The sequence below is a fragment of the Somniosus microcephalus genome, chromosome 2 (assembly GCF_052327205.1).
Source record: "Somniosus microcephalus isolate GS21.2 chromosome 2, FLI_Smic_1.0, whole genome shotgun sequence".
Taxonomy (NCBI): domain Eukaryota; kingdom Metazoa; phylum Chordata; class Chondrichthyes; order Squaliformes; family Somniosidae; genus Somniosus; species Somniosus microcephalus.
The window spans coordinates 71,579,136-71,723,314 of record NC_140988.1 but is presented as its reverse complement, the minus strand read 5'-3'; the positions used below and the strand labels follow the sequence as shown (position 1 = coordinate 71,723,314).

Sequence of the window (144,179 nt, the reverse complement as noted above, 5' to 3'; positions counted from 1 at the left end):
CTCCCTCCCCTATACCTAAACTAAGTTTCGACCTGGGGAACCTGGGATCATGCTCACCACTCTCGAAATCGCGAGAAAGGGGGTTCGCAGCCTTTTTGGCACCGCTTTCCGTCGTCACGTGGATTTGGAAACTTCTGGCGCAGTCGATATTCTCTCTCTCTCGAAGCGGTGGGGTAGACACAGCCTCGATGAGCGCTCGTTAAGGTTGAGATCCACTAAGTCGATTTGGGTTCATGGAGCAGACCTAGATGCAGGTTATGCACATGGGAGAATCTTGTGGCATCGATCGCCGGTTCTCCAGAGGGTTTCTTCTCCGTCGGCCTGGGTCGTCGATGATCTCCCGACCCCAGTACCCGGGCCACCCTTGTCGTCTTCTCGTCGTGGCCGAGCCTTGTTTGGCTGAACACCGACCACGTTGTCCTTTTTTCGAAACCGTCCGTCTTTAAAAAGACGAAAACGTTTTCATCGATTCTGCATCTGCCGAAGTGGAAGAGGCGCCGATCCTGGCCCCGTCCGAAGAAGTTGAAGTCGTCCAAGAAGAAGAAGCAGCCGCTGTCCAGTCAAGTGAAGTTGTTCAAGTAACCCCAAGTCCGTAGTTTTTTTGGATGGACTTTCAATCCATAGTTATACACTTTTGGGACAGTCTTATCTCCCGCCAAATCATAGTCCTGTCTTTGTATTAATTTTGGCGGGCAGAAATCTCTGCAGGGGCGCTTTGTCTTGTAACGGAGCCGGTGATAACTTAAACTGGCCTTCCTGGCCGATAATGTCTGTTAATGTCCTTTGCATTGTCACCGCGGCTCGGTTCGCATATTGATCAGTCCGGACATTTTCCTTGATGGCTGCTAAACGGTTTTTCCTTTGTACGATAAATGGGTATAAGTGTTTTTACATTGTCCGCCCATATCTTGATGGGCCCCATCCTGTACTTATAATCCATTGAATATGTATGCTGTTGCTCTGAGTTTCGGTTCCCAGATACTGGCTTTCGTGGGCTCACTGTCTTCAATCCACAAGCCTGTCTGGCTTGCAGTAACAGAAATACAATGGTTCATAAACTGATCACGGGGCCTGGCGGCCATTTTGTATGCCCTTTCATCAAAGGTTTTTCTGTGCAAGCTTACTTTGGTCAATAAACAGTCTTATTTTATCCAGTTTTCTTGCGTGATTTTTGCTGAAAATTGCGAATCTTACAGGACCATGTTCCTCTCCTTCATCGGTGAATAGTAGCAGGTCATCCACATGCTGAACTAACTGCTGAGGCCGGCTGAAGCCCTTTAAACAATCTGCCATACACTGGTGAAAAATGCTGGGGCTATTGTGGAAACCCTGAGGTAGGCAGTTCCAGGTGTATTGTTGGCCTTTAAAAGTGAAGGCGAACTTGTACTGGTCCTCTCTCCATAGAGAGATGGACCAAACCCCATTGGAAATATCCAGCACCATACTTCCAATGAGGTTGGCGACAGCTGCGACCGTGGGCACACAGGCGGGGATGTTTCGATTGAGTACCCGATAGTCCACTATGGCTCTCCAGGAGTTGTCCGGTTTTCTAACCGGCCACAGTGGAGAGTTTACATGGGTGGCTATCGGTCTCAATACCCCCTTGTAGGGGTTTCACAATATTCCCCTATTTTTCCCTGAAGATTGAAAAGATTGGTCCACAGCGTGGATGAAGAATTGGGTGATGTGACTGGTCTACAATGTTTTAAAATGTGCCTAGAACCGCAAAGGACTTTTCTGAGATGGAAAGAACGTGGACAACACGGGAGTCCAGGAATTCTGTGGAAAATATTCACACACCTTGAGACAGTACATCTTAATAAAGTCGTTCCCTGGAGTTTGGGCAATCACAAAAGCTTTTAAAATGGCCACAGAAAGCATTGGCCAAGAAGATACTGGGGCTTAAAAGGCAGCGCGAGTTGTCTGTGTGAAAAAGTGGGAGGATACAGGGGCTGTGAGTCAGACCTGCCAAACCAGGGAGTTTCCCTCTCAGCACTTGAAGTTGCTTATTTACTTAAGAGATTAGCCCACTTGAGAAAACCGCAGGACAATTGATTTGAAACTGCTTCTGTTTACAGAGCCATTCAAAGCATTCACAGACAATGATAGATTGAAACCCTGGAATGGATTTCGATCTGCAACCGTTTAAGAACTGAATGGGTTTAAATCACCCATCATTCTGGACAACAGAGCAGTTGAATTTCCCTTTTGTTTTAGCCCAGGTGAGCTCCAGATGTGGGCAGGAACATTTTGGCCCCACAGTGCAGACACACTGACCCAGTCCAACCACTTTGAGTTAGCCAATCACAGCTTTTCTCTTGTGTGTTGGAACTTTTTGGGCGCGAATTATCCAGACAGGCAAACAGCAGGGGGGGAGGGGCTCACCAGGTATATATGATAGCTCCTGAGAAGCTATCACTCTCTTTTTACTTCCTGGGACCACAGGTGAGCCTCTCTCTCTCTCTCTCTCACTTCGCTGGACCACATGTGAGCAGAGTTTCTGACTCCTCAGCAAAGTAACCTAGTAAGGAGTTGGGGGATGGTAATTAAGGGGATATTGCTAAGATTGTTTAATCAACATTGTAGCCACTTACCCCTCGTTCTTACCATCTGCATTCCCCCATTTAAGCAATTTTACTGTAATTACTGTGTTCGTGCGGTATAGTTTATAATTTGCTTGTAGTTCATTTAGTTACTAAAACTTGATTTTTTTCTCTCATCCAAACCACGTGTCCGTTTTAATATCATTAATTGTAAGTCCTTCAGTCAGAACTGGAAGGTGGGGTAGCGATTCGAAACCGCTGTTTGAAAATTGGTTTATTGGAAATTGGTTTACAGTGTAGCAGCAGGCTGCAAGACCAGGTAAATTACCTTAAACCAGTTAAAAGAAGCCCCCCCTACACCCTGTTTGACCAGAGAGGTCATGGCCATTTCCATGTCTGCCTCCGCCTCCTTGGGGAAATTATACTGCTTTTGTGGTTGGGTGATGGGGTCCCTGTCTACACTAACCTCAACCCCGTTCACCCTCCCAGAATCATGCTTATGAGTGGCAAATGCGCCGAGGTGTGCTCGCACAAATGCCTGGTACTCCACTGGAGTGTTACTGACCATTTGTTCGAGGTCGTAACCCTCCTTTGGTTTTAGGGTACACAAGGTCCCCTTGCCCTGTTTCTTTGGGATAACTGCTACTTCGTTTTCTTTGCTGGTGAATGATCCCCGCAGACAGTGGTTCCTAAGATCCACCAGAATCCTGTGGCCTATGATAAAATCAGCCCCCAGGATCCCTCTTCCTTCCTGCTCCCATTTCATTAAAACACAGGTCCACTTGGTGTGGAGTGCTCCTAAATGAATGGACAGCGGGATGGAGAACGAGCCAGCCTGCTCGTTACCTATAAACCCCACTAAGCTGTACGGGACCCCGTTAGACAAAGGTGAGGCAGCGGGTTTATCTGAATAGAACATGGTGCTCGATGCTCCCGTGTCCAGGTCCCTTTCACCTTTTCCACCTCCATCTTAACAAGCGGTCTCTTCCATACATCGTATTCAAGGGCACACAAGTAGACAGGCTGCACTGGCTCTAGTCATAAGTCTGTGTTAGGTGGGGCAGATGGAGTTAAAGCACCCGTGGCTGCGGCTACCTTCCCTGGGCCAGCCAACAAAACTCGAAGTGCAGCTACTAATGAATCAACTGTGGGGGGAGAGGTTGGTGTTTCTGTCTTTGGGGCAGGAGCTGGGGAGTTTTTCCCCATATTATCCTTCCAAGGATTTCTACAGTCCCTTCTCCAATGCCCACTTTTCCTGCACTGGAAGCAGTTACGCCTCGTATCAGAAGGGTTACCCCCTTCCTGGTGCCATTCTTTCTTACTTTGACTTGGTTTTAATTTGTGGTTCTTCTACCCCTCTACCATTGCAGTAAGCCGGGGTCAGTTGTCTGACCACTGTCTCCTCGGTGACTTGGGGGCCCTTTGTGTCAAACCACAGCTTGGCCTTGGCCCTGATCCGTGGCAAGCTGTTTGCCACCAGAATCCGGAGCCAGTGGGCCAGCTCGTCCTGGTTCAAGTTAATCCGGTTGAGATCCCCATTACAGGCACTCTTATACATAGGCCACAGCTTGTCTGCGAAAGCCTGTGGGGTCTCCCCTGCTAACTGTGTAGTCTTCTCCTCCCGGGAGAAAGGACTACCATCGTTCATCCCCATCACCTCCAGAACTTGCTCCCGGATGGCAGCGTACCCACCCTGTCCCTTCTTGCTCTCAGCAGAGCGGGACTGGTACAGCTTGCCATCCAAAGAGAACAGAAGCATTTTGGCCATCTTAGAGTCATCACGCTCATTGATGCCTGCTGCTTGTTCCACTTCCATGAAGTGGACTGAGGGGTCTCCCTTGTGGGTAAGTTTGTTCAGGTGGCTTCCCATAGCCCTAAGCTGTTGGGTACCATGGGGTATCACGAATTGGCTTTCAAGGGGCCCCTGGCCCCCACCACCCCCGGGTGGGCCAAACTTTTGCTGTCGAGCCGGGCACATCGGCCCCGGCTCTGACCTTTCCTGCATTGGCTTGCCCCCTGCTGCCTGCTGCCAAACCGAGTCAAAACCCGGCGCCACAGGTGGTGGTGGTGTGCAGTCCTCCCTGCCCTCCCTACAGATTGCTTGTCTCTCCTGCTGCCCAAGCGGGTCGTTCCCCGGTGCCACAGGTGACGTCTGAACAGTTTCTCCTTCTACTTCCAGCTCCACCCGGGCCGCACCCAAGCTCACTAGGCATACCATGCCTTTTGCCCTGGACAGAGCAAGTTTTAAATTGTCGATCTGCTTTTGGCAGGGGCCGTGATCTCCTGCTTCAAAATTCCTAGTGCTTGCTACCTTATAAGCTGCCTGCACGTCTCTTAACCTTTCCTCCTGTTCTTTTAACTGTCTGGTTAAGCGAGCGTTTTCCTCTCCTAACACTAACTCATTACTTTTCGCTTCGGTGACCTAACACCGAAAATACTCATGTCTATTCCTGTGTTTCTCCGCTATCTGTAACTTCTCCTGACTTTGGGCCTATAATTCCTGCAGTAATTCCTCCCCTGCTATAACTCTTGCTTGAGACAGTTTGGCTGCCTCACGCAGCTCTTCTGTTAACATTTTAATGTGCTGATCTAAAAGCTGGATCTGGCGCAGGGCGCAGACCAACCAGATGGCCTTTTCTACCGACGTCTTATGATCCTTGCTTTCAGTCCATTTGGCTGCAGCGTCCATGGGATGCTCAGCGCGCAACAGACTGGTCACCCATTTCTTGGTGATCTTCACCTTCTCAAACACGTAAGAGGAAATCCTCTCTTCCATCTTCATCCTTTCGTCAAACACAGGGTCTATTGCATTACATCCCTTTTGCCAACGTCCTGTCACGGTCGCCATTTTCTGTAAGGGGTGGTGTGTGTGGTCAGCTTTGCCTCTGACTACTGAGCAGTTCGGATCGTTCCTACTCCCTTGGTTTTAGACCTTCGACTTATTTGGGGATTGTAATGAAATTGCAACGGACAACTGAGTTGGTGAAAAGAACTTGGATTTTATTTGAGTTAAGAAAATATACACAACACAACAATCTTAACACTCTAAAAGGGGGCACACTTCGGAATATACAAGGGAGAATAACAATGGATGGAATACTTCACCTCTCCCGATCCCACTACACTAACTAAGTTGGACGCCAGAGAAGCAGGGATAATGCTCACCAAACGACTTCCTTGACAGTTGTAGAGGTTCGCGATTTCGGGGTTCTCTAGGTGTGGCAGTTGGGGCCTGCCGTACCCCGGACGCGGTAGAAGACTTCACCTGCGTTGCTGTTTCAGTCTCCGCGTATCCGCTGATGCGGTCAGGTGCATATGGGATCTATCGGGTAAGTACCCAATTTCTTTTGGTCAGAAGTAGGGTCTGGAGTTTTTTCATCAAATCTTACCCAGGGGTAAGTCAGAATAGTTTGCAAAGTGGAAACAAACTTGCGAATCTTCGGTTTCTTCCAGGTTGGTTTCTTGTCGGTCGCGGTGGCCCAATATTACCCAGTTGCTGGTAATAATTTTGGTTGTTTGTTTCTTGGGGCCTTTGGTTCGATGATGTCTTCTCCTGGCTTGGATACTCTTGTGATTTGACGTAGATTTTGAAGTTTCTTCTTCTTCTCTCCGAACCGAACTCCTTAACCAAACGAATCGATTCCTCTCTCTTTTCCTTTCCGTTTTCAACTGAAAAAGCAGGCCCCAATTATACCGTTTGAGGCCTTGCTTATCTGCCCGCCAAATCTTCTCTGGCCCATTGTCAATTTTTGACGGGCTCGTTAACATTAATAGTTTTCGAATTCTTTAACGGGTTTCGAGCTGGTCCCATCTATCTTAATTGATTTAAGTTGGTGTAAACTAGGTTCGGGATTGTCCATCGAAACCTAAATTGGCTTTAAATGACTGTTTAATCTCTGGTCCGATTAGTAAGTTTTGTCTTTTCCTGCTGGGGTCAATGGCATGTATTGCATTATGCATACTTTGGATTGCTCTATAATTTTTGGGCGGGAGCTGCTCTTCCGTAGGCCTATTGTCATTATGTAAAATGACTGAGACAGCCCAGAACGTTTCCAGACAGTTTGGCTTATGCCAATACCCAAACTGCTTGTTTTACAGAGGCCCAACCCAACCCCTTTGTCACAGCCTTTCACAGGCCTGGACATGCCTTTTTAAAATAACCAAAATCCTGGGGTTTTGACTTTAAGCCCCTTTTTGGCCCAATATTCTTTAAACAGTCCAAAAATCTCTTCTTTGGGGTAATCTTCTTGGTTTGGGGGAATCTGCAGAATTTTGCGAATCTTACAGTGGAGAGCCACTTCTGGTTCTCGGCCTCTCCCTGCTGTATTGTGCTCCTTTCTTCTGCAAGTAGAGAAAGAAGAGACCTGTGAGTGAGACTAATGGCATGTGTCCACCAGAAGAATGGAGAGCATTTGTTGAGTGTGGCTATGATGACTTGGCATGATATTGCATAAGGATGAGGTTGACTGTCAGTGGTGGGGATGTGAGGAACTGCATAAACAGAGGGATGTGTACACTTGCAAGGTAAGTCAGGCTGAAGAGAGATATGCTGGAGAAGGCTTAAGAAGGCAGAGTAAGGGGGTTGGGGTGATAGGCCCATCAGGAGGTAAGGCAATGTGCCGTTGCTCTCACCTTTCCTGCCCTGCTTAGGTAATTGCAGCATTTCCTGCAGTGGATCCAAAGTGTGGCACCACACTCCTGATGCTGACCCCCTGGGCAACCTCCAACCACGTCATCTTTGTGTCAGCAGCAGGCTTCTTCCTCCCATTACTAGGGATTAGTATCTCGCCCCCAGCACCCACCCCCCCCCGGGTCTTCACAGCCCCCAAAAGCACATCCAGGGATGTGTTTGTGAAGCGGGTGCAGCCTTTGCCCGTCTCGACTCCATTGCAACATTTGTTTGTCTCTCTCTGCCAACTCCAACTGCTTCAACTTGCATGTTTGGAGTGTTTCTTTAAATACTGGAGTTGAAGTCACGTCATGTGGGTCATCATCACACACGCAAACGCTAATTGGACCGGAAGTAAAATGATAATGAGGTGGCTGAGTTAAAAAGCCACTGACAGACGTGCTGCACTTACTTCTGGGTTTCCAACGTGCTATCGCGCCACCCACAGCCGACCCCCACCCCCAGCATGTCTACAAATTAAAATTCAGCCCATGGGGTCAGTAGGCTCCTTGGTGAAGGTTGTGAAGTCTTTGATGCCATTGATTGTCTGAAGAAACCCCTTTGCCAGGAATTTTGTCAGGAGTTTTTAATGTATTCGTTTATGGATATGGGTGTCGCTGGCAAGGTCAGCATTTATTAATCATCCTTAATTGCCCTTGAGAAGGTGGTGGTGAGCCGTGTTCTTGAACCGCTGCAGTCCATGTGGTGAAAGTACTCCCACAGTGCTGTTAGGGAGGGAGTTCCAGTATTTTGACCCAGCGATGATGAAGGAATGGAAATATATTTCAAAGTCAGGATGGTGTGTGGCTTGGAGGGGAACTTAAAGGTGATGGTGTTCCCATGCGCCTGCAGCCCTCGTTCTTCTAGGCAGTAGAGTTCGCAGGTTTGGGAGGTGCTGTCGAAGAAGCCTTGGTGAGTTGTTCCAGTGCATCTTGTAGATGGTACACACTGCAGCCACAGTATGCCATTGCTGGAGGGAGTGAATGTTTAAGGTGATGGATGTGGTGCCAATCAAGCGGGCTGCTTTGTCCTGGATGTTGTCGAGTTTCTTGAGTGTTGTTGGAGCTGCACTCATCCAGGCAAGTGGAGAATATTCCATCACACTCCTGACTTGTGCCTTGTTGATGGTGGAAAGGCTTTGGAGGTCAGGAGATGAGACATTTGTCTCAGAATATCCAGCCTCTGACCTGCTCTTGTTGCCACAGTATTTATTTGGCTGGTCCAGTTAAGTTTCTGGTCACTGGTGACCCCCAGGATGTTGATGGTGGGGATTCAGCAATGGTAATGCTGTTGAATGTCAAGGGGTGGTAGTTAGACTCTCTCTTGTTGGAGACAGTCATAGCCTGGCACTTGTGTGGAGCGAATTTCACCTGCCACTTAACAGCACAAGCCTGAATGTCGTCCAGTACTTGCTGCATGCGGGCATTATCTGAGGAGTTGCGAATGGAACTGAACACTGTGCAATCATCAGCGAATATCCCCACTTCTGACCTTATGGTGGAGGGAAGATCATTGATGAAGCAGCTGAGAATGGTTGGGCCTAGGACACTGCCCTGAGGAACCCCTGCAGCACTGTCCTGGGGCTGAGATGATTGACCTCCAACAACCACAGCTATCTTCCTTTGTGCTAGGTATGACTCCAGCCAGTGGAGAGTTTTCCCTCTGATTTCCATTGACTTCAATTTTATTAGGGCTCCTTGATGCCACACTTGGTCAAATGCTACCTTGATGTCAAGGGCAGTCACTCTCACCTCACCTCTGGAATTAAGCTCTTTTGTCCATGTTTGGACAAATGCGGTAATGAAGTGGAACCTAAACTGAGCATCGGTGAGCAGGTTATTGGTGAGTAAGTGCCGCTTGATAGCACTGTCGATGACACCTTCCATCACTTTGCTGATGATTGAGAGTAGGCTGATGGGGTGGTAATTGGCTGGATTGGATTTGTCCTGCTTTTTGTGGGCAGGACATACCTGGGCAGTTTCCACATTGTCAGGTAGATGCCAGTGTTGTTACAGTTGCCAATTGGGAGAATCTAGATTAAATTCCTGGTGAATGTCTGCTGCAAGTGTAATGAAATACGATTTTGGAAAATATTATGAAGACATTATTTTATGTAACATCTTAGGTGCTTAATAGTACTTCGTATCTATCATAAATTTAAAATGACAAGTGGGTCACAACATTCTATACAATACCTGTTTCTCAGGTAGGTGGTGCTGTGATATGAAATTTCAGTGATATATAAGCAGCCATTTAACATTACATATGTCTACATCCAACTTGCTGTTTTATACTTTCTGATAAGTATCACTGTAATTCACTCCCAGTGTGTGGGTCTGTGGCAAATCTTTCATTTAACTCAATTGTAAGGCCGATCATCTTTTAAAATTGTTATTTGCTAATGAAATAAATGTTATATCTTCCAAAAGTGTAATATCTGTCATAGTTCTGTACAATTCCAAGAAACTGCATAAATAATGGGTGGAATTTTAACCCCAAAAAACGAGTGAGTTGGAGTTGGGTGGGTGGTTAAAGAGTTAAAAATCTGAATCCCGACCCCAAACCACCTCCAACCCACCCGCTTCCAGTTTTAATGGAGACAGGACTGGGGGTGGACAGCCAGCCCGCTTGCAGGAGGTGGGTTGGCACTTTAAATATGATAATGAGGCTGCGTGCCTCATGGTGATTCACCATTTTAAATTTAACAGAGGATGGGCGGGTTTCCCGACTGCATTGTAGCCGCCCCCCTCCACCACCACCCACCCCACCTTCCCTACTTGCCTGCAAATTAAAAATTCCGACCACTGTTTCTGGAAGGCATCCCAAAGAGAATTCCCCAAAATCTCCAGGCCTAGAAATCCAATGAAACCCGAAAATGAGCTGTGCCACTGCGGGGCGAGGTTTGCTCGTGCCTGTAAAAAGATTGCAGGCAGCACCATTATTTTGGGGCATCCTGCTGATTTGAATGATTGCAGAGCTCAGCCTAGCGTGGAACGCGCTGCTTAAGGCTATATGCTCAACAGGAGGCCCAATGTAGCACTGCCATAGGAGTGAGGCAGCCTTTTCTTAAAGCAAGGTTGTCATCTTAGAAAGCAGGCTCGAGCCCTTAAAGGGGAACTGCCTTCTAAAATAAAAATATATCATTTAAAAATGGACACTCTTTAGCCCTTAGAACTCAACTGCCTTCTGAAAAAAAGAAAAACATTGAAAATATTTCCAAAATAGTAATCTTTGGCTCTTAAAGCTGAACTACCTTCTGCATGTAAAAAAATGGTAAAAGTGCATCAGCACTAACACAAATTGCTCAACAGGCCAGGCAAAGGGCACCCCGCATCTTGCACAAAGCACTCCAGCTTTGTACGGGGGTTAACACTGGAAAAGAGGTCCTCGACCCAGAGGAGGCCAGGAGGTCCTCCAAAAAGTAGGACGTGGGACCAGATCACCAAGGCAGTCACTGCCAGTAGTGTTGCCCCAGGACCTGGCTTCAGTGCCCAAAGAAGTTTCATGACCTCAGACCAGTGGGCCAGGTCAGTGAATGCATCTTCAAAGGCCGTCTCCTACCAACTGCACCACTAGCATCAAACACTGCTCAATGCATGACCCCTGCCCCCCCTCCACCCTATCACTCACCTACCAACAATCTCTACCAAACATGAGGCACACCTCATATTCCTAGCTTCACGTCACTGTTGTGTATGTACCTTTAAGAGAATAACTGGTCTCAGACTGCAGTACCGGCAGTGACCACCCCTGTATAAAAGGCGCTAGTAAGCCTCTGTAGTTTCAGTTTCCCGATTGACTCCTTTCAGTAAAGACTTCTTTTGTTCAACTCCTGCTGTCCGTGTCTCAATCATACACGGACATAATAGTCACCACCTTTGAGGAGACAGTGCTGCCCATTCTTGTTAGGGGTATGGTTGAGCCCTTGGCCAGTGGCGGGCTGAAAGAATACAAGATGCTGGTATCCTCATACTTTATCCTCCTTCTCGCATCCCACTTCCCCCTCATCCCACAACTTCTTCTGATTTACAAGCTGTGCATGGTGTAAGCATGCACCTCTTGCTTTCCCGCCCTCCCAGCACCACAACCCTACCGTTGTGCCTTTCTCATTTCACAGACCCAAGAAATCCAGCCAGCCCAGCCAATGGTTGACCAAGAAGAGGGAGAGGATGGTGAAGAAGAAGAAACACTCTCACTCGATTTCACACTCCCAGCCACCAGCTCCTCAAGGTCAACCAGCAAGGCCATTTGCAGTGCCCCCACTGAAAGTCAGCAGCCTTCCACCAGCCATGCTGCAGCCACTGGGGTACCACAGTGCAAAGGCACACACAAGACAGTCACTAAGAGAATGCACAATGGTGATCGTTGATTTCTTGATGTCATATTGAAGGATAGATGTATAAAGTTGGAATGGAAAGTTTGCTTTGTGGTGGCTTTTATTTTAGCATTGTGGCCAAGAGGACACTGTGATGGTCAGTAACAGAACATAAGAACATAAGAACATAAGAAATAAGAGCAGGAGTAGGCCATTCAGCTCTTCGAGCCTGCTCTGCCATTCAATGAGATCATGGCTGATCTTCTGTCTCAACTCCATTCACCGGACCTATCGCCATATCCCTTGATGCCCTTACTAGTCAGAAATCTATTGACTTCTGTTTTGAATATACTCAATGACTGAGCCTCCACAGCCCTCTGGGGTAGAGAATTCCAAAGATTCACCACCCTCTGTGTGAAGAAATTTCTTCTCATCTCTGTGCTAAATGGCCTACCCTTTATCTTGAGGCTGTGGCCCCTGGTTATAGACACCCCAGCCAAGGGAAACATTCTCCCAGCGTCCATCCTATCAAGCCCTGTAATAATATTGTATGCTTCAATGAGATCCCCTCTCATTCTTCTGAATTCAAGAGAATACAGGCCTAGTTTACTCAATCTTTTCTTATACGACAGTCCCGCCATCCCAGGAATCAATCTCATGAACCTTCATTGCACTCCCTCTATGGCAAGTATATCCTTCCTTCGGTAAGGAGACCAAAATTGTACACAGTACACCAGGTGTGGTCCCACCAAGACCCTATATAATTGGAGTAAGACTTCTTTACTCCTGTACTGAAATCCTCTTGTAATGAAGGCCAGCGTACCATTTGCCTTCCTATTGGTTTGCTGCTCTTGCACATTCACTTTCAGTGACTCATTTACAAGGACACCCAGGTCCCTTTCAGCATCTGCATTCCCCAATCTTTCACCAAGTGTAGGATTCACAAAATTCACACATTTCCCAAGTTATTAATAAGGGACGCTGAAGGACAAGTTATCGATAAGGGAACCCTGAAGGGAGTGGCTTTTGGACTTTATGGCAAAAACTGCAAGGTTAAAGTAGGACCCTGCAGACAGGAGGTCAGGTTCAAAAACTTAAAACTTGACATGCCTGGGCCTGTGGGAGACAGCTTTGACTTGTTATTTCGGAACCAGACAACTGGAGGAGATAGAACATGCATTCTTCCCTTCTTTTACAAATCAACCCAGGAAAAGACTTAATCTTGCACAAACCTAAAGCCCATCAAAACTATGCATAAATAATCACTTACAGTTCAAACTAGCTACCAAGCCAGGAAGACACCGATTAACATTATGCATAACAAACACCCAAGACATCAAAAGCCATTTAGCAATGAGACAACCGCCCAAAACCCAGTTAAGGTGAATGGCTATAATCACCTTAACGAGCCCGCCAAAAGTCGGACAAAGAACTAACCCTGATTTGGTGCGCAGGTGACAAACTCAAAAACAGTATAACTATAGGCCCACCGGTAACCAAGGAGTGCATCTTCATTTGAAAGCCAACAGGAGGGCTGACGCAACATCACGGCGAGGGGGCATGGTGCGGCAGGCTCGACTGAAGACAACAAGGCTACAACCGCAGCCCTACACGAGGTCCGACCAGAAGCACCGCGGTAACAAAAGGGGCTGGGTAAACCATACCTTCAGATCATTACCACTACACAGGTAATGATCTATGCCACCATGACCGAGCCGACACTGAAGACCGCCAACCGAACCCCAACCGCAACAAAACTTGACGACCAGACCACCACCGGAAGAACAAAACCTGAAGTTTTCCACTCTACAAGTTAAAGTACCCAACAAAAACTTTATTCTCCCTATTTCTAACTGAGAGAAGTAGGTACTCACCAGACAAATCCACAACCGCGCCCAAACCGTATCAGCGGACTCCACCAAACTGAAGAACCTTCGCAGATTCTAAGACTAGCACCACGTGGAGACAGCAAGCCCCAAAGGACACAAAGAGCGAACCCCAAAAATGCAACCGGCTTAACTGAAAAGATTCGAACTGTCAAGAAACCCCTATTGGTAAGCATGATCCCTGGCCCCTTTTAGCACAATCTAGTTAGATATTGGGGGTGGGACAAGGGTAGGGGGATTATTAATGTGATTTTTCCCTCATTGTGCCGTGTGTTCCCCATTTCTAATTAAGTGTACTATTGAATGTCTGTAACTATTCCAGTAATCTAAGTGTAATTTTTCAATGGTATAATTTTATTGTGACTCTAATAAAACACAGTTTTCTTGCACCAAACCAGTTGTCCACTCCAATTTTGTATTGCAGCCTATACCTAAGTCCAGAGTCTAGAACCAAAGGGTGTGGGAGTGATTCAAACCACTCAAAACAGTCAGAGGCAAAGCTGATTCAAAACACCACGGCCTACAGAATGGCGACCGCGGCAGGACTCTGGCAACAGGGGCGCGATACAGTAGACACTGATTCGGAAGAGCAAACTTTAATGGAAGAGAGGATTTCAGGTTATGTTTTCAGTAAGGTGAATATCACCAAGAAGTGTATCACTAATCTGTTAAAGGCTGAGTGTCCGGTAGATGCTGCAGCTAAGTGGACCGAAGGGAAGGATCATAAGAAATCCATAGCAGTCTGGCTGATGTGCTTCAAGAAACAGATCCAGCTTTTGGACAGGCTCGTTGAAGCACAGGCAGCTGAGATACGGGAGTCAGCCCTGGAAGCCCAAGCAAGGGCTCTAGCAGGGGAGAAGTTACTGGCAGGATTGCAGGCTCTGAACCAGGAAAGGGTGCAGTTACTGGGGGAGCATAAGACCGGGCAGGAGTATTTACAGTGTCAGGTCATCGAGGCCAAGAACAATGAGCTGAGGTTGCGGGAAAAGAATGCCCGCCTAGCAAGACAAGTAAGAGAGCAGGAGGAGAAAGTAAGAGACATACAGGCAGCCTATAAGATAGCGAGTGCACAGGGGTTTGAGGATGCAGATCATGGCCCCTGCCAGAAACAGATAGAGAATCTGAGCCTTGCTCTAAGGAAGGTAAAGGGCATGGTGTGCCTCATAAGCCCGAGTGCAGCCCAGGTCAACTTTACAGGGCACCTGGGGAGAACCATTCAGAAACCACTGGTAGTGCCAAGGGACGACCCGGTTGAGGAGCAGGAGGACCCACGACCACCACCAGTAGCGACAAGTTTCAGCGAAGTCTGGCCGCAAGGGGGGGTGGAGTCAGGGGTAGAAGCTGAGGTGGAAAAACCGCCAAAAGAGAGACGAGGACCGGGGCCGATGTGCCCGGCCCGGCAGCAAAGGTTTGGCCCACCCGCTGATAACGGGGATGAGGGACCCCTCCAAAACCAGTTTGTAGTCCCCCTCGGCACCCAACAGCTTCAGGCCATGGTAAGCCATAAAACAAAACTCACAGAAAATGGGGACCCCTCATTCCACTTCAGGGAAGTGGAACAGGCAGCAAGCATCAACGAGTGCGATGATGCTGAACAGGCCAAAATGCTGCTATTCTCCCTGGAGAGTAAGCTCTTCCAGTCCCTCTTTGACCGATGCAAGAGGGGACAGTGTGAGTATGAAGAGCTCAGGGAGGAAGTTCTTGAGGCCATGGGGATGAATGAGGGAAGTCCTTTCTCCCGGGTGGAGAAAACTGTGCAACTCGCAGGGGAAGCCCCGCAGGCTTTCGCAGACAGGTTATGGCCGGTGTATAAGAGTGTCTGTACTGGGGCACCTAACCGAGCTAACCTGGACCAGGATCAGCTGGCCCACTGGCTCCGTTGCCTGGTGGCGAACAGCTTGCCACAGGTCAGGGCCAAGGCAGAAATGTGGTTTGACCCAAAGCATCCCCTAACTACCCATCAGACAGTGATCAGACAATTGACCCTGGCTTACTGGAATGGTAAGGGAACTGATGCACACCCACCTAAGGGGAAGGTGCATGAAATGAAACCCGGCCAGGGTAGGAAGGAGTGGCATCTGGAAGGGAGTAACCCTTCCAGCACAAAGCTTAACTGTTACGGGTGTGGGAAGGATGGACACTGGAGGAAGGAGTGTAGAAATCCTTGGAAGGATAACAAGGGAAAGAATTCCTCAGCCCCAGCCCAAAAGACAGAGACAGGAATCCCTCCCGCCACGGTCGAGTCATTTTTGGATGCAATGAGGACCCTATTGACTGGCTCAGGGAAGGTAGCAGCCACTACCGGTGCTCTGACCCCATCCGCCCCATCCAACCCACAGCCCTGACTAGAGCTAGCGCAGCCTGTTTACCTGTGTTCCCTTCAGTGCGACTTATGGAAGAGACCGCTCATTGAGATGGAGGTAGAAAAGGTAAAAGGGACCTATCTGTTGGACACGGGAGCATCGTGCACCGTGATCCATTCAGCTAACCCCACCACCTCACCTTTATCTAACGGGGTCCCATACAGTCTGTCGGGATTCACAGGTAAAGAAAAGGCTGGCTCATTTTCCATCCCGCTGTCTATTCGTTTAGGAACACTCCACTCTAAGTGGACCTGTATCCTAATGAAGTGGGAAGTGGAGGATGGAAAAGGGATCCTGGGAGCCAACTTTATTGTAGGCCACGGGATCCTAGTGGATTTAAGCAATCACTGCCTATGGGGGACAAGTACAGGAAAGGAAGGCGGAGTAGTAGTCATCCCAGGGAAACAGGGGAAGGGGACCCTGTGCACCATGAAGCCTAAAGAGGGTTATAACCTCGAATTCATGGTCAGTAATACCTCAAGGGAGTTCCAGGCATTTGTGCAAGCCCACCTAGCCACATTTGCCACACGCAAGCACGACTGTGGGTGGGTCAACGGGTTCGAGGTCAGTGTAGATGGGGACCCTATGGCCCGACCACAAGAGCAGTATAACTTCCCCAGGGAAGTGGAGCCAGACATGGAAGCAGCCATGTCCTCCTTAGTGCAACAGGGGGTCCTGAGACGGATAGCCACCCACGTAAACTCTCCACTGTGACCGGTTAGAAAACCGGACAACTTCTGGATGGCCACAGTGGACGATCGGGTGCTCAACAGTAACATCCCAGCCTGTGCACCCACGGTAGCAGCAGTTGCCGATCTGATAGGAAGTATCCCAGCATCCGCGACCACTTTCACAGTGCTGGATATTTCCAACGGGTTTTGGTCCATCCCTTTAAGGAGAGAGGATCAGTACAAGTTTGCCTTTACTTTTAAAGGGCAACAGTACACCTGGAACTGTTTGCCTCAGGGCTTTCACAATAGCCCTAGCATTTTCCACCAATGCATGGCAAACAGTCTAAAGGGCTTCAGCCAGCCCAGGCAGCTGGTACAGTATGTGGATGACCTGCTCCTATTCACCGATTCAAGAGAGGAGCATGGCCCACTACTGGCCGAACTGCTGGAACTGCTCAGGCAGGAAGGCTTTAAAGTGAACCCAAAGAAAGCGCAGATCGGCCAGCAGTAGGTGAAATTTCTGGGCCTGACCGTACGCACTGGAGAAAGGGCCATAGATAAAGCTAGAAGGGAAGCAGTACAGGAGTTACCAGCCCCCAACACAGTCACGGGAGTGCGATCTTTTCTAGGGCTAACCGGGTACTGCAGAGACTTTATTGAGGACTATGCAGCCACAGCAGCCCCCCTGCTCCGACTCCTACACAAGGGAGTGGAGTGGCTTTGGGATGAGGGTTGCCAGGCAGCATTTGTCAGGCTCAAGAAAGATCTGCAGACCGCACCAGCTCTAGGGGCCATAGATGGGGGGAAAGAGTTCTTCCTGGAGGTAGCAGCCAGTGGGGACAACCTGAGTGCTGTGTTGCTCCAAGAGCGGCATAGCAGGCTGAGATCGGTGGTCTACTCCTCCAGGATACTCATGGATGTGGAGAAGAGCTACTCCAATTGTGAGCGGCACCTCTTGGCAACACATTGGGCTGTGAAAAGATCGCTGATCTTCACAGGCAGCTCTCCCATCACCCTCCTCACCTATCACACGCCCACCCAGATGCTCCTGGACGGGAGAATCAAGGGTGGGACAGTGAGCAGTGCCCGCATTGCTCGCTGGACCCTGCTTCTCTCACAGATGGACCTGAAAGTAAAAGGGCTCTGCGAGCCAAAGCTTGCAGCTAACTTGGTATATCCTGGAACAGCCCACCGGTGTTCCATCGAAGGGGTTTGGGAAGTAGACATAGGTTTGCGGGCCGGGATACACCCTACAGGCCGCGAAATCTATGTGGATGGCTCTAGCACAGTATCTGCTGGTGAGCGACTCACAGGGTGTGGAGTTTATGACCCAGCGGCAAACGTTGCCCTAGCAATTAAGCTCCCCAGCACCATGAGCGCCCAGCAGGCTGAACTGTCCGCGGTAGCGTACGTTGTTACACACCCCGAAATCTTCCCCACCCCATACACGATTTGCTCGGAAAGCATGTTCACATGCAATTCGTGTACGGAGTACCTGGCCATCTGGTCCCGCTGCGGATACACCTCCGCTGACGGGAGACCCCTCACAGTGAAACCCCTGCTGGAGAAAATCTTAGCAGCAGTTGGGGAGGAAGGGGTAGTTTTCATCCATAAGGTGAAAGCCCATTCCTCCACAGAACCCCGTAGTAAGGGCAACCAGCAGGCCGACGTGCTAGCTAAGGAGGGTGCCCGTACAGGCACTCTCTGGGACCCATATGGGCCCAGTCCTATAGCAGCAGTCAGGGGTAGGAATGGGACACAAGGGAGTGCAGGGGTAGCTTTAACCTTGGACCTTAAGACGGTCCAAACCCAAGACCCCGTCCTCAAGGTAGTCCTCAATGCAGTGACTGAGGGAAAAAGGGTAGAGGGCCCTTACGACACAGCAGTCCTCTCTGTGAAGGAAGGCATGCTGTTTAGGTGAGAACCATGGGTAGTACCACAGCAGCACAGGAGGGAATTCCTTCAACTGGCCCATGAGGGTCCAGGAGCGGGGCATCCCGGGCCTGATACCACCTGGCAGTGGGTGGAACAGGCGGGATGGTGGCCAGGACTCAGGGAAGATGTCCGCGAGTTCTGTGCCAGCTGTCTGGTGTGTGCTGCTAATAACCCTGACCCCCACAAAAGGAAGGTACCCATGGGACACATCAGGAAGGTAGAGGGACCATGGCAGTCGATCCAGGTCGACTACATCGGGCCCCTACCCACCGCCCAGGGAGGCTATAAGTATTGCCTAGTCCTGGTAGATGTGTTCACAAAGTGGGTAGAAGCCTTCCCCTGCCGAACAGCCACAGCTCTGGGTACAGCCAGGATCCTGGTCAGGGAGGTGTTCTCGCGATGGGAGCTACCACAGTATGTGAAGTCTGACCAAGGGAGTCACTTTACCGGGCAGGTCATGCAGAATACACTTATGGTGCTCGGCATTGAGGGGAAGTGGCACGTTGCACACAACCCACAGTCCTCAGGGATTGTGGAGAGGGTGAACAGGACCTTGAAAGAAAGGCTGAGGAAAGCGACGGTAGACTCACCTAGAAAATGGGTGGAGGTTCTACCGTTGGTCCTGATGGGGATCCGAGCCAGCCACTCAAAAAGCACGGGGTATTCCCCACACAAGCTGATGACTGGCAGAGTAATGCGGACCCCCACCCATGTACTAGCCCCGGTGCTCACAGAAGGTCAGCTGAGGGAGGTGAACTGGGACAGTTTCGCCAGGAACCTATTTGAGCACCTTAAACAGGTCCACGGGCAGGCAGCTGGGAATATGGGAAAGCAGCATCGGAGTAACCGATTGCTGTTAGAACCCCGAACACACCACGAGTGGGAGATAGGGGATCAGGTTATGGTTAGGAATTTTGCTCGGGTAGGAAGCCCAGAACCGTTATACATGGGGCCCTACAGCATTGTAGACAAGGCAAGCCCCATGGTATACGCCATAAAGATGCCTCGGCGCACCAAATGATTCCACATTAATCAATGTAAATTGTTTAAGCCCGAGAGAAGGGAACAGCCAGTTAGGGCAAGGTCTGAGGATCGAAATCCTCAGTCTGCAGCAGGAACAAACTCACAGATTGCACAGGCAGGTGCAGTGGCTTGTTTTAAGGGAAGGGCCATCCCACCCACCATTTGGGACACTCCCCCACTCATCTGGAACTTAGATGAGGTGGGACCTGGGGGCGGAGACCCTCAGCCTGCAGCATTAGGCTGCAGAGAGTTACCTGCCCCTAACCCAGGTTTAGGAGAGGTGGGATGTGAGGGCGGAGACCCTCAGCCTGCAGCATCAGGCTGCGTAGAGTTGCCTGCCCCTAGCACAGGTTTAGGAGAGGTAAAGCCTGAGGATAAAACTCCCCAGCCAGTGGTAGTGGAAAGTTCACAGACCGCACAGGAGGGGGCAGTGGCTCGTGTTAAAGGCCCACCAGCCAGAAAACCCCCACCAGCCAAAGTCCCTAGAAGGTCCCCATGAACGCCACGGCCAAAGAAACCGTGGTCACCGGCTCCCCAGTTTAAACGGGCAGCCTCTCAAGTCAGGGATCGATCTGAGGACAGAGGTTCCCAGCCAGCAGCCGCAGGCTGCGAGGGACCAAAAGGACAGGACAGGGCAGCCACACCGAAGGGAGTAGTGTGCTGCAGCCCGAACAGGGATTAGCCTGGCTGCTCGGAGACGGGCGACGGATGTACATAGCTTCTGTAATGTAATTTTGGGATTGTTAAGTTTGGGTGTTTTAGTTTAATTTTAAACAAGGTGATTGGTAGTTTATGTGTTATTGTTTTAAGAGTGTTTGTATTGAGTCGAGGTCGCAAGACTCGACTATGCTTTACCCAAGCCAGAGAATCTTCTCGGGATCTGGCTCTATGCTCTTGTGTCTCCTTACAGAAGGGATTTTGAAATGAAGGGGGGGCATACTCCTACTCGCCCTGATAGGAATGAGCACTGGGAGGTGAGGTGACGTGGAGGACTCCCACATTTTTGGGTGCTCAGGAAAGAGAGCACCGGTTGTGACTGCTGGGGGCGGTGAACGAGGCGTGGAGGAGCTCACTATCTATTCCCACGAGGGAAGATGGCCAGGGTGACTGGGATCTAACTCCACCCGGTACTCCAGCCAGACCGGGTTCACCTACGGGGAGGCCTCCCTCCCCTGCCCCAGCATACAGGTTGTGGCCACATGGGTCGGGGTCACTGAGGGGAAACACGTGTGCCTGACCTGCAGAGGACAGATTCCCCTGGGAAGGTGGTGGTGGCTCAGGAAGCTGAGCAGAGACATGGAGGACCGTACAGCTGATTGGGAACAACTGGGGAACGACACCTACCGGACGATCACAGGGACCCAAGGGGGAGCTAGTGTGTGCTGGGATAAGTGGTGGGAGTCGGAACAGGGAATTTATGTCTGCATGTGGGGGTCACAAAGGGCCTGCCCCACAGGCATATCCATCATCTTTTCTGCAGCGTGGCAGGATAAGGGGAAGGGGGTGGAATCGGATTCCCACCTACACACTTGCATAGTCCCACACTCCCCAGCCCCAGTTAAAGCCACTGAACTCGTGGCACACGCCTGAAAGCCGCTGCCCATGACCCAGACAGCAAGGACATACATAGAGAGGTGCCCTGCCACCACCAAGGGACCAGGGAATGGGCTGGTACTAGTGCCGACCGAAAAGGTTCTATACTAGCGGGTACACTACGCGGTAGCTTCCGTGATTCTAAACCTTACAGAGGTACACTTACTTGAATGATGCCCCATGGAGACAGAATTGCTATACCAGGCCCTGTTAAGAGAAATGTTTAGGAAATTCTACGAGTTCGATTTTGCCAACGTAGACAAAACCGAACTGTACACTACACACACTGAGTACTTTAGCAACAAGGGGAGACAAAGAAGGGGAACCTGGAATGATGTTTTCACTGAATATAACACGGGATCCTCTGTTATAAAAAGCTTGGGTGACATAGAATTGCAGACACAAATAAACGGTTTAAAAACACAATTACGAAAAATCTGAATGGATGAAAATACAGTAGTAGGCTCAGAGCTACACGAGGACCAAGCTATGACGGTCCATTTAAAAGAGATTATTGCTGAGCTGGAAAGAAACGCCAAAACTGTCAATGTCCTTATATGAGAGGACAGGAATGCTTCAGATCAGGCTGCACAGAACGAGGTGTGCGTAATGTATGGGGCATTGTTGCTAGGCGAGGGCCGGAGTAACCTGGAGGATTTAAAGCAAGGTTTAGTCCCCTCCTGGATCAGCAACAAGCACCTCGCAGCCCTCCACCCATTTGAGAATTCATTGAGCCCGTGTCAGCTCCGGCTAGCTTCTGAGGCCTACCCTGTCCCAGTGGATTGTGGACGTTCCAATCCCACTATCATGGGGATAGTAGTGAGGATGCTGGCCATGGGTGGGACAGCCCGACCCACACCGGTATACAGGGTAGAGAGCATTGGAGTCATTCAAGGGGTGCACACATCAGTTTCACAGTGGTCCCACCTTATGTCATAAAGTGGGAGCACGCTATGACAGGTACTGACCTCTTGGGGTGCCGGAGCCAGGGAGCACACATAATACTGTGTCCCCAGCACTTGAATGCCTATTCTAAACCACAGTGCGGGTTTAAGGCTGCTGGTGTACGACCTATAAACTGTACCATGGAGGTAATGGCACAAGACCATGTTCCCCCACAGGTAGCATATATAGGAGGAGGGACATATTGTGTCACCACAAGTGCGCCCCACTACCAGCTTGGAGAGCATAACTGGTGTCTGGTAAGTGACAGCAGTTTCTGTTTTAAACCCGAGGCAGAACTTCAAGTGGCCCAGGAATGGATTGTCCCCATTCCTGAACCCTCCAATGTTCACCTCACTATAACAGAAAATTTTACCAACCTGCAAAAATATGTAGCACATTTCAGCTATGAAATCCCCCCTCTACCAGAACATCTTACCAAGTTACTAAAAGCTGTAGAGATATCACAAAAGCATTTCTACACTTTAGAACAGAAAACAATTGAGATAGAGGGAGAGATTCAAGGTATCACAGTCCCACCCTGGTGGGACATTTTCGAAAACATAGAGGTCCCTTCATGGGTTAGAATGGCTTCCCACATCCTCGTGGTTTGCCAGCTGGGAATAGTATTGTACCTGTTGTGCACTCAGTGCAAGGGAAAAGGCAAAACACTAGAATTCCGAAACCAAAGGACTTGGAAGAAGCATTATGTTAAGGTGGAAAGGAATACACCTTTTTGAATCTTTTATTTTTGTGTTTCTGAATAAAGATTGTTGTTTTTTTGTGTGTTTTGTTATTTTTAATAAAGACTTTGACGTGTTATTTTTAATAAAGATGTAAGGGTACCAAGTGGTGCTTGGATGTGTGTAAATAACTGTATTCTGCCTATGTATACTTATGTACACTACATTTTTAAAGAATGGGGAATGAATGTGTCATGGGATTTTAGATAGGTAATTACAGGGTAGATTGGCTATGGAGGGTCAGGAATTTTGCACACCTTTGTAAGTATGATACTTGAAGCGAGTTTCAGTATCACAGGGGGGAGTGTAGGATTCTCAAAATTCCCACATTTCCCAAGTTATTAATAAGGGACCCTGAAGGACAAGTTATTGATAAGGGAACCCTGAAGGGAATGACTTTTGGACTTTATGGCAAAAACTGCAAGGTTAAAGTAGGACCCTGCAGACAGGAGGTCAGGTTCAAAAACTTAAAACTTGACATGCCTGGGCCTGTGGGAGACAGCTATGACTTGTTATTTCGGAACCAGACAACTGGAGGAGACAGAACACGCATTCTTCCCTTCTTTTACAAATCAACCCAGGAAAAGACTTAATCTTGCACAAACCTAAAGCCCATCAAAACTATGCATAAATAATCGCTTACAGTTCGAACTAGCTACCAAGCCAGGAAAACACCGATTAACATTATGCATAACAAACACCCAAGACATTAAAAGCCATTTAGCAATGAGACAACCGCCCAAAACCCAGTTAAGGTGAATGGCTATAATCACCTTAATGAGCCTGCCAAAAGTCGGACAAAGAATGAACCCTGATTTGGCGCGCAGATAACAAACTCAAAAACGGTATAACTATAGGCCCACCGGTAACCAAGGAGTGCATCTTCATTCGGAAGCCAACAGGAAGGCTCACGCAACATCATGGCGAGGGGGCACGGTGGGGCAGGCTCAACCGAAGACAACAAGGCCGCAACCGCAGCCCTACACGAGGACCGACCACGAGCACCGTGGTAACAAAAGGGGCCAGGTAAACCATACCTTCAGATCATTACCACTACACAGGTAATGATCTAGGCCACCACGACCCAGCCGACACCGAAGACCGCCAACCGAACCCCAACCGCAACAAAACTCGATGACCAGACCACCACCGGAAGAACAAAACCCAAAGTTTTCCACTCTACAAGTTAAAGTACCCAACAAAAACTGTTGCCTCACAGCGCCAGGGACCCGGGTTCGAATCTGGCCTCGGGTGACTGTCTGTGTGGAGTTTGCACATTCTCCCCGTGTTTGCGTGGGTTTTCTCCGGGTGCTCCGGTTTCCTCCCATAGTCCAAAGATGTGCGGGTTAGGCTGATTGGCTATGATAAATTGACCCTTAGTGTTAGGGGGGATTAAATACGGGGATAGAGTGGGATATGTGTAGGGGTTACGGGGATTGGGTGGGATATGTGTCGGTGCAGGCTCGATGGGCCGAAATGGCCTCTATCTGCACTGTGGGGTTTCTGTGATTCTGTGATTGCTAACTGAGAAAAGTGGGTACTCACCAGACAAATGCACAACCACGCCCAAACCGTATCAGGGGACTCCACCAAACTGAAGAACCTTCGCAGATTCTAAGATTAGCACCACGTGGAGACGGCAGGCCCCAAAGGACACAAAGAGCGAACCCAAAAACGCAACCGGCTTAACTGACAGGATTCGAACTGTCAAGAAACCCCTATTGGTAAGCATGATCCCTGGCCCCTTTTAGCACAATCTAGTTAGATATTGGGGGTGGGACAAGGGTAGGGGGATTATTAATGTGATTTTTCCCTCATTGTGCTGTGTGTTCCCCATTCCTAATTAAGTGTACTATTGAATGTCTGTAACTATTCCAGTAATCTAAGTGTAATTTTTCAATGGTATAATTTTCTTGTGACTCTAATAAAACACAGTTTTCTTGCACCAAACCAGTTGTATACTCCAATTTTGTATCACAACCTGTACCTAAGTCCAGAGTCTAGAACCAAAGGGTATGGGCGCAATTCGAACCACTCAAAACAGTCAGAGGCAAAGCTGACTCAAAACACCACCCCCTACAATTTAGGAAATACTCTGCCTTTCTGTTTTTTCTACCAAAGTGGATAACTTCACATTTATCCACATTATATTCCATCTGCCATGTTCTCGCCCACTCACTGAGCCTGTTGAGATCCCCTTGAGGCCATTTCACATCCTCTTTGCAACTGACACTGCCACCTAGCTTTGTATCATCAGCAAATTTGGAAATGTTACATTTAGTCCCCTCATCCAAATCATTGATATAGATTGTGAATAGCTGGGGCCCAAGCACCGATCCTTGCGGTACGCCACTAGTCACAGCCTGCCATCCTGAAAAAGACTCGTTTATCCCTACTCTTTGTTTTCTGTCTGTTAACCAATTCTCAATCCATGCTAGTATATTATCCCCAATTCCATGTGCCCTAATTTTGTTCACCAACCTCTTGTGTGGGACCTTATCGAAGGCCTTCTGAAAATCCAAATACACCACATATACCGGTTCCCCTTTGTCTACTCCACTAGTTACATCCTCAAAGAACTCCAATAGGTTTTTCAAACAGGATTTCCCTTTCAGAAATCCATGTTGACTCTGCCCAATCTTACTATTAGTTTCTAAGTGCCCAGTTATTGCATCCTTTATAATAGATTCCAGCATTTTCCCAACTACTGATGTGAGGCTAACAGGTCTGTAGTTCCCCGTTTTCTCTCTCCCTCCTTTCTTAAATAGCGGGGTTACATTTGCTATCCTCCAATCTGCAGGAACTGTTCCAGAATCTATAGAATTTTGGAAGATAACAACCAATGCGTCCACTATACGAATGGCCACCTCTTTCAAAACCCTAGGATGTAGGTCATCCGTTCCTTGGGATTTATGGACTTTTAGTCCCATTAATTTTGCTAGTACTTTTATTTTACTAATAATAATTTCTTTAATTTCCTCATTCTCGTCACACCCTTGGTTTTCTCATATTTCTGGGAGGTAAGGTGTGGGACAAATGTTGAAAGGGGAATTGGGGTTGTGGTCACTGGTACTGCAGGTGGATGATTCAATCCAGCATAACCCAGCCAGTCTTGGTTGTGTCCCTCCTTCCGCTTTCTCCTCTGCGACAGGTGGTGAGACAACCAACGTGAGGAAAAACCTGCTTGACCTCGTCCTCACCAATCTACCTGTCGCATGACAGTATTGGTAGCAGTGACCACCGCACACTCATTGTGGAAGTCAAAGTCCCTTCTTCACACTGAGGACACCCTCCATCATGTTGTGCGGCACTACCACCGTGCTAAATGGAAAAGATTCTGAACAGATCTAGCAGCTCCAACCTGGGCATCCATGAGGCACTGTGGGCCATCAACAGCAGTGGATTTGTATTCTACCACAATCTGTAACCTCATGGCCTGCTTATCCCTCACTCTACCATTACCATCAAGCCTGAGGACCAACCCTGGTTCAATAAGGAGTGTAGAAGAGCATGCGAGGAACAGCACCAGGAGTACCTAAAAATGAGGTGCCAACCTGGGGAAGCTGCAACACAGGACTAGATGCATGCTAAAAAGCAAAAGCAGCAGGCTATATACAGGGCTAAGTGATCCCAGAATCAACGGATCAGATCAAAGCTCTGCAGTCCTGCCACATTCAGTCGTGAATGATGGTGGACCATTAAACAACTAACGGGAGGAGGAGGCTCCATGATTAACCCCATCCTCAATGATGGTGGAGCCCAGCACATGAGTGCAAAAGACAAGGTAGAAGCGTTTGCAACCATCTTCAGCCAGAAGTGCTGAGTGGATGATACATATCAGTCTCCTCCTGAGATCCCCACCATCACAGAAGCCAGTATTCAGCCAATTCGATTCACTCCATGTGATATCAAGAAATGGCTGAGCGCACTGGATACAATAAAGGCTATGGGCCCCGACAACATCCCGACTGTCATGCTGAAGACTTTTTCTCCAGAACTGGCCATGCCTCTAGTCAAGCTGTTCCAGTGCAGCTACAGCACTGGCATCTAACCAACAATGTGGAAAACTGCCCAGGTATGACCTGTCCACAAAAAGCAGGACAAATCCAATCTGGCCAATTACCGCCCCATCAGTATACGCTCAATCATCAGCAAAGTGATGGAAGGTGTCATTGACAGTGATATCAAGCGGCACTTACTAACCAATAACCTGCTCACTGATGCCCAGTTTGGGTTCCGACAAAACCACTCGGCTCCCGACCTCACTACAGAATTGGTCCAAATGCTCCACTGTCTGAAGTCATACTTACCATAAAGGAAGATGGTTGTGGTGGTTGAAGGTCAATCATCACAGCCCCAGGACATCGCTGCAGGAGTTCTTCAGGGCAGTGTCCTAGGCCCAACCATCTTCACCTGCTTCATCAATGACCTTCCCTCCAACATAAGTTCAGAAATGGGGATGTTTGCTGATGACTGCATAATGTTCAGTGCCATTTACAACTCCTCAGACAATGAAGCAGTCCATGCCCGCATGTAACAAAACCTGGATGATGTTCAGGCTTGGGCTGATAAGTGGCAGGTAACATTCACGCCACAGAAGTGCCAGGCAATGACTATCTCCAACAAGCGAGAGACTAACCACCTCCCCTTGACATTCAATAGCATTACCATCGCCGAATCCCCAACCATCAACTATTGACCAAAAATTTAACTGGACCAACCACATAAATACTGCGGCAACAAGAGCAGGTCAGAGGCTAGGTATTCTGTGGCGAGTATCTCACCTCCTGACTCCCCAAAGCCTTTCCACCATCTACAAGGCACAAGTACGGAGTGTGGTGGAATACTCTCCACTTGCCTGGATTAGTGCAGCTCCAAAAACTCTCAAGAAGCTCGACACCATCCAGGACAAAGCAGCCCGCTTGATTGGCACCCCATCCACCACCTTAAACATTCACTCCCTCCACCACCGGCGTACCGTGGCTGCAGTATGTACCATCTACAAGATGCACTGCAGCAACTGGCCAAGGCTTCTTCAGCAGCACCTCCAAAATCCGTGACTTCTTCCACCTAGAAGGACAAGGACAGCAGGCGCATGGGAACACGTCCACCTCCAAGTTCCCCTCCAAGTCACACACCATCCTGACTTAGAAATATATTGCCAATGTTCATCGTCGCTGGGTCAAAATCCTGGAACTCCCTCCCTAACAGCATTGTGGGAGTGACTGCGCCACACGGACTGCAGTGGTTCAAGAAGGCAGTTCACCACCACCTTCTCAAGGGCAATTAGGGATGGTCAATAAATGCTGGCCTTGCCAGTGACGCCCACATCCCATGAACGAATAAAAAAAAACCTTCTGTGATAACCGCAGTCCAAAGATGTGCGGGTTAGGTTGATTTGGCTATGATAAATTGACCCTTAGTGTTAGGGGATTAAATACGTGGGGTTACGGGGGTAGGGTGGGATATGTGTCGGTGTAGGCTCGATGGGCCGAAATGGCCTCTATCTGCACTGTGGGGATTCTGTGATTCTGTGATAACCCAAGGTTAAATAACACTTGCATAATTTAACATCAAATAGACACATGAAAGTATTTGCAGTGCTGATGGTGAATGAGTAGTAAAACAGCCAGAATTTGGGGTCCCTGTGCAAGTGATTGAAATTAGAATAAGGCAAAGATTTATGGGCATATGTATGGTCTATCTTAAGATCATGATGTATAAAATCAATGAAAACCAAATGAAAATAAAGCTTTGAGGAAAAATTAGCTACAAGCGATGCTGCGCTGGAAATTGATAATAGCACAGATGGAGAAAGGGTTATTAGATTGAATTTGCAAGTCGTAGGACTCAGTATTTCTTGATGCTCATTTCACAAATCAGCATAAATTCTGACTAAATTATTGCATGAATGGGATCCATAATTCAAGAGATTTGTGGAAGCTAAGTGACTTTTATGCGATAGCTGCACTTGTTAAGTATATTAATAAAGTACTTTTCTTGCCTACCTTTATCCCAAGAGAATTCTGGAAAAAGTACTCACTATCAATATCCCTTTATTATAAAATGCAAGGGAAAATTCGTAAGGTTATGCAATAATTAGGTTAAGATGCAGTATTGATGTGGATTAATTTTGACAGACTGTAAGAAAAACACTAGAGTGCTAGGCAACAACAATAATTGACAGACTTTGTTAATACAACAATGTGGATGATGTGTATCAACAATTCTTTAAGGCATTTTCATGAAGGAATCTGCTGCCTCCCAAAGATTAACTGTGGGAATGCATGTTCACCTCGATGTAAACAGGATTCCAATCTTATCACACTGGGCACCAATTCAAAACAGATGCAAGTGGAAATTCAGGGCATAGCTCACCAATTTAATTCTTGCTGGATCCAAGCTTGCAACACAGAACGCTGCAATGGAATTGATTATGCATGATCAGTCTAAAATGAGGTTCAGTGCCTTTCCAATTTAGACAATGCAACAAGCTGACCAACTAAAACAAAATTTACTGTGGCCTTTGCATTTTAGATAATTTACAGTTAAAAAATGTAACAAAGCTATTTTCTTTAGAAAATGTCTCTTAATGCATCTTTAAGAAGGTTTAAAAATTGAAACATAAAACCATAAAGAATTTAACATTGTTTTCAAAAAGCTGGAATACAATCTCTGAGAAATAAATTCCCGGGACTGGTCCATTCCACCGTTCTTACTGCGGATTATTTTGCCGCGCATATCGTCCGCCAGCACCACCTGATGCCAGGTTCAGGTAGGAGTTGGGCTTATATTTAAATGAGGCTCAGGTGTTAAAATAAGCCAGGCCTCACACGGGCAATCAGGGGAAAGCCTGACATTCTCGTCGCCGGCCCCATGCTCGCCCCCAGTTAAATCGGCCTTGAAATAAGACTGCGCGCTTGGGATTTCACACACACTTTAATGAGGGCAGGGTATTGGTGCTGGAGCAACACCAGAAGAAAATGCAAATTAACTTAAACAATTAGAACAATAGCAACCATCAGGTGCAAAGTTAATTGACACTCTGAAGTCATTTTCCTGCTTTGTTTGTTGAAAGATCCTTGAGCTGAATCTCTGAGTCAGTGGGAGAGGCTGTCTGCTGCAGCATTGGGAAATTTCCCCTCAAGTGTTATGTGTGTGTTGTGCATTCGTAAGATGAACATAGAACATGAGGGCCTATAAATTCGGTGACGCCCCGCCAGCACGTTTGCGCTGGAAATTTAGCACCCGCCGCCGAGCCAGTTGTGCCCGCCCCAAATTCACTTTCAGCGCCCCAAAGCGGAAGCGGGCGCTGGTACAGGGTGTGCCCGCCCCGCTTCGGGCGCTGAAAGTGAATTTCAGCGCTGCCGGTCCCGCTGCGCCACCCGATGCGGAGCGGCAGGCTGCTGTACTGCAGGCCTCCCCCTTCTCTTAAGGGGGAGGTGCCTGCAACGGCCGGAGCCCCGTTGAAAGTGCCGGCAAAAGAGCCCGGCACAACGGCGAAGTGCCGGGCTCCACGGAAACCAGCCGGCAATGCCGCGGGGGGGTGGTGGAGGAGGCCGGGGAAGGAGGTGCGGGCAGGCGGCCGCCGAAAAAGCGGCCGGCCGCACCTCCGCTTTAAATAGCGCCTCTAAGGCTGCAGCACGGCCAGGTTTTCAAAACGTTGTTAGCGGCCGCCAGGGAAGAGGCGGCCGCTACTGAAGATGGGGATCGGCGTGGTTTCGGGCGGTCCCGGGGCGCTGCGCACACCGATGACGTCATCGGTGCCGGCGCAGCGCTACCGGCTTACGCCGATTTAAAGGCCCACCTAATTTCAGCGGCGACGCAACTTCCGGCGCAACCCACTCTTGCACCCCTAAATGGGCGCAAACCCAAGGGAATTTCTAGGCCGAGGTGTCCACTCTGCCTCATCAGTTCCATCCCAGCACTTTAAATAGGTTCCATGTGATGTCACCAGAGACCACCTGCTACATTGAAAGCTCCTACAGACAAGTCTTTTCATAAACAACAACAATTTGCTTTTAATGTAGAAAAAAACATTCCAAGGTTCTTGGGCTGCTTCTGAACAGATTATATTTTTAAAAGTAAGGCTATGGCACACATAAGGGGGTGAGCAGTTCACAGTGAGAACATCTGTTCATATTTTCCTTTTTCCTCCTTCAACACTAGTCACATCAGCATTCCTTACGTGTACAAATGGTGCAACCTATGTTAAAATGGAATGATAAATTGTAACTGTAAATAATTGGAGGGGCCCACTCCTTTAATCCACTGGTGCTGCTGTTAAAGGGGCAGGCATTAAAATGTTTCCATTGGGATTCTGAAAATATAAACCTTGATTCAGAGTTACAGAGGAGATCAAGAAAACAATAATGAATCTCACATCACAGCTTTACTTACATTGTGAATGTTAAAATAATAAATGAAGGGAGTATTTTTTTTTAATGTTTGAAGGAGAAGGAAAGTCGGGGCAGGGGTGGGATGGAGGGGGTTACATTTGTTCGTACACCTCCAGACACTGAGGGTTGATCTCGGAAGCTGTTTTTTAGTGACCTCGCCCAGGAAAGGCAAGTGCCAGATGGGCTCCAGTGCAAACTCAGCCACTCTGGATGCACATGGCCCTCCCTGTCATTGGAATGGATGAGAAGGGAGAGAATGACCTGCAATGGAAGGTCTACGGGAAATTAGAAAATGAGATGTTTCTTAACAAGCAATATTCAAGCTCATAATGGTATTAAAAAACAATATTCCCTGTAGAATTATTTATTTTAGTGAATTAGATAATTTTTGTGTCAAAGGGCTGACCCATCCTGCCTGTGCCTGTAAAGTTTCTTCCAGCTATAACAATACAGAAGTTACTGAAACAATATTTAAGAGTGTTTTCCACTGGCAAGTCAAGCCAGCCAGTCAAAAGTTTGAATGAATCATGCAGATTAACCAATTTAATAAGCAGAAATGGACCACTTAACCTTTGTTAATACATATGACTTTTTCCCACAGTGGTAGTAAAATGGAATGACATGCTATGCAAATCCAAACAAGCTCACACACCAGATATCAGGGAGAAAGAGCTTCAGGGATTGAGCTTTATATATTGGTAAAACAACCTATAAAATGAAAACTGGAAACTGTATGTTCCTCTGTACCACCAGGAATGCTAAGGAATGTAAACAATGGCTAAGTGCTGTGAAATTAATAACACATTTAAAGGTGGAGCACAATAAATATCTTAGAAGAAAGGTTAAGGAGTCAGATTAAATAAAAGAAAAGGAAATAGAGAGTGCCTTTCATAACCAAAGTGCTTTACAGCCAATGAAGTACTTTTGAAGTGTAGTCACTGTTGCAATGTAGGGATACGTGGCAGCCAATTTGCGCACAGCAAGCTCCCACAAACAGTAATGAGATAAATAACCAGATTATCTGTTTTAGGTGTTAATTGAGGATAAATATTATCCAACACACTGGCAGAACTCCCCTGCTCTTCTTTAAATAGTGCAATGGGAATTTCTGTCCACTTGAGAGGGCAGATGGGGCCTAGCTTTAAAGTCTCATCTGAATGACGGCACTCCCGACAATGCAGCATTTCCCAGTACTGCACTGAAGTGGCAGCCTGGATTTTGTGCTCAAGTCTCTGGAAACACTGCTTCAGAATGGAGAGTTACCCTCATTTTAACATTACAAGAGAGGAAGAGACCACATACAACATTACAACAGTGACTACACTTCAAAAGTACTTCATTGGCTGTAAAGTGTTTTGAGATGTCCGGTGGTCGTGAAAGGTGCTATATAAATGCAAGTCTTTCTTTCTTTCACATGAACTGAGTTTATAGATTGTGGTAAATTTCTCAAACATTACAATTTTATCACGTCTTTTGACCATGTCTAACATTCGGTAGAATTGTATACAATTCAGTATCACATAAAGTATATTGCAACATATACATTCTCACCTTTAATCTGCATTTTAAAATATTTTAAAAACAACTATTTCATTCAATGAGTTATGCAGCAATCCATATCTACTGTATATTAAATTTGGAATGTGGGGTCCGTGATTCATTGAAAACTCACTTGCCCTGAATTCATGGTCGGTATGAGAGTACGCTGTCATACCACCTTCGAAATTGACCATACGTTCGCATGTGGAAAAATCCCAAACTTGCGATCTGTCAAGTTCTGACTGCGCATCAGCTTCACTGCACGTTTCACCTACCCATTCAAATCAACATGCTGGTGAAAAGTTGGGCTAATTGCCCACCTACTGTGCATTAATTACCCTGAAAATGTTTACGTGTGGTACAAACAGGCACAGGAGCCTGTTGCACAGCATAAGTGTGAAGGGTTAATTACAGTTCTAGCCCTTTTGGGCTATCCCAGATCAGGCGTATTCCCCAGACCTTCACTCTCAACTTAATTTAGAGATAGCCGAATTCCATAAGACGCTTAAATGGGTCTAAAGGTTCAAGCTATCTCTCCCTAAAGGAAAGGAACGACTAAAGATGTTACCGTCCTCTGGATAGTACTTTTAATAAGTTGAACTAGACTGTAACCTTCCGGATATTATAAGGGTCCGGAATACCCCCCAGATTTCTGCAACTCCTTACAAAAGAGTGTACAGAATTTGTGGGTTCGCGAGCCTATACAGATTCACTCTTTGAGACAATTCTAAAAATATATAGTTTTATTTAAGAGCCAGCATTCAGTTAACATCTGTTGAATCAGTCACAACATTAACAATTCAAAGTACAATTAGCTTACATTTCTTATTTCTCAGAAATCCTTATTCTCAAATCTTTACTTCGTTATATTTCTTATTTCTTACTTATTTCTAAATCCAGAACATTTGTTATTTCTTATTTCTAAATCCAGAACCTCCACCAAAAATCAATCACTTTGATATACCCGAGACTCATAGTTAAAAACTTACAGAGATGCCTCTGGAAAGTTGAGAAAGGCCGTGCCCGTTCAGTGAATTCTGACTTTCTGTTAAAAAGGTCTTGTGGTGGTACCACCGGTTGTCCCTTACTATGTACATAATTCACTTTAACCTAACTAGTTTGTATGTAACTTACCTGTTTGGGCCGCTGCCCCTTTAACTTACCTGTTGGGCCGTTGCCCCTTTAAGAGGCGACCTAACGCGCTGATGTCACGCATCACGTGACACACACGCGCCAGCCACGGGCCAGGCTCGTCCTTCCATAGCGGCCGCCGGCACAGCTCGGCCGACCGCGACTTCGGCCGCATCGGCCAGCCAACGTGAGCGACGCGATCTCCCACTCCCGTGGCAAGCGCCGGCCCAGCTCGGCCTCCCTGCGCTCGTGACTTCGGCCTCAACGGCCAGCCTCAGTGCCGGGTAAACGCGCTGACGTATTGGCGCGGGTCACGTGACCGCCCCAAGCGCGGGCGAACATGCTAACGTCACAACACGGTCACGTGACACCAGAAGCGCGGGAAAACACAGCCGAGCGTGATGACGTCATCACGCTCTCCACAGGACTGCGGACTCAGTCCTCGTGGCGTCCCCATTGGTGAAAGACCTATATCGCGGTGCTCCTGCATCCAGCCATCTTACCTGCTGTATTTCGTCTGTGCTTGTAAATAAACAACTTCTAGATTGTTCTCCTGAAGTCGAACTTGATTATTTAGTAGGCATTTGTCCAATACCTGCTGAGGTCAACCCGAATTCCTACAATTGGTGACCCAACGACGTGAGTACAGGAGCTCATCAATTCCTACACTACAATTGGTGACCCCATATCCGTGAACGATTTTCACGGAAGCAACACGCAGCCTGAACCTCGTCTTCACAGAAGACGACCGATGAACAGCCGACGAACACCAATTCTTACATTGGCAACCCCGCCTTTGCGAACATATTCACAAAGGTAGCGCAGCCTGGAGGTGATCCCGTTTTTCACGGACAAAACGCAGCCGGACCCCGATTTTGTGAACAATTTTCACAAAAGAAGCACGCCATGGAAGCACCAGCTGTTCCGCTGTCGCTACCGCAATTCAGGGAGAAACAACCGCCCTCGTGCTTTGTAAAGGTAGAAGCCCTGTTCGCCGAGAACATCGATGCGTCGCAGACCACGCACTTGCTTACGGTCTCCGTGTTCGACTTTTCTACCGCCACACGGGTCGTCCGCCTCCACATCCAACGCAACAGCAAGTATAAATCTCTCCAAGCGCGGGGTACACCATGTTCGGGCCCACAAGATCAGAGCGCGCCCTGCGGGGATACCACGAGGACTCACCTCTGCGAACCACGAGAACTCGCTCCTCACGACCCACGAGGGCCCATCCTTCGCGAACCACGAGGACCCGTCCCTCGTGAACCACGAGGCCCCATCCCTTGCAAACCATGACGACCCTGCCCTCATGAACCACGAAGACTCGTTCCCCGCCGACGACGCACCAGCCCGTCAACCTGCTGGTTGTGTTACCTACCACACTTTTCAGCGAGAAAGAGAAGCATGCCGCCCTCTCGGCAGTTTTTCCACTAAATCTACAACAATAACCAAGTGTTGCCGCCCTCCAGGCAGAGTTAACCCCTACCAAAAGCAACAACAACCCTGACCGTTGCCACCCTTTCTCCAGTTTTCTCCTTAACAAACGCAAACATCGAGGACGGGTCCAAGGGGCATCCCGCGGCCGCGATCGGCCACGTGAAAGTTGCTGTCCTCACCAATCACTGATCAACGCAGCAATTTTTCACCCTCAGTAGTGTTATCGTCGTAGCACCGCTCTGTGCATTCCAGCCCCCCGAAGAGTTCGCTCACCTGTCGGCGAGTTCATCAACCTCACCTGTCAAGTCCTTCTGGATCGCTCATTTGGCTTTCCGGCAGGGTTCGTCAGAACAAGGACTTGTTCCAACATCAACAGAGCGATCGTCTGCATCCGCCCAACCTGCCCGTCACTCTAGCAAGGACTGCTGTTTCGCACGTTTCCCTGTTCCTTCGCCTGACGGATACGTTTTATTCACCACGACGTGCGTAATGATCAGCTTACCTCGCCCGCCAAGTCGAGACAGCACGCCAGACCATCTCATCTTTGGACTTTCTTTAAAGCAAATTCTGGGGGGCGTATGTGGCGGTACCACCGGTTGTCCCTTACTAACTATGTACATAATTCATTTTAACCTAACTAGTTTGTATGTAACTTACCTGTTTGGGCCGTTGCCCCTTTAACTTACCTGTTGGCCCTTTAAGAGGCGACCTAACGCGCTGACGTCATGCATCATGTGATGCACATGTGCCGGCCATGGGCCCGGCTCAGCCTTCCATAGCGGCTGCCAGCACAGCCCGGCCTACTGCGACTTCGGCCGCATCGGCCAGCCGACGTGACGACGCGATCTCCCGCTCCCGCGGCAAGCGCCGGCCCAGCTCAGCCTCCAGCTCCCGCTCCCGCGCTCACGACTTCAGCCTCAACGGCCAGCCTCAGTGCCGGGTAAACGCGCCGACGTATCGGCGCGGGTCACGTGACTGCCCTAAGCGCGGGCGAACGCGCTAACGTCACGATGCGGTCACGTGACACCTGAAGCGCGGGAAAACACAGCCAAGCATGATGACGTCATCACGCTCTCCACAGGACTGCAGACTCAGTCCTTGTGGCGTCCCCGTTGGGGAAAGACTTATATCGCGGTGCTCCTGCATCCAGCCATCTTACCTGCTGTATTTCGTCTGTGCTTGTAAATAAACAACTTCTAGATTGTTCTCCTGAAGTCGAACTCGATTATTTAGTAGGCATTCGTCCAATACCTGCTGAGGTCAACCCGAATTCCTACAGTCTTATTTTTATACCCTTTTGGCTTTGGTTTCTTCTTTGATGTTCTCTGTTGATGTCAGCTAATTGTCTTTATTGATCCCTCTGATTGAATGCTTTCTATGTTACTATCAATTCAACTATTGCATGCATAATTATTTCTCTACTTTTAGGTGTTCCAAAAACCATCATAAAAACAATGACAGATATGGTTTTTGTTTGATGTCATTCTTACCGAAGATTCTTCATTCATTTCTTAATATTGGCTTAACTGCTTTTTAGCAGACATTTTGACTCCGTTCTGCTTCAAGTTTAATACAAACACAATGGCCCAGTAATTCCTGTCACAACGCGTGAGTACGGACAGGGTACTCACGCGTGTGCCAGGAGGAATTGCCGGTTTTCAGCATGCACAGCGCATGCGCTGAAAACCGGCATTTCCTGTCCTCTGACCCAAGGGGTTAAGAGGCTGAACGCATGCGCCCTATTGGGCAGCGCGTGCGACTTGGATTTCCTGTATTTTTACAGATTTGCGCATGTGTAAAGGGCTCCGGTTTTTACGCATTGAAAAACCACACGTAAGTACTTCGTTTTACAGGTAAGTGGTCTTTTAGTACAATTTAGAATTTTTTTTCCACAGGTTTATTATTTTTAAAGAATCTACAGTAAGGTAAGTTTAGTTTTAGACCCTATTTTTAAAAAATTTATTTTTTTCAAAAATTTGATTAATTGTTTTAAATAGTTTTTTAAAGTTATTCATAGTTAATTTAATTATTGGGATGCTTTTTAAAATTTTATTTAAAGTTTAAGTAGTGTTTTGGGGTGCCGTACTTTTCATGAGTTTGACAGTCTTTACTATCAAACTTATGAATGAAGTTTCCCCTCCCCTGATTGGCTGAACAATGCTCACCTGATCCCAGCCGGCACATCGCACTAACTACGCCGCTGGGTCAGGTTAGCACAGCGCGCCGAGGTCAGAACCGGGCCAGTGACAGGAAATCCACTGCGGGCCAGGTTTCAGATGTCAGCGCGCCGGGTAAGTGCACATCGGGGGCTTGCACGCGCGGCAAGCCCCCGACACCAAGTTCTGGGCCAATGCAATTGCTTGTTGTCATCTATTGAAGTTATATCTTCAAAGTCTTGTATGGTTTTTACTATATGTAAATCAAAACCACTTTAACTGTGTGTTTACTTGTTTTCTATCTATCTCAATTGGTTGCATATTTAATCGTATTTCCTGTCATCCAAGTTTAACATAAAACTATTTGACCAGCAGGTTTCTTTACTTGAAGACATGTTTTCAAAGGCACGTGCCTCTTTTATTGTTTGTATTTCTGTTTTATCGTGTCAGCTTGTAACACCTAAATTGGGTCTTCCCATTGTGTTCATTGCAAACCATAGACCTTTTGGAACCACCAATGGTTTGCTTCAATCTTTCATTGTTTTAGAATATTTAACTAACTAATTCCCATTTCAAAGCTTGTTTACAACTTTGTTATCAACTGATCTTTTCTCAGAAGCCTGTATTTCTGTTTACAGCCTGTCTGCTGAGACTTGTGTCTTTTAAACCCAGTCTGTCTTTTATTAATAATATTAGAAATCTGTTCATAGTATCGTGTATTTCTCTGAATCATGGCTATTCCTTCACAAGGGGAGGGGGGGTGAGAAAATTGTATTCGTTTAAGCTACAGCCCATAACAATGAGGCACTGGTTTGTGTCTGAGCGGATACAAACTTTGAAAGAAACTTTCATTTGTTCGAGTTTGAAAACAAGGCCTTTTTGCGTCACCATCTTTGCTGTCCAAAAGCCTTTTGTAGTTCTGGTTTAATTCCCAACTTCTATTTAGATAGAATTTAATTCACTTTCATGATTTCCTCATGTTATCAGACATTTAAACTCTCGATTTTAGATGATTTAAATTAATCAAAAGTTAGTTAGTCTAATAGAGGAGAAATGAATTCGATAGGATGATAAGACTGTAATCATAGGTTTGTCTATTATAATCTTGGATTGTGTATTAAGTACGATTGCAATGATCATAATTTTTTAATAAAATAGCATTTCTGGCTGCTAAATTATTTAAAATCAGTTGTGGGCAAATCAGCAATCTCCTCTGTTTCCTAATTAGTTAAGAAAGTGAAAGGAGCACCACCCCACGTGATCCCAGGTTGGCATATGTGCAACGGTGCACACCAGGAATCCCTGGGCCACTATACTGTGCACAACTCGGCAGCGTTTGAAAGTAACTTCTCGAAGGGGGGTTCGCACAAGGTAAGTGCGGAATTCATTCGGATGTCAGCGGTGTACTCCTTAGCTATGCTACCGACCACAAATTCAGGGCCATTATAAGTACCTGCTCCTCCTGTAGGTGTCACAGTGATAGGTATTGTCAATGTTAAAGGCATTGGCCTGGATTTTGCGTCCAGCAGCGAACGAATGGCGCTCGCCGTTCATCACACTGACAGCTGCCCAAAAACTTTTGGTGAGCTTTTGAGCAGCACCTTGCACTATTTAGAGATCATTTCCAGTGTGACGATCTCTCCAGGAGATCTGTGGCATGTGTGAGCAGGACAAGAAACTGCATGGCTCTTCAACCAATTCGATTGAAGAATCCTCACTGAGGCTCTGGAGTCTAAACCAGGAAGTATAAATTACATTAAATTTAATGTAAAATCATGTACAGAAAGCAAAATAAAGATTGGGAAAGAAAGATAGGATTAAGAGAGAGAGATAAAAGTGACAGAAAAAGTAAAAACAACATTTATTTTAATTTTTTTTTAATCTCCAACATTAATTCAATTCTGAAGGAATGAGACTCCACATGTGTAAAAATAAATTTTCAGGGCCAGAGAGGTTATTTGGCAGTAATTATCACTTATCACACTGTTAAAAATTCACTTAATCCTGAATGCACCAGGCCTAACTTTTTCTGGCGTACTGCATGGGTAACTACTGGGTAAGTACAGCAAGTTCACACAATAGCAGTGATCTCAGTGCTGAGTCTATCGGCGAGGACTATTACAGTACAGCCTGTGGAGGAGCAGGTTATATCTGACAGAACTTCCGGATTTCTACGTTTAAATGCACATGTGCCGGAAGTTGCTGTCCAATTTACTCCATAATAAAGGTGAGCATTGTTAGCCCCACTGTTATTCTTAACATAAAATCTGGGCCATTGTCTCAGTGGACTGGGTTTTGACTATTGGGCGGCCAACTGTGGAATGTGCTGCCAGCCCAATAATGCCAACAAGAGGTCTGGTCCATTTTGAGGGCTGGGCCTCATTACCATACCCCCAGCAGGTGGCTGACATGAAAACCAGCACCCCAAACCGATTGGCCAGATTACAAAGTGTGCATAGGAATTTATAATGGAAAAGTTGATATAAAAGGTGTGATAAAAAGTGACAACAGGAAGTCAAGTGGCTCAGACAGGAACTGCATGCAGAGGTACTATTGTTAATATATTATAGATATATATATAAATTTCGATATTCAAACATAGTCTTTCCAACATGGGCCACTAGACTATGGTCAGAAGAGTGAATCTTTGCAGAGCCTGGGGACACTGAAGGAACTGCACTGTCCCAACAGCTGCACCAGCTGAAATCAGCTAACTCTGCATAAGACAGAGGATCAAGCTGAGAATCTTCTGGTCTCTGTGTCTTATTGGTGAATCACAATAATTGCATTTATCATGTGGTTCAAAAGCTAATGAACTATCAGGGGAACCAAGATATTGATTTCTATCATTTCTACATTCAGTTCTTTCTCCGTTAGGCTGGGAAATCAATTACATTTTTTTTAAAAAGACAATCAAATACAACTAGTGTTTGCCTTGGAAATTGATTACTTTAAGATTTTCCAGAGTATTCTGGTAAACCTGAGACACTTTTAACCTCTAGGTACTCATCCCCTTAATGGATGGGTATTAGGGGTACCATAGCATTGTGGTTATGTTACAGAACTAGTAATCCTGGACAAATAATCCAAACAATATGAATTCAAATCCCACCATAGCAGTTTGAGAATTTGAATTCAGTAATAAATCAGGAATGAAGAGCTGGTATCACGAAATGTGAACGTGGAATTGTTGTACAAAACCCAACTGGCTCTTGAAGGAAGGAAACCTGCCATCCTTACCCAGTCCAGTTTATACAGGACTCTAGTTCCACAACAATGTAGTTGACTCTTACAAAAGCAAAATACAGCAGATGCTGGAAATACTCAGCAAGTCAGGCAGCATCTGTGGAGAGAGAAACAGAGTTAACATTTCAGACTGATGACCTTTCATCAGAACTGGAATTTTCCAGTTCTGACAAAAAGTCGCTGGCCTGAAACGTTAGCTCTGTTTCTCTCTCCACAGATGCTGCCTGACCTGGTTGACTCTTAAATGCCCTCTGAAGTAGCCTAGCAAACCATTCAATCATATCAAATCTCTGTTTAGATGGGGGCACTTGGAGGGTATAAGAGTTCTGGACACCAAACTTTAGGAAGGATGTCAAGGCCTTGGAGAGAGTGCAGAGGAGATTTACAAGGATGGTACCACAGATGAGGGACTTCAGATATGTGGAGAAAGTAGAGAAATTGGGAAATAACAACAGAAAATGCTGGAAAAGCTCAGCAGGTCAGGCAACATCCGTGGACAGAAATTTGAGTTGACGTTTCGGGTCGAACCCTTCTTCAAAACTGGAAAGAAAAGATAGATCGGAGGCAGGGCTGTGATCGGACAAAAGAATAAAAGAAACAAAAGAAGTAAAAAAAGAGACAATAAAAGGTATTAGAAGGTAGACGAGATAGTAATAGGCTGAGATTAGGTGTAAAGTGTACTGGCAGGGCAAGAGATAGCTGCCAGGTGTGAGAGAGAAACAAAAGGAAAGGGGGGGGGGGAAAGGAGTGGAAAAATTACAAGAAAAAATGAAATAGGGGCCGAGGTTATGATCTGAAATGAGGTGCGTTGAGCTTCCGTGGAATGAGGTACGTTGAGCTTCCGTGGAACAATACAAGAGGCCAAGGACGGTGAGGTCCGAGTGGGAATGGAGCGGTGAATTAAAATGACAGGCGACCGGAAGCTCGGGGTCACCCTTACGGACTGAACGGAGGTGTTCCGCAAAGCGGTCACCCAATCTGCGTTTGGTCTCCCCAATGTAGAGGAGACCGCATCGTGAGCAGCGAATACAGTATACTAGATTGCGAGAAGTACAAGTAAATCGCTGTTCACCTGGAAGGGGTGTTTGGGGCCCTGGACAGTGGGAAGGGGGGAGGTATAGGGGCAGGTGTTACATCTCCTCCGCTTGCACGGGAAGGTGCCAGGCGAAGGGGAAGGGCTGTTTCGGGTGATAGAGGAGTGGACTAGGGTGTCTCGGAGGGAGCGGTCCCTGCGGAATGCTGAAAGGGGAGGGGAGGGGAAGATACGTTTGGTGGTGGGATCACTTTGGAAGTAGCGGAAATGCCGGAGGATGATCCGTTGAATGTGGAGGCTGGTGGGGTGAAAGGTGAGGACAAGGGGAACCCTATCGTGGTTCCGGGAGGGAGGGGCAGGGGTGAGGGCAGAAGTGCGGGAGATAGAACTGACACGGTCAAGGGCAGTGTCAATCACGGAAGAGGGGAATCCTCGGTTGCGGAAAAAGGAAGACATGTCTGAAGCACTGGTGCGGAAGGTGGCATCGTCGGAGCAGATACGGCGGAGACGGAGAAACTGGGAGAATGGAATAGAGTCCTTACAGGAAGCGGGGTGGGAGGAAGTGTAGTCCAGGTAGCTGTGGGAGTCAGTGGGCTTGTAGTGAATATTGGTCGATAACCTATCCCCAGAGATGGAGATGGAGAAGTCAAGGAAGGGAAGGGAAGAGTCAGAGATGGACCATGTGAAGGTGAGGGAAGGGTGGAAATTGGAGGCAAAGTGAATGAAATTGTCAAGTTCGGGACGAGAGCAGGAAACGGCACCGATACAGTCATCAATGTATCGGAAAAAGAGGTGAAGGAGGATTGTTCTTAGAACAGAGAAGGTTAAGTGGAAATTTAATAGAGGTGCTCAAAATTATGAGGGGTTTTGACAGAGCAGATAAGGAGAAATTGTTTCCACTGAAAGGAGGGTCGGTAACCAGAGAACAAATATTTTAGATAATTGTCAAAAAATCCAGGGAGGAAACGAGAAGAAACTCTTTTACAAATCGAGTTGTTATGATCTGGAATGCACTGCCTAAAAAGGTGGTGGAAGCAGATTCAATAGTAACTTTCAAAAGAGAATTGGACATATACTTGAAAAGGAGACATTTACAGGGCTATGGGGAAAGAGCAAGCAAGTGGGACTAATTGGATAGCTCTTTCAAAGAGCTGACACAGACATGATGGGCTGACTGGTCTCCTGTGCTATATGATTCTTTGAGTACCACCTCACTCAGCTGAAAAATAAGTACTCCTCCATGTTACTCCACCCCTTAGATGACGCATGAGGGTATCAAGGGCACAGAATATACTCCGGGTGGGAGACTTTAATGTCCATCACCTAGAGTGGCTCAGTAGCACCAACACCAACCAAGCTGGCCAAGCCCTCAAGGACACTGAGGACACCCTCCATTGTATCGTGTGGCACTACCACTGTGCTAAGTGTGATAGATTAAGAACAATCTAGTAGCTCAAAATTGGCCATCCATGAGGCATTGTGGGCCAACAAAAACATCAGATTTGTATTCCACCACAATCTGTAACCTCATGACTTAGAATACCCCTCGCCATCAATGGTTCAATGAGGAGTGTAGAAGAACATGCAGGGAGCAGCACCAGGCGTACCTGAATGTGAGATGCCAACCTGGTGAAAGCTCTGCAGTCCTGTCACATCCACTCATGAATGGTGGTGGACAATTAAGCAACTAATGGGAGGAGGCTCCATGAGCATCCCCATCCTCAATGATGGCAGAGCTCAGCACATGAGTGCAAAAGGCAAGGCTGAAGCATTCAGAACTATCTAAAGCATGAAGTGCTGAGTGGATGATCCTTCTCAGCCTCCTCCTGATGTCCCCATCACAGATGCCAGTCTCCAGCCAATTCGATTCACTCCATAATGTATTAAGAAATGGCTGAGTGCACTTGATACAGCAAAGGCTATGGGTCCTGAAAACAACCCGATTATAGTGCTGAAGACCGGTGCTCTAGAATGAGCCATGCCTCTAGCTGTTCCAATACAGTTATGCAGAACTGCAGAGGTTTGATGTTATCCATTGATTGTGGGATTGCTTAACTCTGCCTACAGCATGCTGTTTTCACTGTTTAGCATATATGTAGTCCTGTGTTGTTCTTTCACCAGGTTGGCACTTCATTTTTAGGTACGCTTGGTGCTGCTCCTGGCCTGCTTTTCTACAATTCTCAATGGCTTGCTGGTAATGGTAAAGTGAGGTACATGCCAAGCCATGAGGCTACAGATTGTGGTGGAATACAATTCTGCTGCTGCTGATGGCCCACAGCACCTCATGGATGCCCAGTTCTGAGTTGCTAGATCTGTTCTGAATCTATTCCATTTAGCACGATGATAGTGACACACAACACGATGGAGAATGTCCTGTGTGAAGACGGGACTTCATCTCGATGAGGACTATGGGGTGGTCACTCCTACCAATACTGTCATGGACAGATGCATCAATGACAGGTAGATTGGTGAGGATGAAGTCAATTAGGTTTTTCCCTCGTGTGGGTATCCCCACCACCTGTTGCAGGCCCAGTCTGGCAGTTATGTCCTTCAGCACTCCGCCAGCTCGGTCAGTAATGGTGCTACTGAGCCACTCTTGGCGACAGACATTGAAGTTCCCCACCCAGAGTATGTTCTGTGCCCTCTTAATCATCAGCAAAGTGATGGAAGGTGTTAACGACAGTGCTATCAAGCGGCACTTACTCACCAATAACCTGCTCATCGAAGCTTAGTTTGAGCTGCTAGATCTGTTCTGAATCTATCCCATTTAGCACTGCGGGGCTGTTCACTAATGATTGCACAGTGCTCAATTCCATTCGCAATTCCTCAGATAATGAAACAGTCCATGCCCACATGCAGCAAGATGTGGACATCATCCAGGCTAGGACTGAGAAGCAGCAAGTAACATTTGGACCACACATGTGCCAGGAAATGACCATCTCCAACAAAAGAGACTCCAACCATCTCGCCATGACATTCAATGGCATTATCATCACCGAATCCCCCACCATCAACATCCTGGGGGTCACCATTAACCAAAAGGTCAACTGGAGCAGCCACATAAATGCCATGGCTACTAGAGCAGGTCAGAGGTTGGATATTCTGTGGCAAGTGGCTCACCTCCTGGCTTCCCAAAGCCTCTCCACCACCTACAAGGCACAAGTCAGGAGTGTGATGGAATACTCTCCAATTGCCTGGATGAGTGCAGCTCCAACAACACTCAAGAAGCACAATACCATCTAGGACAAAGCAGCCCGCTTGATTGGCACCCCATCTACCACCTTAAATATTCACTACCTCCACCACCGGTGTACCGTGGCTGCAGTGTGTACCATCTACAAGATGCACTGCAGCAACTGGCCAAGGCTTCTTTGGCAGCACCTCCCAAACCTGCGACTTCTACCACCTAGAAGGACAAGGGCAGCAGGCGCATGGGGAACACTACCACCCCCAAGTTCCCCTCCAAGTCACACACCATCCTGACTTGGAAATATATCGCCGTTCGTTCATCGTCACTGGGTCAAAATCCTGGAACTCCCTCTCTAACAGCACTGTGAGAGTACCTTCACCACATGGACTGCAGTGGTTCAAGAAGGCGACTCACCACCACCTTCTCAAGGGCAATTAGGGATGGGCAACAAATGCTGGCCTTGCCAGCGATGCCCACATCCCATGTACGAATAAAAAAAGTGGTTTTTGTGGACAACATGATCATGGGTGCATATATGAAAAGGCAGTTAGGTTCTTCCACAATCAAGAAATTTATTATTTTCTCTTCCCACAACAATGATAATCCCTTATTGAAGTTCGTTAAGCATAGAGTTTATCTATTATTCAGGCGAGGGAAGAGAAGCACGGTGGCATAGTGGTTAGCACTGTTGCCTCACAGCGCCAGGGACCCGGGTTCGAATCTGGCCTTGGGTGACTACCTGTGTGGAGTTTGCACATTCTCCCCGTGTTTGCGTGGGTTTCCTCCCACAGTCCAAAGATGTGCGGGTTAGGTTGATTGGCTATGATAAATTGACCCTTAGTGTTAGGGGGATTAAATATGTGGGGATAGGGTGGGATATGTGTTGATGTAGGGGTTACGGGGATCGGGTGGGATATGTGTCGAAATGGCCTCTATCTGCACTGTGGGGTTTCTGTGATTTCTGTGAAAGCATTGGATGTGTGGATCTGGGGGGGGGGGGTTAAGAACAACTGTTCCTTTCAAAATTGTGAGGAACATAGAATCATACATCACAGAATGAGGTCATTTGGCCCATTGTCCCTGTGCTGGATCTTTGAAAGAGCTATCCAATAAGTCCCATTGGTGTGCAGATTTCTCCTTTTCAAGTGTATATTGAAGTTACTATTGAATCTGCTGCTATCACCCTTTCAGGCTGCACATTACAGAAGAATTTAAGATTTGTCTTTAACAAAAATGGGGGAAGTTAGCATTGCAATTTTGCATGTACTTTCGGCCTACTAAAATGGAGGTCTGTCAAAGTGAAAGTGAAAGCCTCGGATGTTGTTGGGATGCGTGTCTCGGGGTGCGGATGTCAGTCGGACGGGAGCAGTAGCTGCAGCCTGACTGACCGACAGAGTCCAGCAGGCTCTTTGTCTGTGCTCGGCTCTCCCAGTCCAGCACGATGCCCTGGGCATTCCTGTTCCTGTGCTTCTCCGGCGCCCAGCTCGCTTTCCCCGGACGCTGCTGTGTCCGGGATCCGCTCCATTTCCAGCAGCCGGGGAACGAGAACCGAGAGGCGTCCGCCGGTCACACAGAGAACCTCTTCCAGCAGTTTGTAGCCGAACACAACCGGAGCTACGCGGCAGGGAGCGCTGAGTTCATTGACAAATATCAAGTGTTCCAGGTACAGTATCGGGCCACCATCTGCTGTATTGTCTCCCCCGGCTCTCCTATCATTCTCTGCACACAGCGTTGTACAGTTGCTAAAGTCAGACCGTAACAAGGAACCTGCTGCTTGTTCTTCATAAACTGCGATGCAGATTGCAAGTCCATTGAAATGCAAGATCACTTTAAATAACTGCTCAAAACAGTGGGGGAAATTAAAAGGAGATTGGCACTGACAGTGAATCAACAGATTTGCTTGAGATATTTTGGATCTGGCATTTAGGATTTACTGGCCTGGAATTTGCGGTGGGTAATAACAGCGAACAAACAGCGTTCGCTGTCATTACCCCTCTGAACCTGACCGTAACTTCAGGATGTAGCACATGTGCATCCTAACGCAGAAATCCTGAAGTTGCAGTCAGTCATTCACTGCTCCGACACTGCGCTGTGGACCCCCCTCATAGCCGGCAACCAGTGCCATCAGGGAAATGGGTGGAACTGATGAAAACTTGGGCTTTTCCGCGGTAATATCGCTGTTAAATATGCCATTAAATGTTAGGCCTTGTTGGATTAGGTGTAACTGGGGTTTTAACAGCGTATTGACTGCTTAACAAATGTCATGGCCCAGAAAAAGTAATTTAAATTTTGTAAAGTGTCAAGTTTCCCCATAATGATGAAAATTACAATGGCCCAGAAATTCGGGTTGGGGGCTTCCCGCGGGTGCAAGCCCCCGATCTGCACTTACCTTGCGCGCTGGCCGTTGAGCTGTGGGCCCCCGTGGAATTCCGATCCGGGGCCTGGTCCAGCTGCCGGCGCGCAGTGCTTGCGTATCCCAGGGGCGCAGTTAGTTCGATGCGTCCCCTGGGATCACGTGGGCCATGGGCAGCCAATCGGAGCAGGGAATGCTCCATTCATAAGTCTGACAGAAAGTGCTGTCAAGACTTCTAAGTACTAAGGCCCCAAAATAGCACTAAACCTTCAAATACATTTTTTTTAATCAAATTTTTTAAATAAACTATAAATTACATGAAATAACTATTTTAAACAATAAATTTTTGAAAAAAATAATTTTATATTCTAACGGGGCTAAAAATAAACTTACCTTGCTTTAAAGTGTTTAAAAATAATAAACCTGTGGAAAATATGTTTTAATTTTAATTAATTCACCACTTACCTTGTAAAAAGCAGGCCTTACACCTGCTTTTTATATTTCTAAATTCTGCAGGCTTACGTTCCCGGAGAAGCCTGTAAAAAAAAACTAAATTTGATGCGCACGCGCAGCCTCCCCCGCGCACGCTTTTGACCTCTGAACCTCTTCGTTCAGAGGAACGGAAGTGCCGGTTTCCCGCGCATGCGCAGTGCATGCAGGAAACCGGCACTTCCATCGGGCCTACGGGTGAGTACCCCGTGCGTACTCACCCGTGGAGACCCGAATTTCTCGGCCAATGTTTAAGAAACTTTAAAAAATGTTTTTATGTTTTTTAAAAGTTTGTTCATCTTTATTTCAGGGTTACCTTTTCCCCATGTGAGAGCCACAATCTTTGTTTTGCTCTTTGTAACATTTTTTTAAAAGTCAGAATAAAAGCAACTTCCTGGTTCCTTGACTGTGAGAATTCTGCACTGTGATTGGCTGCTTAGACATCTTGTTGGTGTCACAGCAGATGGATTCCCACTACACTCATCTGACTTATGTGTCGAGAAAGGCTAACTTCTCACCACAGAGATCGCGAGATCTTTGTGGGCAGCTTTCTTCCGGGCCACTGGCCTTTGTTTCGCTGCTGATCGCAAATTCCAGGCCATGGTTTCTTCCCCTCCCCCTTAACACAAACTGTGCACTCCTCAAATGGGGATATTTAAAACTAAATTGCATTCTCTGTTTTACCCCTTCAGATGAATAATCTACTTTGTTAATGATACATTAGATGACTTTCATGCATTTAGACAAATATTCAAAATAAATAAAATTAATTATTGAATGAAAAAGGTGAAATTCAAAACACCAACACAAAGAAGGGGTGAAGAAGAAAAACTAAAGAATAGAATAAAATCGAGGATTAGGAACAAATGGGACCGCTTAAGTGGGAAGTGAAACCAATAAAGGCAAGATGTTTTTAATGGAAAAGCAATACAGTAAGTAAAAAGACAAAATAGAATATACAGTAGTGTGGAAAAATAACAGCAAAAAGATTTATAAAAGAAAATGGATGAAGAGAAGAAAACATTATTGTGCTTAAAATAATATGGAAAATAATAGGAAACAAAAGCAATTCATAATTCAGATCATAATTAGTTTCAGGACCATAAAAATTACATAGAATTTCATTGAATTTACAGCACAGAAATAGGCCATTCGGCCCAACTAGTCCATGCCGGTGTTTATGCTCCACACGAGCCTTCTCCCAGCCTACCATATCCTTCTATTTCTTTCTCCCTCATGAGTTTATTTAGTTTCCCCTTAAATGCATCTATGCTATTCACCTCAGCTACTCCAAGTTCCACATTCTAGCTCCTCTCTGGGCAAAGAAGTTTCTCCTGCATTCCTTATTGGATTCATTAGTGACAACCTTAAATTTATGCTCCCTAGTTTTGGACTCCCCACAAGTGGAAACATTTTCTCTATGTCTACCTCATCAAACCCCTTCATGATTTTAAAGATCTATATTAGGTCACTCCTCAGTCTTCACTTTTCGAGAGAAAAGAGGCTCAGCCTGTTCAATTTTTTTCTGATAGCTGTAACCTCTCTGTTCTGGCATCGCCCTTGTAAATCTCTTTTGCACCTTTGCCAGTGCCTTTTTGTAAGGATATAATAAATATTTTCAGATTCCAGAGAATGTGCCCACAGTTTCAGGTTCTCTGGATGAGGCTTTAAATGAATGTCCCTTCTGTCTGTTTGAATGTAAAAGGGGAAGATTGGATGCTTAATATTCCTGGGTATAAGGTATTCAGGAAAGATAAATAAGGAAAAAAATGGAGGCAGGGTAGCAGTTTTGATTAAAGAAATTATTACAGTGCTAGAAAGAGAGTATGTCCTTGAGGGGTCAAACACAGAATCTATTTGGTTGGAGTTAAGAAACAATAAAGGAGCTATTACGCTACTTAGTGTATGTTATAGGCCACCAAATAGTGGGAAGGAGATAGAGGAGCAAATTTGCAAAGAAATAACAGAGGTGCAAGAACTATAGATTAGTGATAATGGGAGACTTTAACTATCCCAATATTGAATCAAAACAGAATGCCTCTATCTGCATTGTGGGGTTTCTGTGATTCTGTTTCTGTGAATGGGGCAGTGATTGTGTTCAGGACAGAGAAGGTGAGGAATTTCTGCAGTGTGTTCAGGAGAATTTTCTTGATCAGCATGTTTACTGCCCAACGAGAAAGGAGACATTGCTGGATCTAGTCCTGGGGAACGAAGTGGGTCAACTGGAGAAAGTCACAGTCGGGAAGCATCTCGAGAATAGTGATCATAGTATCGTATAGTTTAGATTAGTTATGGAGAAGGACAAGGAGCAATCGAGAATAAAAATACTTAACTGGAGGAGAGCTAATTTCAGCAAATTGAGGAGGGATCTGTCCTGGGTACATTGGAGCCAAAGACTGACAGACAGAAATGTAATGGAGCAATGGGTGGCTATTAAAGAGGAGATAGTTCAGGTAGAGTCTAGGTACATTCCTACAAGGGGGAAAGGGAGAGAAACTAAAGTCAGAGCTCCCTGGATGGTGAAGGAGTTAGAGAGTAGGATGAAGCAGAAAAGGGAGGTGTATGACAGATGTCAGCTTGATAATACAAGGAAGAATCTGGCTGAATATAAAAAGTACAGAGGAGAAGTATTAAAAGAAATAAGAGAGCAAAGAGACAGTACGAGAATAAATTGGCAGCTAACATAAAAGGGAATCCAAAGGTTTTCTATAGGCATAGTAACAGTAAAAGGGTTGTCAGAGGAGCAGTGGGGCCGATTAGGGACCCAAATGGAGAACTATTGGTGGAGGCAGAAGTCATGGCTGAGGTACTAAATGAGTACATTGCATCGGTGTTTACCAAGGAAGAGGACTTTGCCAAAGCTACGGTAAACAAGGAGGTTGCAGGGATACTGGATGAGATAAAGAGGAGGTACCAGAAAGGCTGGCAGTATTAAAGGATAAATCACCTGGTCCAGATGGGATACATACTAGGTTGCTGAGGGAAATAAGGGTAGACATTGTGGAGGTGCTGGCCACAATCTTCCAATCCTCCTTAGATACAGGGGTGGTGCCAGAGGACTGGAGGATTGCAAATGTTACATCCTTGTTCAAAAAAGGGGAGAAGGATAAACCTGCCAGTTTAACGTTGGTGGTTGGAAAGCTTTTAGAAACAATAATCCAGGAAAAAATAACAGCCATACTGACAAGCATAGACTAATAAAGGAGAGCCAGTGTGGATTTGTTAAGGGCAAAGAGTGTTTGACAAACTTGATTGAGTTTTTTGATGAGGTGACAGAGAGGGTGGATGACGGCAGTGCAGTTGATGTGTATACGGACTTTCAAAAGGCATTTGATAAAGTACCACTTATTAGGCTTGTTAGCAAAATTGAAGCCCATGGAATAAGGGGCAGTGTAGCAGCATGGATATAAAATTGGCTAAGGGATAGAAAACAGAGAGTTGTGGTGAATGACTGTTTTTCAGACTGGTGGGAGGTATACAGTGGAGTTCCCCAAGGTTCAATACTAGGACCACTGCTGTTTTTGATATACAGGAAACTCTTTATTATCTGGCACCGACGGGACCGGCGTGGTGCCGGTTGATCAAAAAGTCCAGATTACAGAGAGGTATACTTACTAAGGTACGAGAGCCCCGTACACAGCCACAGATCCAGGTGTCCCTGTTGCATGGCAACAGGTGCAGGAACCCCGGTTACACAGCCACAGATCCAGGCGTCCCTGTTGCATGGCAACAGGTGCAGGAACCCCGGTTACACGGCCACAGATCCAGGAACCCCGGTTACACGGCCACTAATATGAAGTAAAACTTACCTGAACCTACTCCTGAATTTTGCCGGTTAAGAGAGATTTCCAGTTATTTAGGTGCCGGTAAAAAGAGTTTCCTGTACTTGTTTTTGATACACATGGCAGATGAAATTCAGTGCAGAGAAGTGTGAGGTGATACATTTTGGTGGGAAGAATGAGGAGAGAGCATAATTACTAAATGGTTCAATTTTAAAGGGGGTGCAAGAACAGAGAGACCTGGCGGTGCTTGTACACAAATCTTTGAAGGTGACAGGACAGGATAATAAAGCAGTTAATTAAGCATATGGGATCCTGGGTTTTATTAATAGAGGCATGGAGTACAAAAGCCAGGAAGTTATGCTAAACCTATAAAACACTAGTTCAGCCCCAGCTGGAGTATTGTGTTCAATTCTGGGCACCACACTTTAGGAAGGACGTGAAGGCTTTGGAGAGGGTACTAGAATGGTTCCAAGGATGAGGGATAGACTGGAGAAGCTGGGGTTTTCCCTCAGCACAGAGAAGGCTAAGAGCTGATTTGATAGAAGTGTTTAAAATCATGAAGGGTTTAGATAGAATAAATAAAGAGAAACTGTTTCCAATGGTTGAAGGCTTGATAACCAGAGGGCACAGATTTAAGGTGATTGGCAAAAGAACCAGAGGCGACATGAGGAAAAACTTTTTTACACAACAACTGGTTAGGATTTGGAATGACTGTCTGATAGGGTGATGGATACAGATTCAATAGTAACCTTCAAAAGGGAATTGGATAAATACTTGCAGGAGAAAAAATTGCAGGGATATGGGGAAAGAGCGGGGGAGTGGGACTAACTGGATTGCTCTTTGAAAGAGCTGGCACAGACATGATGGGACAAATGGCCGCCTTGTGTGCTGTACTATTCTATGATTCTATGACTCTGTGAATACACAATACCCTGAGAGCAGCCATGATGCCTTCATTTTGTAGCATCCACCATACGATCATTATTTGAAGGAGCAGGCAGATTTGACAGGTGACTGCTAGGGGATTGAGAATACTCACTGGAGTGCTGGCAATTGACCCCATTGAGACACCCAGAAACGGACATGGAGTGTAGCTGTAATGAAGCTCATTTCCTCCAATGGAAGCCTGATGGAGCATACTATTGTCACGTTCAAGCAGAGTCATAGAGTCATAGAGTTATACAGCACGGATAGAGGCCCTTCGGCCCATCGTGTCCGCGCCGGCCATCAAGCCCTGTCTAATCTAATCCCATATTCCAGCATTTGGTCCGTAGCCTTGTATGCTATGGCATTTCAAGTGCTCATCCAAATGCTTCTTGAATGTTGTGAGGGTTTCTGCCTCCACAACCCTTTCAGGCAGTGAGTTCCAGACTCCAACCACCCTCTGGGTTAAAAAGTTCTTTCTCAAATCCCCTCTAAACCTCCCGCCCTTTACCTTGAATCTATGCCCCCTAGTTATTGACCCTTCTACTAAGGGAAAAAGCTCCTCAGTATCCATCCTATCTATGCCCCTCATAATTTTGTACACCTCAATCATGTCCCCCCTCAGCCTCCTCTGCTCCAAGGAAAACAAACCCAATCTGCCCAGTCTCTCTTCATAGCTGAAGCGCTCCAGCCCTGGTAACATCCTGGTGAATCTCCTCTGCACCCTCTCCAAAGCGTTCACATCCTTCCTGTAGTGTGGCGACCAGAACTGCACACAGTATTCCAGCTGTGGCCTAACCAGTGTTTTATACAGCTCCATCATAACCTCCTTGCTCTTATATTCTATGCTTCGGCTAATGAAGGCAAGTATCCCATATGCCTTTTTTACCACCTTATCCACCTGTTCCGCCGCCTTCAGGGATCTGTGTACTTGCACACCCAGATCCCTCTGACCCTCCGTTTTGACAGATTAGATAGGTGTTCTACTCTGTAGCTGTGACAACATCTCCAAAATCATAACCATTGTTGCATATTGCTCACTTTTGCCATCCAGAGAGGAATAACCCTGGAGTATGAGATAAAGCCTCAACCCTTGGTGGAGCAATGGCGAAAGAAACTGGTTGAAAGTGACTTGCAGCTAGGAAGACTCATGTGGCAATTACTGATTGACAGGACATTCAGCTATGTCTGTAATCTGGCCCCTGCACGAGTAGTCCTATTCTGCATAATAATAGTAGCCCTATAAACACTGTGCCCTCCATTACAAACAACTGTATCTTAATTACCATGTATGCCCATTAACACATCACCTTTTCTGTTAATGTACCCCTCCTCAAAATTGACCCCTCCATCCTTGCAAACTACCGCCCCATTTCCAACTTCCCTTTCCTCTGTCCAAAGTTCTTGAACGTGTTGTCGCCTCCCAAATCAGTGCCCATTTTTCCCCGCAGTTCCATGTTTGAATCTCTCCAATCAGGTTTCCACCTTGCCACAGTACCGAAACAGCTCTCATCAAAGTCACAAATGACATCCTATGTGACTATGACAAAGATAAACTATCCCTCCTCGTCCTTCTTGACTTGTCTGCAGCCTTTGACACGGCTGACCGCTCCATCCTTCTCCAACGTCTCTCCACCATCGTCCAGCTGGGTGGGACCGCACTCGTCTAGTTCCATTCTTATCTATCTAATCGTAGCCAGAGAATCACCTGCAATGGCTTCTCTTCCCGCTCTCGCACTGTTACCTCTGGTATCCCTCAAGAATTTATCCTTGGCCCCCTCTGTATTTCTCATTTACATGTTGCCCCTTGGCGACATCATCCGAAAACACAGCGTCAGTTTCCACATGTTCGCTGATGACACCCAGCTCTACCTCACCACCACGTCTCTCAACCCCTCCACGGTCTCTAAATTGTCAGACTGCTTGTCCGACATCCAGTTCTGGATGAGGAAAAATGTTCTCCAATTAAATATTGGGAAGACCGAAGCCATAGTTTTCGGTCCCCGCCACAAACTCCCTTCCCTAGCCACTGACTCCACCCCTCTCCCTAACATTTGTCTGAGGCTGAACCACAGTGTTCACAACTTTGATGTCATATTTGACCCTGAAATAAGCTTCCGACCGCATATCCACAGCATAACAAAGACTGCCTACTTCCACCTCCGTAACATCGCCTGTCTCCGCCCTTGCCTCAGCTCATCCTATCAGCCTCACCTGTTCCAAAGAAAACAACCCCAGCCTATCCAATCCTTCGTCATAGCTAAAATTCTCCAGTCCAGGCAACATCCTCGTAAATCTCTGTAGCCTCTCTAGTGCAATCAGATCTTTCCTGTAATGTGGTGACCAGAACTGTACACAGTACTCTAGCTGTGGCCTAACTAGTGTTTTATACTGTTCGAGCATAACCCCCCTGCTCTTCTATTCTATGCCTCGGCTAATAAAGGAAAGTATCTCATATGCCTTCTTAAGCACCTTATCTACCTGTCCTGCTACCTTCAGGGATCTGTGGAAATGCACTCCAAGGTCCCTCTGTTCCTCTACACTTCTCAGTATCCCACCATTTTTGTGTATTCTCTTGCCTTGTTAGCCCTCCCCAAATGCAATACCTCACACTTCTCTGGATTAAATTCCATTTGCCACTTTTCTGCCCACCTGACCAGTCCATTGATATCTTCCTGCAGTCTACAGCTTTCTTCCTCACTATCAACCACACGGCCAATACTTGTAACATCTGCAAGCTTCTTAATTATGCCCACACGTATAAATCATTGATATATACCACAAAAGTAATTTATAAGCGACCCAGTGCCACCAAAACATGTTAATGTTGTCAATGGTATTTTAGTAATGAATGTTTTAAGTACATTGTGCAGAGTTTTGAGTTAATTCTTGTTTGTTTCATACATGTTGGATTGAAATAAATGTTGGTTGATTCTGTGCTGCTTATTTCAGTTTTGACAAATCTCACTCATTGGAAGTGAACACAGTTACTTTGGTTTAGAAGTGTTATATTTGATGCATGTCCATTTTAAAAAGAAACACCACTCCATTTATAATCTCACATTAGAATTTCCTTGATGTTGCCAGCATAAAATCAGTTGAAGACTAAAAAACTCATCAATGTGTCACTAATACAGCTCAGTGATTTGAAACATCCATATTATTTTAATGACCAAAGTTAGTCACTTTTTGCTGCTTTTTCTAAAATGGGAAGTAGCATTTGTGCAAAAATTTAGGTAGGTTAATTCCTAGGTCTTACAGAAAATAGCAATATTTTAAAATTGTTTCATTTCTGAAACTTGATTATGGAAAAAAACTATTTTTTATTTCCTAGGAAAGCGTACAGAGATATTATACAATGAATCTTATTTCTTCAAACTTGTCGAATGAAAGTGGCTCCGCTATTTATGGAATCAACCAGTTTTCTGATTTGTCGACTGAAGTATTTAGAGGTGATGTCTTATAACATTTCAGTACACTGCCAGTCTATTAATATTAAAGCTTATTATTGTGCTCGGACCACAGCATTTTGAATAATTAAAGTTAATGTGCCTTTGACAAGTTAAGCTTCGACAAACTGAATGTCAAGTTAGGAAACTTTTGCTGCATGTTGGGTTGTGATGGAGGGATGTACAATGCAAAATAGTAATTACCCACTCAGCGCAAAGCTCTAGGCTGGTAGTAGAAACATAAAATAGCAGCCTAGTTTCACTGTTCTTGCAGTTTTCCATACCAATAATTGCAGGAACACATTGGCTTTTCTCTGCATATTACCCCATGCAACCTGGCTAAAACTGGGCTTTTGAGAAATTGTAGCAAAACCACTCAGCAGTGAACACATCATTGCACTAGTTTCTTGTGCAATCAGACCACCAAGAAAGATTTTGTCTTTGGTTTTGATTTTGGTACAGATAGAGACCCGAGGAACTCTAACGCTGCTGCTCCACCAGTGTTGTTCTGAATTGTTCCCAAATCATCGGCCTAGAAATTCAGTGCCCTTAGCGCCGATTTTGCGGCGCTAGTGGGCCTAGCGCTGCAATTGGCGCCGGCGCCGAAATTGCCTGGGGCCCTTCCGCCGCGGTAGACCGGTAGCGCTGCGCCGGCACCGATGACGTCATCGGTGTGCGCAGCGTCCCGGTTGCCATGCCGACGGGCCCCAGCGCCGAAATTCAGTTGCGGCCGCCTCGCCCGTGGCAGCCGCAACTAAGACTCTGGCAACAGAGTCTTACATGACTTTGCGCCGGCGCATTAAAGGCCCCGCGGCGGCCGGCCGCTTTCCCGCCGGCCGCCTGGCCGCAGCTCCCTCCCCGGACTTCCCCCCCCCCCCCCCCCCCCGGAACAGAAGCAAGCCCGGCACTTGTCCGAGGTGCCGGGCTCATTTTTAAAAAGATTTTCGCGGGCCGCGGCTGGGTGCAGGCAGCTCCTCCTTAAGGGAAGGAGGAGGCCTGCACTTCCCGAACCTGCCGCACCGCAGCGGGCGCCGCAGCGCCGGAATAGCGCCGATATTCAGCGCGTAGCGCCAGTTTTCAGGCGCAAACAGCTCTCAGCAGCGCCGGCAGCCGTTTGGGCGCAGAACTATTGAATTTTGGGCCCGACCAGCGCGACTTAGCTCCGGCACTAACTTCCGGCGCTAAAGCCCTGGCTGCGCCAAAACTCAATTTCTAGGCCTACATCTCTAGTTGATGGCATGTGTAAAGGAGAATGTGCGTAGAGCTCTAGGTGGGATGCAGCATGGGCATGTTAAGCATTCATGCAGAACTTTGCTTTTTGGAAGTACTACTGTTTAATTTCATTAGAACTAAATATGGACTAATGTAGTGGGATTTTTGAAATTATATGTTTACATTGTACTAAAAACTGATATTAAGCAGGGAGGAAACTTTTTTTTTTAATAATTAAATCTGCAGCAACATATTTAGGATCAAGATCAGTGCAACTTCCCAAATACACATCATTTCCTAAGGATACCAAGAGGCCAGCGTTACCACCAAAATTTGACTGGAGGGACAAGAATGTTGTTACACCTGTGCGAAATCAGGAATCTGTAAGTTTCCTTTTCTCCTTAAATCTGCTGGAACTATAGTCAGATAAATACTAAAATTCTCTGTAATGAATAGCCATTTCAGTAATGCTGCCAGCACAGACATTGGACCATTTCTTTGGAGAACCTAGAAAACTGATCAAGTCAGATCACACGCATAAGTTGGTATTCTGACTATAATTTTCCAAAATTCTGTGAAAAGGTAAAATGTGATCATCCTTTAAAAAGGATACAAAGGAGACAAGTGGATGTAGTACATTTGGATTTTCAAAAGGCATTCGATAAGATGCCACATAAAAGGTTGTTACTCAAGATAAGGGCTCATGGGGTTGGGGGTAAGAACATAAGAACATAAGAAATAGGAGCAGGAGTCGGCCATTCAGCCCTTCGAGCTTGCTCCGCCATTCAATGAGATCATGGCTGATCTTCTGCCTCAACTCCATTCACCGGTCCTAAAGCCATATCCCTTGATGTCTTTACTGGTCAGAAATCTATCGACTTCTGTTTTGAATATACCCAATGACTGAGCCTCCACAGCCCTCTGGGGTAGAGAATTCCAAAGATTCCCCACCCTCTGTATGAAGAAATTTCTTCTCATCTCAGCCCTGAATGGCCTACCCTTTATCTTGAGGCTGTGGCCCCTGGTTCTAGACTCCCCAGCCAAGGGAAACATTCTCCCAGCATCCATCCTATCAAGCCTTGTAAGAATTTTGTATGCTTCAATTAATTCTTCTGAAATCAAGAGAATCCAGGCCTAGTTTACTCAATCTCTTCTCATACGACAGTCCCGCCATCCCAGGAATCAATCTCTTGAACCTTCGTTGCACTCCCTCTACAAGTATATCCTTCCTTAGGTAAATAGACCAAAATTGTACACAGTACTCCAGGTGTGGTCCCACCAAGGCCCTATATAATTGGAGTAAGACTTCTTTACTCCTGTACTCAAATCCTCTTGTAATGAAGGCCAGCATACCATTTGCCTTCCTAATGACTTGCTGCATCTGCACATTCGCTTTCAGTGACTCATGTACAAGGACACCCAGGTCCCTTTGAGCATCTGCATTCCCTAATCTTTCACCATTTTAGGAAATACTGTGCCTTTCTGTTTTTTCTACCAAAGTGGATAACTTCACATTTATCCACATTATATTCCATCTGCCATGTTCTTGCCCACTCACTGAGCCTGTTGAGATTCCCTTGAAGCTTCTGCACATCCTCTTCGCAACTGACACTACCACCTAGCTTTGTATCATCAGCAAATTTGGAAATGTTACATTTAGTCCCCTCATCCAAATCATTGATATAGATTGTGAATAGCTGGGGCCCAAGCACCGATCCTTGCGGTACGACACTAGTCACAGCCTGCCATCCTGAAAAAGACCCGTTTATCCCTACTCTTTGTTTTCTGTCTGTTAACCAATTCTCAGTCCATGCTAGTATATTACCCCCAATTCCATGTGCCCTAATTTTGTTCACCAACTTCTTGTGTGGGACTTTATCGAAGGCCTTCTGAAAATCCAGATACACCATATCTACCTGTTCCCCTTTGTCTACTCCACTAGTTACATCCTCAAAGAACTACAATAGGTTTGTCAAATAGGATATCCCTTTCATAAATCCATGTTGACTCTGCCCAATCTTACTATTAGTTTCTAAATGCCCAGTTATAATAGATTCCAGCATTTTCCCAACTACTGATGTGAGGCTAACAGGTCAGTAGTTCCCCGTTTTCTCTCTCCCTCTTTTCTTAAATAACGGGGTTACACTTGCTATCCTCCAATCTGCAGGAACCGTTCCAGAATCTATAGAATTTTGGAAGATGACAACCAATGCGTCCACTATTCCAATGGCCAGCTCTTTCAAAACCCTAGGATGCAGGTCATCCGGTCCTTGGGATTTATCGACATTTAGTCCCATTAATTTTGCTAGTACTTTTTTTTACCAGTAGTAATTTCTTTAAGTTCCTCATTCTCGTCACACCCTTGGTTTTCTCGTATTTCTGGAAGGTTTTTTGTGTCTTCCTCCATGAAGACAGAAACAAAGTATTTATTTAATTTCTCTGCCAATTCCTCATTCCCCATTATAAATTCTCCCGTCTCTGACTATAAAGGACCTACATTTACCTTCGCCAGTCTTTTCCGTTTCACATACCTATAGAAGCTTTTACAAACCGTTTTTATATTTTTCGCTAGCTTGTGCTCAGATTCCATTTTCCCTTTATCAATTTGTTGGTCCCCCTTTGCTGATTTCTAAAAAGATCCCAATCCTCTGGCTGACCGCTTTTTCCGGGAACTTTATAAGCTTCCTCCTTTGAATTAATACTAGCTATAATGTCTTTTGTTAGCCATGGTTAGATCACTTTTCCTTTTGGGTTTTTATGCCCTAGAAGAATATATGTTTGTTGCAAATTATGCATTATTTCCTTGAATGTTAGCCATTGTATGTCCACCTTCATACCTTTTAACATTAACATAGAAGATAGGAGCAGGAATAGGCCATTTGGCCCCTCGAGCCTGTTCCGCCATTTAATTAGATCATGGCTGATCATCCAAATTCAGTCCCCTGTCCCTGCTTTCTCCCCATATCCCTTGATCCCTTTAGACTTAAGAAATATATCTAATTCCTTCTTGAATATATTTAATGTATTGGCCTCAACTGCCTTCTGTGGTAGAGAATTCCACAGGTTCACCACTCTCTGGGTGAAGAAATTCCTCCTCATCTCAGCCCTAAATGGCTTACCCCTTATCCTTAGACTGTGTCCCCTGGTTCTGAACTCCCCCGCCATCGGGAACATCCTTCTTGCATCTAGACTGTCTAGTCCTGTTAGAATTTTATAATTTTCAATGAGATCCCCTCTCATTCTTCTAAACTCTAGCGAATATAAGCCTAATCAACTCAATCTCTCTTCATACGTCATTCCTGCCATCCCAGGTATCAGTCTGGTGAAGCTTCGCTGCACTCCCTCCATGGCAAGAACATCCTTCCTCAGATAAGGCGACCAAAACTGCACACAATACTCAAGGTGTGGCCTCAATAAGGCCCTGTACAACTGCAGCAAGACATCCTTGCTCCTGTACTCGAATCCTCTCGTTATGAAGGCCAACATACCATTAGCTTGCATGCTTACCTTCAGCGACTGGTGCACATGGATACCCAGGTCTCGTTGCACTTCCCCTTTTCCCAATCTACTGCCATTCAGATAATAATCTGTCTTCCTGTTTTTGCCATGAAAGTGGATAACCTTGCATTTTTCCACATTATACTGCATCTGCCATGCATCTGCCCAATCACCTAACCTGTCCAAATCATACTGGAGTTTCTCTGCATCCTCCTCACAGCACACATGCCCACCCAGCTTTGTGTCGTCTGCAAACTTGGAGATATTACATCCAGTTCCCTCATCTAGATCATTAATATATATTGTGAATAGCTGGGGTCCTAGCACCGATCCCTGCAGTACCCCACTAGTCACTGCCTGCCACTCGGAAAAAGACCCATTTATTCCAACTCTTTGCTTCCTGTCTGCCAACCAGTTCTCTATCCAAGTCAGTACCTTACCCCCAATCCCATGTATTTTAACTTTGCACGCCAATCTCTTATGCGGGACCTTATCGAAAGCCTTCTGAAAGTCCAAATACTACACCACCTTGGTGATGTAAGAAAACTACTAGGCACTTGGTCTAAGCGTTAAACAAAGCTTTAATCAACTGTTTTACTACATGGCGGTCTAGTTGTGTCCTTCACTAGTTCCTGTTAAGAATGTTCTGCGCAAGCTGGGCCCGTGCCCGAGTATTTATACTCTCCCTGGACAGCGCATCCCACAGGCCGCTCAGTATTATTTCATAAGTCTTTCTTTCATGAATGACTGATTCATGTCACACCACATCCACTGGTTCTCCCTTATCTATTCTACCAGTTACATCCTCAAAAAATTCCAGTAGATTTGTCAAGCATGATTTACCTTTTGTAAATCCATGTTGACTTTGTCCGATCCTGTCACTGTTTTCCAAGTGCTCTGCTATTACATATTTTATAATGGACTCTAGCATTTTCCCCACTACTGATGTCAGGCTATAATTCCCCATTTTCTCTACCACCTTTTTTAAATAGTGGGGTTACATTAGCTACCCTCCAATCCATGGGAACTATTCCAGGATATATCGAATTTTGAAAGATGACCAGCAATGCATCTACTATTTCTAGGACCACTTCCTTAAATACCTTAGGATGTAGATTATCAGGCCCTGGGGATTTATCGGCCTCCAATCCCGTCAATTTCCCTAACACCATTTCCCTACAAATACTGATTTCATTCAATTCCTCCCTCTCATTAGACCCTATGTTCCCCAAAATCTCTAGAAGGTTATTTGTGTCCTCCTTTGTGAAGACAGAACCAAAGTATGTATTTAATTGGTCAGCCATTTCTTTGTTCCCCATTATAAATTCCCCTGATTCTGACTGCAAGGGAATTACGCTTGACTTCACCAATCTTTTTCTCTTCACATATCTATAGAAGCTTTTACAGTCAGTTTTTATGTTCCCTGCAAGCTTATTTTCATATTCTATATTCCCCCTTTTAATTAATCCCTTTGTCCTCTTTTGCTAAATTCTAAACTGCTCCCAATCATCAGTTTTGCTGCTTTTTCTAGCCAATTTGTATGTCCTCGCCTTGGATCTTATGCTATCCCTAATTTCCCTTGTTAGCCATGGTTGTGTCACCTTTTTTGCTTTATTTTTATGCCAAACAAGGATGAGCAAATTCTGTAGTTCATCCATGCGATCTTTAAATGTTTGCCATTGCCTATCCACCGTCAACCCTTTAAGTAACGTTCCCCAATCCATCCTAGCCAACTCACGCCTCATACCATCGTAGTTTCCTTTATTTAAATTCAGGACCCTAGTCTCTGAGTCAACTACTTCACTCTCCATCTTAATGAAGAATTCTCTCATATTATGATCGCTCCTCCCCAAGGGGCCTCACACAACAAGATTGCTAATTATTCCTTTCTCATTACATAATACCCAGTCTAAGATGGCCCAATCTCTAGTTGGTTCCTCGACATATTGGTCCAGGAAACCATCCCGTATACATTGTAGGAATTCCACCTCCACAGTATTGTTACTAATTTGGTTAGCCCAATCTATATGTAGATTAAAGTCACCCATGATAACTGCTGTGCCCTTATTGCATGCATCTCTAATTTCCCGTTTAGTGCCACCCCAACCTCAGTATTACTGTTTGTGGGTCTGTATACAACTCACACTAATGTTTTCTGCCCCATGATATTTCTCCGCTCGACCCATACAGATTCCACATCATCAGAGCTAATATCCTTCCTGACTATTAATCTCCTCTTTAACCAGCAATGCTACCCTACCTCCTTTTCCTTTTTGCCTTTCCTTCCTGAATATTGAACATCCCTGGATGTTGAATTCCCAGCCTTGGTCGGCCTGGAGCCATGTCTCCGTAATTCCAATTACATCATATCCGTTTACATCTATTTGCACAGCTAATTCATCTACCTTATTACGAATGGTCTTCGCATTAAGACACAAAGCACTCAGGCTTGTTTTTTTAACACTCTTAGAATGATTATTTACTGTAGCCCTGTTTGATTTACACCCTTGATTTCTCTGCCTTCCACTTTTGTTTTTCTCCTTCCTGTCTTTTGTTTCTATCCTTGCTTCCCTTTCCTCTGTCTCCCTGCGCAGGTTCCCAACCCTCTGCCATTTTAGTTTAAACCTTCCCCAACAACACTAGCAAACACTCCCCCTAGGACATCGGTCCCGGTCCCGCCCAGGTGCAAACCGTCCAGTTTGTACTGGTCCCACCTCCCCTAGAACCGGTTCCAATGTCACAGGAATTTGAGTCCCTCCCCCTTGCACCATTCCTCTAGCCACGTATTCATCTTAAAAATCCTTCTATTTCTACTCTGAATAGCATGTGGCACTGGTAGCAATCCTGAGATTACTACCTTTGTGGTCCTATTTTTTAATTTACCTCCTAACTCCCTGTATTCAGCTTTTAGGACATCATCCCATTTTTTACCTATATCATTGGTACCTATATGCACCACGACAACTGGTTCTTCACCCTCCCCCTCCCAGAATGCCCTGCAGCTGTCCTGAGACATCCTTGACCCTTGCAACAGGGAGGCAACATACCATCCTGGAGTCTCATTTGCGGCCGCAGAAACGCCTATCTATTCCCCTTACAATAGAATCCCCTATCACTATAGCTCTCCCAGTCTTTTTCCTCCCGTCCTGCGCAGCAGAACCACCCATCGTGCCAGGAAGTTGCTGCTGCTGCCTTCCCCCGATAAGCCATCTCCCTCAACAATATCCAAAGTGGTATATCTGTTTGAGAGAGCGATGGCCACAGGCGACCCCTGTACCACCTGCCTGCACCTACTACTCTACCTGGTGGTCACCCATTCCCTTCCTGCCTGTGCAGCCTTTACCTGTGGTATGACCAACTCCCTAAAAGTGCTATCCACGATGTCCTCAGCAGTGTAGTCTCCCAATCTACCATGGCCAACTTGTCCCTCATACCCTTGTAGTTTCCTCTGTTTAGATTGAAGACCTTAGTTTCAGATTGGACTACATCACTCTCAACCTTAATGTAAAATTCAATCATATTATGGTCACTTGTCCCTAATGGCCCCTTTACCACAAGATTATTGATTAGCCCTTTCTCATTACACAGTACCAGATCCAGAATAGCCTATTCCCTGGTTGGTTCCTCCACATATTGATCCAGGAAACCATCTCGCATGCATTCCAAGAATTTGTCCTCCACACCATTAGTGGTAATTTGATTTGCCCAGTCAATATATAGATTAAAGTCCACCATGATTACCGTATTGCCTTTGTTACACGCACTTCTAATCTCTTGATTGATACTGTGCCCTACATTACCATTACTTTTTGGTGGCCTATACACAACTCCCACCAATGTTTTCTGGCCTTTGCTGTTTCTTAGCTCCACCCAAACTGATTCCAGTTCTACATCATGATATGCCAAGCCAAGATCTTTTATCTCTACCGTACCGATCTCATCCCTTAGTAACATCGTTACGCCACCTCCTTTTCCTTTTTGTCTGTCCTTCCTAAATGTTGAGTACCCTGGAACATTCAGTTCCCAGCTTTGGTTACCCTGCAACCATGTCTCTGTCATGGCAATTACATCATGCCCATTTACTTCTATTAGTGTCATTAATTCATCCACCTTGTTGTGAATGCTATGTGCATTTAGATAAAGTGCCTTCAACTTTGCCTGTTTAATATTTTTCTGCACTTTGACCCTCTTTACTTTTGGCCTTTGTTTCTGCTCCCTACTAGTTTTGCCTACTACTTTTCTAACTTGCATTTCCAGCTTTGTTTCTATCCGTTCTGAGCCCACACTTAGGTTCCCAGCCCCCTGATAAACTAGTTTAAATCCTTCGCAACAGCACTAGCAAACCCCTCTGCAAGGATAGTGGTCCCGGTTCTGCCGAGGTGTAATCCGTCCAGCTTGTACAGGTCCCACCTTTTCCAGAATCGGTCCCAATGTCTCAGGACTTTAAATCCCTCCCTCCTACACCATCTCTCCAGCCACGCATTCATCAGCTCTATTCTCCTATTTCTGCTCTTGCTAGCACGTGGCACTGGGAGTAATCCTGAGATTACTACCTTTGAGGTCCTGCTTTTTAATTTATTTCCTAGCTCCCTATATTCTGCTTGCAGCACCTTGTCCCTCTTTCTACCTATGTCATTGGTACCAATATGGACCTCGACCTCTGGCTGTTCACCCTGCTCCTTCAGAATGTCCTGCAGCTGCTCCATGACATCCTTGACCCTGGCACCAGGGAGGTAACATATCATTCTGGAGTCACGTCTGCGGCCACAGAAACGTCTATCTGTTTCCCTTACGATAGAATCCCCTATTACTATTGCTGTCCCACTCTTTTTCCTCCCCTCCTATGCAGCTGAGCCACTCGTAGTGCCACGGACTTGGCTCTTGCTGCATTCCCCTGAGAAACCATCTCCCCCAGCAGTATCCAAAACGGAAAATCTGTTGGCGAGGTAGATGGACCCAGGGGACTCCTGCACTACCTTCCTAGTTCTTTTACTCTGTCTGGCGGTCACCCATTCCATGTCTGCCTGTGCACTCTTTACCTGCGGTGTGACCACCGTGCTATCTACGAAGATCTCAGCCTTGCGGATGCTCCACAGTGACTCCAGCCACAGCTTCAGCTCCGAAACACGGATTTCGAGTAGCTGCAGCTGGAGACACTTCCTGCACATGTGTTCGCCCTGGACACCAAAAGTGTTCCTGACTTCCCACATTGCACAGGAGGAGCACTCCACACAGCCGAGCTGCCCTGCCATGACCTACCCTTAATTTACTCCCTTTACTTCCTTTAAATTAAAGAATATTAAATACACTAGGGACCTTACTTCACTTTAAACACTACTTACTCTAAACTAGAGACCTTACTTTTACTTTAACGACTGGACTGCAGAAATACTCACCAGGTCCTACTTACCAATCAGCTCCTTCCCTTGTGCCAACATCACTTTTAATCTCTGACATCACTTTAGAATGTTGCCTGTTGAGGTCCACTCTCACTGCTGCTCCCAATAGCTCGGTCTGGGCCTCGAGCCTCGGGCTTTATTTCCTCGCCCCTCCTTTGCCTGTTCCCTCACAGGTCGGTCCAATCTCACTGCTGCTCCCAATAGCTCGGTCTGGGCCTCGAGCCTCGGGCATTATTTCCTCGCCCCTCCTTTGCCTGTTCCCTCACAGGTCGGTCCAATCTCACTGCTGCTCCCAATAGCTCGGTCTGGGCCTCGAGCCTCAGGCTTTATTTCCTCGCTCCTCCTTCGCCTGTTCCCTCACAGGTCAGTCCGCTCTCGCTGCTGCTCTCAATGTATTAGCATGGATAGAGGATTGGTTAACGGACAGAAAACAGAGAGTAGGAATAAACAGGTCATTTTCAGATTGGCAGACTGTAACTGCTGGGGTGCCGCAAGGATTGAACGCTTGGGGCTCAGCTATTTACAATCTATATTAGGAGTCAGCTGTGGCTCAGTTGGTAGCACACTCGCCTCTGAGCCAGAAGGTTGTGGGTTCAAGTCACACTCCAAGGTCTTGAGCACATAAAGCTGGGCTGACACTCCAGTGCAGTGCTGAGGGAGTGCTGCACTGTCAGAGGTGCCATCTTTTGGACGAGACATTAAACTGTGGCCCCGTCTGCTCGCTCAGGTGGATGTAAACGATCTCATGGCACTATTTCGAAGAAGAGCAGGGGAGTTATCCCCGGTGTCCTGGCCAATATTTATCCCTCAACCAACATCACTAAAACAGATTATCTGGTCATTATCTGGGAGCTTGCTGTGCGCAAATTGGCTGCCGCGTTTCCTACATTACAACAGTGACTGCACTTCAAAAGTACTTCATTGGCTGTAAAGCGCTTTGAGACGTCCGGTGGTCATGAAAGGCGCTATATAAATGCAAGTCTTTCTTTTTATATTAATGACTTAGATGAAGGGACCGAGTGTAATGTATCCAAGTTTGCTGATGATACAAAGCTAGGTGGGAAAATAAGCAGTGAGGAGGACACAAAGAACCTGCAAAGGGATATAGACAGGCTAAGTGAATGGGCAATGAGATGGCAGATGGAGTATAATACATAGATACATAGATACATAGAAGATAGGAGCAGGAGTAGGCCATTCGGCCCTTCGTGCCTGCTCCGCCATTTAATGAGATCATGGCTGATCCTTTAATTCAGTATCCCGTCCCCGCCTTCTCTCCGTAACCCTTAACCCCTTTTGCCCGTAGAAATATATCTAATTCCCTCTTAAATATATTTAATGAGCTGGCGTACACTGCCCTCTGTGGCAATGAGTTCCACAGGTTCACCACTCTCTGAGTGAAGAAATTCCCCCTCATCTCTGTCCTAAATGGTTTAGCCCTTATCCTTAAATTATGTCCTCTAGTTCTGTTCTCACCCGCCAAGGGAAACATTCCTTCTGCATCCAGTCTGTCTAGACCTGTCAGAATTTTATACACTTCTATGAGGTCCCCTCTCAATCTTCTAAACTCCAGTGTGTACATCCCTAAACTACATAGTCTCTCCTCATAGGTCATTCCCGCCATTCCTGGTATCAGCCTGGTGAATCGCCGCTGCACCCCTTCCATGGCAAGAACATCCTTCCTCAGATGAGGCGACCAAAACTGTACACAGTACTCGAGGTGTGGTCTCACCAGTGCCCTGTACAGCTGCAGCAAGGTATCCCTGTTCCTGTATTCTAACCCTTTTGCTATGAAGGCCAGCATACCGTTTGCCTTCTTGACCGCCTGTTGCACCTGCATGCTCGCCTTCAGTGACTGGTGTACAAGAACACCCAGGTCTCTCTGTACTTCCCCCTCTCCCAATCTATTGCCATTTAAATAATAATTTGCCCTCCCGTTCCTGCACCCAAGGTGGATAACTTCGCACTTGTCCACATTATAGTGCATCTGCCATTTATCCGCCCAATCGCCCAGTCTGTCCAAATCGCTCTGGAGCTTCCTGGTCTCTTCCTCTGAGCCCACCCCACCTCCTAGTTTAGTGTCGTCTGCAAATTTGGAAATGCTGCATCCGACTCCCTGATCCAGGTCATTAATGTAAATTGTGAACAGCTGGGGGCCCAGGACAGATCCCTGTGGTACCCCACTTGTTACTGCCTGCCATTCAGAAAATGAGCCGTTTATTCCAACTCTCTGTTTTCTATCTGACAGCCATAATGTGGGGAAATGTGAGGTTATTCCCTTTGGTGGGAAGAATAGGAAAACAGAATATTTTTAAATGGTGAGAAACTATTAAATGTTGGTGTTTAGAGAGATTTAGGTACAAGTACCAGAAACACAGAGGCCGGAATTTCCCTGTTGCCGAGCGTATGCGTTTGGGGGCAGGTTGGCAGTAAAAGTTCATGAAATTGCCAGCGCGTCAGGAACCCACCGTCATCCCGCTGCCTCAGACATTTAACTCGGGCACCTTTGAAGACACACCACAGACCCGATCAGCAGAGGCAGGCGACCTCATTCAAGTAATTAATCGAGAGACACTCAAGAGGGTTTTTAACAGCTGCTTTTGATGGTATTCATGCAGCTCAGGAACCTCACCTGTGAAGAGGAGGTGGATGATCAGTGGCCATTGTGTGAGTCCATTCAGTGAGAGCTGGGAAAAGCACATAAATACTCCCACATTACACCTTATTACTTGGCTAATGGAAAGGTGCTTGTTGACTCCATTTTGTGCAGAGATTTAGCTGTCAGGAGTTTGCTGAAACCTCGGAAGCCACTCTCACCACATTGATAGTCACTATCACAACATTGAAAGATTGTGCCTCTGATCTCCACTTTATCTATTAAATCAGCTTGGGTGTCACTTATACTGTCTCACCTTAGTCTTCAGAATCGAACTAAGATGACCTCAGCACCAACAACACCAGCCACACCAGCAGCAGCAACAGCAAACACAACAGCAGCCTTCTCCACAATTACCTGATGCTCCACAGGAGAGGGGGGGGCACCACAGGGCTGCACTGCGCCGGAAGCGATACCCGCAACACAGGGTATACAGGCAGAGGATGTGCTTCCTCAACATACCTGAGCAGCAGTGCTTCTGTAAGGATTACGGGGGCTTCTTTTAAACTGGTTTAAGGTAATCTACCTGGCCAGCAGTCTTTTTGCTGCTGCACTCTAAACCAATTTACAAACAGCGGTTTCGAATCGCTACCCCTCCTTTAGTTCTGAGTGGAGGAACTTATAATTAATGATATTAAAACGGAACACGTGGTTTGGATGAGAGAAAAAAATCAAGCTTTATTAACTAAAAGAAACTACAATCACAATATCAAACTATCCCACACGAACACAGTAAAATTGTAAAACTATATATCAAGGGGGTACACACGGCAAAAACGAGGGATACAATGGCTACAATGTATTTAAACAATCTTAGCAATTCCCTTAAATCACCATCCCCCTTAACTCCTGCTAGGTTGCCTTGTTGAGGAGTCAGAAACTCTGCTCACATGTGGTCCAGCGAAGTAAGAGAGAGAGAGAGACTCACCCTATGGTCCCAGGAAGTCAAGAGCCAAGAGCCAAGAGAGCGAGCTGGCTGCTCAGCCTTTTTTTATACCTGGTGAGCCCCTCACATCCTGCCTTACAAGGGCTGTGTGCAAAATTAACCCCAAAGCTGTGATAGGCTAACTCAAAGTGGTTAGATTGAGTTAATGTGATTTTCAGAGCTCCCTTTGCTGAAACAAAAGGGAGATACATCTGCTCTATAGTCCAGTACTGGGTGATTGGAAACCCATTCAAGATACAAAGAGTCTCTTCTGCAGTTTAGGTGTATCCACTCGATATACAAACAAATGCTAATAGCATTCAATTGCTTTATAAACAAAGCAATGTCCTTTGTCTTCATTGAACCTTACTTCCAGACACAGAAAGCTGCATTCCAAACCTCTTTTGTCATTCGGCCATGTGGTGTGACAGCCATTTTATCCCTGGAAATTTAAAAAGCACATTGCCCAGGGATACTTTAATCAGAAAACATGAATCTTCAGAACTGTAAATTATTGCGAATTCTTACACTTCAGGAGGCTCAGGCTATCGCGCCAGGTCGTCGCAGACATTTGCAGCTTACTGGAGCAAAACCTGCTTCCCAGAGGACCTGATGGACACTCCTTACCAGTGACTGTCATAGTTACCACCTCCCTCAACTTCTTCGCCTCGGGCTCCTTCCAGGGATCTGCCACAGACATTTGCGGCAACTCGCAGTCGGCCACCCACAGATGCATCACCCAGGTCAATGATGCCATGTTTAACAAGGCAGCTCATTATGTGAACTTTGCCATAGATGAAGCCAGTGTTACTGAGCAGGTGCTTGGCTTTGCAGCTCTGGCTGGCTTCCCACAGGTGCAGGGTGTCATCGACTGCAGACATGTGGCCATCATGGCACCCCCACATCACCCAGGAGTGTTTGTCAACCACAAGGGCTTCCACTCCCTCAACGTGCAGCTCATCTGCAGCCATAGGAAGATCATCATGCATGTGTGCGCCAGATTCCCTGGCAGCTGTCATGACTCTTTCGTGCTGCGCCAGGCCACCCTCCCTCGGCTCCTCGCACATCCAAACAGAATTACTGGCTGGCTGCTTGGAGACAAGGGCTATCCACTAAAGACGTGGCTCATGACACCCTTGAGGAGGCCAAGTAATGAGGCCGAGGAGCATTATAATAAAAGCCACATGTCCACCAGATGTGTCATAGAGCAAGCAATCAGCATGCTCAAGATGTGCTTCAGATGCCTTGACAGATCTGGAGGACCCCTTCAGTAAGCACCAGCCAGGATCTGTACAACATAGCGCAGCCGCGAGGATAGGAGCTGCAGGTGGAGCATGGCACACTGCACACAGCCTCTTCAGAGGAGGAGAAGCAACAGCTGGAAGACGAGGAGGAGAGGAGGAGGAACCTGGCGTGGTGATGGCACCAGCAGCGGTGCACATTGCTGCCTGGGAGGCCCGGAATGACCTCATCATGGCCAGGTTTACTTAACTTGCTCCAATGCAACCATATGGTTGGCACATGCTATAGTAATCCTCCCCTCCCCGCAACCCCCCCCCACCCCCACAACAACACCATAAAGCAGGCCGACAATGACCAAGCCATTCCTTTCACCCAAACCCCCATTACTCAGAATTACGTAATGTCTCACCATTCACTCCAAGTAGCAGGCAAAAATGGACAAGACTGGAAAGTGGTGAAAATAAATACATTTATCTGTGTCATCAAAATAACGGAACCTTAACACTAACATTTGTTCATACACCTATGTGCATACACTTGTGCATCTACTTTTGTGTCTCTTTTCTTTAACGAGTGCTTCTACGAGGTGCAAACCCTGTGTCTTCAGCAGAGGTAGTTGCAGGCTGCTCACTTCCCTGCTGCGGCTGCACAGACACTTTTGGCGGATGTCCTCTGGGTTTTGGAGCCTACAATGGCCCCGCCAAAGACTGCTCCTCCTGCAACTGTGCAGGGGAAGACTCGGCTATCGGGATCTGAGGAAGCAAGTGGGGCTCTGACTGAGGGGAAGGCAATGGGTGAGAAGTGGGAGCAATTTGAGAAAAGCCCCCACTTCCATGTCCCGTCTCAGCATCATTCCTCTCTGGGGCCACCTGCATTTCCCTGCTAGCAAGGAGCTGGAGAGCACCTTGCTTCACAGCAGTGGGGCGATGAAGGCCCAAGTCTATGTTTACATCCCTCCTAGAGAAGAGGGGCTCGATTTTGCCAGTGTGGGTGGGCTGGGGCATGTCAGGTGGGATTCGTGTCAGGACTCCGACTCCGAAGTGAAGTGTTGAAAAATTGCGATTTCCCCCAGTTGGGCAATTGATTTCCAGCGTGTGGAAACCCCTGGCCCAATGAGTCTTTTCATCCAGAAAGTCACCTCCGATGACGTCATCAATGCTGCTGGATTTAAGGCCTGCAAGCAACCTTGCTTCTTCTGGCGATTGGAAACACTTTGGAAATTGTATGAAGGACTTCATTTACCTACCATGTCCACCAGCAAGCAAAAGTGTGCACCTTGCTTTGATGAGCCCTCCCTCCAAGCTCTGGTGCAGGGAGTAAGATCTAATAAGGAGGTGCTCTTCCCTTCCTCAGGGAGAAAAAAACCACCCCAGCAGACTAAAGCTGTGTGGCTGCACATGGGCAAGGAGGTCAACTCCATATCAGTGAGCTGCAGAACCTGGCTGCAATGCAGGAAGAGGTTTCATGACCTTCTCCGCACAGGAAAAGTGAGTATGACTTTCCCATCACCCTCAATCTGATCCCCATCGCCTCTCCTCACCAGTACTCTGCTTTGCCAACCTCTTCCTACACGACCCATTTGATACTTACTCCTTCATTCTCACTCAAACTCCACTTGTGTCCCTCATTGCAGGAAAAGAGAGCCCACAATAAGAGGGAAAGAGCCATGACAGGAGGAGGGCCACCCTCAGTAGCCCAGCTCACCGCCTGGGAGGAAGCGGCTCTGGAAATCGCCGGGATCGAGGAGGATTCCCAAGTGGGGGACGGACAGACGGGCGCATCACAGCAAGCTGGTGACAGAATAGTTTGGCATCTCTCTCATTGACATTGCATGAGTCACTGATAATGAATCTGATGCTCGAACAGATTGACTTATGATCATCTGCACTATTAAATGTGCATGTAACCTTGACCCCACATCTCTAACTCTTTCCTTTAATCCCCCACAGGACCATCGAAAGCCCCAGTCCCCACTGTCCAGGAGGAAGAGCCTGAGCTTCCAGACTCCTCAGAGGAAGCTGCAACCTCTGAGGGCGCAGCTTCAGCAGAATTCAGTGCACCCAGCACCAGCGCAGACACTGACACCTTGGTGGGACCTTCGCGAGATAGAGTAGTGCTGGCACCTGGTGTATCACAGCTCACAAGTGAGCATCAGCAGATGGTGGAGAGAGGGTCAGCAGTGGAGAGTCCTCGTCGGAGGGCGCAGCACTCTGCCAGCTCGGCTCAGCTGCATGTCAACCCTGTACCTCTGGGTCCATCCAGAAGGAAAGCGGTGCTGGAACTCCAGGAACAGGTGCAGGAGTCTCTGGCAGGTTTTGTCTCCAGGGTCACTGCGAGTGTGGAGCGAATGGAGGAGTCCATCACGAACATGAGCAGAGCCTTTGTGGAGGCATTGGCGCATGAACGCATCACCGCAGAAAGGATGGCAACCTCCATGGAAAGGATGGCTACCTCCGTTGTAAGGCTGGCTACCATAGAGGAGAGGATGGCTACGGCCATGGAGGAGCTTAGTCGCCAGGGTATGGAAAACATGGTAATTGTTCAGAATAGAATGACATCTCTTAAGGAGCAATGGTCAGCTATTGAGCATACAAACTAGACCTTCATGGAAGCCCTCTGGAGTACAACTTTCAGTGCAGAAACGGGTCCTCATGGCCCCTCTGAAGTGCAGTAAGGTGCTGTCAAGCCACTTGCTAGCTTTGAAGTGGGGCTGATCCATGAGGGGAATGTTGGTGGCAGGCAACAAGGAAGTGGGGGCGCCTCTCAAGCGCTCACACGACCATGCCACTGCAGAGCCCCACCAGAGTCCTCACCCAACTGAGATGGGCGTGTCAGCCCCTGCACAGCCGCAGGAGTAGCAGACTGTTGGCGAGCCCTCACAGGTTCGCCAGCCCAGAGGACGGCTGCCAAAGATGTCGAGACAGGAGCAGCAAGAAAGTGAGCAAGGGGCCTCCACATCTGCTGAAGCCACAGGGGAAGCACCATGTAGGAGCATGCGTAAGAGGAAGATAAAGCACAACCACGTAGGAGCACGCGTAAGAGGAAGATAAAGCACAAGTACTCACAAAGGTAGTCACTTGGGTGCTGTGATGTTTTGTATTTGGACATGCCATCATTGTCATTGTATTATAAACAGATTTGATGGCAAACTGTTGAAGTTGTGGCCAGTGCCATTTCACAAATGGGACTTTCACATTGAGGGCTTAGGGCACCTTGCAATTGTCAGTATGGTGGTCAGAGTGATAGGAATCCGCAGGTTCTTGTCCATTGTCGATGCTCTGGTAAGAAGGTGCGAGACATAAGTATTTGATTGTGCAGGCTAAGCAAATCTGGCCAAGTTCAGTGCGCCCCTTGCATCCCAGGCAGGAATGTTGTCACGTGCTGGCGCCTTCTGGCCTGTGCAGCTTCAGGTGGGTGAGCAGCAGCTTGGTGCTCCTGTTGATGCTCCTGCTGTTGGTGCTACTGTTGTTCATGGTTCTGCCGCTGCCGTGGTTGGTCTTCGTCTAAACCTGATGTCCAGGAGGAAAGGAATTAAATGGTCGCCATGCTTCTGGTATATGCCTCAGTTGAGGAAGCGCTCAGTCAAGGTGGGGAGAGGGGTTTCCCAGGAGGTCACACTGGAGATGGGTGTCAGGCTCCAAACTTCCACAACAATGTGTAGGCCTGCTAAAAGTTCCCCCAGACCTGAGACAACAAAGTTCTGCCACCTGCAAATGATCAGCGGTGAAATCTCCTTTGTAATGGTGGAGCTACAGCTGTTATTAAGCAATCCACTAGTGAGGCTGCCAGGATTACCTGGCGTGTTCCAGAGGATGGGGGAAATGTCTAAAAATCGGAAAGGCCTCTCAAAATGGGATAATAGAGGTAATTAAGTGGTTGTTAAGGGCCTTAAGGGCCTATCTCACCTCTTGGAGGCGGGATGGAAACGGGGTCAGAAAACAGGCATGTGGGAAAATTGCTTGGAGGCGGGATTGGGCCCGCCCACCATTTTTTGCGATTTTCCCACCTCACACGCCTCCAAACCTGCCTCCTCGTGCTTGGCAAAATCGAGCCCGACGTCTATGAGTGTCTGCCATCTGTTGTCCACAGCAAGCATATGCTTATGTGACCATCCTTTCCATGGACCAGCAAATCGTCGCCATCGCCTTCAACATGGTGGTGCTCATGTTGGATATGGACTTCATTCTCTGCACAATTGCGCACATTGCGGCTGCAAAAGCTGCCAGAGCCTCGTGCATTTGCTGCTGCTCCTCCAAGATCAACTTCTTTGTCGACGGCCCCGGAGTTTCAGCATCTGCATGCAGCTGAGCAGAGCTTGGAGCATCCAGCGCCCTCCGGCGAGGACTCTCCACTGCTCTCCCTGTCTCCAGCAACTGCTCTTGCTCACTTGTGAAGTGTGAGACACTGGGTGACAACACTACTCTATCTCGCACAGGACTCACCGAGGTGTGTGTATCTGTGCTGGTGCTGGGTGTGCATGGATCTGCTGATGGTGCACACTCAGAGACTGGAGCTTCCACTGAGGAGTCGTCTTCCTCCTCCAGTTGGGCAGTGGAGGGGTCGGTGGGGGGCAGGAGGCACTTGATGGGCCTGTGGGAGAGTAAGGAGATAATTTAGAAGTGTTATATTAAGAATGGGCAATGTTACCATTATGCACATGATGAAAATTCACTGGCTCCTGACATCAGTCACCAAATGAGCGACTGTTGTATGCCATTTAACTGTATGATATTCAATTCTGTCACCAGGTTGCTGGGAGATCCCTATCTCTCCATCTCCCATCGCCAGCAGCTCTGCAACCCGCGATATCTCCAATTCCCCCATCTCTGGAGTTTGTTGCGTCAATACTGGAGGGCCACCTCCGGTTCTCTGCCTCTCCCGTGTATTCTGGGCTCTTTTCTCCTGCAAGGAGGGAAAGAAGAGAATTTTGAGCGAGAGTAATGGAATGCATGTAAGGAATGGATGGGTTACATCTGTAGAGGGTGACTATGAGGGAGTGGGGTGCCAATGCCAAATGGCCTCCTTCTGTGGTGTTACTTGCTATGGTTGCATTAGGATGAGGGTGAGTGTCAGGGGTGGGGGGGGGTTAGTCAGATGGGGATGTGAGTATGTACATAGAGAGAGAGGGATGGATGGACCTGGATTGATGTGCAGGAGTAGGCTTGGGAAGGCAGAGTGATGGGGATATGGTGACAGGCACATCAGGATGAAGGTGAGTGTGGCATTGCACTCACCTTTCCTGATTTCATGAGATCGTTGAATCATTTCCTGCACTGGATCCACATCCTCCTGACAACATCCCTGTTGCTGACCTCCTCTGCTATCTCCAACCAGGCCCTTTTGGTGTCTTTGGGAGGTCTCTTGCGCCTATCTGCAGGGAACAGGACCTCCCTGTGTGCTCTCACTGCCTCCACCAGAATATGCAGGGATGCATCACTATATCTTGGTGCAGCCCTCTACCTTTGTGTATCCATCTTTTAACGTTTGGGACAGTACTCAGACATTGGTAATTGACCTTGCACACTCCTTTAGCAATCTTCAAATGAGTTGTGTGCAAGGCTGCTTTAAATATCGGCGCTGGAAACAAATCATCGATGAGGTTATCAGACCCGCTCCATTTAATTGGGTTGGGAAATGCGCATGACTATTTTAAGTGGGGCCATTAAGTTAAAGTTACACTGAACAATGCGCTGAGCAAAACATCGCGTTCCTGACCCGCTACACGGCCTGCATACACCCGACCCGACTCCACGGTAAAATTCCAGCCAGAGAGTTAGCATGCAGGTACAGCAAGCAATTAGGAAGGCAAATGGCATGTTGGCTTTTATTGCTAGGGGTTGGAGTATAAGGGTAAGGAAGTCTTGCTACAATTGTATAGGGCTTTAGTGAGACCACACCTGGAGTACTGTGCACAGTTTTGATCTCCTTATCTAAGGAAAGACATACTTGCCTTAGAGGCGGTGCATTGAGGTTCACTAGATTGATCCCTGGGATGAGAGGGTCGTCCTATGATGAGAGATTGAGTAGATTGGGCCTATACTCTGGAGTTTAGAAGAATGAGAGGTGATCTCATTGTAACATATAAGATTCTGAGGGGGATTGACAGGGTAGATGCTGAGAGATTGTTTCCCCTGGCTGGAGAGTCTAGAACAAGGGAGCATTGTCTCAGGATAAGGGGTTGGCCTTTTAAGACTGAGATGAGGAGGAATTTCTTCACTCAGAGGGTTGTGAATCTTTGGAATTCTCAGCCACAGAGTGCTGTGGATGCTCAGTCTTTGAGTATATTCAAGGCTGAGATAGACAGATTTTTGGACTCTAGGGGAACTAAGGGTGGAGATCGGGCTGGAAAGTGGAGTTGAGGTCGAAGATCAGCCATGATCTTATTGAATAGCGGAGCAGGCTCGAGGGGCCGTATGGCCTACTCCTGCTCCTATTTCTTATGATCTTATAAGCCAGGAAATTATAGGCCAGTTCATCTTTCTTCAGTTGGTGGTTAACTATTAGAGTGTATAATACAACATGAAATTCCTACGCACTTGGAGAAACATGAATCAATCAGGGTCAGTCAACACAGATTTCCAAACGACAGGTTGTTCTTGACTAATCTATAGAATTCTTTAAAGAAAATAGAGGCTGGATAAAAGAAATACACTTCTTATGGCTTTTGTAGTGTATGTAACCGTTCCACCTTTAAGAGAACTATTTTAAGGGTTGCACTACTTTATCTTGGCTGCTGTATACTGTAATACCGGTGGTGACCACACCGGTATATAAGTGCTGTGTAATGATTTATTGGGCAGTTCCGCCCTGACCTTCGACTAGTAAAGACCTGTTAAAGTTTACTCTTGTGGTCTGTGTAGTAAGTCTCAATATAACACACAGACTTAACAGCTTTTATGTGGTTTTTCCAATAACATTGATAAGGTATCATATAAAATATTTATAGCACGGAATTAAGGATTCATGTAGATAGCAAGGTTGATGGAAGGCAGAAAACAGAGTGAGAGTAAATGGAAGATTCTCAGACTGGAATGATGTGACTGGTATTCAACAGGGATTTCTGTTGGGGGGAGCTTGTATTTACTGTATACTAGACTTAGGAATTTAGAGAACAATAATAACATTTGCTGACAAGACCAAGTTGGGGCGGTTATGGCAAATGGGAAAGGGACTATGAAAGACTCCAGGAGAACATAGGCTAACAGGATGGGCAGATAGGTGGCAGATGTAGTTCAGTGAAAAGTGTGAAGCAAGAGAAATGTGAAGTAATACGTTTTGGAAATAAGAATAAGAATGGAGGTCCACCTTAAATGGTAAGATTTTAAATGGAGTAGAGTTGCAAAGAGACCAGGTACACAGATCATTAAAGATGGTAGTACAAATATATTTGCCCATCAAAAAGGCAAACTGAATCCTTGATTTTTGTAATAATCTGGAAGCATAGAATGGAAAAGCAAGGAGGTAGTATTGAACTTGTACAAGAATCTCGGCTGACGTTGGAATATTGTGTACAGTTATGGGTACCCCATTATAGGAAGGATATAAAAGCAGTGAAAAAGATGAAGTGTAGATTCATTAAGATGTTACCAGGAATGAGGGGTTACATTTATGAAGAAGTTAGAGCTTTTTTCACTATAGTGAGAAAGTTAATGGGTGACGCGATAAGATCTTCAAAGTTATGATAGGGTAAATAGTAACATTATTTCCATTGCTGAGTGATATGGTAATGAGAGGGCACAAACTTGTTAGTCCCCTAAAACGGGCACAAAATGGTTGGCACGCTTCGATCACAGGCCTGTTCACATGATGCCGGGACTGCTCTTTATTTGTCCCCATGCTGATTGAACTTGAAATAAGCAAGCTGCCAGCACTACTGGCACTGTTCATTGGCATCTCACTGAATAGCAGTAGGAAATCAGACATCACTGATGTCAGTTAATGGTAGTCAGCACCCCGTAAAGGGAAGGTGTGCTGTGGCTGCAATCAGCTTCATTATGAGCACCATGGTAGGGCAGGCAAAGGAGATGCTGGTAGGGCTCCTCGCTTTTCCGATGCTACTTTGAAAGTGCTGGTAGAGAAGTTCAGCAGGAGGAGGGACCTCAACTTGCCACCCAGCAGGAAGAAGGGAACCCAGCTAGCTTCCCAGCAACAGTGGGCAGAGGTTGCAGAGCAGGCCAATGCCAGAAGCATTGCTCCAAAGACCTGGCTGCAATAAATAAAGAGTAATGACCTCACAAGAGCTGCTATGGTAAGACTCTTAACTCATAAGGTCAATTTCAATCCTGCCCACCCCCCCCCCCCCCCCACCTGGCATAAATGGTTTGAGCAGTTGGCTTTGCACCATGTTCTTGTCGTGTTCCCACCCTCCATTATTTTTACCTGCCTTAATTTAGGCACGGGAAGGCCACTCGTCCCAGAGGTGCTGTGTACCAGTCTGTGAGCTGGTGCTTGCTTGGGTATGGTTGGGTTGGGTCCCGATGACGTCATTGGGACACATGTGCCATTTTAACCACAGTCTCCAATCCTCCTGCGAAAGCTGGCAGCAACCATTACCCTGGCACAGGGTAAAAAGGGAAAAAAAGAACAATTCTAGGAGGAGCAGGAGGATACCTTGGGCCTTTCCTACCTCTGGCTACCCCCTGCCCCCCACGATCATAGAATTTCAATACCTGGAAGTAGATAGCAGAAGGAGGCTGAGCATCCACACATGTCCTGTCCCCTCTGGAAAAGACCGTCATAGAGATTGTGGACCGGGAGCCCTTGACGAGTGTGGCCACTGGCAAGGACACATCTGCAGAGTTTTTAGACATCTCACCCTTTTTCCCTTCTCACTGAAATTTCAACCGTACAAACTATGCATGACAAGTGCTGCTGCTTTCATTACTCATGCACAAATCTTTGTAGGTGGCCGGGCAAGTTGACAAGGCTGTTAAAAACGCAATAGGAATCCTGGGCTTTTTAAATAGAGGCATAGAATACAAAAGCAAGGAAGCTATGCTAAACCTTTATAAATCACTTATTAAGCTTCAGCTCGACTATTGTGTCCAATTCTGGGCACCACACTTTAGGAAGGATGTTAAGGCCTTGGAGAGGGTGCAGAGGAGACTTACTAAAATTTTACCGGGTATGAGGGACTTCAGTTATGTGGAGAGATTAGAAAAACTGGGATTGTTTTCCTTAGAGCAGAGAAGGTTAAGAGGTCTGTGTGAGGCATGGCTCAGTTGGTAGCACACTCGCATTTGAATCAGGAGAATGTGGATTCGAGTCCCACTCCAAAGACTTGAACCTATAAGGCTGACACTTCAGTACCAGTACAGAGGGAGTGCAGTGTTGGACTGCTTTCCCATCTTTTGGATAAGATGTTAAACTGAGGCCCCATCTGCTCTCTAAGGTGGATGTAAAAGATCCCATTTCGAAGAAGAGCAGGGGAGTTCTCCCTAGTCTCCTTGGCCAATATTTTTTTGGTGGTGGGAAAGTGTAGGGGGTGGCGTGTGCCCAGTCAGCTCTGCCCCTGACTGTCTCTGAGCGGTTCGAATCGCTCCCACACCCCTGGGTTCTAGACACCGGACTTAGGTACAGGCGGCGATACAGGAAATAGAGTAGACAACTGGTTTGGTGCAAGAAAAACCGTATTTTTATTAAAGGCACAATAAAATCACAACACTGAAAGTTACTAGAACAATTATAGGCATAAAGAAGTACACTTATTTGGGAATGGGGAACACATGGCACATCGAGGGAACAAACACATTAAAAATCCCCCTACCCTTGTCCCACCCCCAATACCTAACTAGATTGAGCTAAGAGGGGCCAGGGATTTATGCTCACTAATGGGATTCCTTTTTGATGGTTCGAAACCTGTCGATTAAGCCGGTTGTGGTTTTGGGGTTCGCTCTTGTTGTTCTTTGGGGCCTGCCGTCGTCACGTGGTCCCAGGGCGCTGGGAATACTCAGTTGGTCAGGCAGCATGTCGACCTAAGACGTGAACTCTTTTTCTCTCCACGGATGTTGCGTGACCTGCTGAGTATTCACAGCATATCCTATCTTCTGAAAGGCCTTCATTTACTATCCGATCCCTTGGAAGCATCCAGCAGCACTCCCTACACATTTAAAAAACTTTTCACATCTATTGCAGCAAACCACCGCTTCAATAAAATCAATAAAACCCAGTCCAAACCCTTAAATTCAAACTTACCTGAATGATGTGCGTGTTCCTTTAAGAGCTGCAGACATCGCCACTGTCAGCCTGCTTGCACACCAGGTTAACCTGGCGTGCTTAGGACCCAGTGCTGAATTCAGCGCTAGAGTCAGAGTTCGCGTTGGTGATGTTAAGTCAGCATTGCACGCCGATTGACATCACCACACCGCCATTTTTTTTGCATGGGGAGAGTAGTATGGCAGCCGCCGCAGGACCTGCCATACTGCTGGTGAAAGTGGCGGCCGCCATTTTATTGCCATTTCATGGCGCTACGGAGTTGCGCTCAACAGATGAATTTCTAGCCCCAAAAATCTATCTATCTCAGCCTTGAATATATTCAACGACTCAGCATCCACAGCCCTTTCAGGTAGAGAATTACAAAGATTCACAACCCTCTGAGTGAAAAATTCCTCCTCCTTAAATGGCTGACCGCTTTTGCTGAGACTGTGCCCCTTAGTTCTAGACCCTCCAGCCAGGAGAAATGACTTCTCAGCATCTACCCTCTCAATCTCCCTCCGAATCTTAGAATCATAGAATCATAAAATGGTTACAGCACAGAAGAAGGCCATTTGGCCCATCGAGCCCGTGCCGACTCTCAGCTAGTCTCACTCCCCTGGCCTTTTCCCTTAGCCCTGCAAATTTATTTCCTTCAGATACTTATATAACTCCCTTTTGAAAGATAAGATTGAGTCTGCCTCTACCACCCTTTCAGGCAATGCATTCCAGATCTTACCCACTCGCTGCATAAAAAAGTTTTTTCTTGCGTCGCCTTTGGTTCTTCTGCCAATCACCTTAAATCTGTGTCCTGTGGCTCTCGACCCTTCTGCCAGTGGGAACAGTTTCTCTCTATCTACACTGTCCAGATCCCTCATGATTTTGAACACCTCTATCAAATCTCCTCTCAATCTTCTCTGCTCCAAGGAGAACAACCCCAGCTTCTCCAGTCTATCAATGTAACTGAAGTCCCTCATTCCTGGAAACATTCTTCACATCCTTCCTAAAGTGTGGTACCCAGAATTGGACACAGTACTCCAGTTGGGGCCATACCAGTGTTTTATACAGGTTCATCATAATTTCCACACTTTTGTACTCTATACCTCTATTTAAGAAGCCCAGGATCCCATAAGCCTTTTTAACTGCTTTCTCAACCTGCCCTGCCACCTTCAACGATTTGTGCACACATACCCCCAGGTCTCTTTGTTCGTGCACCCGCTTTAGGATTGCACCATTTAGTTTATATGTCCTCTCCTCATTCTTTCTACCAAAATGTATCACTTCAAACTTTTCTGCATTAAATTTAATCTGCTATGTGTCCGCCCATTACACCAGCCTGTCTATGTCTTCTTGAAGTCTATCACTATCCTCCTCACTGTTCACTATACTTCCAAGTTTTGTGTCATCTGCAAATTTTGAAATTGTGCCCTGTACACCCAAGTCCAAGTCATTAATATGTATCAAGAAAAGCAGTGGTCCTAGAGCCGACACCTGGGAAACACCACTGTATACCTTCCTCCTGTCCGAAAAACAACCGTTCACCACTACTCTCTGTTTCCTGTCACTTGGCCAATTTCATATCCATACTGCCACTGTCCCTTTTATTCCATGGACTTCAACTTTGCTGGCAAGCCTGTTATGTGGCACTTTATCAAACGCCTTTTGGAAATCCATGTGCATTACGTCAACTGCATTACCCTCATCAACCCTCTCTGTTACCTCATCAAAAAACTCCATCAAGTTGGTTAAACACGATTTGCCTTTGTGGCTGCAGAACATTCTGAGGTGGGAGGGTGAACAGCCAGAGGTCGTGGTCCTTATCGGTACCAACAACATAGGTAGAAAGAGGGATAAGGTCCTGCAGGCAGATTTCAGGGAGCTAGGAAAGAGATTAAAAAGCAGAACCTCAAAGGTAGTAATCTTCGAATTACTCCCTGTGCCATGAGCTACTGAGTATAGAAATAGGAGGAAAGCACAGATGAATGCGTGGCTGGAGAGATGGTGCAGTTTCCCCACTACCGAGGTTAAACTGACTGGCCTGTAGTTGCTGGGTATATCTTTACACCCTTTTTTGAACAATGGTGTAACATTTGCAATTCTCCAGTCTTCTGGCACCACCCCCGTATCAATGAAGGATTGGAATATTATGGCCAGTACCTCCTCGATTTCCGCCCTCAATTCCCTCAGCATCCTAGGATGCATCCCCTCTGCTCCTGGTGATTTATCTACTTTAAGTGCAGCCAGCCTTTCTAATATCTCTTTATCAATTTCTATCCCATCAAGTATCTTCACTACCTCCTCCTTCACTATGTCCACAGTAGCATCCTTTTCCTTGGTGAAGACAGATACAAAGTACTCGTTTAGTACCTCAGCCATCCCATTTGATGTAGTGTATATGGACTTTAGCAAGGCTTTTGATAAGGTTCCACATGGCAGACTGGTCACAAAGTTAAAAGCCCATGGAATCCAGGGCAAAGTGTCAAGTTGGATTCAAAACTGGCTCGGAGACAGGAAGCAGAGGGTAATGGTTGATGGGTATTTTTGTGACTGGAAGGCTGTTTCCAGTGGGGTTCCACAGGGCTCAGTACTAGGTCCCTTGCTTTTTGTGGTATATATCATTGATCTAGACTTGAATATGGGTATGATTAAGAAGTTTGCAGATGATACTAAAATCGGCTGTCTGGTTGATCTTGAAGAAGGAAGATGTAGACTGCAGGAAGATATCAATAAATTGGTCAGGTGGGCAGAACAGTGGCAAATGGAATTCAATCTGGAGAAGTGTGAGGTAATGCATTTGGGGAGGGCTAACAAGGAAAGGGAATACACATTAAATGGTAGGACACTGAGTAGTGTAGAGGAACAAAGGGACCTTGGAGTGCATGTCCACAGATCCCTGAAGGTAGCAGGCCAGGTAGATAAGGTGGTTAAGAAGGCAATTGGATTGCTTGCCTTTATTAGCCGTGGCATAGAACACAAGAGCTGATGCTTCAACTTTATAAAACATTAGTTAGGCCTCAGCTAGAGTACTGCTGCAGTTCTGGTCACCACATTATAGGAAAGATGTGATTGCACTAGAGAGGGTACAGAGGAGATTTACAAGGATGTTGCTGGGAGTAGAGAATCTTAGCTCTGAGGAAAGACTGGATAGGCTGGGTCTGTTTTCCTTGGAACAGAGGAGGCTGAGGGGAGACCTTATTGAGGTGTATAAAATTATTGGGGGGCATAGATAAAGTGGATAGAAAGGACCTATTTCCCTTAGCAGAGGGGTGAAAAACCAGGGGGCACAGATTTAAAGTAATTGGTGGAAGGTTTAGAGGGGATTTGAGGGGAAATTTCTTCATCCAGAGGGTTGTGGGGGTCTGGAACTCACTGCCTGAAAGGGTGGTAGAGGCAGGAACCCTAACCACATTGAAAAAGTACTTGGATGTGCACTTGGGATGCTCTATCCTGCAGGGCTACGAACCACGAGCTTGGAAGTGGCATTAGGCTGGATAGCTCTTTGTTGGCCGGCGCGGACACGATGGGCCGAAATGGCCTCCTTCTGTGCTGTAACTTTCTATGATTCTATGATTCATCCCCTCTGCCTCCATGCATAGGTCTCCTTTTTGGTCCCTGATCAGCCCCACCCCTCCTCTTAATACCCTTTTACTATTTATATGCCGATAGAAAACTTTTGGATTACCTGTTATGTTGGCTGCTATTCTATTCTCAAACCCCTCTTATTTTCTTTTTCACTTCTCCTCTGACCTTTCTATATATAGCCTGATTCTCAGATGTATTTGCAACCTGTCATCTGTGTACGTGCTTCATCATATTCTCCATCTCTTTTGTCATCCAGGGAGCCCACACTTTAGTTGCCCTTCCTTTTCCCCAAGTGGGAATGTACCTCAACTGTACCTGAACTATTTCCTCTTTAAAGGCAGCCCATTGTTACATTACAGTTTTGCCTGCCCATCTTTGATTCCAGTTTACCCGAGCCAGATCCGTTCTCATCCCACTGAAATTGGCCTTCCCCAGTTAAACATTTTGGCCTAGAAATTCGGTGGGCTGCGCCACCAGTTAGCGCCTAAAGAGGGCACTCAGTGGCTTCAGCGCCACTGGCCACGTCTCCCGCGATATTTAGCGGGGCACTAATGGCGGCGTTAGCCTGTAGCACTGCACCGCCACCGATTATGTAATCGGTGTGCGCAGCGCCCCACTACCGCCCCGATCGCGATATTTGGTCGCGCCCGCCTCTGTAACGCCAATCGCAAATCGCGCCCGGTTCACGGGGCCTACCTGTGGCGGTAGTGGCGCAAATTAAGGTGGAGGTGCGGGGCGGCCATTTTTTCGGTGGCCGCCTGCCAGCACCTCTGTCCCCGGCCTCCTGATCCCCCCCCCGCCGGGCAGTGCCGGCTGTGTCCCGAGAGCCCGGCACTTCTCCTCGGTGCCGGGCTCTTTTGCCGGCACTCACGATTGGTCATCGCGCTGGTGCAGGCCCCTCCCCCTTAAGAATGGGAGGAAGGCCTGCAGCACCGCAGTGCGCCGTCTGCGGCACATTGCGCTGCGATATTCAGTTTCAGCACCCCAAGAGGGACGCGGGGCGCCTCGAGCAGCACCCCGCGTCCCTCTTGGGGCGTTCAAACTGAATTTCCGGCGGGCGCAACTGCTCCGTTCGCAGCGGTAATTCCGGCGCCCAGGCGAGCTTGGCGCCCCGTTTGGGGCTCCACCGAATTTCTAGGCCTTTTACTCTAGATTGCTCCCTGTCCTTTGCGATAGCTAATCTAAACCTTATGATACTATGATCACTGTTCCCTAAATGTTCACCTACTGACATTTGCTCCACTTGACCCACCTCATTCACCAGAACCAGATCCAGCAATGCCTCCTCCCTCGTCAGGCCGGAAACATACTGATCAAGAAAGTTCCCCTGAACACACTTCAGAAATTCTTCCCCTTCTCTGAGCTTTCCACTATTACAATCCCAGCCTATATTAGAATAGTTGAAATCCCCCATTATTACTAAAGTGTGGCGGTACCACCGGTTGTACCTTACATAAAGACACATAATTCCCTTTAACTTACCTTTTGGGGCCGTTGCCCTTTTATCTTACCTGTTGGGGCCATTGCCCCTTTAATACGTGCCCTAGCGCGCTGACATCACGTCACGTACGACGTGATGTGCGTGCGCCGGCACAGCCCGGCCTAGCGTCTTCGGCCTCAACGGCCAGCCGACGGGAGCGACATGATCTTCCGCTCCCGCGGCAAGCACCGGCACAGCCCGGCCTAGCGTCTTCGGCCTCAACGGCCAGCCGACGCAGCGACGTGCATCACGTGACGCCCTAAGCACGGGAAACGTGAACAACATGATGACGTCACAACACAAACGCGATGACGTCATCACGCTCCCCACAGGACTGCGAACTCAGTCCTCGTGGAGTCCCCGCTGGGACAAGACCTACACCACGGTGCTCCTACAGTCAGCCATCTTACCTGCCATCTTACCTGATGTAATTAGTCTGTTCCTGTAAATAAACAACTTATTTATAGTTCGTCGAAGTCAAACTCTCTTATTTAGTGGCGATCTACACGAACTGCTACAAAAGTATAGTTCTTGTACCTCTCTGTAATTTCTCTGCAGATTTGCTCCTCCATATCTTTCCCACTATTTGGTGGTCTATAGACTACACCTAGTAGTGTAATGGCACCCCTATTATTTCTTAACTCTAGCCATATAGATTCTGTCCTTGACCCCTCCAGGACCTCCTCCCCTCCAGCACTGTAACATTCTCCTTAACCAATACTGTCACACCACCTCCGATCTTTCCTTCCCTATCTTTCCTGAACACCTTATAACCAGGAATATTTAATACTCAATCCTGCCCATTTTTGAACCAGGTCTCAGTTATTGCCACAACATCATATTCCCATGCAGCTATTTGTGCCTGCAGCTCACTTACCTTGTTTACTAAGCTTTGTGTGTTCACATACATACACTGTAAACCCATCCTAGACCATCCTGTATTCCCTCTTAGTTTGACCCCATCTAATACCTAACTATTTCTTACTTTAGTGCTCTCTGCCTCTCCCAATCTTTTGAATACTTTATTTCCCCTTTCTAATGTTACATCCTGCTGCCCATCCCCCTGCCAAATTAGTTTAAACCCTCCCCAACAGCTCTAGCAAACCTCCCCGCGAGGATATTGGTTCCGGCCCCATTGAGGTGCAACCCGTCCCTCCAGGTCCCACCTCCCCCAGAACTGGTCCCAATGCACCAAGAATCTGAAGCCCTCCCTCCTGCACCATCTCTACAGCCACACATTTATCTGCTCTATCCTCTTATTATTTCTATATACTCACACACGCGTGGCACCGGGAGTAATCCGGAGATTACTACCTTTGAGGTCCTGCTTTTTAATCTCTTTCCTAGCTCCCTAAAATCTGCCTGCAGGATCTCATCCTTCTTTCTACCTATGTCGTTGGAACCAATATGGACCCCAACCTCTGGCTATTCACCTACCCCCTCAGAATGTTCTGCAGCCACTCAGACACATCCTTGACTCTGGCACCAGGGAGGCAACATACCATCCTGAAGTCACATCTGCAGTCGCAGAAACACCTACTGCTCCTCTAACTATCAAATCCCCTATCACTATTGCTCTCCCACTCTTTTTCCTCCTCCTGTACAGCTGAGCCACCCGTGGCGCCATGGACATGGCTCTGGCTGTACTCCACAGAGGAATCATCGCCCTCACCAGTACTCAGAACCGAACACTGGTTGGAGAGCGCGATGCACTCAGAGGAAACCTGCACTACCTGCCTGGTCCTCCTCTTCTGTCTGGCAATCACTCATTACCTCTCTGCCTGCATACTCTTTTGCTGCAGGGTGACCACCTCCTGAAACATGCTATCCACGAAGCTCTCAGCCTCACAGACGCACCGCAGTGACGCAAGCCGCTGCTCAAGCTCCAAAACCTGGAGTTTGAGCTCCTGCAGCCGACGACACTTCCTGCACATGTCGTTGTCCAGGACACGGGAAGCGTCCTGGAGTTCGCACATGGCACAGAATGTGCAGTCCGTAGGACTGAGATGCCCTGCCATGCCTCTATTTAATAGACTATTAAATAACTTACAGAAATAAACTTCAGGCTAAGGGGGAGGAATTTGGTTGCTTTGCGCCTCCTGTCAGCGCCCTAAGAGGGCTCTAATGGGGCGCAAAGCAACTAGCGCCGGGCGCGGCACCGCCAATACCTCACGCGAAATTCAGTGGGAGGTTAGTGGTGGCGATAACCGTTAGCACGCTGCGGCGCCGGCGATGACGTCATCACCATGCGCAGCGCCCCGCTCGCGCCCCGGCCGTGATCTTCAGTAGCGCCCCCTGTCTTACCACCGGATGCTATGTCCGACGGGGTCAGGGGGGCCTACCTACGGCCAGGGCGGTGCTAATTAAAGGCGAAGTGCCGGCCGGCCATTTTTGTTGCTGGCCATGGAGTGCCGGCTGCGCGCCGGGCTATTTTGCCGCTGTCATCGGGCCCCATGCTCTCTATCCTGTGTTGCCGCCGCTGCTGCCGATTCCTCTTCGGTCCGCTGTCCTCGGGCCCCGTGCTCTCTATCCTGTGCTGCCGCTTCTGCTGCCAATTACTTTCAGTCCGCTGTCCTCGGGCCCCATCCTCTCTATCCTGTGCTGCCGCCTCTGCTGCTGATTACTTTCAGTCCACTGTCCTCGGGCCCCATCCTCTCTATCCTGTGCTGCCGCCTCTGCTGCCGATTACTTTCAATCCGCTGTCCTCGGGCCCCGTGCTCTCTATCCTGTGCTGCCGCCTCTGCTGCCGATTACTTTCAGTCCGCTGTCCTCGGGCCCCATGCTCTCTATCCTGTGCTGCCGCCTCTGCTGCCGATTCCTCTCCGGTCCGCTGTCCTCGGGCCCCGTGCTCTCTATCCTGTGCTGCCGCCTCTGCTGCCGATTACTTTCAGTCCGCTGTCCTCGGGCCCCGTGCTCTCTATCCTGTGCTGCCGCTTTTGCTGCCGATTACTTTCAGTCCGCTGTCCTCGGGCCCCATGCTCTCTATCCTGTGCTGCCACCTCTGCTGCCGATTCCTCTCCGATCCGCTGTCCTCGGGCCCCGTGCTCTCTATCCTGTGCTGCCGCTTTTGCTGCCGATTCCTCTCCGATCCGCTGTCCTCGGGCCCCGTGCTCTCTATCCTGTGCTGCCGTCTCTGCTGCCGATTACTTTCAGTCCGCTGTCCTCGGGCCCCATGCTCTCTATCCTGTGCTGCCGCCTCTGCTGCCGATTCCTCTCCAATCTGCTGCCCTCGGGCCCTGTGCTCTCTATTCTGTGCTGCCACCTCTGCTTCCTTTCAGTTACATGTTTCAACGAAATCACCTCTCATTCTTCGAAACTCCAGCGAGTATCGGCCCATTCTACTCAATTTCCCCTCATAGGACAACCCTCTCATCCGCTTCTAAGGCAAGTACGTCCTTCCTCAGATAAGGAGAACAAACTGCACAGTATTCCAGATGTGGTCTCACAAAGTCCTGTAAAATTGTAGTAAGACTTACTTTTCTACTCCAACCCCCTTGCAATAAAGGCCAACATGCCATTTGCCTTCCTAATTGCTTGCTGTACCTGCATATTAACTTTCTGTGTTTCCTATGAGGATACCTAAATCTCTCTGAACACCAACATTTAATAGTTTATCACCATTCATAAAATAGTCTGTTTTTCTATTCTTCCTACCAAAGCAAATAACCTCACATTTCCCCACATTATACTCCATCTGCCATGTTATTGCCCAGTCACTTAACCTGTCCACATCCCTTTGCAGGCTCTTTGGCCAGAATATTGCCGGTGCTCAGCAGACGGGATCGGTGGCGGGTCGGCAGTGAAATTTGATTTGATTGACAGCGGGTCGCGAAGCCACTGTCAAATCGCACACACTTGCCTTTCCCAATGTCGAGTCTGCCAGTGCTGAGCAGACCTGACCGGCCGCGGCGGGGACATAATTTAAACAATCATTGGCTTGTTGACAAGCTCTTAAGAGTGAATTTAACCTTACCTTTTGACTTTAACAGCTCGCCCACGACTTCCATGCTGTTCCTGGACCCCGTCTGTTAATCTTAGCTGCAAGTTGAGTGGCCATTGAATCAGCTTGAAATGTAGTATAAAAGCTCTCACTTCACACCTGTTCACTTTCCAAGTGCAGAGGCTGGTGCTTTCTCCCTTTGGAACACAGATTGAGCTTTATGCAGGCTGCAAGTGTTTGGAGCAAACCTAGCCAGTGTCACCTCATTGCAGCAACCTCTCTCACCATTGACAGATTGCTTCTGTCATCTCAACTGCAACTACTATCTACTCCATCAACATGGGTACCATTTACACTCTCTCATCTTGGTCTTCAGAATCTGACCACGATGAGCCCCAACACCAACATCACCCGGCACACCAGCAGCACCAACAACAACACCAACCTTCTCCGCAATCAACTGATGCTGCATAGGACAGAGGGTATCAGCACCCGAGCACATTGCTGCCTGGGAGGCCAGGGATGGTCTCATCATGGCCCGATTTAATTCACTTTACACTGTACACCCTGGCTGCCACATGATGCGCCAGGTTGGCACCACCCCACATCAACACCATAAAGCATCCCTACAATGCCCAAACCATTCCTTTCACACTCATCACTATTGCGGGGGGTACCGTTATGTCTCACCATTCACTGCAACTCACTAAGCCACTTCCAAAGGTGCACACAAATCTGTCTAAGAACACAAAGCGTTAAAAATAAAGATTTCAATGTTGGACAGCACATTAACAGAAACTTCACATGAACATTGGCTAAAATACACGAGTGCCTACCCTTGTGTGCTGTTAGTTGGTATGATTGGACTAGGATGAGGGTGAGTGAGGGGTGGCTAGTGAGATGGGGATGTGATAATATAGAAAGAGGGATGGGTGGAGGTGCAAGGTAAGTTGGTGTGAGTAAGGATGCGCAGGATTAGGGTAGGGAATGCATGATTGATGTTGATGTAATGAGTGGCACAGCAGGATGAGGTTGAGTGTGGTTTTGCACTAAAGTTTCATGATCTACTGAGATCATTGAAATATTTGTGGCACTGCACCCAGGTCCTCCTGAACACATCCCTGCTTGCGCCCTCCTCTGCAATGTGCAACCAGGCTGTGTTGATCTCCTAGAGAAGTCTCTTCTGCCCATGGGAAGGGAAGAGGACCTCCCTGCATGCTGTGACACCCTCCATAAGCATATGGAGGGAATCATGGGTGAGCCTGGGTGCAGCCCTGCACCTCTGTGTAGTGCTTGTCAGTGTTTGCAGCACCTCAATGCTGTAGAACACTGACAGCAAAACTGTCAAACTAAATTTGTGCATGGCCCCTTTAAGGAAACCAGCTGATGACGCATCATCAAATGACGTCACCAGACCTGCTTCCTCTAATTGACTGGGAAACACGCTGGGCGGGCTTAACAAGCCCCACCAAGGGAAATTTATTTCACAGAGCGAGATGGAGACAGCAGTGGGGTCGGGACCCACCACCGACATCGCCTGCCACGGACCCGCCGAGGTCAGCAAAATCACGGCCTTGGTGTCTTCCTCACAGCTTACTTTCCCACCTAGCTTTGTATCATCAGCAAACTTGGATGCATTGCACTCAGTCCCTTCATCTAAGTGATTAATATCGATTGTAAATAGCTGAGGCCCCAACACTGATCCTTGCGTCACCCCATCAGTTACAGCCTGCCAACCTGAAAAATGACCCGTTTATCCCAACTCCCTGTTTTCTGTCTGATAACCAATCCTCTATCCATGCTAATATATTACCCCCAACCCCATGAACGCTTTTTCCCTGGCCATCTATGTCCTCCCTTAGTTTAATCTTTCCTATGCTCTCCTGTTTTTCGTTTATATTTAGGCTGTTTTCAGTTCTTGTAGATACCTTGTTACGAATGCTTCGTGCATTCAGATAAAGAGCATTTAATTTGAACTTTTTACGATGATTCCCTCCTTTCAACTGATTCGCTGATGCACTATTACCGTTAAACTCTCTGTCCCTTCCTGTCACACTCTGCTTATCTTTGCCCAAATCGCTACACTGCTCCATTGCCTTGACATTTCTCTTTAGATTTCTAAATTTCCCCTCACTTGACCCCTCCCCCCACTTTAGTTTCAAGCATTATCTACAGCCCCAATTATGCAATTCACCAGGACACTGGTCCCAGCCCGATTTAAGTGGAGCTCGTCCTAATGGAACAGCTCCCCCTTTCCACAGTACCGGTGCCAGTACCCCATGGATCAAAACCGCTTCATAGTCATAGAGACATAGGGGGAAAAATTCAGGTGGTTTGCGCCACCTGTTAGCGCCTTAAGAGGGTGCTAAGTGGGGCGCAAACCAACTAGCGCCCGGGCGTGGCGATGTTTGCGCCGCATGCGAAATTAACTAGACATTTTGCGGCGGCACTAAACACTACCGCCACGATCTCCTGCGCCGGCAGATCGTGACTTCAGTCGAGTGCGCAACGCCCCGGTAGCGTCCCGAACTGGAAATTGAGTGGCGCCCCCTGCCTTACTGCCTGCCGCTAGCAACGACAGGCTGAGGGGAGCGTTTTGCAGTCAGGAAGGGACTAGGGGAGCGCTATTTAAAGGCGACCGCTTCCTGCCTTTTTTTGTTGGTGACATTTTTGCACAATGCATTCTGAGAGAGAGAGCGAGAGACTTCTAGAGAGATTCTACACTGTGTGAAGGAGTTTTGCATACTAAGCAGCACTTTGCAGGTTCATTTAGATTTGCCCTTCCTTTTATCTATTTAGAAGAGACTGTGGGGGCTGCACTCTGAGCTCTTTCCCTGGGTCTCTCCATTGTTCTTTCCAGCAGATTTGATGTACAGGTCTCTCCAGGCCGAGATTCAAGGCTGCAATGAGCAGGATGTGGATGGAGACCAAGATCAACCCAAGATAAAAACAGAAAATGCTGCAGAAACTCAGCAGGTCAAGCAGCATCTGTGAAGAGAGAAACAGGGTTAACGTTTCAGGTCGATGACCATTCATCAGAACTCCCCTTTAAGAATTGGCCGGTGCCAGTGTGTCTGTGTTCCATTGCTGACTGACATCACATGAGCTTTGCCAGCGCTGTGAGTTAGCGCCTCGCTCCTTGGCCTTTGCGCCTTAAGACAGATGTGTAGTGCCTGATTTAGCGCTCCAATCACCTTCAGGGGCGATAAAAGCCAAGTTTGCTGTCAGAGGTGATAATTAGCGCCAGGCGCTAAACTTTGCGCACGGCCGATAATGGCGCCACAAACGGGGCGATTCTGAATTTTTCTCCCATAGAGTTATACAGCACAGAAAGAGGGCATTCGGCCCATCGTGTCCGCGCCAGCCATCAAGCCCTGTCTATTCTAATCCCATTTTCCAGCACTTGGTCCGTAGCCTTATATGCTGTGGTGTTTCAAGTGCTCATCTAAATGCTTCTTGAATGTTGTGAGGGTTCTTGCCTCTAGCACCCTTTCAGGCAGTGAGTTCCAGATTCCAACCACCCTCTGGGTGAAAAAGTTTTTCCACAAATCCCCTCTAAGCCTCCTGCCCCTTACCATGAAACTATGCCCCCTTGTTATTGACCCCTCTACCAACGGGAAAAGTTCCTTTCTATCTACCCTACTATGCCCCTCATAATTTTGTACACCTCAATCAGGCCCCCCCTCAGTCTTCTCTGCTCCAAGGAAAACAACCCCAGCCTGTCCAGTCTCTCTTCATAGCTGAAGCGCTCCAGCCCAGGTAACATCCTGGTGAATCTCCTCTGCACCCTCTCTAATGCAATCACATCCTTCCTATAGTGTGGCGGCCAGACCTGCACATAGTATTCCAGCTGCGGCCTAACTAGCGTACTGTACAGCTCCATCATAACCTCCCTGCTTTTATGTTCTATGCCTCGGCTAATGAAAGAAAGTATCCCATATGCCTTTTTAACCACCTTATCTACTTGTCCTGCTGCCTTCAGCATGCACACCAAGGTCCCTCTGATTCTCTGTCCTTCTTAGGTTCCTACCATTCATTGTTTATTCCCTTGCCTTGTAAGTCCTCCCAAAATGCATCTCCTCACACTTTTCAGGGTTAAGTTCCATTTGCCACTGTTCTGCCCATCTAACCAACCCATCTATGTCGTCCTGTAGCCTGAGGCTTCCATCCTCACTCTTTACCACTCCCACTAATTTTCGTGTCATCTGCGAACTTACTGATCATACCTCCTACATTCATATCTAAACCATTAATGTACACTACAAACAACAAAGGACCCAGCACCGATCCCTACGGTACACCACTGGACACAGGCTTCCAGTCACAAAAACAACCTTTGACCATCACCCTCTGCCTCCTGCCACTAAGCCAATTTTGGATCCAATGTACCAAATTGCCCTGGATCCCATGGGCTCTTACCTTCTTGACCAGTCTCCCATGTGGGATTTTGTCAAAAGCCTTACTGAAGTCCATGTAGACTACATCAACTGCACTACCCTCATCCACACACCTTGTCACCCCCTCGAAAAATTCAATGGAATTGGTTAGACATAATCTCCCCCTCACAAAGCCATGCTGACTATCCTTGATTAATCCTTGCCTCTCCAAGTGGAGACTAGCTCTGTCCCTCAGAATTTTTTCCAATAATTTCCCTACCACTGATGTTAGGCTCAGTGGCCTGTAATTCCCTGGTTTATCCCTACTATCCTTCTTGAATAATGGTACTATGTTAGCTGTCCTCCAGTCCTCTGGCACCTCCCCTGTGGCCAGAGAGGTTCTGAAAATTTGTGTCAGAGCCCCTGCAATCTCCTCCCTTGCCTCACACAGCCACCTGGGATACATCTCGTCTGGGCCTGGGGATTTATCCACTTTTAAGCCCGCTAAAACTGCAAGTACCCCCTCCCTCTCAATACTAATTTGTTCCAGTATATCACAATCCCCCTGCCTGATTTCTATGCCTACATCGCCCTTCTCCATAGTGAACACAGATGCAAAATATTCATTTAAAACCTCACCTACATCTTCCGGCTCTACACACAGATTGCAACTTTGGTCCCTAATGGGCCCTACTCTTTCACTGGTTATCCTCTTGCCCTTAATATACTTATAAAACACCTTGGGATTTTCCTTTATTTTGCCCGCCAGTGTTTTTTCATGACCCCTCTTCGCTCTCCTAATTTATTTTTTAAGTACCCCCCTGCACTTTCTATACTCCTCTCAGGCTTCCACTGTTTTTAGTCCTTTGTATCTGCCAAAAGCCTCCCTTTTTTTTCCTAATTCTTTCTTGTATATCTCTTGACATCCCGGGTCCCCTGGGCTTATTGGTCCCACCCTTGACCTTTACGGGAACATGTTGGCGTTGTACTCTCTCTATTTCCTTTCTGAAAGACTCCCACTGCTCTGATGTGGATTTTCCTACAAGTAGCTGATCCCAGTCCATTTTGGCCAGATCCTGCCTTATAATATTAAAATCGGCCTTCCCCCAATTTAGAACCTTTATTTCCGGTCCATCTTTGTCCTTTTCCATGACTACCTTAAATCTCACCGAATAATGGTCACTGTCACCAAAATGCTCTCCTACTGACACTTCTACCACTTGCCTGGCTACATTCCCTAGAATTAGGTCCAGTACCGCCCCCTCTCTTGTATGACTTTCTACATGCTGGCTCAAAAAGCTCTCCTGGATGCACTTTAAGAATTCTGCACCCTCTAAGCCTTTCACACTCTGACTATCCCAGTTAATATTGGGGAAGTTGAAATCCCCTACTATTATTACCCTATTATTTCTACACTTCTCTGAGATTTGCCTACATATCTGTTCCTTTATCTCCCCCTGACTGTTTGGGGGCCTATAGTACACTCCCAGCAAAGTGCTTGCCCCCTTTTTGTTTCTAAGTTTTACCCATATGGCCTCATTATAGGAACCTATAAGATATCATCCTTCCTTACAGCAGTAATTGACTCCTTGATTAATATTGCACCCCCCTCTGTCTCGCCTGAAGATTCTATACCCCGGAATATTGAGCTGCCAGTCCTGCCCCTCCCTCAACCATGTCTCTGTGATAGCAACAATATCATACTTCCATGTGTTCATCAACACCTTCAATTCATCTGCCTTACTCGCAAGACTCCTTGCATTAAAATAAATGCCATCCAGCCTTGTCATACTCCCTTGTGCCGTTACATATTTGGTCTGCCTTCCAGGCTGACTTGTTTTTTCCTCTATATTTGGCTGTGCATCACCCCCTACTATAGCTCCACTCCGTATCCCATCCCCCTGCCAAGTTAGTTTATACCCCCCCCCCAACAGTACTAGCTTCCTCTCACACCACTCTTTGAGCCACTCATTTAACTCTCCGATCTGCTTGTCCCTATGCTAATTTGCACTTGGCTGAGGTAACAATCCAGATTTATTACCTTTGAGGTTCTGCGGTTTAATTTGGACCCTAGCTCCTCAAACTCTCTCAGCAGAACCTCATTCCTAGTTGTACCTATATCATTGGTTCCTACATGGATCACAACAACTGGATCCTGCCCCTTCCGCTCCAAGTTCTTCTGTAGCTGCGAGGAGATATCCTTTACCCTGGCACTGGGCAGGCAACACAGCCTTCAAAACTCCCAGTCGTGGCTTTAACACTCTGTTTAAGTGCACTCCGTTTAAGACCACTGTGCAGACCACTCTGGTCAGGGCAGTGCAGTTGATGTTGTGTATATGGACTTTCAAAAGGCATTTGATAACATACCACATACTAGGCTTGTTAGCAAAATTGAAACCCATGGGATAAAAGCAGCAGTAGCAGCATGGATACAAAAATTGGCAACAGGATAGAAAATAGAGTTGTGATGTATAGCTGATTTCTGGATACAGTGGAGTTCCCCAGGGCTCAGTAGTAGGACCACTGCTGTTTTTGATATACATTAATGTCTTGCACTTGGGTGTACAGGGCACAATTTCAAAATTTCAGATGACACAAAACTTGGAAGTACAGTAAACAGTGAGGAAGATAGCAATAGATTTCAAGAGGACATAGACAAGCTGGTGGAATGGGCGAACACGTGGCAGATGAAATTCAATACAGTGTGAGGTGATACATTTTGGTAGGAAAAATTAGGAGAGAGCACGCACATGAAATGGTCCAATTTTAAAGGGGGGTGCAAGAACAGAGAGACCTGGCGGTGCTTGTACACAAATCTTTGAAGGTGGCAGGATAGCATAACAAAGCAGTTAATAAAGCATATGGGACCCTGGGCTTTATAAATAGAGGCATAGATTACAAAAGCCAGGAAGTTATGTTAAACCTATATAACACTAGTCCGGCCCCAGCTGGAGTATTGTGTTCACTTCGGGCACTACACTTTAGGAAGGACATGAAGGCTTTGGAGTTTATACAGAAAACATTTACTAGAATGCTTCCAGGAATGAAGGATTACAGTTACATGGATAGACTAGAGAAGTTGGAGTTGTTCGCTTTGGAACAGAGAAGGCTAAGAGGAGATTTGATAGAGGTGTTTAAAATCATGAAGGATTTAGATAGATTAATTAAAGAGAAACTGTTTCCATTGGCTGAAGGGTCTATAACATGAGGGCACAGATTTAAGGTGATTGGCCAAAGAACCAGAGGCGACATGAGGGGAAACATTTTTGCACGAGTGGTTAGGATTTGGAATGTGCTACTTGATAGCGTGGTGGATACAGATTCAATAGTAGCTTCAAAAGGGAGCTGGATAAATACTTGAAGGAGAAAACATTGCAGGGATATGGGGAAAGAGCGGGGGGAGTGAGACTAACTGGATTGCACTTCGAAAGAGCTGGCGCAGATTGGCCGAATGGCCTCCTTCTGTGCTGTATGATTCTGTGTTAATTTTACTGCCCAGTATCTACTTATACAACCTGGAGGATAAAACAATGCATTTCCCTTGCCATATGACCTGGATATTGCATAGTTTGCACATACCTTCCTTTGCACTTCTTCAATCTTTGTATAGACAGAACTGATGAACAGTCTGGTCAGAAGAGTTGAATGTAAAATCAAGAAGCTTTTTTTTTTGCAGAACAGCCATGACTGGGCAGGATAATATTTCCAAACTATTTTTTAACTTCTAAAATGTTTCCCATAACATGTAAAGCAACAAAACTGTGCTAAGCTATCCTGAATAGTGGGCAGAATGCTAACTTTTAATTTATTTTTTCATTCTGGTCAGTGTCTAGCAGGCAAAACTGACTGGCTATAATTTAATTTCCAACTTTGGCCATACTGCCTCTCGCAGCCTATTTGGAACTTGACTGACCTTACTTATGACCATAGGAAGTATGGGTGGGACGGGGGGTGTAGTGTCCTTGCAATTTCTTCCCCATTCAGTGATTCACCAGTAGGCTTGTCAATAAAAGTCATCCAAAGAATGGATTCTTGGTAGACACCCCATACTGGGCTCAAATGAATAGAACCATCCTAACACCAATAGGTGTGGGGAGGATCTGAGATAAGAGGGGAAATTATCAGTCTCTGCCAGTGGAGATGGGGTGGTAACGCCTTGAGAATAGCAGGGAAGAACTCACCGCCCATTACCACTCCTGATCTGGCCGTCGCCATCCCAAAAGGGGCCTAATGCTGGGCAGCTGGAGCATCTATCCGTCAAGGGCAGTATTCCCTTTTAGTTTGCAATTTAAGGTTTAGTGATAACCATAGGACTCTGACTGCTATTTTGTGAAGCAGCTGGGTGGGGTGTGTGACATGCATGCTCTGTCCAGTTTTACCCAGCCACACAGCCGAAGAGGAACAAAACGTTTTAAATTAGTTCCTCCCAGACCTAAATTGCTGCTAGCTGGGTCAGCCAGCCTCAGCTGCACTCAGTAAAACCAGGCCTAGTGATCACCTGCTGCCAAAAAGATCCGTTTTTCAAACTTACTTACCCGAAAGTGGAACTTCCCCCAACCTCATGTTATAAAACCAGGGCAGCCGCTCCCCTCCCCCAATCACCGGCTCGTCACCGCTGATTACCGCCACTCTCCCGATCACCACCACCCCCCCCATCAAGCCCCCGATCACCTCCCTCCAATCACCCCCCCGATCACCCCCCCCGATCACCCCACCGATCACCTCCCTCCAATCACCCCCCGATCATCCCCCCAATCACCCCCCCTTCGATCACCCCCCTGATCACCCCCGATCACCTCCCTGATCATCCCTCCACCGATCACCCCCCCCGATCACCCCCCCTGATCACACTCCCCCGATCACCCCGCCTGATCACACGCACCCCCCCGATCACCCCCCCCGATCACCCCCCCCGATCACACGCACCCGATCACCCCGCCTGATCACACGCACCCGATCACCCCGCCTGATCACACGCACCCCCCCGATCACCCCTCCCCCGATCACCCATCCCCGATCACACCCCCGATCACACCCCCTGATCACCTCCACGATCACCCCCCCGATCACCCACTGATCACCCCCCCCGATCACCCCCCTGATCACACTCCCCCGATCACCCCGCCTGATCACACGCACCCCCCGATCACCCCTCCCCCGATCACACCCCCTGATCACCTCCCCGATCACCCCCTCCCCTCCCCCGATCACCACCGCTCCCCTCCCCCGATCACCACCGCTCCCCTCCCCCCTATCAACACCGCTCCCCTCCCCGATCACCACCGCTCCCCCCCGATCACCACCGCACCCCCCCATCACCACCCCTCCCCCGATCACCACCGCACCCCCCCATCACCACCCCTCCCCCAATCACCACCGCACCCCCCCATCACCACCCCTCCCCCGATCACCACCGCACCCCCCCATCACCACCCCTCCCCCGATCACCACCGCTCCTCCCCCGATCACCACCGCTCCCCTCCCCTGATCACCACGCTCCCCTCCCCGATCACCACCGCACCCCCCCATCACCACCGCTCCCCTCCCGCGATCACCACCGCTCCCCTCCCCCGATCACCACCGCTCCCCTCCCCCGATCACCACCGCACCCCCCCATCACCACCGCTCCCCTCCCCAGATCACCACCGCTCCCCTCCCCCGATCAGCACCCCTCCCCTCCCCCGATCACCACCCGTCCCCTCCCCCGATCACCACCGCTCCCCTCCCCCGATCACCACCGCTCCTCCCCCGATCACCACCGCTCCTCCCCCGATCACCACCGCTCCCCTCCCCTGATCACCACGCTCCCCTCCCCGATCACCACCGCTCCCCTCCCCTGATCACCACGCTCCCCTCCCCCGATCACCACCGCTCCCCTCCCCCGATCACCACCGCTCCTCCCCCGATCACCACCGCTCCCCTCCCCCGATCACCACCGCTCCTCCCCCGATCACCACCGCTCCCCTCCCCCAATCACCACCGCTCCCCTCCCCCGATCACCACCGCTCCCCTCCCCCGATCACCACCGCTCCCCTCCCCCGATCAGCACCCCTCCCCTCCCCCGATCAGCACCCCTCCCCCCTGATCACCACCGCTCCTCTCCCCCGATCACCACCGCTCCCCTCCCCCGATCGCCACCCCTCCCCTCCCCCGATCAGCACCCCTCCCCTCCCCCGATCACCACCCGTCCCCTCCCCCGATCACCACCGCTCCCCTCCCCCGATCAGCACCCCTCCCCTCCCCCGATCACCACCGCTCCTCCCCCGATCACCACCGCTCCTCCCCCGATCACCACCCCTCCCCCGATCACCACCGCTCCTCCCCCGATCACCACCGCACCCCCCCATCACCACCGCTCCCCTCCCCCGATCACCACCGCTCCCCTCCCCGATCAGCACCCCTCCCCTCCCCCGATCAGCACCCCTCCCCTCCCCCGATCACCACCCGTCCCCTCCCCCCATCACCACCGCTCCCCTCCCCCGATCACCACCCGTCCCCTCCCCCATCACCACCGCTCCCCTCCCCCGATCACCACCCGTCCCCTCCCCCGATCACCACCGCTCCCCTCCCCCGATCACCACCGCTCCCCTCCCCCGATCACCACCGCTCCTCCCCCAATCACCACCGCTCCTCCCCCGATCACCACCGCTCCCCTCCCCTGATCACCACGCTCCCCTCCCCCGATCACCACCGCTCCCCTCCCCCGATCACCACCGCTCCCCTCCCCCGATCACCACCGCTCCCCTCCCCCGATCACCACCGCTCCCCTCCCCCGATCACCACCGCTCCCCTCCCCCGATCACCACCGCTCCCCTCCCCCGATCACCACCGCTCCTCCCCCGATCACCACCGCTCCCCTCCCCTGATCACCACGCTCCCCTCCCCCGATCACCACCGCTCCCCTCCCCCGATCACCACCGCTCCCCTCCCCCGATCACCACCGCTCCCCTCCCCCGATCACCACCGCTCCCCTCCCCCGATCACCACCGCTCCCCTCCCCCGATCAGCACCCCTCCCCCCCCGATCACCACCGCTCCCCTCCCCCGATCGCCACCGCTCCCTTCCCCCGATCGCCACCCCTCCCCTCCCCCGATCAGCACCCCTCCCCTCCCCCGATCACCACCCGTCCCCTCCCCCGATCACCACCGCTCCCCTCCCCCGATCACCACCCGTCCCCTCCCCCGATCACCACCGCTCCCCTCCCCCTGATCACCACCGCTCCCCTCCCCCGATCACCACCGCTCCCCTCCCCCAATTACCACCGCTCCCCTCCCCCTATCAACACCCCTCCCCTCCCCCGAGTAGCACCCCTCCCCTCCCCCGATCACCACCGCTCCCCTCCCCCAATCACCACCGCTCCCCTCCCCCCTATCAACACCCCTCCCCTCCCCCGATCACCACCGCTCCCCCCATCACCACGCTCCCCTCCCCCGATCACCAACGCTCCACTCCCCCGATCACCACCGCTCCCCTCCCCCGATCACCACCGCTCCCCCCTGATCACCACTGCTCCCCCCCGATCACCACCCCTCGCCCCGATCACCACCGCTCCCCCCCGATCACCACCGCACCCCCCCATCATCACCGCTCCCCTCCCCCGATCAGCACCCCTCCCCTCCCCCGATCAGCACCCCTCCCCCCCGATCACCACCGCTCCCCTCCCCTGATCACCACACTCCCCTCCCCCGATCACCACCGCTCCCCTCCCCCGATCACCACCGCTCCTCCCCCGATCACCACGCTCCCCTCCCCCGATCACCACGCACCCCTCCCCGATCACCACCGCACCCCCCATCACCACCGCTCCCCTCCCCCGATCACCACCGCTCCCCTCCCCCGATCACCACCGCTCCCCTCCCCCGATCACCACCGCTCCTCCCCCGATCACCACGCTCCCCTCCCCCGATCACCACCGCTCCCCTCCCCCGATCAGCACCCCTCCCCTCCCCCGATCACCACCGCTCCCCCCCGATCACCACCGCACCCCCCCATCATCACCGCTCCCCTCCCCCGATCAGCACCCCTCCCCTCCCCCGATCAGCACCCCTCCCCTCCCCCGATCAGCACCCCTCCCCCCCCGATCACCACCGCTCCCCTCCCCTGATCACCACGCTCCCCTCCCCCGATCACCACCGCTCCCCTCCCCCTGATCACCACCGCTCCCCTCCCCCGATCACCACCGCTCCCCTCCCCCGATCACCACCGCTCCCCTCCCCCGATCACCACCGCTCCTCCCCCGATCACCACGCTCCCCTCCCCCGATCACCACCGCTCCCCTCCCCCGATCACCACCGCTCCCCTCCCCCGATCACCACCACTCCCCTCCCCCGATCACCACCGCTCCCCTCCCCCGATCACCACCGCTCCCCTCCCCCGATCAGCACCCCTCCCCCCCCGATCACCACCGCTCCCCTCCCCCGATCGCCACCGCTCCCTTCCCCCGATCGCCACCCCTCCCCTCCCCCGATCAGCACCCCTCCCCTCCCCCGATCGCCACCCCTCCCCTCCCCCGATCAGCACCCCTCCCCTCCCCCGATCACCACCCGTCCCCTCCCCCGATCACCACCGCTCCCCTCCCCTGATCACCACGCTCCCCTCCCCCGATCACCACCGCTCCCCTCCCCCGATCAGCACCCCTCCCCCCCCGATCACCACCGCTCCCCTCCCCCGATCGCCACCCCTCCCCTCCCCCGATCAGCACCCCTCCCCTCCCCCGATCACCACACGTCCCCTCCCCCGATCACCACCGCTCCCCTCCCCCGATCACCACCCGTCCCCTCCCCCGATCACCACCGCTCCCCTCCCCCTGATCACCACCGCTCCCCTCCCCCGATCACCACCGCTCCCCTCCCCCAATTACCACCGCTCCCCTCCCCCCTATCAACACCCCTCCCCTCCCCCGAGTAGCACCCCTCCCCTCCCCCGATCACCACCGCTCCCCTCCCCCAATCACCACCGCTCCCCTCCCCCCTATCAACACCCCTCCCCTCCCCCGATCACCACCGCTCCCCCCATCACCAACGCTCCCCTCCCCCGATCACCACCGCTCCCCCCTGATCACCACTGCTCCCCCCCGATCACCACCCCTCGCCCCGATCACTACCGCTCCCCTCCCCCGATCACCACCGCTCCCCCCCGATCACCACCGCACCCCCCCATCATCACCGCTCCCCTCCCCCGATCAGCACCCCTCCCCTCCCCCGATCAGCACCCCTCCCCCCCCGATCACCACCGCTCCCCTCCCCTGATCACCACGCTCCCCTCCCCCGATCACCACGCACCCCTCCCCGATCACCACCGCACCCCCCATCACCACCGCTCCCCTCCCCCGATCACCACCGCTCCCCTCCCCCGATCACCACCGCTCCCCTCCCCCGATCACCACCGCTCCTCCCCTGATCACCACGCTCCCCTCCCCCGATCACCACCGCTCCCCTCCCCCGATCAGCACCCCTCCCCTCCCCCGATCACCACCGCTCCCCCCCGATCACCACCGCACCCCCCCATCATCACCGCTCCCCTCCCCCGATCAGCCCCCCTCCCCTCCCCCGATCAGCACCCCTCCCCCCCGATCACCACCGCTCCCCTCCCCTGATCACCACGCTCCCCTCCCCCGATCACCACCGCTCCCCTCCCCCTGATCACCACCGCTCCCCTCCCCCGATCACCGCCGCTCCTCCCCCGATCACCACGCACCCCTCCCCGATCACCACCGCACCCCCCATCACCACCGCTCCCCTCCCCCGATCACCACCGCTCCCCTCCCCCGATCACCACCGCTCCCCTCCCCCGATCACCACCGCTCCCCTCCCCCGATCACCACCGCTCCTCCCCCGATCACCACGCTCCCCTCCCCGATCATCACCGCTCCCTTCCCCCTGATCACCACCGCTCCCCTCCCCCGATCAGCACCCCTCCCCTCCCCCTGATCATCACCACTCCCCTCCCCAGATCACTACCGCTCCCTACCCCCGATCACCACCCCTCCCCCCGATCACCACGCTCCCCTCCCCGATCATTACCGCTCCCTTCCCCCTGATCACCACTGCTCCCCTCCCCCGATCACCATCGCTCCCCTCCCCGATCATCACCGTTGCCCCCCCTGATTACCACGCTCCCCTCCCTGATCACCACCGCTCCCCTCCCCCGATCACCACTGCTCCCCTCCCCCCCGATCACCACTGCTCCCTCCCCGGTCACCACCGTTGCCCCCCTCGTCCAATCACCACGCTCCCCTCCCCGATCACCACCGCTCCCCCCCCGATCACCACCATTTCCCCCCACCCACCGTTACCCACCACCCCCCCCCCCCACCTGATCACCACCGCTCCCCTCCCCTGATCCTGCCCCTCCCGGCCACCAATCTTCTCCCCCGAACACCTTCGGCCTCTTAATCCTCTAGGCCTCTTATCCTCCCCCTGAATCTCCGATCCTCCACCACCATCCAATCCGGCATCCCTCCGGTACCTTGCCCAAGAGGCCATTCTTAAAAATTGTTCTTAATTTCTAAATTTTAATATCCAAGAACTAACAGAAAAAACCCTATTCATGTTGCAACCTTCAAAATAGTACCGTTCAGAACTGATGATTGGGTCGAAAACTTCAATTTTTAATATTCCTGTTTTATTTTGACGTGTTACATAGTGTTGGCAGATTTCTTGAAATGGATCGGCGTGCTGGCTTAGCATTTCAGCCAGCAGAACAGTTGTATAAAGATCCAATAGGCGTCAGCACATGTTGTAGTACAAAATTAGGAAAACTGTAGAGTGCAGTGTTGTAGTTGCCGAAATGGACTTATTAATTACGGCAGCACGGAGATCCCTTGTAGTAGAGGTGGTTATTCACATTCCTAAAGCCAGCACATGGTATGTTTTTTAAAAGTTAAGTTTGCACACAGACTGCAAGGCATGGTGTTCCATTCAATCTTCTCTTCTATCTTGAATCTTTTTAAAAAATCAGCACTTTGGTATGTTCTAACCCTTGCAGCTCAATGAATAGAATATTAATTGCTTGCTACGATGTGCCTCAGGTACCATTATCTACTAGTTCCTTGCCAATGATTGATTCTAAATGAATAGATCTTCCTTATTATGCATTATAGCTTATTAGCCTTATTTGTTCAAGAATGATAACACACATTAGTAGTCACTCTATTGGGATTGGGTTACTTTCTTGGCAATTTTAGCGAATTCAGGCTTCAACAATTTTTATTAGGGACATGAACTGTGTCAGAATGAATGAATCATTTGTCTCCTAAAGCACGCAAGGATTAACCCTTTTAGTTTCCCTATAAAGCCTCCAATGTGTCCAGAAAATCCAGAGGATTTTGTTTCCAAGGTTTTCCTACTCCAGAAGTAACACAAAAGGATTTCCAAAAAATATTTAGTTGAACTAAAGTGGCTCCCCCTTCTTTTTTAAAGACTGCTGGAGTGACGAGTCAATGAGTCAACCTTCTGGTGTGTATGTTGATGTAGCCAAAATTGATGTGAAAATCCAAAAGGTTCTTGGATGCCAACTCCTTTTTTGTTACATTGACCTCCTTAGTGCCAGAAAAGGTGATAGGCCACTTACAAGGTCTATCGTGGCAGCTGTGGCTCAGTGGGTAGCACCCTCGCCTCTGAGTCAGAAGGTTTATGTCCTCCTCCAGAGACCTGTGCACAAAAAATCTAGCCTGACCCTCCAGTGCAGTAGTGAGAGAGTGCTGCACTGTCGGAGGTGCTGTCTTTCGGATGAGACATTAAAGCGAGGCCTCGTCTGCTCTCTCAGGTGGACATAAAAGATCCTATGGCACCATTTCGAAGAAGAGCAGGGGAGTTATCTCCGGTGTCCTAGCCAATATTTATCAGATTATCTGGCCATTATCACAGTGCTGTTTGTGGGAATTTGCTGTGTGTAAATTGGCTGCCACGTTTCCTACATTACTACAGTGACTGCACTTCAAAAAGTACTTCATTGGCTGTAAAACGCTTTGGGTTGGCCAGTGGCCATGAAGGGCGCTATAGAAATGCAAGACTTTTCTTTCTATCAAAGTACCATTAATAATTATAACAATCTTTATTGAAACTTTCAGCATATATATATATATAATTCTTTTTTTAAACATAAGTTCCACAAGTCAGGAAAATACAGTAAAATGGGCAATGAAGATTGCTCTTGGGAGTATACTGGGTTATTCAGCGGTTGGACTAACTTCTGCTTATTTTGTGTTATAGTGTGGTGGATGTTGGGCATTCAGTGTCGTGGAGAGTATTGAATCTTCATATGCAATCAAAGGGGAACAACTGGAGATGCTGAGCGCTCAAGAGGTTATAGATTGTTCTTACATGGATGCTGGTTGCAATGGTGGCTCGCCTATCAGTGCCCTGATGTGGCTAAATCAGGTTGGTAAAACTTTTTTGGCAATGATCATTTGCCAGTGCTCTCATAGGACATACGAAAATGACAAACAGGAAAAGACCAACTGGTCCATTAAGCCTGCCCCACACTCATGATGGCTGGAGCATCATGACAAAACACTTCGTAATATTTGCTGTCAGAGTCCTGCAAATGATGTACCCTGTCCCTCTTTTGAAGAAAAAAAACTAAATTTACTGCCGGAGTAAAAGAAATATATATCAAATCCTGATCATTACTATATGCTAAACAAGAATGTAACAGCCTCTGATTGTTTTACAAAATTCTTTTTTGCTGTTTATTAAATACTACAACATGCAGAAAATGCTTTTGAGTAGAATAATTGTGATGAAAGAAAGACTTGCATTTATATACAGGTAGACTACCCTTTATCCGGACTTCCGAAAACCGAAACCCTCTAAAAACCTTCGGTTTTTAGAGGGTTCCGGTTGCGGAAGTTCGGATAAAGGGTAAGTCGTGCACACGACTCCCCGCCGCCGACCCCGCCAGCCCCGACAACCGCCGACCCCGCCGGCCCCGACAACCGCCGACCCCGCCAGCCCCGACAACCGCCGACCCCGCCAGCCCCGACAACCGCCGACCCCCCCGCGGACCCCGCCGGCCCCGACAACCGCCGACCCCGCCAGCCCCGACAACCGCCGACCCCCCCGCGGACCCCGCCGGCCCCGACAACCGCCGACCCCGCCAGCCCCGACAACCGCCGACCCATACGCGGACCCCGCCAGCCCCGACAACCGCCGACCCCGCCAGCCCCGACAACCGCCGACCCCCCCGCGGACCCCGCCAGCCCCAGCCCCGACAACCGCCGACCCCCCCCGCGTACCCCGCCGGCCCCGACCCCCGCCGACCCCGACTGACTTACGCTGAGCGTCAGCGTAAGTCGTGCGCACGACCCCCCCGCCGACCCACCTTCCGAAATCCGAATTTCTCCTTTATCCGAAACTCGGCTGGTCCCGAGGTTTTCGGATAAAGGATAGTCTACCTGTACCACCTTTCATGGCCTCAGGATGACCAAAGCACTTTACAACCAATGAAGTACTTTTGAAATGTAGTCACTGTTGTAATATAGGTAACACAGGAGTCAATTTGTGCACAGCAAGGTCCTACAAACAGCACTGTGATAATGACCAGACAATCTGCTTTTTATTGGTGTTAGTTGAGGGATATATATTGACCAGAACCCTGGGGGAGAACTCGCCTGCGCATCTTCAAAATAGTACCATGGATCTTTTACGCCCACCTGAGAGAGCAGACGGGCCTTGGTTTAAAGTCTCATCCGAAAGTCAGCACCTCTGACAGAGCAGCACTCTCTGCGCACTGCACTGGAGTGTCAGCCTAGATTCTAGATTTTGGTATGGCTAACCTTAACGGGATGTGACAGAGACTGACAGCAGCAAACTAGTCAAAACTGTTGTCAGGTAAACTACAGCTGAACAGTGGGAGGAGTCAAAAAATTATTTAGCTCAATACAGAACCAGTATATACCCCTAAGGGGAACAAGCTCTGCTTAACAAATGAAACTGCCATGGTCGACAAAAGAGGTGAGAGATAACATAAAACTAAAGGAAGGAGCATAAGTGTAAAGAATAGTGTAGATCCAGGGGACTGGGAGAGATATAAGGATCAGCAAAGGAAGACAAAAAGATAGTAAGAGCTGCAAAAAGGGAACACAAGGAGAAACCTGCAATCAATATCAAGATTAACAACAACAACTTGTATTTATATAGCACCTTTAAAGTAGTAAAACGTCCCAAGGTGCTTTACAGGAGCGTTATCAAACAACATTTGACACCGAGCCACATAAGGAAATATTAGGAAAGGTGACCAGAAGCTTGGTCAAAGAAGTAGATTTTAAGGAACGTCTTAAAGGAAGAGAGAGAGGTAGCGAGGTGGAGAGATTTAGGGAGGGAATTCCAGAGCTTAAGGCCCAGGCAGCTGAAGGCACGGCCACCAACGGTGGAGCGATGAAAATCGAGGATGCGCAAGAGGCCAGAATTAGAGGAGTACAGAGACCTCAGAGGGTAGTAGGGCTGGAGGAGGTTACAGAGATAGGGAGGGGCAAGGCCATGGAGAGATTTTAAAACAAGGATGAGAATTTTAAAATCGAGTGCTTGCCAGATGTAGGTCAACAAGCAGTGGTGATGGGTGAATGGGACTTGGTGCGAGTAAAAACGTTTTTACAATTGTATTAGAAGAAAAAGGGTAGCCAAGGGTAATGTGGGCCCTTTAAAAACAGATGTTGGTAATATTCAAAATGAAAATAAGGAAGTGGCAGACTTGTTGAATAATTACTTTGTGTCAATCTTCACAGTAGAGGAAGAGGATAATAAACGTGACATTCCAGGGAAATTAATCAAATCAAATCAAATCAAATCAACTTTTATTGTCATTGTTAGTGCACAAGTGCAGTACAACGAAATGTAGGCTTGCGGCTCCTGAGAGTGTACATTTAGATTAAGACATTTAAACATTCAACATACATTTGGCTTGTAATACATTAACATAAACATAACCATAACCATAATAAAGTGAATCCAAGATTGGAACTCACTAAAGTTAACATAAGCAAGAAAACAGTATGAGAAAAAAATAATGCCACTAAAGACTGACAAATCCCCAAGACCTGATAATAATAATAATAATAATCAACTTTATTGTCATTGTTAGTGCACTAGTGCAGTACAACGAAATGTAGGCTTGCGGCTCCCGAGATTGTACATTTAGATTAAGACATTTAAACATTCAACATTCATTTGGCTTGTAATACATTAACATAAACATAACCATAATAAAGTGCATTGACAGATGTGCAGGTTTTAGAGTTTATTTGTGGAGTTCAGTAGGATGACAGCCCTGGGAAAGAAGCTGTTCCTAAATCTGGTCGTATGGGTGCGAATGCATCTGTAGCGTCTCCCAGATGGCAGGAGGGCGAACAGACTGTGGCTGGGGTGGGTAGGGTCTTTGATGATCGACCGTGACCTCCGTAAACAGCGTTTCTGGTATATGTGCTCTATGGTCGGTAGCCGGGTGCCGGTAATGCGTTGGGCAGTTTTGACTACCCGCTGCAGGGCTTTCTGGTCATAGTAGCTACAGCTGCCATACCATACTGTGATACAGTTTGTCAGGATGCTCTCTATTGTGCAGCGGTAAAAGTTAGAGAGGATCAGGGGTGACAGGTTACATCCCTTCAGCCTCCTTAGGAAATATAGGCGCTGCTGGGCCTTCTTCACCAGAGAGGAGGTATTGAGGGACCAGGAGAGGTCTTCCGTGATGTGGACTCCGAGGAACTTAAAGCTGTCCACCCTTTCCACCACAGCCCCATTGATGTGGATGGGGGTGTGACTTCCGCCTTTAGACTTCCTGAAGTCCACAATGATTTCTTTGGTTTTCTTGATGTTAAGGGCCAGGTTGTTATCGGCGCAAGGTTATTGGCGCAAGTTTTCACCCCAAGGTTTTAAAGGAAGTAGGTGAGGAAATTGCAGATGCTTTAGCCATAATCTTCCAAAGCTCTCTCGATTCAGGAATTGTCCCTTTAGATTGGAAAGTTGCAAATGTAATTCCATTATTTATGAAGGTGAGAGAGAGAAAAAACAGGAAATTATAGACCTGTTTTTTAAATTCATACACAGGATGTGAATGTCACTGGCCAGGACAGCAATTCTTGCCCATCCCTAATTGCCCTTGAGAAGGTGGTGGTGAGCCGCCTTATGAAACGCTGTAGTCCGTCTGGTGAAGGTACTCCCACAGTGCTGTTTGGGAGGGAGTTCCAGAATTTTGACTCAGCGACGATGAAGGAACGGTGATATATTTCCAAGTCAGGATAGTTTGTGACTTGGAGGGAAATTGGAGTTTGTAGTGCTCCCATGCGCCTGCTGCCCTTGTAGTTCTAGGTGGCATAGGTCAGGGGTTTAGGAGGTGCTGTTGAAGAAGCCTTGATGAGTTGCTGCAGTGCATCTTATAGATGGTACTCAATGTTTAAGGTGGTGGATGGGGTGCCAATCAAGCGGGCTGTTTTGTTCTGGATGGTGTCGAGTTCTTGAGTGTTGTTGGAGCTGCACTCATCCAGGCAAGTGGAGAGTATTCCATCACACTCCTGACTTATGCCTTGTAGATGGTGGAATGGCTTTGGGTAGTCAAGAGATGAATCACTCGCTGCAAAATACCCACCCTCTGACCTGCTCTTGTTGCCACAGTATTTATTTGGCTGGTCCAGTTTAGTTTCTTATCAATGGTGACCCCCAGGGTGTTGATGGTGGGGGATCTGATGATGTTAATGCCATTGAATGTCAAGGGGAGGTGGCTGGACTCTCTTGTTGGAGATGGTCATTGCCTGGCACTTGTGTGGCATAAATGTTACTTGCCACTTATCAGCCCAAGCCTGAATATCTTGCTGCATGCGGACATGGACTGCTTCATTATCTGAGGAGTTGCGAATGGAACTGTTAGTCTAATATCTGTTGTGGAGAAGTTATTGGAATCTATAATTAAGGACACTGTGACTGAGCACTTAGAGAAAATTTAACTGATTAGAGAGAGCCAACATGGATTTGTAAAGGGTAGGTCATGTCTAACGCACCTAATCGATTTTTTTGAGGAAGTAACTAAAGTAGTAGACAGGGGAATGTCTATGGATGTAGTTTATATGGACTTCCAGAGCACATTCAATAAGGTTCCACATAAGAGACTATTAGCTAAAATTAAAGCTCATGGAACTGAAGGCAAATTATTGTCCTGGTTAGGAGATTGGCTCGGTGGTAGAACACAGAGAGTAGGAATAATGGATATGTACTCAAATTGGAAGGAAGTGACTAGAGGTGTCCCACAAGGATCTGAGCTGGGGCCTCAACTATTCACTATATTTATTCATAATTTAGATAACGCAATAGAGAGCTTGCTAATGACACAAAGATTAGTGATATAGTGAGAATTGTAGATAGGAGCATAAAATTACCAAGAAACATTAGCCTAGATATTGCTGTGAGCATTGAATGAACTGATTTTGCCGTTAACCTCGCATGCAAATATCCAGAGACTTTTCACGGGCTTGTCAGCAGAGATTTCTTGTAATCTGGCACCCAGTCTGGCGCCCTCTACAGGGGATCTGTGGTGTCTGTGAGCAGAACAAGCAGCAGGGAGACCCTTCAACCAATCAGATTGAAGAATCCTCACTGAGACACACAGACTGCAAAGCAGGGAGTAAAAACAGGAAATATAAATTACCGGGCAATCCTGGGCCTAATTTAAGTGTCACCATGCTGATACTACTTCAGGTTGCTGCGGTCTACTCTCACATTGCTCCACTTCCCACCCGTCTAGTTCTCCCAAGCCCCGTCCCAAGCTACATAACGGACTCTGTCGGGGAGGCAGCCAATCCAAATTGGTCCTCTTCAAATGGCAAGCTGCCTCTGGATTGCCATCCTCAGCTCACCAGCAATGTGCTGATGAGGCCCGAGGCCCAATTTGAAATGAGCCTTAGGCCTTTGGCTTATGGCATGTGCTCAAAAACAGGCCTGAACCATTTCTTAGCCGAAGAACTTTCCAGCTAACAGTTTAAAAAGTGATATTCCCCTTTAGGAAAACTACTGCTTCAGGCGAGACTATCCATGCACTGTTGCACCCATTTCACATAGGTGAATAGCACTATTGGCAAGGTGATGGCAAGAAAGTCATTGAACCTGGTGTGTGGGACCAATTTCATTATTGTTCTGAATAGTTAATAGGGCTTGCACTGGTGAACCAAACAGTCTCCAAAATGCCAGGATTTTTATTTGCCACAAAATGTAGCTCACTACAAATCAGGCATGCTAGCCTGCACACCCATTTTCACAACCCACAACGCAGAAAGGCTCTACACTGCCAGTGGAACTTTGTGAAACTGGGGTTATAATACTAACTGAATGCACCTCCTTCCCAACATAAAATTATATTGTTTTTGTTTCCTATTTGTGGGAGGAATGATTATGAAGGATAACCAATTATTAAGAGTAAGAGATAAAAACAGAAAATGCTGGAAATACTCAGCATCTGTGGAGAGAGAAACAGAGTTAACGATTCAAGTTGATGACCTTTCGTCAGAACGTACTCTTTGTATTAAGAGTAAGAGAATGTTTTCTGGTACCAAAAAAATGTGGCCTACTAGATAAACACGTAGCGGTAGAGACAAAATACAACAAACATGTTTTCCAAACAAAATCCATGAATTTTGTAGTCTTGATCCTGTTCCTTTGCTAAAATATAAACAATGATTTATTTACAGAGCAAGGCAAAGCTGATGAAAGAGTCGGCGTATCCTTTCACTGCAAAAACTGGAATGTGCCATTATTTTCCAATGTCCACATTTGGTGTTTCAATCAAAAGCTATAAAGCATACAGCTTCAGGTAATCCTGCTTCCTTCAGTCCATTAGGTCCTTCTTGTCTAGAAAATTTAAATGACTGGAACACTATGTTTGAGAGCTGAGTGCCATTTCTTGTTTGCTATCAATCTGATCATGTAAAGTTTATGGTGAAAAGGATTGCAATAAAAAATGTTCTGCATTTCTGTAAATTAGAACACAAGAACGTAATAAGTATGAGCCCCTCGAGCCTGCTCCACCATTCAATAAGATCATGGCTGATCTTCGCTCTCAACTCCATTTTCCCTCCCTATCCCCAGATCCCTTGATTCCCTTAGTGTCCAAAAATATATCAATCTCCGTCTTGAATATACTCAATGATGGAACATCCACAGCCTCTGGGTAGAGAATTCCAATTCCTCTGAGTGAAACAATTTCTCCTCATCTCAGTCCTAAATGGCCGACCCTTTATCTTGAGACTATGAACCCTAGTTCTGGACTCTCCAGCCAGGGGAAACAGCCTCTCAGCACTTACCCTGTCAAGCCCTCTAAGAATTTTATTTGCTTCAATGAGATCACCTCTCATTCTTCTAAACACCAGAGTATAGGCCCATTCTACTCAATATCTCCTTACAGGACAACTTTCTCATCCCTGGAATCAATCGCGTGAACTTTCGTTGCACCCCCTCTAAGGCAATTATATCCTTCCCTAGGTGAGGAGATCAAAACTGTGCACAGCCCTCCAGATGTGTTTTCACCAAAGCCCAACTATCTAATTGCAGCAAGACTTCCTTACTCTTGTACTCTAATGCATAACAATAAGGGCTAACATACCATTTGCTTTCCTAATTGCTTGCTCTACCTGCATGTTAACTTTGTGTGATTCGTGTACAAGGACACCCAAAACCCTCTGCACACCAACATTTACTAGTCTCTCACCTTTTAAAAAATATGCTGCTTTTCCATTCTTCCTACCACAGTGGATAATTTCACATTTCCCCACATTATACTCCATCTGCCATGTTCTTGCCCACTCAATTAACCTGTCTGTATCCGTTTGTAGCCTTTTTGGATCCTTCTCACAGCTTACTTTCCCACCTAGCTATATATCATCAGCAAACTTGGATACATTACACTCGGTCATTGATATAGATTGTAAATAGCGGAGGCCCAAGCACTGATCCTTGCTGTACCTTGCTAATTACGCTCTGCCATCCTGAAAATGACCCGTTTATTCCTACTCTCTGTTTTCTGTCTGTTAACCAATCCTCAGTACAAGGTTGTGGCAGTACCATCGGTTGTACCTTACATAAAGACACATAATTCCCTTTAACTTACCTTACTGTATGTTTAACTTACCTTTTGGGGCCGTTGCCCTTTTAACTTACCTGTTGGGGCCGTTGCCTCTTTAAGATGCACCCTAACGTGTTGACGTCACGTCACGTACGACGTGACGTGCGTGCGGCGGCCGCCGGCCCGACTCAGCCTTCCATGACGGCCACCAGCACAGCCCGGCCTACCGCGACTTCGGCCTCAACGGCCGGCCGACGGGAGCGACGCAATCTCCCGCTCCCACGGCAAGCACCGGCACAGCCCGGCCTCGCGACCTCGGCCTCAACGGCCAGCCTCTATGCCGGGGGGGATGCACTGACGTCATGACGCGATCACGTGACGCCCAAAGCGCGGGAACACACAGCAGAGCGTGATGACGTCATCACGCTCCCCACAGGACTGCGAACTCAGTCCTCGTGGAGTCCCCGCTGGGACAAGACCTATACCACGGTGCTCCTACAGTCAGCCATCTTACCTGCCATCTTACCTGATGTAATTAGTCTGTTCCTGTAAATAAACAACTTGTTAATAGTTCGTCGAAGTCAAACTCTCTTATTTAGTGGCGTTCTACATGATCCGCTACAAGGTAATATATTACCCCAATCTCGTGTAACAACCTCTTGTGTGGCAACTTATCAAATGCCTTCTGAAAATTGAGACACAAATTCTGCAAATGCAAAATGCAACATTAGCTGTAACTATATACCTGCTAAATGTTTTTGTCAATATTTATAACAGCTTGACATTTCTGTAAGTATGAAGTATAATATCTGGCCAGCACTGTTGTTGTACTTATTGTGGTCATATTAAATCCCTCTGTGTTTTTAGTGCCGGCGTTATCTGGCACAAAGGGGAAAACACTATATTAGATATCACTCCTGTAAGCGGTCTGCACATTTTACTTTGTTTGTCCATATTATCTAATATCTAATTGTACAATAGTATAATCCAGGGCTGTAACAGTGATCTGAACTGGATATTTCACACCAGTATGTCTCCAATTTTCCCCAAGGCTGACTGAGACGCTCTTAGTGAGACAAGGCCAGATATGAAATGTTCAGCTGCTTTATTTACAGACATCTAGTGAACATACACTGGAATAGTCAAAGCAAATTCCACCTACTTCACTGAATCTCTCTTCTCTCCTCCAAAAATGGGAATAAATAATAAACAATGGGCCCTGTTCCTTTCATGGGCTGACCTACTTGTTTAAGGCCTTCTGCAATTTATCTCCCAGATCTGGGCAGCAAGGCTGGAGCTCACAGTCTCTTGTTTAAAGGAAGCCTGACTGTCTCCTAGGGTTGCCAGCCCTCTGGGCTTGTCCTGGAGTCTCCAAGAATTAATGATTATTTTCCAAGACACTGCTGCAAGCCAGGAGAAAAATCATAGGGGCGTTACAAACAACTGTGGTTTGATCATTTGATCATTTTCTTTGAACATTTTTGTTTATTAGTTACAAAAATATTGGAGAATATTGGCCAATGTTTATCCCTTAACCAACACCACTAAAACAAATTATCTGGTCATTATCACGTTGCTGTTTGTGGGAGCTTGCTGTGTGCAAATTGGCTGCCACGTTTCCTACATTCCAACAGTGACTACACTTCAAAAGTACTTCATTGGCTGGAAAGTGCTTTGTGACATCCTGAGGCTGTGAAAACCATCATATAAATGACCACCACACAGACCTTGTGGAGACGAACTCCTATCTTCACACTGAGGACACCCTCCATCGTGCTGTGTGGCACTACCACCGTGCTAAATGGGATAGATTCAAAACAGACCTGGCAGCTCAAAACTGGGCATACAAGAGACGCTGTGGGCCATCAGCAGCAGCAGAAATGTATTCCACCATGATCTGTAACCTCATGACCCGGTATATCCCTCACTCTACCATTACCATCAAGCCAGGGGACCAACCCTGATTCAATGAGGAGTGTAGAAGAGCATGCCAGGAGCAGCACCAGGCATACCTAAAAATGAAGTGCCAACTTGGGGAAACTGCAACACAGGACTGCTAAAAAGCGGAAGCAACATGCTATAGACAGAGCTAAGCGATCCCACAATCAACGGATCAGATCAAAGCTCTGCAGTCCTGCCATATCCAGTCGTAAATGGTGGTGGACTATTAAACAACTAACAGGAGGAGGAAACTCCATGAATATTCCCATACACAATGATGGCAGAGCCCAGCACGCGATTGAAAAAGACAAGGCTGAAGCGTTTGCAACCATCTTTAGCCAGAAGTGCCGACTGAATGATCCATATCAGCCTCCTCCTGAGCTCCCCACTATCACAGAAGGCAGTCTTCAGCCAATTCGATTCACGCCATGTGATATCAAGAAACAGTTGAGCGCACTGGATACAGCAAAGGCTGTGGGCCCCGACAACATCCCGGCTGTCATGTTGAAAACTTGTGCTCCAGAACTAGCCGCACCTCTAGCCAAGCTGTTCCAGTACAGCTACAACACTGGCATCTACCCGACAATATTGAAAACTGCCCAGGAATGTCCTGTCCAGAAAAAGCAGGACAAATCCAATCCAGCCAATTACCACCCCATCAGTCTACTCTCAATCATCAGCAAAATGATGGGAGGTTTGTCAACAGAGCTATCGAGCGGCACTTACTCACCAATAACTTGCTCACCAATGCCCAGTTTGGGTTCTGCCAAGACCACTCAGCTCCAGACCTCATTACAACCTTGGTGCAAACATGGACAAAGGAGCTGAATTTCAGAGGTGAGGTGAGAGTGACTGCCCTTGACATCAAGGCAGCATTTGACTGAGTGTGGCATCAAGGAGCCCTAGTAAAATTGAAGTCAATGGGAATCAGGGGGAAAACTCTCCACTAGCTGGAGTCATACTGAGCACAAAGGAAGATGGTTGTGGTTGTTGGATCAATCATATAAGCTCCAGGACATCACTGCAGGCATTCCTCAGGGCAGTGTCCTAAGCCAAACCATCTTCAGCAGCTTCATCAATGACCTTCCCCTCCATCATAAGGTCGGAAGTGGGGATATTCGCTGATGATTGCACAGTGTTCAGTTCCATTTACAACTCCCCAGATAATGAAGCAGTCCAATGCCCGCATGCAGTAAGACCTGGACAACATTCAGGATTGGTCTGATAAGCGGCAAGTAACATTCACATCACACAAGTGCCAGGCAATGACTATCTCCAACAAGAGATCATGTAATCACTGCCCTTTGACATTCATCGGCATTACCATCGCCGAATCCCCCACCATCAACATCCTGGGGGTCACCATTGACCAGAAACTTAACTGGAGCAGCCACATAAATACTGTCATTACAAGAGCAGGTCAGAGTCTGGGTATTCTGCAGCAAGTGTCTCAACTCCTGACTCCCCAAAGTCTTTCCACCATCTACAAGGCACAAGTCAGGAGTGAGGTGGAATAGTCTCCACTTGCCTGGATGAGTGCAGCTCCAACAACACTCAAGAAGCTCGACACCATCCTTGACAAAGCAGCCCGCTTGATCGGCACCCCATCCACCACCTTAAACATTCACTCACTCCACCAACAGCGCACCATTGCTGCAGTGTGTACCAGCAATTCGCCAAAGCTTCTTCGACAGCAGCTTCCAAACCCACGACCTCTACCACCAAGAAGGACAAGGGCAGCAGGCGCATGGGAACACCACCACCTCCAAGTTCCCCTGCAAGTCACACACCATCCTGACTTGGAAATATATCACCGTTCGTTCATCGTCACTGGGTCAAAATCCAGGATATCCCTCCCTAACAGCACTATGGGAGTACCTTCACCACATGGACAGCAGCGGTTCAAGAAGGCGGATCACCACCACCTTCTCAAGGGCAATTAGGGATGGGCAATATATGATGGCCTTGCCAGCGATGCCCACATCCCAGGAACGAATAGAATTTTAAAAAATGCAAGTCTTTCTTTCTATACCCCTTAATATGCTTGCCTAACAAAAATATTATCAATCTCCATTTTGAAATTTTCAGGTGACCTAGCCTCAACAGCTTTTTGGAGGAGATCGTTCCAGATTTCCACTATCCTTCTTGTGAAGAAGTACTTTCTGATCTCACCCCTGAATGACCTAGCTCTAATTTTAAGGTTCTGGATTCTCCCACCAGATGAAATAGTTTCTCTCTATCTGTGCTATCAAATCCTTTAATCATTTTAAACACCTCAATTATGTCACCCTTTAATTTTCTATATTCAAGGATATACAAGCCTACTCTATGCAAACGGTCTTCATAATTTAAGCCTTTTGGTTGAAATATCGCTCCAATTGAGTAATTAGCATATGATAATAGGCAACCCGCCTCTGCCAAGGGGGTTGCACTAAAGCAGCCTAAAGCACTTGAGCTAACTGCGGAAGCCGGCGGGTTGGAGCCGGCTTGCCGACATGCTCATATTTTTATGCTACCTGTTGTCTACCTGTAGTTACTTTCAGGGAATTGTGTATTTGAACCTCAAGCCTCTCTGTTGATCTACGCCCTCAGGTGTCTTTCCATTAAGTGCATACTCTATTCCTTATTGTTTTCCTCCTAAATCTATTACCTCACACTTAACCACATTAAATTGCATTTGTCCATTCCACTAACCTATGTATGTTTTCCTTTTTGTACAAAAAGTACTATGTAAAACAGGCACTTAAAACTGATCAAAGAAAGTAAGAACTTGCATTTATGTAGTGCTTTTCACAACCTTGGGATGTTTCAACGCACTTTACAGCCAATGAAGTATTTTTGAAGTGTAGTCACTGTTTGTGGTAAACCACGTTCACTATCGTTAGCACTGTTCACCACTGTTCGTTATAACTGTATCACTGACCACTATTGTATCACGGTACGAGGTCGCCTCTTGCCACACTGCTATACCTGGGATGACCACTGCCGACTCCGCCTTGGCTCCACCCACCAGGCCAGGTATAAAGGTGAGCGACTGGCTGGTATTCCTCCTGCTTGGATCGGATCACCCACGAGAGTGGGCTGTTATTTAGTCAATAAAAACCTTTAGTCACCTTCGTAACTCTTCGCCTTTTATTGGAGGAATTGATAGGTATATCAATTTTATTGACTAAATTTAATGATGTCCGACAACGAGTCACAACCGGCGGAGGAGCCACCAGCGCAGCTCCCAGGAGCACAGCCACACCAGCCAGCTTGGCTGCGAGCCCTCAGACCGCCGTACCTGGACCTGAACCCACGAGCAGCAAACTCAGCCGCAGACTTTAAACACTGGCTGGTCTGCTTCGAATCATACCTGAGAGAATCCAGCGTCCCTCAGGCATCCAAACTAAGTGTCCTGCAGGCACAACTGAGCCCGAGAGTATACACTCTCATCGAGGACATGACTACCTACGAGACCGCCATCAACCTGCTGAAACAGAAGTACCGGACCCCGGTAAACTACATGTACGCTAGGCACCTCCTAAGATCACGGCCGCAACAGCCAGGAGAATCAGTAGCCGAATTCTCACAGGCGCTATATGCACTCGCCAGGAACTGTGACTTTAAATCGGTGTCGGCAGCCGAAAATACTGAAGATAATATCCGCGACGCATTCCTGAAAGGCCTACGGTCCGAGTACTCACGGCAAAGACTGCTGGAAGCTAAAGACCTCAGCATGGAAAAAGCTGAAGCCCTCGCTATCTCCCTGGAAGTGGCCCACCAAGATCAGGAAGCATTCACCAGGTACTGCTCGCGACCCTGGGACTCGGGCCCGACCCCTACCACAGCACCCTTCCCAGCGCCGCCCCCGGGACCTACCTCTGCGTCGGCGTCCCGGACCCGACCGGCCCCGCCACCCCCGGCACCGGCCCCGACATCGGGCATCCGCGATCGGGCCGCCGGCTGTTTTTTTTGTGGCCAGGAGAAGCACCCGAGGTCGCGCTGCCCAGCCAAGAACTCCATATGTAGAACCTGCCTGAAGAAAGGCCACTTCTCCAAGGCCTGCAGGAGCGGATCCTCAGAGGCCAGCAGTGCCGCATGCGAACTATGGGGGCGGCCATCTTCGTTTAGGGCAACTGAGGCCAGCATCCCCACACATGAGTCATGGGGGCGGCCATCTTTGTTTAGGGCAACTGAGGCCAGCATCCCCACACATGAGTCATGGGGGCGGCCATCTTTGATTAAGGCAACCGACCCCAATAGTGCCTCATGGGGCCCTACCTCGTGGGAGACGCCATTTTACTCACCACGCCCGACCGCCTCGCCCGCAGATGACAACGACTCGCTCAGCTACACACTAGCTTCCGTCACCCTGGACCAAGCCCGCCCGCACCATCTGTCCAAGTCAATGATGGACATCAAAGTGAACGGCCACGCCACGACCTGCCTGTTCGACAGCGGAAGCACGGAGAGCTTCATCCACCCAGACACGGTGAGCCACTACTCCCTCTCTGTCCTACCAACGCGCAGCCGAATCTCGATGGCATCGAGGTCCCACGCCATGGACATCAGCGGCTACTGTGTCGTGACCCTGTCGGTTAAGGGCACGGAGTATAAAAACTTTAAACTCCTCGTCCTCCCCCATCTCTGCGCTGCCGTCCTACTAGGGCTGGACTTCCAATCCCACCTCCAAAGCGTAACCCTAGCATACGGTGGACCCCTCCCCCCACTCACAGTCAACAACCAGCAAACGTTAAACCGCCCACCGCGTAACACCTGCAGCCTCTCCACCCTCAAGGTCCCGCCACCCTCTCTGTTTGCTAACCTTACCCCTGACTGCAAACCCGTCGCTACCAAAAGCAGGCGGTATAGCGCCGGGGACAGAGCCTTCATTAGCTCTGAGGTGCGGCGCCTCCTGAAAGAGGGCATTATCGAGGGGAGCAGCAGCCCCTGGCGTGCCCAGGTCGTAGTCGTAAAGACCGGCGATAAAAACCGCCTGGTCATCGACTACAGCCAGACCATAAACAGATATACCCAGCTGGACGCATACCCCCTCCCCCGCATATCTGACATGGTCAATCAGATTGCACAGTATAAAGTATTCTCGACCATCGACCTGAAGTCGGCCTACCACCAACTCCCTATCCACCCTGAGGACCGCCAGTATACCGCCTTCGAGGCGAATGGGCGCCTATACCACTTCCTTAGGGTCCCCTTCGGTGTCACTAATGGGGTCTCGGTCTTCCAAAGGGAGATGGACCAGATGGTTGACCAGAACGAACTGCAGGCTACATTCCCCTACCTAGATAACGTCACTATCTGCGGCCGCGACCAGCAGGAACATGACGCGAATCTGGAGAAATTCCTCCGTACGGCCCAACGGCTGAACCTCACCTACAATAAGGAGAAATGCGTGTTTAACACCACGCGCCTTGCCATCCTCGGCTGCGTAGTGGAGAACGGAATCATCGGCCCCGACCCAGAAAGAATGCGCCCCCTCATGGAGCTACCCCTCCCCCACTGCCCTAAAGCACTTAGGAGAACCCTGGGGCTTTTCGCCTACTATGCCCAATGGGTACCCAATTACGCGGACAAAGCCAGACCCCTCCTGAAAGCCACTTCCTTCCCCCTCACGGAGGAGGCGTGCGCGGCCTTCTCCCTCATTAAGGGAGACATAGCCAAGGCCACGATGCACGCAGTGGACGAGTCCATCCCCTTTCAGGTGGAGAGCGACGCCTCCGACTTCGCCTTAGCCGCCACCCTAAACCAGGAGGGGAGGCCAGTGGCCTTCTTCTCAAGGACCCTACAGGGCCCCGAGATCCGACATTCGTCGGTCGAGAAAGAGGCCCAGGCGATCGTGGAGGCAGTACGGCGCTGGAGGCACTACCTGGCAGGCAAACGATTTACCCTCCTCACCGACCAGCGTTCGGTGGCTTTCATGTTTAATAACAAGCTGAAGGGCAAAATCAAGAATGACAAGATTTTGAGATGGAGAATCGAGCTCTCCACCTACGATTATGAGATCTTGTACCGGCCAGGCAAGCTGAACGAATCCCCTGATGCCCTTTCACGAATGACATGCGCCAGCGCGCATATCGATAGGCTTCAGACCCTCCACGACCAGCTCTGCCACCCCGGAGTCACCAGACTCTACCATTTCATTAAGGCCCGCAACCTGACCTACTCCATCGAGGAGGTCAGGACCATGACCAGGAACTGCCAGACCTGTGCGGAGTGCAAACCGCACTTCTATAGGCCGGACCGAGCAAGCCTGATCAAGGCCACCCGCCCCTTCGAGCGCCTGAGCATCGACTTTAAGGGGCCCCTCCCGTCCTCTGACCGTAATGTGTACTTCCTCAACATCGTTGATGAGTACTCCCGTTTCCCCTTTGCCTTCCCCTGCCCCGACATGACCAGTAGCACGGTCATTAAGTGCCTGAATGCCCTCTTCGCCTTGTTCGGGTTCCCGAACTATATACACAGCGACCGGGGCTCCTCCTTCATGAGCGAGGAACTCCGGCAATTCCTCCTAGAGAGAGGTATTGCAGCAAGCAGGACCACCAGCTACAACCCCAGAGGTAACGGTCAGGTGGAAAGAGAGAACGCGACGGTATGGAAGGCCGTCCTCTTAGCCTTAAAGTCTAAGGGCCTCCCAACCTCCCGCTGGCAAGAAGTCCTCCCGACAGCGATGCACTCCATCCGGTCATTACTTTGCACGGCCACTAACACCACCCCCCATGAACGAATGTTCGTTTTCCCCAGGAAGTCGACTACGGGAACCACTCTACCAACCTGGCTGACCGCCCCGGGGCCGGTCTGGCTGCGGAAACACGTGAGGACCCATAAAACGGACCCCCTGGTCGAGAGGGTGAACCTCCTGCACGCCAACCCCCAGTACGCCTACGTGGCGTACCCAGACGGGCGGGAGGACACTGTCTCCCTACGAGACCTCGCACCCTCAGCCGATCCGGAAACACCGCCACCACCCCCCCCAACCTCAGTCCAGGTAGACGGCATGCCGGAACCCCACGAGCCCTCGCCGACCACGCAAACACCAGCATCAACACCGGATAAGGCACCAGCACCGGATAAGGCAACACCACCGCTGCGGCGATCGGAGAGGCTTACGAAGCCTCCGGACAGACTGACCTACCAGAATTGGTAGTACACTTCACCCCGCCGGACTTAATTCTAAACAAGGGGTGAATGTGGTAAACCACGTTCACTATCGTTAGCACTGTTCACCACTGTTCGTTATAACTGTATCACTGACCACTATTGTATCACGGTACGAGGTCGCCTCTTGCCACACTGCTATACCTGGGATGACCACTGCCGACTCCGCCTTGGCTCCACCCACCAGGCCAGGTATAAAGGTGAGCGACTGGCTGGTATTCCTCCTGCTTGGATCGGATCACCCACGAGAGTGGGCTGTTATTTAGTCAATAAAAACCTTTAGTCACCTTCGTAACTCTTCGCCTTTTATTGGAGGAATTGATAGGTATATCACTGTTGTAATGTAGGATTACCCGTCTGGTTTAAAAATTCCTGCAAGTTCTGTTTCCCATTTTAGATTAATGTACAGGAGCTCACTACAGCTGGGCATGTTAATACATTTAAGAAATGGAAGCACTATGTTGTGTTGAGGGAAGGATTAATTGCAAGGAGCTCACCAGATTTAAAGGATAGAATTTTATTTTCTCCCATAGAAAACAATAATTTGAAGCTTCTCTGTGATTAGTTTTGCTTCAATGAGTTTTTGACATGCTCAGATATTTTAAAAGGTCTAATGTGTGCAAATATGTCTCTATATAGATACAGTGAAGATGTTATGATGCAGAAGCTATTGGAATGGGGTCCCTTGGTGGCAGTTGTAGATGCAGTCAGCTGGCAGGGCTATCTTGGTGGCATTATACAGCATCACTGCTCCCAAGAAAAATCAAACCATGCAGTACTGATCACTGGTTATGACAAGACAGGTAAGTGAAATGTAACTTCATAACTGAAGTTCCTATAGTTATTGATATGGAACCATTTTGATCATGCAAGTTGCTCCCATTTAGGTTGTAGTTCTGATTTAAATTTAAATCATAATTGTAAAAGATCGGTATCTTAGTTGTTTACTTAATTTTCTACATTTGATTTAAATGCTTCCCATGATTTAAATTAGATGTAGAAAATTAGGTGAACAACTAAAAACATTGCTGAGATAATGATCTTTTACATAATAGGGGCCTCCCTGTACAATTATAGGAAGCATTTATTATGAAGTTCAGCACTGAAACCACAATAGCCCTGGTTTCTTCAGCATACAAATTAAGAGTATCTCCAGTTACATTCAGAAACACAGGATTTACAGGAAAGAAAATTCCAGAAGCTGTTTTTCGGAATCTAAAGGGGCTAGATAATGTAGACCATGGCGAGCTATTCCACCTTGTCCAGAACAGTTGAACCAGAGAATACGGCCTGCGCTTGAAGGGGGTTAAATTTAAAACTAATCTCCGGAAACATAGGGGGAAATTTTAACCTGGAGGAGCAGGTGGTTTTGGGTGTGGGTGGGCTATTAAAACCAGGGAAATGTGAGCGCGTCAGGAAGCCGGCTCCAACCCACCGACTTCCACGTTTACTCGAACATGTTAGGCTGCTTACGCACAACCTCCTCGGGCAAGATGTGTTGCCTATTAACATATGCTAATCGCTCAATTGGAGCATTATTTCAACTCATTTTCAAATTTAACGATGGATCCACGGTTTTCCCAGGCCTCCTGAAAGTCGCCAGTGAAAGGAAGGTGATAACACAGCAGCAATTGAGGGGGCTGATTCAACCTCAAGGAAATACTGCAATAAATATTCAGTACTCACAGCTGCTTTCTTAGCTGCTCGTAGGAAAGGGTTTATTCACAGTACTTTTGCTGATAGTTGATTATTACACGTTGCAGGTTTTCTGAATCACATCAGGATTGGTGGCACTTAGGCTGCCTTAGATTGGACCTTGGACGAGGAGTAATATGACCAGCATCAGCAGCAGCAACAGCCTGCTCTTGATAGACCTGTAGCTGGACAGCAGAGAGTGGAGTCGCAGAGAAGGCAGCAGCAGAGGGGTGCAGCTCGCAGGAGGCACTACCCGCGACACGGAGTGCACAGGCAGAGGCTGAGTTTCCTTGACACGTCGGACCAGCAGTGCTTCAGGAGGCTCAGGTTGTAGCGTTAGGTGGCGGCAAACATCTGCAGCCTGTTGGAAGAAGGTCTGCTGCCTGCTGGACCTGGTGGCCACACGTTACCAGTGGCTGTCAAAGTCACCACTGCCTTCAACTTTTTAGCCTCCGGATCCTTCCAAGACTCTGCCGGAGACATCCAGGATCCCCCAATCAGCGGCCCACAATTACATAAGACAGGTTACTGATGCCAGGGTTGGCAATTATGCCAACTTTGCCTGCGATGGCGCCAGTCAGAATGAGCGGACACTCAGCTTTGCAGCTTTGGCTGGCTTCCCACAGGTGCAGGGCGTCATCGACTGCACAGATGTGACAATCCGGGCACCCCCAGATCACCCAGGAGTATTCATCAACTGCAGGGCTTCCACTCCATCAATGTTCAGCTGGTGTGCAACCACAGAAAGATATTTCTGCAGGTGTGCGCAAGATTCCTGGGCAGCTGCCATGATGCTTTTGTCCTGCGGCAGTCCAAGCTCCCTGACGTTTTTGGATCTCCAAGCACACTTAAGGGGTGGCTGCTAGGAGACACCCATCAGAAACCCAACCAATAAAGCCCTACAGCGCTACAATGAATGCCATATGACCACCAGATGTGTAGTTGAACAAACCATTGGCATGCTGAAGATGTGCTTCAGGTGCCTCGACAGATCTGGAGGTGCCCTTCAGTAGTAACCAGTCAGGGTGTCCAGAATGGTTGTGGCATTCTGTACTCTGCACAACATTGCGCAGCAGCGAGGTTTGGACCTGCAGGAGGAACAAGGTGCAGAGCTCAGCTCTTCTTCGGAAGATTCCAAGGAGGATGATGGTGAAGAAGATGAGGAGTAGGAAGGTGAAGAAGGCAGTGCAGCACGAGCTGCTCACACTGTTGCTGGAGATGCCCTTACTAATGCAAGGTTCACTTAGGTTGCACCAGTGGACTGATGTCAGAAGCACATGCAACGGCCACTCTTCCTGATATGCCACTGGCACAAAGCAGTCCTGCAAACATCCACCCCTTGCACAACCCCCCACTGGTCCCCGTCAATGCATGTGTTTCCATTCATCATTAAGCAAGTTAAAAGGTGACTTGCCACCCATCGACCAAGAATGGGAAAGACGGGAAAGTGGTGCAAAAAATAAACTTTGTGCTTTAACTAAACAACAGAAACTTAACAAGATTACATTTTATCGTACACCCATGTGCCTCCCCTTGCGCAACTACAACGTGTTCCACTTCCTTTTCTTTCTGTTCCTATGTTGTGCAACCCCTGTGGCATGAACACAGCTAGAGACAGGCTTCTCAGATCCCGACTCTGACTGCTGAGACACTCTTAGCCGACGACCTCTGGGTTTTGAAGCCTGTGAGGGCCCCGCCAAAGACTGCTCCACCTGCACCTGTGCAGGGGCAGACTCAGCCATTGGGACATGAGGCAGCGTGATGGGTTCTGAATGGGGTGGGGCATCGAGTGAGAAGTGAAAGCACTTTGAGTGGAATCACAGAATCACAGAAATCCCACAGTGCAGATAGAGGCCATTTCGGCCCATCGAGCCTGCACCGACACATATCCCACCCAATCCCCGTAACCTCACGTATTTAATCCCCCTAACACTAAGGGTCAATTTATCATAGCCAATTAACCTAACCTGCACATCTTTGGACTGTGGGAGGAAACCGGAGCACCCGGAGGAAACCCACGCAAACACGGGGAGAATGTGCAAACTCCACACAGACAGTCGCCCGAGGCCGGATTCGAACCCGGGTCTCTGGTGCTGTGAGGCAACAGTGCTAACCACTATGCCACCGTGCTGCCCTATGACCGTGGAGTCCCCATTCCATGCTCCCTTTCGCCATCATCCCTCTCATGGACCAGCCGCATTTCACCGCTACCACTCTGCTGGAAAGGATTTTAGTGTAGATCAGTGCGGCACTGTGAGGGCAAGGCTAAGGTATTTCATCCTATTTAAGGTGGCAGACATGTTGGCATCCAGAGTCTGCACAGCCGTGGTCAACGCATGCAGGGACTCATTGGATTGGAGCGTTTGATGTTCTTTGGAGCTGGCCACTCGATCCATGGAAGAATGCATCATTGCAGTGCCCTGCGACATCAACCCACCCATGCTTGAGGTGGTCTCTTCCTTTCTCTTTGTAATCATAGTTAACATGCTTGGAAGGCCTGTCAGTGCATCGCACATTATCTGCTGCTGCTCATTGATTCTCCTTTTCATCGATGGTGTACAGCATCTGTGTCCAGCTGAACAGAGCTTGGAGAGGGCTGAGCCCTCCGATGCGGACTCTCTACTGTTGTCTTTGTCACCGCCATCTGCTCTTGCTCACTTATGAAGTGTGAGTCACCAGATGAAAACCCAACTATGTCGAATTGGTCCCACCGAATTGTGAGAACCCCAAGTATTTATCCTTGGTGCTCTCCTATCTCTCATCTACATGCTGCCCCTCGGCGAATTCATCCGAAAACACAGTGTTAGTTTCCACATGTACGCTGATGACACCCAGCTCTAACTCACTGGCACTTCTCTCCATCCCGCCATTGGCTCTAAATTGTCAGACTGTTTGCCAACATCCAGTACTGGATGAGCAGAAATTTCCTCCAACTAAATATTGGGAAGACCGAAGCCGTTGTCTTCAGTCCCCACCACAAACTCCATTCCCTAGCCAACAACTCCATCCCTCTCCCTGGCAACTGTCTGAGGCTGAATCAGGCTATTCGCAACTTTGGTTTCATATTTGACCCTGAAATGAGCTTCTGACCACATATCCGCACCATCACTAAAACCGCCTGTTACCACCTCAGGAACAACACCCAACTCTGCCCCTGCCTCAGCTCATATTGCTGCAGAAAGCCTCATCCATGCCTTTGTTACCTCTAGACTTGACTATTCCAACCCACTCCTGGCTGGCCTCCCACGTACCCTCTGTAAACTTGGGGTCATCCAAAACTCAGCCTAACTAGTACCAAGTCCCGTTCACCCATCAGCCCTACATTGGCTCCTGGTTAAGCAGCGCCTCGATTTCAAAATTCTCATCCTTGTTTTAAAATCCCTCCATGGCCTCGCCCCTCCCTATCTCTGTAATCTCCTCCAGCCCCACAACCCCCCGAGATATCTGCGCTCCTCTAATTCTGCCCTCTTGAGCATCCCTGATTATAATCGCTCAACCATTGGAGGCCGTGCCTTCTGTTGCCTGGGCCCTAAGCTCTGGAATTCCCTGCCTAAACCTCTCCGCCTTTCTACCTCTCTTTCCTCCTTGAAGACACTCCTTAAAACCTACCTCTCATCTGCCCTAATATCTCCTTATGTGGCTCGGTGTCAAATTTTGTTTTACAACACTCTTGTGAAGTGCCTTGGGATGTTTTATTACGTTAAAGGCGCTATATAAATACAAGTTGTTATTGAGTATCTGAGCTGGTGCATGGAATGCATGAGTCCTGTGACACTGCACCCTCAGAGGGAATCAGCTCCTTTGAATAAACTCCACCGACTTCTGCTGCATGCGTCATGATCAGTCCTGGCAAGGTAAGAATGTGGCAACTTAACATCATAAAGATGATCGTATTTCACTCGCTGTTGAAATCAAGTCAACATGACTGAGTGCTATATGATATGTGGGTCTCTGTATGGGAGCTCCCCATCTCCCCATCTCCAACAGCCAAAGATGACGAAATGCCACTGATCTCCAGCGTCTCCTCCTCTGCATTTGTGAGCTGACAAACCTGTGGAGGCCCACCTCCGGTTCTCTTCCTCTCACTGGTGTTCTGTGCTCTTTCTCCTGCAGCAAGGGAAAGAACAGACATATAAATTGGCCAAAAAAAGCAGCAAACCTGAGGATTGGGAGCAGTTTATGATTCAACAAAGGAGGACCAAGGGATTAATTAAGAAAGGGAAAATAGATTATGAAAGTAAGCTGGCAAGGAACATAAAAACTGACTGTAAAAGCTTTTATAGATATGTGAAGAGAAAAAGATTGGTGAAGTCAAGCGTAGGTCCCTTACAGTCAGAATCAGGGGAATTTATAATGGGGAACAAAGAAATGGCTGACCAATTAAATACATATTTTGGTTCTGTCTTCACAAAGGAGGACACAAATAACCTCCTAGAGATGTCGGGGAACATAGGGACTAATGAGAGGGAGGAACTGAAAGAAATCAGTATTTGTAAGGAAATGGTGTTAGGGAAGTTGACTGGATTGAAGGCCGATAAATCCCCTGGGCCTGATAATCTACATCCTAGGGTACTTAAGGAAGTGGCCCTGGAGATAGTAGATGCATTGCTGGTCATCTTCCACAACTCGATAGACTCTGGAACAGTACTCATGGATTGGAGGGTAGCTAATGTTACCCCACTATTCAAAAAAGGTGGTAGAGAAAAAGCAGGGAATTATAGACCGGTAAGCCTGACATCGGTGGTGGGGAAAATGCTGGAGTCCATTATAAAAGATGTAATAGCAGAGCACTTGGAAAGCAGTGACAGGATCGGACAAAGTCAACATGGATTTACAAAAGGTAAATCGTGCTTGACTAATCTACTGGACATTTTTGAGGATGTAACTGGTAAAATAGATAAGGGAGAACCAGTGGATGTGGTGTATTTGGACTTTCAGAAGGCTTTCGATAAGGTCCCGCATAAGAGATTAGCGTGCAAAATTAAGGCACATGGGATTGGGGGCAAGGTATTGACTTGGATAGAGAACAGGTTGGCCGATAGAAAGCAAAGAGCTGGAATAAACGGGTCCTTTTCCGAGTGGCAGGCAGTGACTAGTGGGATACAACAGGGATCGGTCCTAGGACCCCAGCTGTTCATGATATATATTAATGATCTGGACGAGGGAATTGGATGTAACATCTCCAAATTTGCAGATGACACAAAGCTGGGTGGGAGGGTGTGCTGTGAGGAGGATGTCGTGAAACTCCAGTACGATTTGGACAGGTTGGGTGATTGGGCAGAAACATGGCAGATGCAATATAATGTGGATAAATGTGAGGTCATCCACTTTGGTGGCAAAAACAGGAAGGCAGATTATTATTTGAATGGCAATAGATTGGGAGAAGGGGAAGTACAAAGAGACCTGGGTGTTCTTGTGCACCAGTCGCTGAAGGTAAGCATGCAGGTGCAGCAGGTGGTTAAGAAGGCAAATGGTATGTTGGCCTTCGTAGCGAGAGGGTTCGAGTACAGGAACAAGGATGTCTTGCTGCAGTTGTACAGGGCCTTGGTGAGACCGCCAAGTATTGAGTATTGTGTGCAGTTTTGGTCGCCTTATTTGAGGAAGGATGTTCTTGCCATGGAAGGAGTGCAGCGAAGATTCACCAGGCTGATACCTGGGATGGCAGGAATGACGTACGAGGAGAGATTGTGTCGATTGGGCTTATACTCACTGGAGTTTAGAAGATTGAGAGGGGATCTTATTGAAACCTATAAAATTCTGTCAGGCCTGGACAGACTAGATGCAGGAAGGATGTTCCCGATGGCTGGGGAGTCCAGAACTAGGGGTCATAATCTAAGGATAAGGGGTAAGCCATTTAGGACTGAGATGAGGAGGAATTTCTTCACCCAGAGAGTGGCGAACCTGTGGAATTCTCTGCCACAGAGGGCGGTGGAGGCCAGTTCATTAAATATATTCAAGAAGGAGTTGGATATATTTCTTAAGGCTAAAGGGATCAAGGGATATGGGGAGAAGGCAGGGACAGGGTACTGAATTTGGATGATCAGCCATGATCTCATTGAATGGCGGAGCAGGCTCGAGGGGCCGAATGGCCTACTCCTGCTCCTATCTTCTATGTTTCTATGAGTGAGTGTAATGGCATGTGTTCACCCATTGGATGGAGAGCATTTGGTGAAGGTGACTACGAGGGAACGGCATGAAATTGCATAAGGATGAGGGTGAGTGGCAGTGGTGGATGGATAGATTGGGATGTGAGGAACTGGATAGAAAGAGAATGATGGGTGCATGTGCAAGGTAAGTGGGTGTGAGAAGTGACGTGATGGAGTAAACTTGAGAAGGCAGAGTGAGGGCGTGGGGTGATGAGCACAGCAGGATGTAGGTGAATGTGCAGCAGTACTCACCTTTCCTGACCTGTTTAGGTCATGAAAGTGCTTCCTGCACTGAATCCAGGAGCGTGGCACTACGCTCCTTGCTGCTGACCTCTTCAGCCACCTCCAGCCATGCCTTCTTGGTGTCAGCAGCAGATTTCGTCCTCCCATTGCTGGTGAAGAGTGTGGGCTAGAAATTCAGCTCTGTAGCGCCTGATTTTTCGGCACTACGGTGCCGTTTTGTTTCAAAAATGTCGTCTGCACACTTTTGGTGCGGGCTGCGCCAGATGCCACTTTGGTGTGGGCGGTAGGGCGGGCATTAGGACGGTGCGCTGTAAGTACTTACAGTAGACAGATCGTGACTTCAATCAGTGTGCAACGCTAATTTGACGCCAGCACTGCCATTTCTGTCCTCAACCCTGTCTTAACCTCTCACAGCTGAACATGCGTTCAGCAGCAGCAAGGACCCCCCACCAGTGATATTTAAAGGGATCATCAACCACTCTCAGGTTAGTTGCTGATTAATTTCTACTGGCTCTGTGTAAGTTTGTGGAAGTGTTTGGAGCTTTCTAGAGTTGTTTAAAGTTGGTGAGGTGACAGAGTGGTGCTGCTAGTGGAGAAGGCCTTGCTTCTGACTTCACAGGTTCTGGTCAGGCCACTTGCTCCCAGTCATGAGTGCTCGAGTTGTCATCCCCCTTGGCCTGCACCATGACAGCGAGATGGAGCATAGGCAATAAAGAAAAGTACAAGCTGCTCGCAAAGGAGGAGGAGGAAGAGGGAGAGGAGGAGCAGGAGGAAGGGAGGAGGCAACCAGCACATCCAGTCTCCGGCCAGGCTGCAACCTCATTTGAAAACGCTTCTACTGAACACAACCCCAAATCCCCATTCTACATCAGTTACTGGCTGGCTGACAGGCAACAGCAAGGGCACTGGCGGAGTGGCAGTGGTGGGAGGACAAATGCTGTCATCCTGAGAGAGGACAGCAGGTTCATGCTCCACGGAGCCACTGCCACTCCCCCGAGCCGGCGCCTCAGCAATCCTAGTATTCTGTTGGAGGACAGATTGTTGGACTGCTGTGACACCATGTAAGCCCCTTTCTGCACTGGTAAACACACCCACGATGGCAGCAGTCTGTTCTTGCGAGGCACAAGTCTGAGCTTCCATTGCAGCACTCCGATGTTGGGTGGCTTCCGCTTGTGCTGCAATAGAGCTGAGACATCAGCTATCAGACGCTGCATCATGGTTGGGTCCACAAGTGCGCTAATGGAGTTGCCCATCACTTCCATCCTGGAGATCACTGTACAAGGTTTGTGCCATACTTCTCCGCGCTCCTTGACATTGCACTCAGGCTTTCTGGCAGGCTTGCCAATGCACCAAGCATTTCATTGTGCATATCCGTCAGCGTTCTTATATAGGCGCCCCCTCAAAGTCCTCATCTGGGTCTTCTGCAGCAGAACTCGTGTGCGACCTCGCCCTTCGGGGTGCTGGCACCTGCACTATCCTTTCCCCCTGCCTTAGCTGCAGGCCACTCATGCCCGGTGTCTCACCACGTGCAGATCCCACCTCTAACTTATCCTCTAAGGTACGCGGAGTGTCAGTGTCTGAGCTGGTGGCTGCGAGTGTGAAATTGAGTGACGGTGCTGTGTCTTCATCATCAGTGTCTTGTTGCTCTTCAGTTTCCGGCTCCTCCACCAGTGTCTGGCCAGTTGGAAGGAGAAAGGCACAAGAATAAGGTTGTGGTGAGGGGAGGAGCGGAAAGCAAGAGGTGCATGCTTACACCATGTGCAGCTTGTAAATCAGATTGTGGGATGAGGGGAAAGTTGAATGTGAGAAGGAGGACTACGTATGAGGATACCGTCATCTTGTATTGTTTCAGCCCTGCCACTGGCTCAGCAATGGCCCTCCCAATAATGCCCAGCACTGTCTCCTCCATCGGGGTAAGGTTATGCAGCGCACCTGTCCACCACCGGTTAGCTCCTGTTGCCTCCAATTATGAGCCGCCTTGTCCTGCAAGGGAAAGGGAAGTGTGTCAGTGAGTGTGGTGCAATGTGTTTGGCTGATATGCCTGTCATGGTTGAATAGCTGACAGTGTGTGCAAGCTATGAGATGTGGATGTGAGGCTTGCAGCAGTGGTACGCGTGTGAGGGTATGGTGAAGGTATGATTTGAGGTATGAATCGTGTTTGGTAGAGATTTTTGATAGGTGAGTGATGGGGGTGTGGTGCATTGAGCAGTTTGTGAGGCTAGTGGTGCAGATGGTGGGATACGGCATGTGAAGATGAATTCAGTGACCTTGACCACTCATGTGAGGTCATTAAACGTCTTCCTGCACTGCGTCCAGGTCCTCGGTGCTACACTGCTAGCATTGACCACAACGGCTATCAGCTCCCATTGCCTTTTTCGTCTTTGCCTGAATGGACTCCTGGCTCCCTGTGGAAACAAGACCTCTCTCCTCCTGTCCACTTCCTGCACCAAGGCCTCCAGTGCTGCACCCGAGAACTTTGGAGCACACTCTTTCCTCTGTTGTGCCATCAGTAGTACTGTTTCCTACTCTGACTTTTTTCCCTAACCAGTTGAATCACCTGCTGCGGCCTGAATGCACCTCCCCATTAAGAGGTGCAGGCTGCCTTGAAGAAGTGCAGGCTAGTTTTAATTAGTGTTCACCCCGCACAAACTTGGGCCCCCTGCTGAGCGTGCAGCCACTCAGCAGTGCATTTAGTGCTGCGCTGCACGCCACAATCAAGTTAATCAGCAGGCAGCATGAAGTTAGTGTGCTGCCTGCATTACTTTGAACGGGTGCGGATTGATCCCACAACGCGAACCCCATTTTCGGGGAAAACAAATTTCTAGCCATATCTCTGTCCAGCTCCTCATAGCCCCCAGCAGTACATCAAGTGAGACAGCCGTTGCCCATCTGGATCCATTGTCTTCTCTTCTTTCCAACTCCAATTCCTCCACATTCCACCTTTCGATGGAGTTGAGATTGTGTCATGCGGATCCTCATCAGACCCACTGCCTTACATTGGATGCCAAACCCGGAAGTAAAATGCTAATGAGCTGGCACAGTTAAAAACCCACTGACCAACGTGCTGAACTTTCTTCCGGGTTTTCCACGTGATATTCGACACCACCCCCCCAACCCCCACTCCCAACATCTCTCCGAGTTAATATTGGGGACATTAATTCAGAGAGCGAGTAGTCAGTCTATGGAACAGGCTCCCCAGGGAGATGGTGAAAGCAGCTAGTATTGAATCATTCAAATGCAAATTCGTTAGATTTCTTTCAGAAAATAATATTTTGGAATGCAGTATATGAGTAATTTGAGACATGAGTAAGTGTAGCGTGCTTGGGAGGAACAGGTGAATTTGGACCTATGGTTCCCAAAGCTCTACACCACTGGCGTTTTCCTCACGTCATGTCCGAGTCTGTTGTAGACTAGTTAATAGAGATTAGTAATACTCAGCAGGTCAGGCAGCATCTGTGGAGAGAGAGACAGAGTTAACATTTCAGGTCGATGACCTTTTGTCAGAACTGGAAAAAGTTAGAGATGTAACAGGTTTAAGTAAGTGCAGGGGCAGGGAAAGGGGGGAGGGGAGGAAAGAAAAAAAGGGAAGGTCTGTGATAGGGTGGAAGGCAGGAGAGATTAAATGACAAAAGGGTTGATTGTACAAAGCAAAAAGAGATGGAAATGGGACAAGTAAAGAAACAAAAGATGAGTCTAGAAGAGGTGTAAATGGGTATAGCAGAATCATCAACAGCTGCCATCTGAAAAAACGGGGGCAGAGGTTATGGTCTGAAATTACTGAATGTGATGTTGAGTCCAGAAGGCTGTAAAGAGCCTAATCAAAAGATGAGGTGCTGTTCCTCGAGCTTACGTTGAGCTTCGTTGGAACAGTGTAAGAGGCCGAGGTCAGAGTGGAGCGGAGAATTAAAGTGACAGGCAACCGGAAACTCGGTGTCATATTCTCATCCTGCTGAGCACAGAACTCCCTGGGGTAAATTTTAATTTTTAGAGCTTCATGCGACAGAAGCATATATCAGGGATTTTGCTCCCTGTGATTTTCCATCCATTAATTTCAACGGACAGAAATCATGGGGGTGGGGGTGGGGGAATGCACCCGCAATCTCAGTATCTGCTCCTGGAACACAAAGTTCTGTGCAGTTGTGTTGAAGGTGAAAACATCTCCCCTTATCTCTTTATCCCTTCCTTCTACAATTTTGAGGCTTTTCGAACCCAAGCTTGACATTGCCTAAACTAACTTATTTACAGATGTCGCGATGTCCAACTCTGCCCACTCCACGATCTCCGACTCACTCCACCCCATGTCTGACTCCCACTGCGATCTCCAACAACCCAAAACCCCCACGATCTCTGACTGCTCACCCAACCCACCCCATGTCCCACTCCCACCACAACCCTACTTACCTGGCATCCACTTCCCAGACACTTTCCTGCCTGATAGGCAGCCACATTGTCAATCTGGCTGTCTGTCAGGCGGGAAATCTGTTCAGAAAATTTACAAGACATCCTGTAGTTAATTTCTGCAGGACATCCGGGATACCCATACCTTCAGGTTTCCCGTCCGGAAATCCTCCACCCCCAACTCTCTTCACGGCCCGAAGTAAATATCGGGGCCACGGAGTTGTTTGTCTTAAAGTGACATAAGTCAAAATAGAACACTTTTTAAAATAAAAAATAATCAGTGATTATCACTGATGCAGTTACAACTTGGCCAGAATACCATCAATTCTTATTCATGGTTTTAAAATTCTAATTTTATTAATTATCTTAGTGCCAGTTTAAATTTTCAGTTTTATGTCTCATTGGCATTGCAAATGTTGAATCCTTGATTTTGCACTTAATAGTGTGGAAGCATCACTGAGCACCAGTAAAACATGTGCTCTATCCACTTCAGTTCTTTACTGGATAGGATACGGAATCAACTGAAGAGAGGATCACATGATACAGTGCTTTTGGGAAATGTACAATTTTGAGTGCTGTTCTTGTCCCTAATTTTAATATAGAGTTTTTAAAGCTGCTGGCCAAATATGGTTAAAGTGTAACAATAAAACTGCACATTTCAAACAGTTTTCATTGAAAATAAAATTCAATTGCTTTTAAATCTAACGGCATTGAAATATTATTGGGCCGATCCCATGCTCCCAAAGGACATCATGGGGAATCACAGGTACAAATGATTCTCCAACCATTCATTTTTATCTCACATAATCACTTACATCAGAATATCTTTATTTGGAATAACAACAGAAAATGCTGGAAATACTCAGTAGGCCAGGCAGCATCCATGGAGAGAGAAACAGAGTTAACGTTTCAGGTCTGGGACCCTTCATCAGAACTGGAAAAAGCTGGAAATGTAAAAGATATTAAGCAGGTGCAGAGACAGGGGGTGGGGTAGGAGGGGAGGAAGGAATTGAAAGAACATACTGTGAAAATGTTGCAAATGGGAATGGCAAAATCATACTGCATGAAAAATGGGGGCAGGGATTATCATCTGAAATTGTTGAACTCGATATTGAGTCCAGAAGGCTGTAAAGTGCCTAATCGAAAGATGAGGTGCTGTTCCTCGAGCTTACGTTGAACTTCATTGGAATAATGTAATAGGCCGAGGACAGAGAGATCAGAGTGGGAGTGAAGCGGAGAATTAAAGTGACAGGCGACCGGAAGCTCAGGGTCACCCTTACGGACTGAACGGAGATGTTCCGCAAAGCAGTCGCCCAATCTGCGTTTGGTCTCCCCAATGTAGAGGAGACTGCATCGTGAGCAGTGAATACAGTATATTAAATTGCAAGAAGTACAAGTAATTCGCTGTTTCACCTGGAAGGGGTGTTTGGGGCCCTGGACAGTGGGAAGGGGGAAGGTAAAAGGGCATGTGTTGCATCTCCTGCGCTTGCACGGGAAGGTGCCAGGGGAAGGAGAAGGGCTGTTGGGGGTGATTGAGGAGTGGACCAGGGTGTCGGGGAGGGAGCGATCCCTTCAGAATGCTGAAAGGGGAGGTGAAGGGAAGATGTGTTTGGTGGTGGGATCACGTTGGAGGTGGCGGAAATGGCGGAGGATGATCCGTTGAATGTGGAGGCTGGTGGGGTGAAAGGTGAGGACAAGGGGAATCCTATCGTGGTTCTGGGAGGGAGGGGAAGGGGTGAGAGCAGAAGTGCGGGAAATAGAACAGACACGGTCAAGGGCCATGTCAACCACGGTAGAGGGGAATCCTCGGTTGAGGAAAAAGGAACACATGTCGGAAGCATTGGTATGGAAGGTGGCATCATCAGAACAGATGCGGCGGAGATGGAGAAACTGGGAGAATGGAATAGAGTCCTTACAGGAAGCTGGGTGGGAGGAAGTGTAGTCCAGGTAGCTGTGGGAGTCGGTGGGCTTGTAGTGGATGTTTGTCGAAAGCCGATCGCCAGAAATGGAGACGGAGAAGTCAAGGAAGGGAAGGGAAAGTCGGAGATGGACCATGTGAAGGTGAGGGAAGGGTGGAAATTGGAAGTAAAGTGAATGAACTTATCTAGTTCAGGTCGTGAGCAGGAAACGGCACCAATTCAGTCATCGATGTACCAGAAAAAGAGGTGAGGGAGAGGACCTGAGTAGGACTGAAACAAAGAGTGTTCCACATATCCCATGAATAGGCAGGCATAGCTAGGACCCATGCGGGTTCCCATAGTAACACCTTTAATTTAGAGGAAGTGAGTGGAGTCAAAGGAGAAGTTGTTCAATGTGAGAACAAGTTCAGCCAGGCGGAGGAGGGTGGTGGTGGATGGGGACTGGTTGGGATCCTGTTCAAGGAAGAAACGGCGCGCCCGAAGGCCGTCCTGGTGGGGGATGGAGGTGTAGAGGGATTGGACGTCCATAGTGAAAAGGAGACGGTTGGGGCCAAGAAACTGGAAACTGTTAAAATGACGGAGGGTGTCGGAAGAGTCGCGAATGTAGGTGGGAAGAGACTGGACAAGGGGAGAAAAAATAGAGTCGAGATAGGAAGAAATAAGTTCCGTGGGGCAAGAACAGGCTGAAACGATGGGTCTACCAGGGCAGCCCTGTTTGTGGATCTTGGGAAGGAGGTAGAAGCTGGCTGTGCGGGGTTGGGGGACTATGAGGTTGGCGCCCATGGAGGGAAGATCTCCAAAGGAGATGAGGTCAGTGACACACTTGGAAACAATGGCTTGATGTTTGCTAGTGGGGTCATGGTCCAGGCGGAGGTAGGAGAAGGTGTTGGAAAGTTGGCGTTCAGCTTCCGCACGGTAGAGGTCGGTTCGCCAAACAACAACAGCACCACCCTTATCAGCAGGTTTAATGATAATGTTAGGGTTGGATCGGAGAGAACGGAGTGCTGCAAGTTCAGAGGGAGGTAGGTTGGAGTGAGAGGGGAGCAGAGAAATGGAGACGGTCGATGTTACGTCGGCAGTTAGCAATGAAAAGATCTAGAGAGGGTAAGAGGCCAGAGGGAGGGGTCCAAGTAGAACGAGACTTTAGAAAGCGGGAGAAAGGATCAGCCATGCGGCGGGAAGACCCCTGGCCAGAGAAGTGGGCACGGAGACGAAGGCAACGGAAGAGGAGCTCAGCATTGTGCCGAGCTCGAAATTCATTCAGATGGGGGCGTAAGGGGATGAAGCTCAGGCCTTTGCTGAGGACTGATCGTTTGGGGTCAGAGAGTGGAAGGTCAGAGGGGATAGTGAAAACATGGCAGGGGTTAAGATTGGAAGATGGGATGGGATCAGAGGAAAGTAACGGGGAAGAAGCTTCTGGAGAGGCGTTGGTGTCCAAGAGTTGATGAAGCTTGCGATCCTTGACATCAGAAAGGAAGAAAAAAAGTTTTTTGATGAAGCGTCGGATGAGTCGAAGGATGAAATGGAACTGTGGACCCGGACAGCTTTGAAATGGAGTGCGTTGGTGCTGCTTTATTTGGCCCTATCTTGAAAATCTCCATACCAAAGTTAGAGACAGTCATAGCACTCAATTTAGAAGCAATCTCATTTAGGTTCAACTCTGATAGTGTTTGATCAGTCCTGCAATGTGGTCTGTGATATTGGCTTTCATGAATCAAGTTAGGCAAGGATGATATAAAAGTAACTTCAGGCACTTTTTTCTTGAAAACAGGTGATATTCCTTACTGGATTGTACGGAATTCATGGGGAACCAAATGGGGAATTGATGGCTATGTATACATCAAAATGGGAAAAAATATTTGTGGTAAGTTTTCTGTGCAGTGTGCAGTTCATTAAATAGAAACTGTCATTCATTCGGGGAATGTACTTTAATGAATTTTTGTACTCAAGGCAAGGAATGTTGGAATATAATATTTTCCTATTTCAGATACTCAGTGCTGGATTTTCACCCTTGTTCAGTTTAGTGCCAAAACTGCATCAGAAACACACTTACACCCAGCAGTGTCAACCTGCTCAGAACCAGTCCAATTTTCCTCCTTCTACATCATTAAATATTCCTGGTGAAGTTACAGTGCTATTGAAGCCCTCTATTGGGAGTTCATTTCAGAAGGAAGAAAACCAGGTGCCACTGCAGTGTTGAACTCGCTGTAGCACCGGAAAGAGTCATGACCTGATTTTCTTCTTTCTGTGTCAGACTGGTGGTTCTTCATGTCACCAAGCCCACAAATTAAAGACTTCATTTGACGTATGTGTCCGTGATCTGTTGAAGGAGATCCCAGCTATTTGGCCCTATGGGAAGGAGGTCCAAGAAGGACATGTGGCAGGCCTAGTGAAAGTAGGTGGCCTTTGCAATGAATGCAACCCCCACACAGCTACTGACTGCTGGAAGAAGTTCAGTGAACTCACCAGGGCAGCCACAGTAACAGAAGGCAGTCCTGCCTTGTAACAGGTAGGTATTGTTTTTATAAGTTCCATATAGCAGACTTCTGCCCCTCAAATAATGGGGTTTAGCTGAGGCCTTCCTCCCCTGCTTCTCTGCTATGAGGAAAAAGAGGAAGATCGTGAGCCTTACAACAGAGAGCCAGGCTGATAAGGCACCTTAGGAGGCCTCTGGCCCATCTTTTAAGGGCCTTGTGAATGCTGCCCATAACCTGAGAATGAATTTTAAAAAAGGATCTTTGTTCAAACAGCACAGCATTTTCTAATAAAATCTTCTGGAGGCCACTCCTGCAACATCCTACGGCCTTTAAAAAGTCTTTGTGGTCCACCACAAGTTGGCTCCAATGCCTCTTTTCATTAGGCATTTTTGTTGTTGGTGACCAATGGACAGTCAGGAGGGAAATGGAGTCCTGCAGCAAACCCTTCATTTGTATACAGTTGGTCAGGATGCGTAGAACACTGCAATGGGAGTAAAGGGCTGACCCCAGCAGGGAAGAGAAAAATAGAACTGGCTGTTTTTAATTGCGAGAATTCAGCATTAGGCCTCAAAACCAGATTTTCCTCAATTGGCCTCTCCAAGTACATCCAAAAATGGGTGGTAAACACCTGAAAATCTAGCATTTATGATACAGGATGTCCTAAAGCGCTTTAGAGCTAATTAAGTACTTTTGAAGTGTATTCACTGTTGTAATGTAGAAAACATGGCAGGCAATTTGCGCACAGCTAGGTCCCACAAACAGCAATGAGATAATGACCAGATACTTTGTTTTAGTGATGTTGGTTGAGGGATAAATATTGCCCTGCTGAGAGAGCAGACAGGGGTTTGGTTTAATGTCTCATCCAAAAGGCAGCACTTCTGACAGTGCAGCACTCCCTCAGTACTGAATTGGAGTGTTAGCCTAGGTTTTGTGCTCAAGTCTCTGGAATGGAACTTGAACCCACCACCTTCTGACTCAGAGGTGAGAGTGCTACCAATGTGCCAAGGCTGACACCTAAGCAGTGCAGAATCAGAACTATCACAGAGTAAAGTCTGCTGTACTATGCCCCCAAATTGCACCCAATTATCAACCTCAGAATGGTTCCTGGTTATCAGGAAAGCATTTCCATTTCACACACCACCTGTTCTCGTGACCTCTGAATTTACCAATTAGTGCGAGATTAAAGGTAGGTTTGTCTATGGAGCTCATTCCATCAGAAACTTGATTGAGGCTGTCCATACTTATTTCACTTAGGACCCTTACAGCTGGCAGGAAAAGATCATCCCACTAGTCTCGGCTGGACTTAAATCCAGTGTCCAGAGGTGATAGGATAGTGTTGAACGAAGTGCATTAATTAGTTCCCCTCCCCGACTCCCTCTCCGCCTGCCGCCCCCCATCCCGCAGCCCCGCCCAGAGATAGTACTTTTAATGTAAAATACTTCCCTAAAAGGCTGTTACAGAAGTCTTCAAATAGATAATGGGGCCTGTACTCTCTTGCTGTTGAGAACTAGAATTGTCATCCTTTCATCTCATGGTTTCCAGTGCTGCTGTTGAAATGCATGCCAGAGCAGCTGGAGCATGTGGATGATGGTGGGAAATTCGTGACTTGCCCTTGAGAGCCCAGTGCAAATCATCTGTGTCCATATAATCCAGGTACCGCAATACAAGCCTTGCTGAGCTCCAAGCTATCAATAAGGGTTGATTCCTTTGACATGGAATCAACATCCAGGAGCAGAAAGAATGACAATTCCAGGTATTCTGAAAGCAGCTGAATAAGTCATCTGAGCAGGTCTCTTCTGATTTTTTTTGAGTGGGAGGAGAGGACAAGGGAGGGAAGAACAAAGTAGGAAAATAACTTGAAATGAAATAATGAAGGTTATTGTGAATGGGAAATGCAGTTTCTCAATAAGCTTCTCTTAATATTGTTTGCCTTTACTCTCCTAGGCATTGCTGATTCAGTTGCAGTAGGGTTGGTGTGAGAAGAACATTGGTGTTTCCTCGATGTCGGTCTGTCTGCGGAACAACCTTTTACCACAAAATGAATACGAGTCTGAAGGGGTTGATTATACTCAGTCTGCAGCGAATATCGGAGAATTGGGTTGGTGGAGTGCACACCTATAAAGGGACCCACCGGATTTTCCTTCCGTTTAAATCAATGGAGGAGATTCAGGCCAGTCCCCTCTTAGGCATGCGCTCTAACCTACCTAATTTCCCAACGCCACCAGTTAGCCTGGACACAGGAAAGTTTAACTTTAAATGTTTTGAACTCTCCATTAGTGGCGAGGTACCTTGCATACCTCCAGCACACATCAGAAAATGATCAGCGCAAAGCCCGCTCTTTTCTGATATGCACTGGCAGTGGGCAAGCTACTTCACCATGGAAAAGCCTCAGAAAATTTACACCAAGGTGCCTTTGTATTGAATTAGTCAGGTATTAGCATCTCTTGTCAGTATTCGTAACATTTATTATCTGAGAATCCCCAAAGGTGCTTCATTTGGTTTTCACTGAAAATGGGGAACATTTTTACATTATATTTCAGTAAGTCTTGTGATTGCATCATGTAATTTGTGCTATTATCAAAGTTTATGATGCTTTTTGAATATTTTCTTATATATATTCTATTGTGCCAAGGAATGTACATATTAACATTAAATGTGAAGTATTTTAAATTTCATAATTGTTTGCAGATGTGTTAATATTCCATGGAAGTGTCTGACGAATAGAAGCAGTTTATGGGCCTCACATTTGTTGGTCTTTCTTTGTTCAGCACAGTTGATTTCCACAAAAAAGATGGAACAAAATGACAAAACTTTGCCTTGTGACATAACACAATGCATTAAAATTATGCTGATTAACAACATGATTGTTCCCAAAATGGATTCTTTACAAATTATGATACGACAATGCTCTAAACAAATTCTGTTTGCCAACTTTATATAGAATTACATAGGATCACATAGGATATACAGCACAGAAACAGGCCATTCGGCCCAACCAGTCCATGCCAGCGTTTATGCTCTACTCGAGCCTCCTCCCATCTATCAAACTCTATCAGCATAACCCTCTATTCCCTTCTCCCTCATATGCTTAACTAGCCTCCCCTTAAATGCATCTATACTATTCCCTTCAACCACTCCCTGTGGCAGCGAGTTCCGCATTCTCACCACTCTTTGGGTAAAGAAGTTTCTTCTGAATTCCCTATTTGATTTCTTGGTGACTGTCTTAGATTGATGGCCTCTAGTTTTGCTCTTCCCCACAAGTGGAAACTCCCTCTGTATCTACGCTATCAAAACCTTTCATAAATTTAAAGACCTCTATAAGGTCACCCCTCAGCCTTCTCTTTTCAAGAGAAAAGAGACCCAGCCTGTTTGTCATAAATCTCATCATCGAGAAACTACCTATGAAATAACACTGGAAGGCCAGCTGGTGGCGCCGTCCAAGGAGTATAAATACTCGGGCGTTGGCCCCAGCTTGCCAGGGACATTTTGTAAAGACAAGGGAGCTAGTGGATACAACTAGACTTCCATGTTCTGAAATAAGTTGAGTAAAGCCTTGCTTTATGCTCAAACCAAGTGCATAGTGAGTTCTATTACGTCACTGTTCATCTGTTCCTGATATGTATAACCTCGCATTTCTGGTATCAACCTTGTAAAACATTTTTGCACCCTCTCCAGTGCCTCTATATCCTTTTTATAATATGGTGACCAGAACTGTACACAGCACTCCAAGTGTGGTCTAACCAAGGTTCGATACATGTTTAGCATAACTTCTCTACTTCAATTCTATCCCTCTAGAAATAAACCCTAGTGCTTGGTTTGCTTTTTTATGACCTTATTAACCTGCATCGCT

At 48.0% G+C, this 144,179-nt stretch overlaps 1 protein-coding gene across 3 annotated transcripts; it reads left to right on the top strand.

Annotated features, from left to right (window-relative positions):
- Nucleotides 1–46,139: 46,139 nt before the first annotated feature.
- ctso (cathepsin O) lies at nucleotides 46,140–143,190 on the top strand. 3 transcript variants are annotated; one of them, XM_086010400.1, is made up of 8 exons: nucleotides 46,143–46,477; nucleotides 55,697–55,814; nucleotides 57,270–57,406; nucleotides 106,525–106,692; nucleotides 112,983–113,104; nucleotides 124,091–124,254; nucleotides 139,624–139,716; nucleotides 142,274–143,190. In XM_086010400.1, the coding sequence occupies exons 1-8, from the start codon at nucleotides 46,256–46,258 to the stop codon at nucleotides 142,306–142,308; spliced, it is 1,059 nt and encodes a 352-aa protein (XP_085866526.1). In that variant the 5' UTR covers nucleotides 46,143–46,255; the 3' UTR covers nucleotides 142,309–143,190. The 3 variants fall into 3 exon arrangements, with proteins under 3 accessions (XP_085866544.1, XP_085866536.1, XP_085866526.1); XM_086010410.1 differs by lacking the exon at nucleotides 139,624–139,716 and having other exon boundaries at nucleotides 46,141–46,477; XM_086010418.1 differs by lacking the exons at nucleotides 55,697–55,814; nucleotides 57,270–57,406 and having other exon boundaries at nucleotides 46,140–46,477.
- The last annotated feature ends 989 nt before the right edge of the window (nucleotides 143,191–144,179 follow it).

Coding starts and splice junctions, on each gene's coding strand:
- ctso (XM_086010400.1), top strand. CDS start 46,256: ATGCCCTGGGCATTCCTGTTCCTGTGCTTCTCCGGCGCCCAGCTCGCT. Junction 46,478..55,696: donor ACAAATATCAAGTGTTCCAG/GTACAGTATCGG, acceptor TTTATTTCCTAG/GAAAGCGTACAGAGATATTA. Junction 124,255..139,623: donor CACTGGTTATGACAAGACAG/GTAAGTGAAATG, acceptor TCTTGAAAACAG/GTGATATTCCTTACTGGATT.